The sequence below is a fragment of the Nipponia nippon genome, unplaced genomic scaffold (genome assembly GCF_047370975.1).
Source record: "Nipponia nippon isolate SJK-2023a ecotype South Korea unplaced genomic scaffold, ASM4737097v1 scaffold_2, whole genome shotgun sequence".
NCBI classification, from domain to species: Eukaryota; Metazoa; Chordata; class Aves; order Pelecaniformes; family Threskiornithidae; genus Nipponia; species Nipponia nippon.
In genome coordinates, this window is record NW_028262336.1 from 37,717,742 (window position 1) to 37,854,618 (window position 136,877).

The 136,877-nt window shown below is 38.4% G+C and overlaps 1 protein-coding gene across 4 annotated transcripts; it reads right to left on the minus strand.

Annotated features, from left to right (window-relative positions):
* Nucleotides 1-7,570: 7,570 nt before the first annotated feature.
* On the minus strand, nucleotides 7,571-117,030 carry USP9X (ubiquitin specific peptidase 9 X-linked). Of its 4 annotated transcripts, none has more exons than XM_087759392.1 (45): nucleotides 116,175-117,025; nucleotides 89,879-90,132; nucleotides 85,560-85,705; nucleotides 85,176-85,255; nucleotides 78,900-79,012; nucleotides 77,905-78,123; nucleotides 76,634-76,749; nucleotides 76,133-76,384; nucleotides 75,917-76,055; nucleotides 74,152-74,304; nucleotides 70,106-70,210; nucleotides 68,376-68,582; nucleotides 67,301-67,437; nucleotides 62,204-62,337; nucleotides 57,347-57,434; nucleotides 55,421-55,763; nucleotides 53,911-54,006; nucleotides 52,056-52,267; nucleotides 50,129-50,369; nucleotides 49,767-49,916; nucleotides 49,519-49,639; nucleotides 48,907-49,037; nucleotides 48,368-48,646; nucleotides 45,594-45,719; nucleotides 42,433-42,558; nucleotides 38,931-39,097; nucleotides 32,996-33,104; nucleotides 32,263-32,409; nucleotides 31,995-32,141; nucleotides 30,961-31,168; nucleotides 28,381-28,601; nucleotides 27,799-27,989; nucleotides 27,199-27,372; nucleotides 24,866-25,007; nucleotides 23,938-24,688; nucleotides 23,306-23,429; nucleotides 21,797-22,022; nucleotides 20,511-20,640; nucleotides 17,406-17,591; nucleotides 15,478-15,698; nucleotides 14,317-14,405; nucleotides 11,614-11,770; nucleotides 11,009-11,221; nucleotides 10,472-10,567; nucleotides 7,571-9,011 (listed from the first exon to the last, which is right to left on the minus strand). In XM_087759392.1, the coding sequence occupies exons 2-45, from the start codon at nucleotides 89,972-89,974 to the stop codon at nucleotides 8,877-8,879; spliced, it is 7,644 nt and encodes a 2,547-aa protein (XP_087615518.1). In that variant the 5' UTR covers nucleotides 89,975-90,132; nucleotides 116,175-117,025; the 3' UTR covers nucleotides 7,571-8,876. The 4 variants fall into 4 exon arrangements, 3 of the variants coding, with proteins under 3 accessions (XP_087615518.1, XP_087615519.1, XP_087615517.1); XM_087759393.1 differs by having other exon boundaries at nucleotides 30,946-31,168; nucleotides 90,080-90,132; nucleotides 116,175-117,024; XM_087759391.1 differs by having other exon boundaries at nucleotides 30,946-31,168; nucleotides 116,175-117,024.
* Between the last annotated feature and the right edge of the window lie 19,847 nt (nucleotides 117,031-136,877).

Consider the following 136,877-nt stretch of genomic DNA (forward strand, 5'->3'; position numbering starts at 1 on the left):
AGAAGTAGGACTTCATCCAGAGCTGGGCAAGGCTCACCGCTCCGGTGCTTCCCACGCCACCATCCATCTCCCAGTCCTACCGGGACCCCCGCAAACGCACTGCCCGCCCTCGGTAAATCAGAAGGGGGGTGCGTTTCTGGAGGACCCGCAGCCTGCTACGCACCTGCGCGGGGAGGGAGGAAATACAAAGGGAGATGCGAGGAAACCGCGTAAGGTAGAAAAAGGTCAGAGCAAAGCCACCCAGAGAGGTTTTGCAAAAAGAGGAGAGGGAAACAAGCTTCAGCAACAAAATTATAATGCTGACTTTGTTATGTTGAAGTTACCAGGTAAGTGAGTATCAAAACCAGGAGAAATGCTTTAGGCCATATTTTCAGCTAACGTAAAAACCACAGGAGCCCAAATTCTAAAAGGTTTCAGGGAGCTGGGTGATCGATAAATCATTACCTATTTCACAGTCTCCGCAGAAGTTAAATTAAAAATTGGCTGGTTTTGTCCTGTGGCATTAATGAATTCTGACGGAGAAATGCGAGAACAGAACACATTCGTGGGAGTCGCTTTACATTTTTGCTGTCTTCATCAAAAGCTTTCTTCTCCCAGTTTATAGCACACCCCACACCCCCCCCCCAACTGGCAATGAACTATTGGGATACATCCAAAATTTATCTTGGATTCTTATTTTCGCTAACATGTCGACATCCAGAGAATTCACACGCGCGTCCACTCAGATGGGTTACGTCAACTGAACAGAGCTGTGATAAACTCAGCTGTTACCTGCTTCTGCAGATGTCTTGTTTAAATTGTTTTTTATTTAATGTCAGTACCACAAATTCCCAGTAATTTGCCATTTTGTGTTTTCATTTACATGTCTTCGAAGCCAGTGCCGAGAGCGAACGGAGTAAACCAGAGGTTTCCGTTAGCTCTCCATTACACTCACTCACTTCAAATTCGTTTTAGGTGATGGCCCTTGCTCTGGTAGAGCAAAGCAACTGGGTAACCGGCACGTTAGGGCAACACAGGGGTAACAGCAGCCATCCAGCAGCCTGTGTCGGCTTTTACCAACCAGGAGACCTGTGAAAGGACGCCCGTCCCTGGAATAACCCCCCAGTAAGGAGACGGGCAAGCACAATTCACCGCGGCCTTGGCCCTCAGCCGGCAGGAAGGCGGAGCGACCCCCGGCACCGCTCCCAGGCAGCCAGCTCTTCTCCAGCGACCACGGCGCAGCCTAGTCGGTCCTTATCTGCTGTAATAGATTCAAAGGCAACAGCGAACCTGGCTACTTTCCCGAGTTGAGGACACCCCAGCTTTATTTCCCTGTCTTCATCACAGCGAGTCTCTTCCATCAACAACTTTGTTATATTGTATTTTAATAAATTCAACACAAGAGTCCTCCACTAGCCCATTCTTCAGTTAAGTCCACATTTTATTTACGGTTTGCTGTTGGTACTTCAATCAGGTTTATATATACATAATCTAAAACCTACATCAAAATCATGTTGACTGCTCTGAAGAGCGAGAGAAGAGACACGATTGAAGTTTTCTTCCACAGCTATATGGTAAGTCTACATTCCCATAGCAGTTTTTTGGTTCAGGTTGCAGAAGTGTTCAGAAAGCCAATGCCAGGTCTCTCTCAGACTCGGAGTGGGAGGGTTACACAGTTCTCTTTCAGCATTTCAGTCTTACACACAACCACGGCAGCAATCGGTAACATTTCTTTCTAGAAGGACACCTGGGTTGATCTGCAGAACACTGGCTTTTCACATTCTGACATCCCTCCCTCTCTAACCCCTCGGCCCATCAGCAGAGCTAGACACCGACATACCTCCCTGCGGCTGCGTTATTTGAACAATATGAGTCGCGAAAGGATTTTATGCTACTTCGCGTGGGTAAGGAGGTAGCACGAGAGACTGAGTAGAAGTGTTTGCGAGTCCATGTGGTGCCACCTGAAAAAATGCGGGATCCTTCATTTTGACGCAAACGTACGTACCCGCTCTGGGAGTCACATTCCAAAGGATTTCATACATCCCTAGGGGAGGCAGGGACTGCCCTGCGCCTGCCCAGCAGACAGCCTGACCAGGTATTTCTGCACCCGTACTGGCCTGACCCAAAAGAAACTGTCACGCTTCTAAAGCCACTTCGCAGCATCTCGGCCCGCAGCGGCTCGGTGATGAATGTCAAGAGGTAGAAAGTATTACCAGAACAAGCCTGCGAAGCCCCTCACTCAGACCACTCCCTGTATTTGCTCAGAGGATTCAACTCGGTACAGATCTTAGAGGGAAAAAAAAAAAAGAAAATGTTTTATATGCTACTTCATCAACTGAAGAGCTAGAAATCAGTTCTTCAGTGCCTGGGGAAGCCATGGCGCAGGCGAGTTCACGCTGGGAGGGCTCACACCGCTGGTAGCGGCGGAGCGTGAGCCCAGGCAAAGCACGCTCAGCGTTTCCAGCTCCTGAGGGATTTCACATAGCACGACCTCTCTCCCTTCAGCGCAGCAGTTCCATTTCTGCTGTTCCACCTGTTCTTAATCACGCAGCAGGACAGGTCGAGAGGGTTTGTGAGTTTCGGTAAATCTTTAAGATCTAGTCTTCATGTTGCTAAGCTTTTGAATTTTCTTCCAGAAGACTTTCTAAGGACTCTAAAGCACCTACCAGGTATTTAAATACAATCAAGTATATTAAGAAGTGTCCAAGTTTTCAATCAGCCTTCTCTTTCAAAGTAGATTCCAGCATGACCTACCATTTTTATTCACCTGTAGAAACTCTAAGATAGAAAATGAAGCGGGGGGGGGGGGGGGGAACCACAAACAAAACCCAATAAGCTACAAGCTATTTGAATTCCAGACTGCCATCAGTAGCATGAAGCTTTCATATCCCACATAAATTCTGAGAGGATTTAAGAGATGACAAAGTCCATCTGGTCAAGGTTGTGGCTGCTGCTACTGCACTGCAAAAGGCTCCGGTTCGGAGAGCCAGGCTGCCTGGCAAACGTGGTTCTTCTGTAACAGCTAACAGCAAAACAGCAGGTGTAGGTAGAAAGGGAGGCAAAAACCACCATGGGAAGTAAAGGGACTTGATTTCAAGAAAATACAAAAATATTAAATAGAAAATGATCCTGGCAATCCAGAGTGAGAAGCTTGGTAAGAAAGAATCATAAGGAATGATGGACAGGAATTTAGGAGCGATGGACAAGAACTGAGCAGCATTTCAATCACTAAAGCTCCAAAAAAGGCCAATACCTTTAAAAGCTGCATCCACAGAGGTATCATTACAGAAACGGAACGTAACTGCTTGCTTAATGGCTCAGGTGAAATCACACTTGGAAAGCATTCATCCAGTCCCGGTCATTGTATGAAAACAGAAACAGAGCATCACGACAATGAAAATGGAAATGCAGAGCAGGGAACTGGCTTATATGGGAAAGACAAACATTTGAAGATTTTGCTCTGGTAAGGACTAACGGGGACGTAACTGCAAATGGATCAGGGAGCTGCCAACTGTGCAGCTGACACTGCTTAGGGCAATACAAACCAAGTTACTGGAATAGCAGTCGCAAATTAAGAATAAAAATTAACATGATCAGACATTTTAAATAGTAGAGAGACAGAAAAGAAGGGAATGATCTTATTTTCCTGCACTGGATGTTTTTCTATGGTTAGATTTTGGATGAATTCACAGAACCTGTTTTCATTTTTTCCTCCTATTTTCATTATCCAAGGTTAGCTCATTGTTAAAAACTGGAAAACATTTGCACATTATTTTGACCATTGAAGAATGACACTGTCATTTCAGAATTGTGCTGATGTAATTAAGGCTATATTTAATTCTTCTATGGAAACAGCCTGTAGGTCAGTTTTATTATCAAAAAGTGGCTTTAAGGAATTCTAAAGCTAAAAAAAAGAGCTGGGTATTTAAAGTCTGATGAAAAGTTAGCCCTTATTCAGGAGAGTGTTTTTCTCCTTCAGAAACTGGTTCTCCTGTGCTTGTTTTGATCTCATTGTCTGCAAATAAGTGTAAATAAAGTGAGTAAGACAGCCGCCTTTTGTGCCACCCGCTGACTTATCTGGCTCGATCCCTGTAACACATCACCAACTTCAACTCTCATGGTGCTGAAATCAACAGGACTCATACAAATGCCATTGAAATCCATGGATCCGCCACAGCTTGCATTGGAAAATCAGATCACAGGATGAGGATCTCTGAATTTAAGTGCTGGAATCTACGTCAACACGCTTCTGTGAACAGCCTACCGTAACAGGCACTACAGGGGCAGGGCTGAACACTTGCTCTTGTAAAAAGACAAAAGAATGGCTATTTGACATTTTAAAATACTTAGTCCAAGGGAAATTTTTATACCTTAGAAATAAAAGGACATTTATAGTACGAACCTGAAGAAGTTACACAGTGTAAAAAGTGACAGTGCTCAGATCGGGTTAAAGCCCTTCTAGTGCTGTAGAGCCGTCTAGTCCGTATCGGAGGGCAAGCCTCAGCGTAAATGAATGTATTAACATGACAAACCCCAAAGACCAGCAGAAGGAAGGTACAATGAACACTCTGGAACAGTATGGAGGGCATATATAGGGGGTGTTGCTTGTGCTGCTGCTGCGCAGCCATCTTCACTGCACTAGTGTAGACTCATCCTAGCTGCAAGCCAGAAAGAAAACGGACTGAGCTTTAAAGAGCTGCCTGCTGTCATCTTCCTCACGAGACCACTCGCAAGAGGAACAGAAATCATGCAGAAGGATGTAGCTGGGTTTCTTTCACCTTGCTTTGTTTATTGTAGTCCCACTCTGCAGCCATGCGGTATTTACAAGACGGTTCCTACTTCTCTCCCAGAAAGCCTCATCTTGCTCTAGATAGAAGGCAGGTTTAGACTTTATTCCCAAGACCTCGCGGCTGTGAGAGAAGTGGTATCATGAACATGATGGAGAGCACAGGAGGTAAGAAGATGGGGAGCCAAAATTACGGTTGTCCCGATTACCCTGTGGTGCAGCAGGGCCACAAACGGGAAACTCCCACGCCTGTCTTAAGAAATGCAAGGTCAGCATCAGCATCTCACCCTCCCCAAAATTAAGGTGTGTGTCTTTCACCACAGGGGTAAATTTGCTTCCAATGTGGATTTGCAAGTGTGGACTAGCAAGGTTTAACTAAGATACTTAAACGCTTAATGGGTAACTCTGCAAATTTCCTACCATGCCACTTTTTCCTCTAATTTATATAGTTAGTCTTTAAGTTTCATTTGAAGTTAAATTCATTGCATTGAAAAACCTCACTGCAATGCCTAGTAACTGAAACACATGCCAACAAAAACATTGAGCCACTTTGCCTTGACACAGTTTATCAGCTTATTCATTTCTGGCAAAAGACTCGGAGGTAGACAAAATTTATTGAAACCAAAAATGAAGTAAATTGCTACAGCAGCCAATTTTTGCCCATTTTAGCTTTGGCAGAATGGCTAATCTCGTTCTCTCCTGGAACTTAGGAAATATATATAAAGTTTTGGAACCGTAAGTGCTTTATCGTGATACATATGCTAAAACACACAACCTAGGCACAACAAAGTGGCTGACAAGGCATAATAGCAATTACCATGACGGAATTTTCTCCTGTCGTATAAAGTGAAGTTTCACTCTGAAAAAAAAAAACCAAAAACCAAAAAACCCGAAATGGCATCGTGGAATTTCATTTCTTTCTGGCTCAATTTCAGCAAGATACACTAGCTTTAAAAATAGAGAACTTAAATTTTCAGAGCTGGTAGATGGCAGGGAAAATAATCTGCAAAAATTCCACGTCAAGCAGAGTCCTTTTCTGCTTGCGCATCACCAGAAAATCAGGTTCTGCACGGCAAACAAGCTTTGACTGAACTCTGTGCAATCTCATCACTGTCAACGGGATAACACAGGTGTAGGTGACCAACTGTGTGACCGAAACTTAGTACGTTTACTGATACAAAAAACAGTAACTGAATTCCTTTTATATATGGCTGTACTGATTTTTTAACACTAACAGTAGCAAGTGTTAAAAGCTTATTTTAGTCACTGAACAACCACAATCCAAATGTACAAGAGGGAGAAATTCTGCCTAGTAAGGTTATGGGTTTCCCCCTAGGTCAAACTACACATTAACCACCATATAACATCACCTACGAATTTTCAGTTTCTATGTATTTGATGTTACATTGTCAGGAACATGAGTAATTGCTTTACTATTTATTGGCTCATTTTATGGAAGACCAGAGATTCCCTAGTAACTGTTCTAAAACAGAAAAGAGAACTGAAATTAGTGATGGGGGAATGAAATCTTTAGGCACTTTGAGTACTGCTATTTTAAAGTGTGCCATCAACAATGAGGTACTGTGTATCGCCTGAAAATGACCACTGCCAAAACGCTGTGACAGTAACATGCGTATGAAACTTTTTGCTTGTACAATATTTGTTAAGTACGATTCAAAATTGTTTTGCCCAGAGTGAAGAAAGCATTGCACCTTTTCCTGTAGCTATCTGTTTAAAAGCAGCAGCTGCAACAGACAATACAGGCTATCCTTCTTCCAAGTCACGAAGATGCACCATGTTCTCACAATTTGCCGCCTGAAAAACAAGTGCCACTGCAGTCACTCTCGATTCAGGGACAGGGGTGTGTATGACTGAAGAGAGTCACAGCCTTAAAGTGTCACAGGTTTGACATGTCTCTACAATCATTGCACTATTAAAAGCAAACACATTTGGCAAGGCTGAACTACATTTTACCTACATAGTAAAAAATACATAATAATCACCTCTGAGATAGCTTGCTTAACAATTACTGGTCCAAATAAATATGAACTATTTCAACTTGAGTACTCAGGGTAGAATTTTTGAGTTAAAACCTCCAGCGAGCATTCCCAAACATAAATGGGAACACTTTATCCAAACTTACTAAGTCCAGGTAAAATGGTATTACTAAAAAACTACGAAAAAATCTGAATTAACTTGAGCACTAGGGAGAACATGGAAGCATAAAAGTGATCATCGCTACACAGCATATTCAAAAATCTTCCATGTCCCTTCCTTATTATACTAAAATGCATAAGAATGCACTTGCGACCGAATTTTCCTTTGTTCATTTCAAAACTACAGACTTTTAATTTGATAAGCAGCTTTGTTTCTATCAACTCATTTGTAAAAAACACCATCAAGCTTGTGCTCATTAAATATATATATGTATATATAAAAACATACAAAAAGTACAAGATAAATCACATTAAGAAACTTTTACAGTGTAACTGTCCTGATTATTTTATTCTTGAGGGCCAATTTTTTTGTGCACAGAATCTCAATGTGACTGTTGTTCCAGAATTCAGCATAGTGCCACTGCACAGAATTCACCTTTCTGTGCAGTCCAATAAAAAAAAAAAAAACCAACCAAAACAACACACACCACAGGACAAAACATTCTTCTTAAATCAAATTCTATTTGTGAATTCAGCAAAATAATTTCTATAAAATAAAACAGCAAAATATTTAAATAGTATAGGGTGGGCTGTATCTGTTTTGCAGGGGTATTTGGTTTTTAGACAGGTTCCAAAAAAATTACACACATTCAAGTTACCAATTTTCATTTAAATACAGTATTTACTGATGCGTTTCTTGAAGTCTTTAAACAAATGTTTATTCTGGAATAGAGATACCTCAGAATTGTATTTGACTAACCAGTAGTTTCTTTTATAATTAAACCCTGCTTCTAATGTTAAGATTTCCTGTATAATGGATAAAGAGCTAAGACAATTCTCGCTTTCAAGTAGAACTGTGAACGAGCAGAAAACCAGCAAGTTAACTTGGTGCAGTGGCACTCACAAGTACTGTGTGATTTTGTTGACTTCCACTTCACTGAGATGCAGTAGAAGGAAAGTGTTAGAAGTTTATCTAATAAGCTCTACCAAAGAAACAAAACAAGCACACCAAATACAGTCTATTATGCTCCAGGCATCCTGGCATAGCAAATTTTTGCATATTTGTTTTAAATCTTTTAAATTCCTATTACTGAAAACTAAGTGTTCTTTATCCCACCCAGAGACAGAACTGTCAAACATCAGATGTGAGGAACATATGTGAAACTGAAAACCACTTGTTTGTCACATTTTCCCTCCCCATTTTATAGTCTAGGTGTAAGAAGAAAAAGTTCTGAGCAATACAGTTGTCACATTGGGACAACTGCTGTCACGGTTTTTTTTCCCCCTCATTGGCTACACTAACTTGGTGTGAAGCCATGCTAAATGTTACAGCATAACTATAGCTTCAAAGTGATTAACCTAATACCAGAATGAAAAAGGCAATGAAAAAAGATCTAGAAACAATGTTACATCACCAATTTTCCACATCAACCAAATAATTAAAAGGTTACCAGCCATTACGTTGCTCATAGTAAAATCGACTCCAGTGGCAAAGAATTAACATGAAACTATTTTTGTGGTTGACATGGATAGGCTTTTTCGTAAAGGAACTGATCCGACTGCCATGAGGCAGGCAACACTGGTTGCAGAGCGCAGCAGATATATCAAGAAATTATTTTTTTGTTTTTTTGTAGATCTGTGAGTCTCATCAAGACAAAAAAAATGTTTCTTGCTCAAGAATTAACAGTCAAACATTAATATACTATATACACCTTTGCCATTTACACATTAGCATCAGGCCATTTATTACAAAACACTATACACTTTCCACTGCAGGCGGGTTATATATTGACAGCAATTTTCTGCAGATAAGACAGTGAATAGACTCTCCACTCCATGTTGATTAGGAATAGTTTTTCTAGTTTTAAATATTAGCCAGACACAGAGAAAGGTTGGACTGTAAGGCCTGGGTGCACAGTCTTGATGGAGCAAGTTAATTGATTATGTGCATTTCACTAATCTTTTGTCTGAGGCGGGGAAACTTCTTCACTGCCTTCATAATTTTCTTGTGCTCGTTGGCCAGTTCGCTGAGGGTTGTTCATATGATGTGCTGCCGGGCCTGTATATGGCTGTCCATGCACGTGGTTATTCTGTAATAAAGCATAAACATTTTAAAGGGACATTAAACTTGTGGACCGTTTCCTAACCTGTTACTTGCTTTATCCCTTTACATTCAGACTATTGAAAAGTATCCTCAAGCACACTGAACTTCTTGAGCAGTAATACCTATATGAACACATATCAGTTTCTTCACTCCTCTGAATCGCATCTTTCACTTACCTTTTTATTTTACACAGAAGGTAAACAAACTTTCAACTTGTAAAGATAAAAGGATTAGGTAAAATAGTAATCTCAGCTTTTGAATAACAAACATTCACATGCAAAGCAAAAGCAGCAAGAAAGAAACAAAGGAAGATGAAAAGAGGCTGCCTATGTGCTGTGGACATTAAACTGTGGACATATTTTATCAACTGATTCAACCAGCTTGAACTTTTTTCCAAAGACAACGGAAAAAACATACCTGTATTTATGCAGCATACTTTAATTTTTAAGAGGGAAAACTTTTACGTTACAGAACTGAAGGAAATCTAGACCAGTGGTTTTCTCCAGATGCTCTGTCCCAATTTAAAAAGTCATACACACATCTGGCAAATGAAAACATCTCATCTATCTACTGTTTTGCAGAATTTAACCAACTGTGGAGAAACCAGGAATATGAGGATTGTGTGTGTTAGTGAGAAATGCCATCTCTTGCAGGAAAGTGAAAACATCACATGGTAATGGTGAGGTTACAGTATGTGTCTAAACTCAGGAGCTCAGAAAGGAGTGGGAAAATCTGCATGACTTACCAACTGCTCTGCTGAGAACATCAAGTAAGGAAAGCAAGATGGAAGGAAAATGGGTTTGGGCAGGAAAGGAAACGAAATTAGCAGATTTGGAATATATAAAATGAATTGGAACAAAAAATGGCAGCTAAGTGGGGGATCTACTAATTCAGTCAATTCAGTAAAAAAACTGGTTGTGATTTCTTTCAGATCTGGCTTTCCACTGAAAGATATTAACAAAGCAGCCATTTGACATAAAAACAGATTCAGATTTTATATGTACTTAAGATTTAGAGATTAGTGTTCATAGTACAAATTATACGTAACAAAGCCATCTGCATTTTTCTGAAAGCCTTCCAATTACCCAAACTGAAATTCAGGCCTTGAGGCTTGATTTTGTATCTAAAAACAAGAAAGCAACTCACAAAATATCAATGTCAACAAACATGACAGAATCAAATTCAGTATGCACTAGACTATGACGACATCTGTCCTCCTGCTCTTTCTATGGATGATTAATCCCTGACCTGATAACATTACAATTCTCACCTGAAACTCTGATGGTGAAACTGTTTCTGGCAAAATGGAGGTGTACCTTTATTCCTCCAAGTTTGATATTTGACAATAACATGCTTCTGGCTAAATGCCTATAATTTAAGTTACCATAAATGCTAAAAAAAGCTAACCTAGAATTCCGAATAAATGGTTCAACTCTGAGCTTTTACCTGTTGATACTGGGAACCAGGTGAATGGGGATACAGTGGGGCATCTTCAGGTGGAGAAGACTCATGTTCATCTGGGGCATCAGGATCATCTGGTTCCTGAAGTTTGAAAAACCATTTAATTTACTTCGATAAAACATACTATGATTATTCTATCCAGAACCAATCCTACATGCAAGCGATTGTTTCAGACATGCTTGGAAAAAAATTCCACCCCACCATGTCACCCACAGCTTGTAGTGTACTACATAAAAATTCCCACTATTGACATATTATTGGAAAACCAGACCCATTCATAATCTACTTTAAATGGTCAATTTCAATTCTATACTGCTAATTCTTTAAGTGACAGATGTCTATAGAAACAGTAATAAAATGCACACGAGTATGTAACTGAAGCCAACAAAAATAGAAATCTATATTTATAAAATACTTCTAAAATGTGTTACCTCTATAATGACCAGAGACTGTTGCTAAGGTTAATTATTTATAGAAGCACTTTACTCAAATTTTTTACTGGAAGTCAAATTAATTCTTTACCTCCTCTGGGCAGAGTTCACAAGCTTTTGCAAGAGTCATTCTAGCACTGTGTGATCTCTCTAGGAAGTAGCCATTTGATGTTTCATTGCTTTGTATTGGTGGAGACCAATTATTATAGGTGTACTGGGGATTGCCAGTGTATGGTCTACGCTCAAGCTCGTCTCCAAGCCATTCTACTGCCCAGGTCCATTTTCTCTTCAAATCTCCATTGCTCTGCAGATGGAAAATTAACAATTCAGAATTATTTTCTCTATTCTTCAAAACAGAAATATTTTTCCCTTCCTATACGTCAGTTATCAGAGAACAGACCACCAACACATATGGCTGCTGTTTAAAAGACTCCCTCAAATACTCTTTTTTTGCACAAAGAAAACTTCAAATTTGACATGAAGTCTGCGGATTTGCAGCTGAATCATGAGAACAAGTTTAACCAAATTGCTCCCAATCCCATACATTGACCTTCTGATATAGGAAGGTTCAAATGAGTTGTACTTGGAAGTTGCAATTTCATCAAGGCTATGAAAACTGAATAATGGCGGTCATTTTTGTTTTTTTACACAGAACTGGAAAAAAAAAAAAGCAAGAAACAGAATGAAAGGCATCACCTGAAGGATCTGGTAGGCTACAGGACAGTTGCTGAAGAGAGCTACCATGCACTTTATACACTGGTAAGCTCTTTTCTGGTAATGGTTCTTAGAGCGCTGAATGGTGTCAAATAGTCCATCCCTGTCATCTGGGATTCCCTTAAGTGCATTGTGAATCCTACAAACAAAACAAAAAAAAAAACAAATGCCAAAACTTCAAGTGTTAAGAGTTTTAGTATTTGAATTAAGGCTTCACTTACAATGTAATTATAAAAGGGATAGCTCACATTCTGACATCTGGTTTTAGTGAAGAGTTCTGTTTTTTTTTTTAATCAGAAAACTAACTTGACACATCACATCTGTAACATAATTTTAGCACGTTTGGTAATATTAAAACTCTCTGAATGAGATATATAAAACGTGTAGGTATGATTAATTCTAATCACAGCAATCAACTTTAACTGGTTAATTTTTATTACTTATTTTTAAAATCAACTGCTTTTACAAAATAGACCTGTTAACCCAATAGGTCCTTACAGAATTGAAATAGTTAAATCCTCAACAGAATGGTTACTGAAGTTATAGTTCGCTTCTCAAAGATACACTCTTTTAGATGGAGTTCCTCTGAAGAGGAACGAACAGTACGTATTTGTGCACGGGGATAAGGGACAGGGGCATTTAAGCCCACTTTCTGTGCCTTCTGCTCTCGAACAAGGGGTAGAGGAATTAATGGCCACCCTGAAACTGTGCAAGAACTGAGAATTGACATACTTTTTGGCTTTGGAAAACAGTCAGAGGAACACATGGAACCTACACTGACATTTCAAAGAGCTACGCTCACTGGAGGAAAAGCAATTGCCCTCTTTCCTCATAGTCCTGGCAACAGTCAGCGAATAGACTCCAGGCAGTTGGCAACCTAGATGCCATCTGTAAAGTGATGATGAGCTTTACTTCAGCTGATTTAACTTAATGGTACTTGTAACACTATTATCCCAAACTTGGCACTTGAACTTGTCAAATCAAGAGAAATTTATGAGAGCAGGTTTGATGCCAAAGAACAGCAGCAGCCATCTCACAGTACAAGAATACAAGGAGCACCAAAGGATGCACACTGCCTAAGATCACATGATGTTTGTTTTCTAAGAGTTAGAAGATATTTACTAGGGACAGTTACACTATTTGGTGGGTTTGGTTTTTTTTGAAGGAGAAGACAAAGATCATAAAAAGTCTATGATTATCACAGCAAAACCAAGAACAGGACACAGACCAGTACTTCAAGCTACTGCCAGAAGTGGCAGCAAGAAATCAGAGGATGACTGCAGCTGGCCACTTAACAGCCCTCTGCTGAAGCCTAACACAATTCCAATGAATACTGCTATTCCTAAGACTGCACTCTTGAATACGAAGTGATGTACATCTCCAAGTATAGTGAAAGCCATACTACAACATTCAACCTCTGTCACACCCCATTATTTCAAACATAGCACTATCCCAAAAAAAACACTTCTGTGATTTCTCACCTGCATTTCCACCTTAAAATACATTATTTTACTTCAGATGTACTAAAGTATGCCCATCGTCCAGCATTCTGTGGACTTAAAGACATCTTATGGAAGTATTTGTTTATCAGGAAGAAAACATAAACAAACCGCATTATATATGCATGACTTATACATATACATGCAAAACTGAGAAGCCTATGTTTAAAGGGTATCCTTGTCCCTTACCTAAGCTGTAATTCCTATAAAGAAAATGAAGAAATCCCTGCAACTCAGTCTTCATCTTTTGGAGTGTGGTAAGCCAGACCACCATCTTCTCTTAGAGTATCTTCTAAAGTAAGGCTAGGCAACTGATAAAATCCTAAGAGCGCAGTCTACTTCTACAGGTTAAGAACATGAGTTCACTCCAATACCCTTACTGCACATGGCAAGTGTGCTTTTATTCGAAGTATTTTAAATGTCATATGAGACATGGCTGGAAATGATTTAGTAAATCCAACACTACCTATCCACTTACTATGAAACAGCGACATTTTGAAATATCGACAGGTAGCACGTTAATTACATTTATTTTGTGTCACCTCATCTACTGCTAATAAAACCTCTGAGGAATTGACTATTCTCTCAAATAGTCAGTATTTGCAATTACATTTTTTTAATCTCAACTTTCAAAAGCCTTATTCTGTAGACATATGAAAATTAGGCTTGCAACTGGATAAATATTTGATACACTGAAGTTAAAATTCTATTGAAATGTGATCACATAGAGAATATTTATGTATGAAATATGCTTTTCTCCCGAGTTCACACTTTATCCATGTCTTGGTATCACTACTATGGCTGACATGCTTCTTAGTAAGACTAGGCAATCATTGGATCCTCTTGAATGAGATGTTTCTAAGAATCAATCTAAGCACCTCACAGTAAATAGCAATGAGTTTAGCCTAAATGGCACATTCTCTTGTATGTGAAAAATCTTGGCTTTATAGGGCTAAGAAGCAAACTTCTCCACAGTAAGGAAGGTCAAGGTGAAAAACTGTACAACTGACAATTGATTTGTCTCAAAAATTGAGATAAAAGTGGAAAGAAACTGCTTTATTCCTGTATTTGATTTAATATATATTTAAAACAAACCTCTTGGAAGGATTAGCAACAGAACCAGTGGGAAAACAAGCTGTACAAAGCATAATAATCTTGAATTATAAAAAGACAGGTAAATACTAACCTGTGAGTTTGCCAAGAGTCCTCAATTAATAGGATTTGCAGAAGCAGATCCAAATAAGGTCGAAGCTCATATGTATATGAATATGCAACCTTAAAAAGTAACAATGCAGAGAACATAAGAAAGCATTCCTTGAAGCGTGCAGATTACACTGCGCAATACAAGAACACAATTAATTTGAAGTGGTTTACTGTAATTTAAAGGATATTTCAAGATACATGGCATACTTTTTTTTTTTTTAAAACACTGATTCTGTCAGGGGTTTGGGGGTGTTGTGGTTTTGTTGCGTTTTTGGTTTGAGTTTTTTTGTTTGTTGGGTTTTTTGGGTTTGTTTTGTTTTGGTTTTTTTTAAATATAGCAGGTTTTGTAAAGGACAAAATGTTTCCTCAGGAGTTTCTAACACAATCAATCTGAAGCCCCAAGCATGAAACGCTGAAGAAGCTACCTTAGAAAAATACCTTTAGAAAAGCAAAATTACAAAATGGTATTTTTCACTGATGTTGCTATTTTTAGACAGTACATTCAAAGGTTATCCTAAAATGTAAAATACATGGCCAGCAAAATATCAGTAAAGTGATTTTTATTATGATTCTTTCAAGTGCCAAACAAAAGGACACAGAAAAATGTGATGTTTACATGAGGGAAAAAAAAAATAAAAAAGGTGACTATAAAGATGAGCTAACAGAAGTAAAAAATTTCATCTGGAGTGGAAAAGTGTGACTAACCTTACAGAGATTACAAAGGAAAAACAAGAGTCCCAAAGATTCTTTCCTGATTCTGAAGTCAAGTATGTTCTGCAGACTTGTAAGCTGAAGGAAATGCTCTTGCAATACATAAAGACCACCTCAGTCTACTTATTCTCCATCCTTAACATAGCGTTCCTAACTCATAAAAGGTCGATTGCTTTCCTAAACTCATAAAAGGACTTCTCATAGTACTCCAACATCATGTATAGATCTAAGAGTGTAAATGCTGACAGAGGATGCCACCTTAAGGAAAGTTTATTTATCAAGCACCTGTATTTATATATATATATTTTTTTTTTTATATATATATATTTATATAAACATTTCAGTATTTAATACAGCATTCCTATATATAAATACAGAATCTTGCATCATACTCATTTATATTCCCATCTTTCTCCTAGCTTTTAATTTTTACCTGCCAAAGAAGTTCACTGAGGACAGTGGAAGAGAACTGAGGATTCTCCCAACAGCAGAAACGAAGCAACTTGATGGTCTCTTCAGAGTTGCTGCAATCTTCAATAATTTTCTTCACATAACTAGTTCTCACAAACAAAATGTCTGCTACGTTCTGCTGAAGTGCCATTATAGGTTGAGATAAATTAGGATCACCATAAGGGTTGGCAAGTGGGGGGTTACCTAGAACAAACAGTGATTACAGATGAAAAGGTACTGAAGTACTTTCAGTGTAGACACAACAAAATATAAATTGCTGTAACTCATCAAAAAACAATAGATCTAGAGAAAACCCAACCCCTCCCTAACAGCTGATTTTCTTTGAAAAATACTACGGTATGAACTAACTAAGTTTTCCGATTGTGAAGACTGACGCTTGCTGCCTGAGAGAGCTACTTCTGCCTCTCAGATAAGATTATGCACTGACAATCAAAGCAGAACAGCTGGAGACACGTTCATATGCAAGAAGAGTACTGAGAGTTTCCTCAGTGAAATCCTCTTATCTCCTGAATTTATCTGCTTCACTGCTTGTGTAACACAGCCCAAACCTATCATATTTTTGGACACAAGGTCTATTTACTTCACTAGGCAATGGGAAAGGGTTCAGAGGAATATCTGTCAGAACAGTCCCATCTGAATCTGTAGACAGAAGTAATACACTCTTGAAAGAATAAAAATTAATGTATCTTATTTAAGTAAGCATCATTTTGTGTAAGGACGGACTGTTGATTTGCTCCTGAAGTTTCTAAATTCAGCAGTGTTTTTAGTTATTGTCTGAATATAGCTGGAAGTCCAAGGAAGAACTTTTCTAGCTTAATACGTTGAAGCAAAAAATAACTTTACTCTGCAAACAGTAATCATAATTAGTGGTCAGAGTAATGTTCATACAAAGTAATTTTTTTTACTACAACATTACGAATACAGTGAATATACAATTATTTTTCATAGGCAGTGTACATCTTTTCAGTGTAAGCCTCAAATAACACACTAGAAACAAAACCAAATCAAAATTGCCAAATGGTTCTGAAGCTTATTATAGCACAGTAAAATTTTCAGTCCGTTAATCTTACTGTAGCACATTCTAGCCTATTGACTTTATAGCCTGACACATCAAGCTGTAATGAGTTTGCCATTAAATAGCTTCTCTACAGATTCCTAATTAGGTTTTCTAAAATATGCTTAATAGAATGTATATATATGCAGGCTATAAATTCCACGTAGCCCAATATTCTGTCACCATTTCTCAAAATAACTGCACTTTATTCAACTACTAGAGATATTAATGATTTATACTGTGGTCGACCAATTTCTAGCTGATTCTTTATCTTTTATAAATTAAAGTGCTGGCTTCTGTTTGTCTTCTTGACTGCGAACAAGCACCAAATCATTTTCAAGAGCTATCCACAACAACGCAAGATCTCTTTACTGATAAGCAGTATTAGCTATTTCAGAGCCTGCTATAGTGTTTTTCCTGTACAGATCACTTTTGTACTGGTAACATGAAAGTAATCTATTGCTTTATTGCCTACTTAGAAGCAAAAGATCTTTATGCAACTCTTTACAATGAGCTTAAACTATTCTAAAATCATTACTATTCTGTAATCAACAAACTACTACTTTACTACTCAGTTGTTTTTCTATATCTTTAAGGAATAAGCCAAGAAGCATAAAATAGAGAACAGATTTCTGTCTTGTGCTTTTTAGTATGTTGGTATAGCAAATCAGTTTTGCTTATGACAGAGATTTCTGTCTTTAAACAAAAGGAGTTGCTAAACATAAAAGGCAAACATTTTTCCAGCTAATCCAGTTTACACGTAACAGCTAAATAGGCACAAAAGACATTTACTGATACATTCAATTAATCTAAGGAAAACTTAAAATTCACTATACCATTGATAGAAGACTGCATCCGCGATGACACATTGCAACAACGGATCAGTTGTGACACAACAGTGTATAGCTTCCCCAGTTCAGCATACTGGTATTTAATTGGAGGACCTGGACCTTCATCCAGAGCCACAAGCATGAAGGTTGCAGGAACATTTAGTTTCAGAAGTTGTGTCTTCTCTGCTACACCTTTACGGGGGGGGGGGGGGAAGAAAAAAAGAAAAAAAAAACCCACTTGTTTCTGGCACTGACAATTTTTTTTTAAAGAAAAATAACTACTGTTTATATGATTTGTAACTTTTCACTTGCTGGGTTTTATTATAACCGTCATTTACCGTTTCTGGGGAAAAAATAATCAAATCAGTAAAGATGCACAAGAAAATTATGTCCAGCTGAAAAATCACATTGAAGGAGAGTTGTAAATGACTACAATTTCTTAACAGTGCTCATTAGCACTTAAGTAACTAGCATCTGTGTTAATAGCAAAGCCTCAGAGAAGGCTTTTGGACAAAGAATTAATCTTTTTATTGTGAGGCCCAGGATAGGATGAACACCCCCCACAGTGTATTTCATTATTTTTCTGTCATGTCCTAGACACATCAATTACAAATTTAAGACGTTTCCAACTGTGCTATACTATGCAGTAAGTGTAAGTAAGAGTAACAAAACCAATTTAAGAAAAAACAAAAAACAAAATGAGAAAACCTCCAAAACCAACCAAAAACCCAACCAACCAAAAACCCAACCAACCAAAAAAACCCAACCAACCAAAAAAACCCAACCATGCAGCTAGTTTCACTGCAAGAATACCTTACACCTACTACACAAGGACTTACCAGTAAATTCATTATGGCCCTTCTGATCTTGTATTCTGTTTCTCAATTTGGTTAAAAATTATGATTTTTCATACATTTCCAAGTTTTTTCTTATTCTGAAATACAACTGGACCTTACCTACCATTTTTCTGATAAGAAGGAGGAATCCAGATAGCACCCTATTAGAGCTCTTTTATAGTATCTTTTTGATTACGTTAGTTTTGTAGTTACATCCTTTATAGAACTGATCTCTTGCTTGCTTTGACGTGAACAATATATTATTTGATTTCTCAAAATGTCAGACAATTTTATCTTTTTCACAGAACTTGGGGTGTTACAGGGATGACGTATCATGGCTTTTGCTGAACACTCTACATCCATACAGAAGCCTTCGGTTAACAGTAGTAAGACAAGCACAACTGCTTAATATTTCCATGTTTATCTTTGTGGGGTAGATTGTGATAATGATCAGGCCCAGAAATAAAATTTTAGTTATCCTTTCCTGTCTGGCTTCTGAGTGCTTACGAAGTCAGAGGCTTCAACTGCACTGACTGACTATGAAAAGCTAGTAAAGAAGAAAAGGTAAGTTAGAGCAGAACAACTGCATCTCTCTTCACTGTAACGACATTAAGTCCACTCTGGGGGTCATGACGGAACCCTGCCTGACAGAGAATGCTTTGGTAGATGAAGTATATGAAAGCAACACACATAATAAGTGAAATTAAATTAAAACAATTGCCTAGATTAATTTTACAGGTAGGAAATTAAATCCCTCTCATGTGGGTAGGCAATTTTAAAGAGCTTCCAGAACTCTGTGTGTGTCAATTCTATGTGGAAATACTGAAATAACTCCATTTGGACTGATACACTTGCTTAACACTTTAGCCACAAAGTAATCTAACAGAAATTCACATTTATAACTTGCCTGCAAGAGCTGATAACCAGCAATGGCTGAGCTGCTCAGTATTATGGGCATTTTGTAAAATGTCCAAGGGAACTGAATCTCCTAGCTTCATACTACTTTACATAAAAGGATGAAAATATCTTGTATTAGAGTAAGAGAGAGAGAGCATTCTTCCACTATAGAATATCGTGTCTTGTTTAGAACTTGCCGTAGAGAAAGATGCTTTGTCACTTACGCTACCACATGTGAAAGAGGAATGGGCCTCTGACAGAAGACCCTAGTAACTGGGGAAAGTAAGAATGTAGAGTTCTGTGACAATTCACTAGATATAAACCTGTGACTACCCGCGTCAACCTGAGAGTGCAAAAGCAGTCCTTTAATCATTTGACTTGCATTTTATTACTCTTAATTGCTCTTCCTCAGGGCAAATATGTAAAGCAGCAATGGACTAACTCACCTGAGAAACAGTTTATTCAATCAATCATGAATAATACAGGTAGTCCTACTAGTCTTGCATTCGAAGGTGTTAAAAAAAATTCATTTGCGATCATATGCAATCTCTAATTTAATCTTTCATCAGAAAATTTAGGACTGTAGTCTTTATGAAAAGAATCACTGTCTCAAGCCTGGGAGAACTTTACTTAAGCCTTCTTACCTTGCAAAAACACTGGCTTTTCTTCCCTGTTTATCTTGGAGGAACTACAATACCTGATAAATTTATAGTGGAATTTCCCGATTCTTGCATTCTTTTACCTCATATCATGTCTATGGTGAAAGCACTCTGGCAGTAATGATGTCTAAGAACAAATACAGACTGAGCTATTTCCTCGGCCTCCCAAAGAGTCTTTAAAGGGAAGACAGATACAGTCAGTGTTTTGCATTCATAGGTGTGAACTTCAAAGGTGAACTAAAGAAATTAATATTGAAAGGGCACAGTTGGAATATATAGACAAAGTATTTATGTTTCCATAAAGGAGAATCATGCATCTCTCTCTTTTTTGAACTTTTATCTTCCTCAACTTCTTCAGGCTCAAAGCAGATGACAGCCCTACATGCTTCTTGGGTCTCATGACCTCCCTGCAAAGGAGCCCTGAACAAAGCGTCATCTCGCTTGCCATTTTTTTCACCCCCACATCCTCTCAGAATGACACATTCTTATTGCTCCAAGCTTCTCATGTTAATCTTCCAAGGATGGCAGGAAGACTAAAGCCCCAAACTCCAAACCGGAGAAACAGAGACGCTCTAGAGAGCGTTTATATGGCATTTAATAACAACAATCTGCCTGAGGGTGAAAAACTGAATTCTCCTGCTGTTACCTGTGTAACTGGTTCATCAATAAAAAACAGTTTATTACAGTGTCGTCAGTAAAAGTGTGTGTAATTTGCTTACCTAGGTTGGCATACATCACAAACAGATTGAAATACTGCTGCAAATGGCGCCCATGTTCAGACACTTCCCTTCTTAGAAGATTTAGTACCGCTCTCAGTAAGTGATCACTTAAACTTAAATTATCATAAGCCTATTAAAAAAAAAATGTAATATTAGTGGTTGAACCTATAAAATCTTTATTTAATTATACTTTCTACTATGGCAGAAAACATAATTGGTTAAGAGGTATGGGATTCATACAAAGCTCCAAAATACTAGCAGCTGGTTAGTCTTCTGTATCTTCCACAAAGACAGACAGACATACAGGGAATAAGACTCCCATCACTAAATACCACAGAAGTCCAAGAAATTATGCAAGTATAGAAGCTTTTAATTGAACTTTTTCCCCAATAGCAGCTAGGCTGAAATACTCAGAAAAGCATATGCAGTTCCACTGTGAACTGCATAGACTAAGACAGACAATGAAATCATCTCTACAGCTGTATCTCAAATATCTCATGAAACAAAACACTGTCAAAGCATATGTAGCTTTAACTTAATACCAATTCTTTTGCTGGATACAGTAATGAAAACATTCTGAGAAGGTAAGTAGAACAATACAAATAAAAAGTGTCTTACTGTAAACATTAAAAACACGACAAAGCAAAGGCTCAAAAAGGTTGATCTTTTAAATTTTAATATAGTCCAAACAAAAACATTGTTATGACAAGTATTACATTAAGATTTTGGCTTTTTTTTTGTTTGTCAGTTCTAGGTGTATAAAATTAGACAATTCACTGTCTACTCCTATGCAAAGTTACAATTCTTGACAATTTCAGTGTTGCAGGATACAAGAGAAGAGAACTTGGGGAACTGCTGCATGTTTTCGTGGTTTTTGTTTGGGGGTTTGTTTGTTTGTTTTTTGTTTGACTGGTTTTGGGTTTTGTTTTGGTTTTGGTTTCTTTTTTCCTTTTTTTTAAATTCTAAATTAAAAACAAGGGTTCACTCCCCTACACATTACTTTATTATAAGCCATGACTTATTTTGCAGATTTTACACTTGCAACTCAACTCAAAGTTCTCACTGCTTAGTCTTCACAGAGGTTTACAAATGAGGGGACACTGAACCCCTCTGACAACAGCTCTCACACACACTGGTCGAGTTAACATGACGTATGTAGTGCACAACAGACTGTACAGCTTTCCTGTAAACACTGATGCATCTACTCCAGAATTTACTTTACATTAAATGTTTGTAATGAAGAAGTAAGAATAAGTTTCAAAGTTTTTTGTTAGAAAATTAAATACCTGACTGGAAGGTCCAGGAGAGGCAAAAGGTGAAGGACATGGTCCATCTTGCAACGAAAAATGTGCAATAAATACTATAAGTTTTGCAAATGCACCCCTCACTTCAGCACTAGGGCATTCCAAAAGATACTCAGAGAAGCGGTTTGAAACATTAAAAAGGACGTTGTGTGCAAACCAAAAGCGTACATTCTTGCTGTGACGAAGAAGGATGCATAATGCATCATACCTGAAATAGAAGATGATACAATTGAGAGATTATGACCAAATGTAGACATTAATGAATTTTGGCAGATGTATTCTTTTGCAGAATTTGAAGAAAATACATGTAAAAGGTGATCCCTAAACATTTTTGCTCACAAAATGCTTACAATCAGATAAATTGTAGTTCCTACAGTGATACTCTCTGTTACTAGCAATCACAAAAAGATACTTCAATTTAAAACCTAACATTTAACTGTAGCATTTTACTTCTATCACCGATAAGAACTAAGACAGGATTATACCCCCTAACTCCCCAACTACTACTCAACGCAGGTCCTAAATTGGCAGCCATGATTCCCTCTGTATTGGAAATGGGGGAGAAGGCGAGGAGTGGATTTCACGAGCTGTGTATAAGACAGGTAACTAAATAGGTAACCTATCAGGAATTTATATTCTAATTTACAGATCTAAAAAAACCCAAAACCCCAAAGAGTAAAATATCTGTTCCAGAGAGGGTCTTTGTGTGACTGTCCTCCTTCCTGCAGCAATATTTGAACTCCTCTTGATCTCTTAAAGTAACAGAAGTAACTCAGCTACTCTGAAAGTTGCTATTGGAGAAAATAAATATTTGCCATGTATTACACAACTACTTACTAGTAGCTGGTAAACTACTCGTCATCATGAATACTAGATTTTCTTTCTAATTCTACCAGTAGTAACCCACACTCCTCTCCTCAACACAGAATAACCTAGCTTAAAGACTAAAATGCTGTGGTGCTATGAGTAATATTGTAGTGTTTGTTATACTACAGATTTGAATTACAGGCCCCGTAGCAATGTACATAAAGCACTCTGCTAACAGACTCGAAAAGATTATATACATGTTTCAGAAATAGAATACAAATAAAAGCTGCAAAAATGGGTTGAAAAGACCTTTGTTTAAAACTACTCAAACTATGAACAAACCATTCTGAATTAAAGTCAGAATGCATGACCTATTCGTTTTACACTAGCAATAGATTCTACTCCTTTATTCTTTTTAAAAGACAGACAAAAGGCAGATTTAAGCTCTGTTTGAAAATGAATTTTGAAGCTGTTCATCTCAGCAGCTTATTTTAAGGCTCTGTTTCTTCCCAGTATTTTCTGTTCAAATTTTCCCCCCTTTTCATGTGCACCTTGACCACGTATTTGGGGGAGGAGTGAAAAAGGGACAGACCACTAACACCTTTTACTGTCATATATGTATAACTGGGATCTTAACAGACATTGAACTTTCAAAACTATAATTGTTTTTAAAAGACAAGATACCAATCACTAGCAGGGCCACGGACTATTTTCTTTGTATGAAATCCTGTGGTGAAGAGAAATCTAGCAGCAAGCTGAATACTAATCATAGTTATTTCTTCTGCTTCAGGCAACAGATGATCTTGTCCTAAAGAAAAATCAAAATACTCACATGTAGACAAAGTAAAAGCAATTTACTTTCAATAATTTAACTGATTCCAGATTACTATTTTGCCTGACATTGTGTTCCAATTTTAACAGGGAACTTGATCAAAACAGCCTCTAGCTTCTGTAATGTAAGCTTTAAGACAGTAACAAGTACCTTGAGGCTAATATAAGTCTGATTTTTAGAAATTCAGCATCTCACCTTTGAGAACGGTTTTCAGCAGAACAGCCCACAAGAATAAGTATTTTAATGTGATTTAGTATAAAAGCTGAATAAGAGTTGATAGTTTATCAAAGTATTTTTTGCTAAATATTCTGACACGTTATCACTGATGAACAACTCAACAACAGATGTTTAACTGCAGAAGTCCAGAAAGACACAGGATTCAAAGCAGAATGCACAAAATTTTCACTGGCTAGACAAATTCTTGACAACACAAAAATTTTTCTTGCAAGAAATTAATCCATAATTACTGCACTAACATACTAACCTGGAGGAGGATTTAAGTAGACACTATTACAAGTAAGCAACTTCTTTATGAACTGGAAATATTCTAGACTGTACTGCATACGATTATGCATGAACTGCACATTCTGCTTCCGTACACTTCGTTCAATGGCTGATGGCATTTTAATCTGATGTGGTTTAGTGGTGATGGCAAGTTCTGAAATATATTTTATTAGTTCATTGTCTTTGTCTATTGTGTCCATACGTTCATAAAAAAGAATATAAGCATTCCACCATCTCTTCTGGCGCCTGTAGGACATACGCTTCATCATATGATCAAACACTTCTCCCATGTATTCTCCACCAAAACACTGGTTTTTCATTTCTTCATCATCATCCATTTTACACTCTGTCACATCTCCATCATCAAATTTATACCACCGATTTTTCTCACCATCTCCACCATTCCTCTGGATAATATAAGAGTAATAATGTCCACCACTGGCCTGGCCACTGTGTACCAGTACACCAACAAGCCTGTATTTCGTGCTCCCAGAGTGTTCATTTTCTGACTGTTCATTTTGTATTATCTGATTTTCAGGATTTACATCATCTCCTTCCAATTTAGCTACACCTGCCACCGTGTAAGGCTCCATGTCCAGCTCTCGTGGAAATTCAAAATAATCATTGAACTTGATTGCACATTCCCTTTCCCAGTCATAATCAAATCGTTTCAACTGGATTGCAAGAACTGGAGGCAACTTCTTAATCAACAAGCGTTTCACTGTATCAACCTAAAAAAGGACATGAACAGTTATCACTCTTAAGTTTCCATTCATATACTCCTACCAACAACTGAATTCAGTAATTAAAGGATAACTTTTCTTCCCTGAACATGAGCTAAGACTGAACTTAGTATGGCTATATAACATCACAGTTGTACACAAATTTAATATATAAGGAATCATTACCTTTTTGTTGCATTTTTCACAATGATATGCGTTTGCACCTTCCAATAAATCTCCTTTGACATACTGTTCCAAAGAATCAAGAAGGTTTTGGTGATTTCTTATATCTACATTCAGAGTTGTGAAGGATTCCTCGCATTCGTACCTACCAATGAACAGACAGATGTAAGAGAAAGGTAGAAATGTGTTCAACTTTTATGTTTTACAGGTGCTACACAGCACCTTACTGCAAAAGCTGTATTCAGCATTCAATGTCAACTTCTGGCAAAAGGAGTTAAGCAATTAAAAAAAAAAAGAACTGAACTCTCTTTTATTGTAGTCTTCCTACAATTACATTACAGTATCTGCACATTGTGTTTTTTGATCTGCACTAACTATAGTTATTTTATGAACGTCATAGAAATGACTTGTATGTGTCAAGTTCACTGAGAAGATCATGGAAGTTGAATCTTTTAGCACATCTTGTTTTTAAAGCAGCTAAAGTAGTGTGACAGACTACTTAAGCTAGTAGAGAAGCACAGATAGCAAAGTAGAGTACTTTTTCCATTGCTGACCTTCACTGTCAGGAATTAGACTGATAAACACAAACATTGTATCATACCTAAAGACAACAGTTTAAAAAAAAAAAAAAAAAAGGCCTTTTAATTTTCTCTATCTGAAAAAAAATGAATAGCTGTCTTCATAAAACTACTTTGCACATTTATGACTGGCTTTGACTTACTCTGTTCTCATGTGACCTTCAAATTCCTAGCAATGACCCAGCAATGCTTGAGAGACAACCAGTTAAGACACCTTGGAAATAATTTCTTTTTTTTTTAAAGATAAAGAAGTGATGAATAAATTTTATAAGTTGCATCTATTCCAACATAACCCTGCAGGGCTTGTTTCTCTGATATGCAATCAAGCATACAAAGGTTTTTGTAACAGTGAATAAATTAATATTTAGAAACACTTCAAGCAAAACAGTAACATTCATTCATCTATTAAATAACTTACAAATTTAGAAAGGCTGTTAATCTCTCATACCCCAATCCAGTATTTTGTAATCAGTTTTCTCCTCCCTAAACTACAATCAGGGTAATATTTTTATTAAGAAATACAATTATGCAAATCCAGTAGAGCTCCAAAAAGACACGTAATACTACACAGCAGTACATAATATCAGGAATGAATGGTAACTCACATTGCTTCACATCTGTATCTTCCATTTAATTACCCATTGCATATAAAATAAAATCAGGGTTTTCATTTTATCTTGCAATTTTTCAATTTACTTCTAGTCACACATTTTAACCCATGAAATTTAAGATGTTCCACTTATAAGTTCTTCTAATTCACAAATGAGCTCAAATGAAGTTGAAAGATTACCACAATAAAATCAGTTTGTGTCAGTGTTTTCTCCTGTATTATAATTGCTAACTGAAGGATAACAGTAAATGGCCAACTTTCACAATGAAAAGAATTTGCAATGGTAATGTGCAGAGAGATCTATATCACTTAAGAATCACCCATGATCTGAAAGATTTAGTGAATAGTAAGAAGGCCAACTGCTAGTGATACAGAATTGAACAAAATAATAAAAGCAGCCAGCTGTTGAAAAGGAACAAGCCCATCATTAGGCCATCTTGAATCCTGCAGGCAATTCTAATCATCCACCTCAAAAGGGATATAGAAGAAAAAGTCTAGAGAAGTATAACTGTTCAGTTCCTTCACTAAGCATTTGTCATTGATCACCATCAATCAAGATAGTGGGCTAGACTTTCAGTCTGATTTGGTATGGGTGGTTTTTTACATACCCTATATGAAGCTAAATTTCAATATTCACATTTTAAGTTAATTAAAAATGCAGCAAACATCTTAAGAAAAAGATAAACTCTCTACACCATTCTCTTTAATTACAGCTTACACAGTGAGTACGAGTGGAGTTTTACTCATTGGAATTAAAGATTCATACTTGGGTCAGCTCTATCCACACACTATGGAAGACAGAAGACAGCAACAGCTGTTGGTCGTGTCTTAAAATTTTATACACTGCATTTGGATCCTAAGGTGTTTTCACTTTCAACATGAAAAAGCTGTATCTTTTCTTCCCCGATCAATACACAATGCTTCATATACAATCTGCTAAGTAGAAGCAGTAATAATCAAGTATTTCAAGGCACTTGAAGACAAATTAACGTTAAGGCTGTAGAAAAACAAGGTAGCAAATTCTATTAGCTTTAAAAAAACCAACCTAAAAACCACACAAAAAAACCACTTTTGACTCTTTAGTCACTTTTATAAGGATACAAACACAGGTTCTTTTTCTCTAAGAAAGGAGAATCTTAAACACTTACCGATGTGGGCATCCTTGACAAATCTTCTGATCAGCAAAGGACCCTCCTAAAACTTTACTTAACATTGCTGGATGGCCCAAAGCTTTTAAAGCTTCATCTAAACTGTCCACCAAGGAATTAAAAAATTCTAAAGCATCATGTTGTTCACGTAGATTTACAGGTTCACCCCAAAGTCTGAAAACAAAAGCACATTCTTGTCAAATATTTTTTCCAACAATTTCTTTTCTAAAAAACCATTATTCAAGCTATTAATCTCTCCTTCTTACTGGGCAAAACAATTTATTGGCTTGTGATGCAATATATCAACTGACACTTACTTACCACTAAGTAAAAACAAGCTTTTGTGTTTAACATCATACTTAATTGAAAGTCTCGATATCAAGGTCAAGAACTGCTAGAATTCAGAATAACCATCTCGCTGTAAACTTTGGTTTATTAACAGACTTCTACAGAATGGTGAACAGGCAGGGTAACAGATAGAATGCTGCACAAGTTCTGCTAATTTACACTTAACATGACTATAATTTCTTCTACTACTATTAGTTTTGCTGCATTTCAGCGTTCCAGTGAACAGACATCAATACTAAATTTTCTATTTACCTAAATTGTTTCCAAAACCCTCTTGGTACATAGTACTGTAGCCTGGAAGCTGCTAAATGACCAAAAATTACTTGGAGATGCCTCAGAACTCCAATGTTGTACTCTTTTCTGTCTTCTGTTTTACTCAGCGCTGGTTTGTCTTCATACTGATGTGGATAACCAAACACATCATCTCGCGGGTCAACATTGCTCTGAAAAGCAGAAGAAAATTTGTGCAATTAACTTTGATATGTAGCTATCTCATAGCTAGTTGTATCCCTTGTTTCATTTAACAATCTAAGGTGTTTCATATTCTCATCTGAAGAAACAAATCATGTCTTTGTATGCATCAATGGAGTCATGGTGGCAGAACTGGTGTACAGTACTTTTAAGTACAAATCCATGAGGAGGAAGTCTGCAAACCCTGCTACTTGGATCTTTTTAACTGCCTCTCTGGCAGCGAGCCTATTCAATTAAGAAATATTATGCTATTGTCCTCACTGCTAGCAGTAGAAAGCAAAGTGATTAGCAACTTTTATTTGTTATAACCTTTTCATTAAAAAGAGTTCTAAAGATAAGCAAGTCCTCTGTAATTGAATTTACCTCGTTGTCCTGCTTTTCATCCCCAGACATGTCATCATCTACATCACTGCCTGTGCCTTCAATTGCAAGAATCCCATTCCTGATGGCTGGAATCATGTACAGCTGCTGAATGACAGAATTCATGTAACAAGTGGCACCAGCGTTTTTTAGTCCTACAAATCCCTTTGGTGGTCGAGGCCCAACAGGTGGTAGATACTCCCATTCTGTAAGTGCTTCACAAGCTGTAAGAAAATAGCAGAATGTGATTAGGAAACTATTTTGTTATAAAAGAATTAGACCATCAATGGAGTACAAAGGGCGGTGGCATAAAGTTAGTGTAAGTCTGTATCACATTGTTGTTTAATAAAACAAATGTTCCACCAGAAAACTTAATTGCTAAAATTAACACAACTTCTATGAATGATAGTTCTATCTGTAATCTTAACATTACACAATTGTCTTCTATTGCATAACTAAAAAGGTGGCCAGACAAAAATTCAGTCTATTTATGTATCAAACAGAAGTCTCCCTCAATACCAGCATGTTTCTTAGCTGAAGAATTCAGTTGAATGAATCTAGAGTATATCATCAATTTATAAGCCTTTCACAAATTTATAATCGTTTTAAAATTACAATATTTCACTTATGCCTCACTTTTCCTTGCCAGGACAGGAAACAGTTTTAGATAATGGTATCTATGTGACTTGTGATAGATTTTTTTTCTCCTGAGTCTTCTCCCTCAGACCTCTCACATCTCTTCAGAGTACATTTACAATCACAGGTTTCCTACGCTAACTTGTTGGTTTTAACACAAAAAATTCTGATGTAACAGAAAGTAAGAGAGCATGCATATTTACAAGCAAGCTTTACTTGGTATGTGAAACCCCCAGCATGCACAGTTCATACACGTGTTCTCTCTTCTGTCTAACATACCATGGAGATCTGGCATTCTGTCGTGCTTATCAAATATTTGAGTGGAAGGAAATGCCATAAAATCCTTCTAATTGTGAGGTGATAAGAAATACACTATTTCCCAACAGAAAGGAGTGAAGAAAAAAGGATGAGGCGGGAGGGAGGGAAATCATAAAGCTGCCCTTTTCATTTGTTGAGATGGAACCAAACAGGAAGGGATTGCAAAACCTCCAATGACTCACTGATACCACCAACTGGGCAAGTAGCACTGCTACTGTGAGAGGTAGTGGACAATACCCACTATGGGATACTATTTCTAGTTGCTTATAGTTTTGCTAAACTCTACAAGTTTAAACATTCTGTTAAATCACAGAATGGTTTGGGGTGGAAGGGACCTTTAAAGATCATCTAGTCCAAACCCCTGCCACAGACAGGGATATCTTTCACTAGACCAGGTTGCTGAAAGCCCCATCCGACCTGGCCTTGAACACTTCCAACAATGGGGCATCCCCAACTTCTCTGGGCAACCTGTTCCAGTGCCTCACCAGCCTTATCATAAAGAATTTCTTCCTTATGTCCAACCTAAATCTACCCTCTTTCAGTTTAAAATCATTGCCCCTTGTCCTGCCACTACAGGCCCTGGTAAAAAGTCTCTCTACATCTTTCTTATAAGCCCCTTTTAAGTATTGAAAGGCCGCAATTAAGGTCTCCCTGGAGACCTGTTCTCGAGGCTGAACAACCCCAACTCTCCCACCCCTTCTTCCCATACGAGTTTGGGTTTGCGTGTTTTTTTTTTGTTTGTTTGGTTGGGGTTTTTTTGTTTTTTAAACTTCCCCTGTTAATATGACAGCCAAAATGGTTTAGCTATCCCATTTAGGGCTGCAGAAAATATGCTCGTTTGTTTTTAAGAAAGTCTTACATGCTTTTTATTGATGACAAAAATCTGTGTTAAGTATGAGCCTTTTGCCATCCTTGTGAAAATTAGCCCAAGTTTCATTTGACTATCAGCTTTTGAAACACTAACATTTCTAAGTTTTTGTACGTACTGCAATTGCTATAATCTTTCTCCAGTGAGGAGAAAGTTCTTTAAGTGCAGAGCTGTGCTGAGACAAGTCCAAAACTGAGAGAACGTCTGAGAAAGGCCTATGACAAGCAGAGAATGCGTACAGAACTAAAAAGGGCAACAGGATAGTGGACCTGTGTCTGTGTGTGGACAATGATGACAAATTAGGTGAGCAACCGAGAGACTGGCACTAAAACTAAGCCGAAGGTACCTGATGAGGTTCTGGGATTGGTTAGGCAGAGCCTGAAACGATGAGACAGAAGTAGAAGATACAGACAGAATGAGGTTCCTGGGAGCTGCTAGGGACAAAGGGGAGTAGCCAGAGATCAGGGTAGGAAGGGTCAGACTGTGTAAGTGACTGGGGCTGGAACTTGGATGCAACCATGTAATGCAAGCCAGTACATTCACTGCATAAAGAAGAACAAATAAAGGCTACACTGACAAACTTTTCTAGATTTTGACAGCCTGATTTTGCAACGTTAAAAGCAGCCACAAACAAAACACAAACTAAAAAAAACTCAGCATCTAGTTCAGTTGATAATATAAACAAAACCTATGCATAATATATACATTAAGAAGTATAAAAATAGGTAATTAAAAATATTACATACTAGTGATTGCTGTACCTATATAATACATTTCAGTCAAGGTGTCTACTATCTGTTTGAGATTTCGGACACATCCAACTGCTAGTGCAACTAGTAGCTCAAAGCCAGCATTAATAGTGGCTGGTGAACTACAGACTGGTATGGCCTGCTCAGCAGGCAATTCTCCATTTCTCATGTATTGTAGATAAACATTGGATGCCGGAAAGATGAAATCATCTATCAACTCCTGAAAAAAACAAAAGAAAATAAATCTCCTGTTACCATAGAAATGTGCACTGTTTTATGACAGAATAAGAATTATTATATAAATGAATGTCTGAGAAACAGAGGAGTACTTTAAAAAAAACACGAGTTAAAATTGAGACCAACACCGTAACGAGCTTTTAAATTTAGGACAGAGTAACTCCATTCTAAAGCGGTTCCCTGCAAACCCACCCCCCTCCACTGCAAGTTAAAAATAAATCTGTATTCTTGATTGGTAAAAATTTTCTTTTGCCAAACCAGTATTATCTACAAAGCTCTTTATCAATTAGTGCTGAAAACAACATTGCTGCTGTATAATATCAGAGGTACAGAGAAAACATGTCTGATTAGAGAGACACTCAGATGTCATGCATTTGTTCAAACCTGACATAAACATTAATAGCACTAATTAACAACATGTGGAGAAAAGACAATACAGAGGTAATATTATTATTATAAATAATAATATATATAATAAAGCAGTCCTATACAGGACTATCCTGTATCTAGCTCACTATCCTTGTGTGATGTTTGCTGAGTCTTGGAATAACAGCTCACGAGGTTACAACGACTCCATACGCAGTGGTTCCGAGGAATGAGAATGTTAAGCACCCTTATGAGTGAAATGTAAATTTTTTAAAAAATTATTTTTAAAGAAAACATTAAACTCCAATTAGAAGCCGTTGTCAAACAGTTAAATTGGGACCTTTTATGGTTACAGACCACAAGATGCAAAGCTTCTTTTTACCTATTTATAGTAAACAAACAAAAAACCCCCCACCTCTGTAGGTCAAAAAACTTGAACTTACTTTAATGAGATTAGCACCTCCTTTTTCACAACCAATGTGGTATTTCTTCTCAGGTGTCTGGAATGCTAACAACTCTTTTGTTACTCCAAGGTGACCCTCTAAGATAGTTTCTTCAACACCTGTTTCCCCTGTTCTTTTTACTTCATCCTGCCATTTAAGAGAAAGTTAGGATATTCTAAATAATATACATCTACCAAGCTTAAAACTGCACTTTACAACAAAGCAGCAAAAAGCTGATTATCAGAAATAAATTGATCCTAAAACTTACCCTAATCCTCTTAAGCCAGTCAATTTCATTGTTGAGAAGAACTTCAGCATTGGGTACATTAATATTACTGTTGTAAGCATAGTTAAGAAGATGTCTTAAGAGAGTGAAGTAGTCTCCAGAATGCTTAGCTCTCTCTCTTGCAGTACTCTACGTAAACAAAAAACAAATGATACAGAATTCATACACATTTCTACTTACAGTGCAACACTAACGTATCTTCCCTAAAACTGGCAGTAAATATAAAAGAGAAGAAGTGTAAGATAATTTTTAACCTTTTAGAAGCTTGCAGTTGTATTTAGCTGTTAATGAATGACTTCTGGACTATTTTAGTAGCAATTTCTATACCTGAATGGGAAACAAACAATGAAGTGATCAAGCGAGCCATGAGCACGTAGAATCGAAAAACCCTGGCAGGCCCAGTAAAAGAAGGCAACGACTGTAGGTAACTATCTAATCTGCTAATGATTTTTACTTGAAGGTTAGCATTCACTGAAGATCAAATGCATATATTAAAGTTCATTGATCATATTCTTATCAGAAAATGCAAAGAAGTCCCCTCCTCCCTCATCTAACTCAAATGGAAATAGACTGTGCTGCTTGCCTATAGGTCAAAAGGAATCTGTATTTTAGTGACTGTTGTTAATAGCAATTTGCCTTTTCTTGCAGATATTTTCTCTTATTACTTTTTACAGAAATTCACATTGTACTGAAGCCTTTACCTCTAAAAACTTACCCCTAGAACAGTAAACAGCAGAGTAATGAAGAACAGGAGAGGTCTCTGTCCCATACAACACCTGGTAGCCATTAAAAAGAATTGCTCCTGTGCCATCTGACGAACAGTTCTGGAAATCATTTAATAGAAACATTAAATACAATCTCCCTATCCAAACAGGACATTTAAAAAAACCCAATTAAATCTGTGCTTATCTGCTTAATGCCATTTTCTAAAACTGCACATAATGTAAGAAATGAGAATACTTTAATTATTCACTACCTATCATATTGTTTCTCCTTGCAGGGAAATTTTAGACACGTGAATTACTATTACAAAACCTGTTCCACAAATCAAAGATTTAAGGGTAAAAAAAAAAAAAAAAAACAAACCCAAAACCTTATCACCACCTAACCACTAAATCTTGGCAACTGCCAACAAATATTGCATAACACAAGCAATTTGCAACCCTAAACAAATTTTTTCTAATCAAGCACCAGTTGTGCCTGAAGACAAAATAAAACTATCCTAGTAAAACCGCTCTTATGTATCACTACAGCAGTTTGCTGAGCATCCATGAAGTCATCAAAATTTATCATTAGTAAGAAATGAGAAAAAATGACCCCTTGAAAATTCAAGTGGCTAGAATTAAAGGAATTTTTTCATTTAAGAACTTAATCTAACCACTGGAATAATGTGGGAATGGATAAGCTTAAGGGAAAAAAAAAAATTAAGGCAAACTCTAGTCTTCCAAGTTGTAAGATTAATTGTCTGAGCATTATAGCTTGTAAAAACTGTTAGAAACAACTCTGCTTGGGTGGGGAGAGAATACAAATGAATGCTGTGCTTTATTAAAGTATCTCAACGTATGAGAAACTGAATTTTACAGTGTCTTTTTGATGTGGCTGTCATTGTTTTCTGCCCATAAGGTCACTGTGGAAAGCACACGAAACAATCCTATTTCCTTCAGAGGTCTTTCCTGTGTGGTTAACTGTGCTTCAAAGACATGAAGAATGACCATGATGTCAGAGCAAAGATGCACCTAGCTGAGCACTGCGTCTCTGGCATACACCTAGGAAAGTGCACAAGAAAAGGGAAGCACGCAGTGACACTTCTCCAGAACGTTCTCTCAGCTTCTAACAATTTGTGGTTCAGGAAGACTACCAAAAGCAGTATTTCATAGCCCTCACTGGACAAATTCATGAAAGAACCCCTCAAAGTATTTCCAAACTGGAGGTTGACACTGCTTAAATGTTATGCTGAAGAAGTTCTTATACAAAGAAACACTGTTCTCTATTTATTCTCCCTTTGCTACTTCTGACTTTAAAGGTCTCTGTGGTATTCTCCTCCCACCATTTATCTCTTCTCCAGTATGAAGTGCCCCAAGCCATTCAGCTGTTCCTCAGATGGAAGTCATTTCAGAGCTTTGATCTCCCTTGTCACCCTTCTCTGATCTTTGCAAGTTCTACTACATTGCTTTGAGTTGCAGAAGACCGTGGGGTGGAGGAGGTCTGTTTTGTTCTTAATAATAATTGACATTTTATGGGATCTGATTGCTGAGCTGACGTTTTCGTAAGACTTCTCACAGAAATTTCTTTTAAGATGCAACCCTTCAACTGCTTGGGACACATCACATAGACACTCCTCAGGTTCACGCACTTAAAAGTGGAATGAAACAGATAAAGGCGGTATTCTCCTAAAGTGAGAAACATGACCAAGGCAACACATACTTCGCGCTGTTAGGTCTCTAAGGAGCATGTGGTATTTGAACACAAGTATTGTATTTTCATGAGGCTATAACAATCTTAGAGCTCTTAAGGAACCATGGGAGGGATGCAGCTGCCCAAACGCAGGCATCTAGTGCCATGTTAGACACCATGACAACAGCGCAGAGCTGGCAGATAGGACACGAGTTGCATGATGAACGTACACTCACCCAGTGGAACAGCTGGAGGCCAAATGCCTCCGTTAAGACAGGCAACCTGAATCCTATCCTACTGATAGCTCCAGGATACAGATTTCTGTTTAGTTAACAGAAGTCAGCCTATTCAATGGGTATAAGCGCCAGCGCTTTACACGGTCAGTAAGAATTGTTATTTATTTGGGCCACATATATATGACCACCAAACACTTCGCAGCCATCAGTGGAAAACTTCTGGGTTCCAGGACCATTTAGGACTAACTGTTCAGCTATCTACTGTTGACTAAGCCAGTCTTGTATTCAGCGGTCACCACTATAAAATCAATTACTTTGGAGAGTAAAAACTGCTCTAGTATTTAGTATTAAAACATTTCGCATTCTGTTTCTCAATTTATAGGTACCACGGTTATCCTAGGAGGAAACAGCGGAAGTCCCATACAATCTCAACCTCTGAAAGAAACAAACAAGACCCACCAATCCATCTGATCTTTTCCAAAATGATCATATTTGTGAGATCTGACCTTGATCATCCTCCTTGTCTTTTATGGTGCACCAGGAACATTTTCTCACATGCATATTTTTGCTCACATTGTTCTCTGACCGAGGGCAGGAGATTAGAGAACAATAGTTGAAAATGGAAGTATATTCAGAATTCTGTCTGGTATTTGCTAGACTTTCTCTGCACTGCAAACACTATATTTGTTTCCACATTAATTCAGAAAAGGAACTTTATTTTAGCTTAGTTCAACTTCACTGTCGTCATTTTCAAAGGGGTCTTCCGTTTCTCTCATGTTTATGCTATTCTAACCATAATGTAATAATGAACAGTTATATTCTAAGTGAGATCATCACATATTTCAGAAATTTTACAAGCATATGAGAGAAAAGAGCTCAAAAGTTAGCTTCTTGTACTGACCAGTATGAACCATTTTTCCATACAATAAATTCAGCTCATTTCCCATTCTGGTGGAGAAAGCAGAGATAAGGAGCTGAGCAGCAGTCCACTTGGATAAGATATGCCTTTAAAGATTTTATCCCCTCTGACAAAAAACCCGAACAAACCCCATCCATGAATGCTACTCTTATTTTTAATGGGTGAAAAGCTAGCAAACCTGGGGAATTAAGCCACTGCTGTTCAGACATAGGCTGACGTGCTAATAAAACATGTGAAAAGAGAAGCCCCAGCTTAGGGACACATCTAGTTTCTTCCAGTGTTTTAGGAAGAGAAGTATAACCGTCAACTATTCCCTAGGCATAACAATACGAAATAGTTGGGATTCAAATTCAGTCAACAAAGCTCAAACCAACAAGAAGAGTAACCACTGGAAGAGATTGGCAAAACCATGACAGATATTCCCATCTGTAAATCAAGACTGTAGGTTTTGCTAAAAAGACCTTCTACTTCCATCACAAACTGCGTTACGTAGAACCTGCGCAATGAAATTCAGAGACTAAACTGTTGAAGACTTATAGATTTCAAAGTTCCCAATTTGAACCAATAGTTGACTTCCTTAGGGAAATACGACCAGAACAGAAAAATCCTCGCAAAGAGCATCTGCAGTTTTCAAAGACTGAAAAAGTGGGAACAAATCATCTTTGGTGTACCTTTGTCATTGGCACTATTCTGTTTGTAAACACAGAACATTCCTATGTTGCTAGTAACTACTTTAATATTTTACATTGTGCTGTAAACGTAAAACAAAGCAGACATTCTTTTTGTAACCAATTGACAGTTAAATGTACTCATTCTTTTTTGTTTGTGGTTTTTTAAAAGTAAACATTAACACAGCTGTTCTGTGAGCTCTTGCAGCAAAAAAGGCGTTATGGGCTAGAGTGGGAAGGACCACAAAATAGATTCATTGTAACAAAAAAAATATCCCAGTACTTTCTTCTTTCAGTTATTCTTGATAACAAAATCCTGGCCTATTAATCCAAACCAGTGAAAGTGATAGCAAATAAGAAACTTTTAACCCTGACACCTGATAAACGGTGGCAGAGATAAAAACAAAAGAAGAGAGATACCTAGCTGTGATGACAGCTTTCCAGCCCACGTAAAGTGACAAGAATCTCAGTCTGTGATATTCAAAGCTTAAATAAAGGTTTTAAGACCATTTCATGAGACGTCACACCAGAAGCAGCCCCAGAAGTTTTAATACTGCCAATAAATAAGCACAGGGATCACACAGATTTGGCCACTGTATTAGATAATAATCTTTAAGTTCTGCGAAGTTATTATTTGTGCAAACACACTTCTTATTTACAAACTAAACCTGAGAACTGCTCACTGAACTTAATATGCAAAGAAATACTTCTGTCTGCAAAGTGTTGATACCAAACACTAACTGAAATATAAACAAATGTTGGTAAACGCTTGAGAAACATCAGATAACTACAATAAAATTTATTATAAAAATTATCACCCATTACTTATATTTGTACAATTAAGACCATGTAAAAAAAGCCATGAATCTGAAATCTTTGGACCCACAAATAAAAAAAAAAAAATAATCAAAGGATGGGGCAACACCAACACTTGCCTATGCTATTCAGCTGTACTGGTACTCCAAATTTGACATGTGGCCAACATACACTTGCTGTCAAAATAGTAACTTGATATCAACTGTTGACAGTTTTAAAAATAAAATTTAGTGATTTCTTACTCATCAGCCTTGAAAGTTACCAAAAATAGTGAAAGACAGCTTGTTTCTTTAATGTGTAAAATTACAACATACATTTGTCAGCATGTTTGTTAAACTTATCTAACTTAAGTGATAATAACAAGCTTCAGGGAAGCTGAAAATTCAACATCCTATATCACAGCTTGCAAGCTAACAAAGCTTGTGGGGTTCTGATAATAACACTCCACAGTTTCACCAACATGTGCAAGTAGTTCACTGTAAAGAGATACTCTGATGATACTATTGATCCTTTTGTTATGGTGAATATTCCTGAACATAAGACTTTTCAACCTGTTTTATCTAGAAAAGTAAAAAACCCAAAACATGGTACTGAAATTCCGACCCCAGTCATCTCAGAGCGCCACAATCTGACTCCATTTAAAATGTACTGAAAGGCGTAGACAGCTTCACTAATTTCTGATCTCTGCCATTTCTCAAAGAAAAGTTAAAATACTCATGGAACAACAGCGGAGATATCTAGAATTAAATCTTTAGTAACAGTTCAAAGCACTGGTAACTTTAATAACAACATACAAAAACTTTCCACTTGGATGGCTTCTACAAATACACACCCTAATACTTCACATCACAATTTCAGATGGACTAGAAGTCACAAGACACACATCATACAGACTGCTGTATCATGCAGATGCTGTCTAAGGAGAACTGTAGGAATAGCTTTGAGATAACAAGAGATCCCTGAACTCTACAGCAGGACTGCAGGTCAACCGTACCACATCACTCTTGGCAGCTCCTGCTGGTTTTCCCTGTCCATCTGTCCCCCAACAGTGCTAAAGATTCCACCAAGACGCTGCTACTGCACCAGATGACAGCTCCAGTGCAACAGCTCTATGTAAAACATGTGAATCACGTGAAGAGTCACAAGTGTACCACCCCAGTGCAAGAAAACCAGACGATTAAATCTTAACTTCCCCCCCTCCTCAAACTGCTAGCACTGTATCCTGTCTTTACTTATCAGAAAAAGTATAGGAAATATCTTCTATACCTAAGTCGCTTAAATATTCTAATGTAGCGAATATTCACGTAATTTCCGCAAAACATAAAGTACCTATTACTTTATTCTAAATAAGTTGTTCTAAAGCCAGCAGTAGCACATTACCAGGCGTCCATCTGGCTTCACAATATCCTCCTTATGAGAACAAAGAAGATGGGACTGATATAGCTACCACTTTAGGACAGGTATCCAAATTACAGAATTATACTGCTAAAAAATAAATTAAGACAACTGAAGAAAAATCACTTAAATAAGAAGTCACTGCTCTGTATTTAGGCTTTATATTAATTTTGAATTGCAAAATAATACATGTGATAAAAAAACCCCACCACGAAAACTTACCTGCTGTGACAGTGCAATAGCAAATCAATGATAAATGTCTGCCATGCCTTTTCTTTACTGAGCGCATCCAGTGCCGTTGGAATCAAAGCAAAACACAGGGTCATCACCTCCAATGCTTCACAGCAAACTTGTTCATCTTCCATGTCTGGTTCATTTCCTGCATTTGTCTGTGAAAATAAACAAGAGAGCACAAAATGGGTATAGAAAAAAATCCCGAGAAACCCAACTGGCTCCAAGGTATATATACTAAATACAAACACAAACCACAAATTTGTATACTAAGTGATTATCAGTGCCAAGTATTTTATGCACTCCACTCAGATGTGATTCAAAACATTATGCGGGATGACCTGAACTTCCACTACTGTGCTTCTTGTTGGAGGATTCCAAGTACCAACTTAAGGAGCCAGAGGTTAAACAGGAAGCTTGTAGGCAAAAGTTACATCAGTTAGTACTGTTGGGTTTCTTTGCTGGTTTGTATTTGGGTTTTGTTTGCTTGTTTTTTTGATTTTTAAATAAGATGCTTTTCTTCACTACTCAGAACCTTGAGTTTAAAGCTTTGGAAACAGTTACTATTTAAACAGAGGAAGGCTGTAGTGCTGCATAACTCATCAAGAAGTCCAGTTTTACAAAGCTTTGATACTCACAACTCATTTGACCAAAAACTTCTTAACGCTGCTAGAATTTATCCAGCACTTCCCTATTTTTTAGGAACACGAACCAGAAACAGCCAAACCAAATTTCAAACATAGTTGCTGTGGTGACTTTTGAAATAAGAAAGAGTAATATTTCTAATTGGTACACAGGTTATTCTTTCAATTAAACACTTGAATCAAGTGAGCTGATTTTGGTGCATTTTCCCAAAATAAATACCTTGAGGAAAAAAAGGCAAGCCCTCTCCTCCATCTAAGCCAAAATTAATTAGCTGGAAAATTCTGAAGAAACTAAATGTAAGCAGGTTTCAATCTTAATTCATCAGTAATCATGGCTGCAGGTTAGCAATATTAACCAGAGACATAAAATAAGCATTTGTTTTATATACGGAAAGGTTATCAAGATTAAGTAGGCAGAAAGAAGGGATTACAATGCAGAAGAGATAACCAATTGTAAACAGCAGCAGCAGATGACAAAGTATGTCTCGCTCTGGCAACAGACACTATTTGTCTTTACAGAACAGCTACAAATCAGAGACAGTCACTACCACTGCAGCGGGAGGATGTGGTAATTCTGACACATCTCAAGATATGAAAGTAAAAGCAGAATACTTTCAACAAGTTCAGGACTGCACCTGCTCTGCACTGAAGCCCTGTTTAGAAAAGAAAGTTATTTCTGCGTGAGTGCAGGGACCTAGTAGAAAGGCAAAGTGTATTTCATACTCAGTGAAGTACCTCCCTATACTCAGGCACCAAGAGCTGAGGGGTCTGTACAAGCAGCATACTTGCAGTGTTTCAGATGGGTACGGGCCTTCTCTCAGCTAATAAGAAAATGGCGGTTTGTGCGACTTCCAGTGGTGTCAGTCTTCTTCAAAAACTGGGAGGACTTCCCATACCAGAATTTTTTGAGGCAGGAGGCAGACGAGACTCCATAAAAATTATGCTCTCAAAATAATTTATCTTGACTTTAAAGTTTAATTGAATTCACCAGTTAAGTTCAAAAGCTTCTTAAAGCGCTCAGAACATTCTTTCAGAAGTCATACTTGATGGAACTACTCTGAAGTGCCTCTTAAAAAAACATTTACCATAGCTGCCTTTGATCTTTTTAGGAATCCTGACATGTCATTCCTGATTCCACAAAAATCAGCCTGCTTTTGTTCTTAAACTAACATTAATGATAAATCTCTACCCCACAGACTTTGCAAAATGCTCCCATGACCTATGAGTTAAAAGTCTAAGGTTTAGTGGTCAACTTCGAAAATTGAAAGCATTTTTCTTGAAATACTTTTTCCTCTAAGCCACTGTTTGCCAGTCACTGGTATATTCAATCTTTATAAAACTACTATAGGAGTTACTTCCTCTCATCTATAACCAAATGCATTTCTTTTAAGAACGTGTCTTTTCTTGCATCATATCTCTCTATTTCTGTGATACTTTCATCTCTTTTAATGTTATTTTAACAAAGTGTACTTTATTCCCCCTTCTTATTACTTCTGAAATTTCTTCTTCTTTTTAGTCTCCAATTTTTCCCTTCAATTTTTATTTCCCTTTTGCTTAGGATAAACCAAATGCAGCTGCCATTTATTACAAATGTCCATGTAAGTGTCAATAAAAATAAAAAACCCAAATCCACACACACAAAAAAAAAGGATGATGGATAACACACAGCTTAAGTTTCACCTTTTTTAAAACCTCCATTGTTTGAAAAAATTTTTGCAGAACTTAACTGTACTATTTTCACCCAGAAAAACGTCAGAAAAGAACATATAGGTATATTTTCCTTCAGGCGTATTTTCTCTAGTGCACTACTGCTCTTAAAACATCAAATGTATAGATATAAGAGCACATCTTCATGTGCCTGGACTGTCACGATAACTAAACCACTTTTTACATGCAAGTTATATCACCTCTCCCCCCTCCCCCCAACCAAAAAAACCCCAACTTATTTCATGAAGAAGTCATACTCACAGCAATAGAAGCAGATGCCATTATACCACTACATAAGCTAAATGGAAAGGCGTTGCATTTGCTGAAGTAAATATTTTTCCTCTAATTGATCATTTAAGCACAACAGCTAATACACCAAGAATAAAACTTCCCTATATATTCCTTTCCCTTTTACTCTCAGGCAAGTATTGGTGAGTAATAAACTTGATTTTATAAGGCAAATAGGTGAAGGTGTTTATAGAACAAAAATATTTTTTTAATCACTGCCAAAATACAGATTACTATTTCCTGTAACTGTAAGCAACAGTTGTTAAACACAAGATGTGTAATAACATACTAATATATAACCCTCTACTCCAAACTTGTTTGTGTAAACTACATGTGAAACCATGAAGATGGTCTACATATCTACAGAATAAAAGGGAAAAAGCCATACAGGATTAGCAATTATTTTGTTTTACGAGTGTTTCAGTGCTAATTTCAGATCAATTGGCTCATTTCACATTCTAGACTGCACATATGCTTTAAATTAACTTCTGTAGAATAGACCTTTTAAATTTGAAAGACTAGAAAAGTTAGCATTGCAAAGAAGTGCTTATTTCTTATTCAAATACAGAATCTAACTGGGCTGAAAACATGTTACAGCAGCTTACGAAAGTGGTGCATTTTTGAACTGACACCAGATTCAAGTTACAATTAAATAGCTATCAAGAAAAGGAACTTGGAATAGAAAATTAAACTGTGGTAGGACAACTGACATATCATACTAGACTCTGAAATACATCATCACCAAGATAACTACCTAAAAGCTCATCGCATTCTAAGCCTGACCCGATTGACACTGTCCCTTTTGTAAACAAAGGAACAGTTATATAGAAAAGCAGTTGCTTAGGAATTCTTACCTTTTCATAGATTTTACTAATTTCCTCATTCGAGCTGAAAACCAGCTGAACTGACCCACAACCTGATGCCCAAACAATTTTTTGTACTGCCCTAATGACACAGATATCAGGGATGTATTTTGAAGCCTGAAAAAAAGAGAAATAAACCAAAGCAACATTAAAATGCAGTTGCAAATAACATTACAACGGATTCTAATTCTCACAAATGTATGTATAGAAAGTTTAAAACTTAAAAATTTAAAATTTAACAAAGAATTTGTCCTTAAATAGAGAAAAAAAGATGTTGTATCTTGAAAAGCATTTATACTTCACTTATGTAATATTTCATTTTTTAATAGAAAGTAGCATGTATTTTAGATATATTACAGAATCTTAAATTGTAATGTTACAAGTACCAGGAATTACAAGAAAGTGAACATTTTTGGTAAATAACCAGCAGCTCTCTGATTCTGAGTAAGATTTCACAGAAACTACCAACTTCAATGCCAGAACGTTCTTGTTTTGTGGAAAAAAAAAACCCAAACCTACAAACCACCAAGCATGCATCTGGAAGGCGGCTAGCCTCTTAAGTAATGCAACAAGTTGAAGTTATTTTAGGGTTTGTCCCCACCATGATATTTATTGTGCTAGCTGACAGCTAGATAAACTAACACTTATCAAGTATGTGATTAATATATAAAGGGATTGTTCTACATTCAAGTTATACAGGGTTCAAAATTAATAAGAACACAGATCATGTATCTTATGAATGCAGACTCACTCTTCAGTATTTTCTGCATGGTTGGAGTTAACATCCCATAATTTCTACTGGTATACGAACATTACAAAACATACTACAACTGCCGTTATTTATAGTTTGCATGAACTTCCAAAAAAACCCCAAAGCTATCTGGAGTCTATATTCAAAGTAGAACTGTCCAAAAAATAGGCAATCTTTAAAAGCATATGGTAGACAGTTCTCAAAAATTTCAAATTTCATTTTTCTAATAGTCAGACTTAGTAAAAATAAGGAGACTCTAAGAAGCTTAACTAATAAGCTAGCTGCCTCAGGAAACCTGAACAACGTGCATTCTTGCTACTGATATGGACATTAACAGTAGTTACAAGAAAAACAATAGGTATTTCACTTCTGCCACAAGGAAAGCAACCTTACAGTAATAGCGCCACAAGAAAAATTTGTCGCACAGAAGAAGAACATTTTCTTTTTTTAATCTCATTGTAGTTTTAAAATCCTGAAGCACCAAGTTTTTTTAAAAAGGTGAAAGATTTCTTTTCGTGTTGCAGTCTTCTGTCTGGCTTATAGAAATCATGTCAGATATATTTTTTTAAAAATTGTGAGGTCAGTTGAAAGAGTCTTTGACTATCAAAACATTAAAAGAAAAAAAAAGTCTTTCAAAGGCAAACTACAATACATATGAAATCTAGATCTACAGCAGTTTTCATAATTTCAGAAAATTATAGACAGTACTTTAACAGCAATACTGTGTAGACTCTTGTAAAAGAGATTCAGATTTTGTTTGCTTTGATGTGCCTGGTGAAAGAAAAAATATTTCTTTATTAAAAGTCCTCCAAAAAGGACAAAGGCACAATTAAAAACCTTTCTTCATACCTCACCTCAAAAGACATTTCTTCTGTGGAAGGAAGTTAATTAAAACAGAGTTCAACTGGCTGATTTTACACATAAAATCACCTATGGATGCAATACCACCACTAATGGAAGGCAGATGGTTCAGTCTTGCAGGCTAGTACATTGTGCTTTCTTTAGACACTGCTCTTGTTCAGAAGAAATAGTGTGCTTTTCAACACTAAGATGATAATACAAGACTACTTTTATTTAGATAACTCAGAACTCTTTTGGTGATAGCTTTGCAGAGATTCTATACAGTACAGAAAAACAATATTCACTGCTTCCACACTGGAAACTGAGGGATCCTGATTCACTGTGGAAGTTGCAATAGTTTCGATTTTAGCTTCTGCTGAATTCAGCAGAATTCACTAATGTATTCATTAACATGACTCATAATTCCAAATCCAAATGGGGTTTGGTCATACCACGCAGATAAGACTATTGTATTTGCAAAGCACATTGTTTAACCTTACCAAGCTTCACAATCCAATTTTTCACTCGTATCATTAATGCATTTTCAATATATAAAGATACACTGGCAACAATCTGAGACTTTTATCTTTCAGCATTTAAAAATCATGCTCAATATTTAAAAACTCCCTTCCCTTTTCTGTGTTTCTCTTCAAGAAGAGAATGTTACTCAGAAACCAAAACATTAAAGACCAAAAAAAGAAGTATCACAAAAATGTTTCCAAAACACCCATTAACTTCTTTATTACATCAAGTTTCTCAAGTTCTGATTTAAGTGTAACAATATTCACAATCCATTAAAGAGCTTGTACAGAACCTGCCTAGTGCACTTAAGCCTCTTTATGCTATTAGACACTGAATTTCATAATTGCATATGGAAACAATTAATTAAATACTTTTAATTAGTTAGAATCATAGAATCATTTAGGTTGGAAAAGACCTTTAAGATCATCAAATCCAATCATTAACCTAGCACTGCCAAGTCCACCACGAAACCATGTCCTCGAGCACCACATCTACCCATCTTTCAAATACCTCCAGGGAGAGGGACTCAACCACTTCCCTGGGCAGCCTGTTCCAGTGCCTGACTACCCTTTTGGTGAAGACGTTTTTCCTAATATCCAATCTAAACCTCTCCTGGCGCAACTTGAGGCCATTTCCTCTCGTCCTATCACTTGTTACTAGGGAGAAGAGACTGACCCCCACCTTGCTACAACCTGCTTTCAGGTAGTTGTAGAGAGCAATAAGGTCTCCCCTCAGCCTCCTCTTCTCCAGGCTAAACAACCCCAGCTCCCCCAGCCGCTCCTCATAAGACTTGTGCTCTACACCCTTCACCAGCTTCGTTGCCCTTCTTTGGACACGCTCCAGCACCTCAATGTCGTTCTTGTAGCAAGGGGCCCAAAACTGAACACAGTTAACAGCTTATGAACCATATGAACATTACCTAAAGCGTTTCATGACATTTTAGAAGGAAAATCCATGTCTTACAAAGCAATAAATTTAAGGATTAAAAAAAAAAAAAGATACTATAGAAAAAAGGTGATACAGAAAGGAATTCACTAACCTCATCAGATATTTGCTGTGCAAGACGTATTGCTACATTTCTTAGCATGCATTCTGAAGTTGGATTAGGAATGTTTTGTAGGGCATTTTGTAGCACCACTGCCTGGTCATGCGTAGCCTGGTTTATCTGGAAGAAAGTATTTCTTATACTTATTTTTACACGGAAAAAAGAAAGCAAGAAGATATGAAAATATGAAGTTACTTGGAAAGGTTTGGTAGAAGTAGATAAGATCTTGGAAGGAAAACTACTTACAGAAACTGCAAACACCAAGAAAAATAAACCTCCTCATTTTCAAATAGATACCATCACTACAGTGCACTATCATACAGTACAAGCAGTTAAGAGGAGAGGCACTTGCTCAAAACTACTTATGTTTGGGGGTTTGTTTATTGATCAGACTATTTCAAGTTAACAGAATGTTCAGAATTACAATGCTTCCTTCCCTTTCTGTTGATGTAAGAAAAAAAGGGTTTGCTAAAACAATGGCTCTCCCTCTGGATTAGCTAATAGTGTCCAGACAGAACATGGTTGCAGTGTGCATGATAGTTAAGTACATTTTGAACATCTGAGTTAGAGCACTATTGAAGAATTCTGTTCTGGATTACCCCTCCTGTTCTCTTCTCTATCATACTTTCACAACAGAAATAGCAGCAAGACAAGTTTTTATCTTTTCTGTATTGGTTTGAGCATAGAGTTCCTTCTCCTTGGGCTGACAGAGCTCCATAGTTTTGACAGTTCAAATCTGAAATGGTTGTTTCCTTCTCATAGACAAACTTGCTTGAAAAGACTCTGTGTGCTGTGGTTAGAAGTTAAAGCTTCTTCTACAAAAGCATTTATTCATTTTCTAGCACCATTTCATCCAAAAAACCTGTCTCAAATGCTGCTCAAAAGACACGCTGTGAAGTCGGTCTGTAACACCTGGCGCTGGCCATATTCCTTTACTTTGTCAGCTTCACTAAGACACTTGATTCGGGGAGCAAAATTACAGAACTCCCACGGAAGGCTGTAGTAGAGCTTACACAGTTAATTAGCTTTCAGAAGTGGGCTGTAAATGGATCAAACGATATATATGGGGGCAAATCAGGATCTATGTACCAGAATACCATGTTTAACAACTTTATTGATTCAACTTTCTATGAAAGCACAGAAGAAAATAAAAATTTAAAAGGTCCTAGTGACAGCAGCAGACTGGTAACTGGAAGACTGCAGACAAGGAGAAAGCCAAGACAGGAAGTTATGCTATCCTGCTTATGCTTTAGATACAATAGATGAAAGGTATTTACAAATCCCACCTCCATCCCAAGGTGTAAGCTTATTGGTGCTGCAGCAATAAAAAGGATCAAGACCAAAGCCCTTCAAACAGGATGACGATGACAGCAAGAATAACCGTGTTGTTTCCAACAAATCAGTTAAGAATAAAGTTAGATGTTTGCAACACTTCACAGTCAATGTCAGTAGTCACGGACAAATGTTACTACCTCCTAAGTGGCCAGCATAAATCTGTTTCAAACAGTACTTCAAGATTGTCGTTTCAAACAGCACTTGAAGACTCAACTGATGTTATTTGTGTTCCAAACTGCCTTTTGAATAATCGTCATTAGAAAACAGGACAGTAAAATTTACTCATTTTAAACAGACGAAGGATAGGGTGGCAAACATGTTTGCTTTAAGATGTTTGTATTATATTCTAACTCTAACACAAGACATGAAAAGGGATCTTCACCTCTTTGTAATCGTCAAGAGTTTTGATTTCCTTGAAAAAGAATGAATCTTCCAACAGATGGAGCTAACCAGAACCGATATTTATTTTTCAGACTTAAGGGGAATGTACTTCTCTGCTTCAGAGATGGATCTTAGTAAATATTCTGGAAGAAAGAGCTCTGAAGTGGGGCCCTCTATGTATTCTTGAGTATAGGTTGATAGCTCAAGCAACTATTTGGGACAGTACTTCACAAAAACAAAACAAAACAAAAAGCTGGAATACCTGGAAGCAAATGCCCAGGAAGGACAGCAGCAAATTTTAATTTTTGGGCTCTTATGCTGTACGCCTACTGTAAGAGGGCAGAAATAAAATCTTGACCCGCAACATATTTTTCCAGATGTAGAAAAACTAACTAGCCATATTAAACATGCACAAAATCTACTACTGTAGAGGTGTGACATCACAGTTCAGAACACGTGTGTTACACTTTCCCTTTCCAACTCTGAGGAGTCTTAGGGTAGGACACCTTTCAACTATCAACACTTAACTTTGCAATGTACCTAGTTATTCTCTGCAAGAATTTTCTACAAGCAATGGACAGGATTAGGTATCTAGCAAGCCAAGGACTTATTTTTGTGTAGAAAAAGGGCTGGCATGACTCAACGTCAGTTCTGTTGTTTTATGCTCTAATCATAAATAGGAGATACAAGAAAGTCAGAGGCACATCCTTCAATAGACTCAACAGCTCAAAAGAATCAGAATTTGCATTTATGGACCAGATGTACTTGAAAATGGAAAGTTACCTGTACTGACAATCATGCAAACCACTGAAAATCATATATAGAGCAGGAGGATCTCACACCTAACTTTTCTACAGTCAGAAAGAAACAGGATTTGTTTACTAAGTTGGTCCCTTTTTTAGAATCATCAGACAACATTATCTGAAAGTACCGCAAGTTCTTGACATGCAACTCACTCAAACAGACTATCAATGGAGAGTAGACAGATGTTGCTACAGACAATATAAAAACCAGAGTACATTGCTATTTGCATCAAGGAAGATTTATATTACCGGTGAAATTGTACTTGTGCCTTCCACAACTGGCTGACAAGCTTCTGCCACAGCTCGAACATGGCCATATCCAATTGCTGTTAGCAATAATTTGGCTATTTTTAGAGCATTAAGGTAGGCACCCCTTCGAGTTTCCATATCTGCATTTGGCAGGAAGTTATTTCTAGTCAGCATGCTCAATACAAGAGGCAAACCACCACTTTTTAAGAAGTTGTATTGGAAGTCACTGGCATCTTCTCCCAGAGGTGCACTGGCAGGCATTAACAAGGCGTAAACTACCTGTAGAACAAAATACAGAGTTAACTAACAGAAATGCACTAGCTTGACTATAGACGATTGAACGTAAGACTATGTTGGAATACTACTTAAGCAATGCTTTGACAGCATTGGCCATACACCAGTTTATTCCGGTAAATTGTTAAGTATTTTCAATTGTTAATTTCAAACCAGAATTTGATCTTAGGCTTCCACAATGTTACGGAAAGGATTGCCAAAGAGAGAGTTGAAGATTTTTAAAGAACAGGCAAAGTATCACAAACCTCTGTTAGATACAGCACTTGTGAGGCAGAAGGACCAAAGAATAGAGAATCAAGGGATGGACTAAGGCTGCTTTCCCCAAGCTTTGCATGATCTAAACAAATAGCTCTTAGTTTCTCAACCGTAGTGTTATCTGTAACAAAAACACAACTTATAAACGTTTTATAACACAACTACTCCAGAACAAGCCAGAAGTATTTACAATTATAAATCTGAAAAATTTTAAGTGTATGAGAAAAGTTGCAAAAAAACGTAACTGACAGACAAGATCAGACTATGAAGTGTGCTGCAACAATTATTTCTGTCAGGACAAAAGCGATGCTATTGAAGTAGTGCTACAGAACCACTTCAAAATACGACGCTTCTCCCCATTTTCAGTGCACTGCAGCACTGAGCCCCAGTACCAGCTGCAAACTATGCAACTTCATATGACAGACAAGAAATAACTATTTGGGAAATACATACAATCCTAACTAGGATAACACTCATGAATTGCAGTATCAATGAACTACCGATCGAGTGGAAAATACTCCCGTAACTTCATTTTTATGTAACAGGTGAGAAATTATTATACAGGATATTACAATATAAAACAGGACAAAATTAAGTTTTACCTGGTGGCATGAGCTTCATAAGAACACGTGCTCCATCTCTAAGAGGTGGCATATTTAGGCTACTGCCCAAATCTGCAACTTGCCAAAGAAAAGAGATGTATCGAGGATGCAGTGACATGATCTTAAAATAAGCAAAAAAAAAAACAAAAACAAAAACAACAACCCATAAAAATAATTAGTTAAAGACAAAGTACAGGGGAAAAAAATGCTTTTAAACTGTTCATTTCAGAAGTTAAGTATACGCTTACCACTCCAGGCAAACAGCTTTCAACTTCTGGATTTGGACCATCGCTGTAGTGATTGCCATGGTTGCCCGGAGAACCAGTTGAAGAGTCAGAAGAACTATCTGGACTTGAGGGCATATTAGAATTTATCTGTGTAAGCTTAGCTGTAATTAGCTGAAAAACACAATCACAGTTTTAATACTATGCAAAAATGAAAATTCTTTACTAAATTAGCATCTGATATAATGTTAATGGCATAATACAAGGAGAAGGAATAGAACTATTTCACAAGAATAAGTGATCCCACGCATGGTATTTTTCAAGCATTTACAAAAGGGAAGCAACATCTGAATTGACATAAATAATCAACCTGCAACACCACTTACCGTTTTATCTTTGAGATTCAACTGCCCAATTAATTTTCTATCATCTGCAGGGTCCACCAGCTCACCACCAATGAACAGTTCTACTTTTGTGTGCGCACTGTTGGCTTTAATACGATTGAGAATGCAACGCCGTACTTGGCCAATTGTGTCATTTGTATGAGACCAAATATCCAGATCTTCCACCTGTCGACCTTGGTTTGGAAAACGAACTACCAGTGTGATATGTTTACCACGGAAAGCTCTGAAAATAAACAAACCAGATAAAGTTATTTTTGCCCTCATTAAAGAAATTATTTTTCCTGCTGTATTTTGTGTTGCAGATATTTGAACATCAAATCTTTATGTATGGTGGTACACTCCAGCACGAGCTTATTTTGTGAAGGCACCAGCAATTACACAAACATAACATACACAGAAACTTTCAAGAAGCCACACTCCACACAACTGCATTGAACAAATGGTCAACTTTACAGTCAGGTTAGGAACATTGACAGAATTTTAAAAAGTCTCTTATGAAGTTTTAGATCCTTTCTCTTGCTTGTAATTTCCTGATCAAAATGCGTAAATAAAGCTCAGACTGGCAACTACGTTTTGCTCTTTTAGCAAAACAACTCAGTTTTAAACACACCAAGATCAGAAAAAGCCATCAGGTCACCAAGTCTTAATGACTTCTGTCAAAAGCTGTTAAAAGTTTTATATTACAATTCCATTTCAAAAATCAAAATGCTTTCAAAAAATTCAAAGACGTCAAAAAAAGAAGAAACATTTTCACAGCAGCAGTGATCAAACTTTGCACAATGGCAGGGAACTCGTTAGGAAAGATGTGCCCAGATAAGCCCAAACAACTAATCCCATGCAACAAAAGAAGGCAAAAATTCCTCATAAAAGCTCCTTGCTAACAAGACCTGTGAAAAAGTTAGTAAAATCAAATAGCCCATATAAAAAAGACACACCTGCAATCAAAAAGAGAACTTACTTAGGACTAATCAATCAATATCTACAATAAAAATGCTGTAGGAGCACTGCAAATAACTGACACATCATGAAGAAACAGCAATCTCTTCAATTTTCTTGACAAAAAGAGCATTTAAAATAAGGGGACAACAAAGCCCCACCACGTCTAAAAATGTTAGCTGAGTCATAAATCCATAGCATCTCAAGTGTATTCCTCACGTATTTTTGAGACTTTCTTCCCATACACAGCATCTACTAACAGTGGAACATTTAAACAGTTGTCTGTTCTACCTTCCTCTCAGGAAATAAAGTATTTTGTGAAAATATCTACACGACATTGGATTTAAATGCTTCCTTTTTTTTGTACCAAAGAGTTAAAGAGAAGCAGCTAGGACTTAAGCTAAGTTTTTACTCAAGGACAAGTATAAGAAAAGTGAAGGTATACAGAAAATAACTATATTTCAAAGTGCTGTTCTCTTCTTACACAGAATATTTCACTCAGGGATAATCCTAAATTTAAGCTTGCAAAGTAAGATTAACAATTCTGGAAGATGAAGATATACATTAACAACATGTTTTTTGTATGACAGGACTATGAAAAACAAAGAAGGTTTGCTCATGCTAACTTAAAGAATGGTATTGCTTTTAAATAATTATCTGAAAAAAAGAAATACATCCAAAATCATGTAGCCACAAGGTACGTTGTGCTAGTTATAGAACAAAACACCAGAAACAAGCTTATTCTCAGGTCTGATGTCCCTTTCATATATGCCTGTATCTGCCTCATCTTTCAATTTTTTTTTTTTTTTACTATAGATCAGAGTTTGGATGTATTAGCAGAGAAAATGGAATTTTTAAACTCTATAAATACATTCCCTGAATAGAAACTCTTTAGAATGTAAAAATCACAAAGATGTTAGTACTATTTTAGTTAACAGAAATCAAAATCACAGTAGCGCATTCTCATACATACCTTGACATAGGTAGAATAGTTCTCTCTTCGTGGTAATCGCTGTCACATTCATTTATGTATTCTCTTAAAACGGTCAACACTCTCACCATTCGTATTGCTTCTTGTCTTGCACAATTGATACTGTCTTTATCTCCATCCAACACACATAATGTATCATAGGAGGCTTTTAGACGATCAAAACAGGACTGAATGAAGTCTTCATGAATCACTACCTAATTACATTAAAAAAATTGGTGCAATTACAAGAAATATTAAAAACCATCTTTTCAGCAGTATAATCCAATGGTAGAAGTTAAAAAACCCCAAACAACCAAACAAACCAAAACCAGGCAAGTTACTCTATAAAGCTGTTTTATTCCACTTCAGAATAAACTCCCATTCATAAATAGCTCCAATTTAGCGTGCGCTTCAAAAATATTGCATGTCATCAGTAGCTGTAACTCCTGTTACAGTGCAAACTTGCACTTAAATAGAAAAAGTGAAAGTTTGCACAGAAAACACTGAATTGGACTTTCTCTTATTAATTTCTTCAGACTATGTTGAATCTCTAGATGACAATCTAGTACAGGTTTACTTACTTTACACTAAGAGTGAACACAGAACATTTACAGACCACCAGAACAACTATCCTTGCCCCAGCCCCCCAATCACATAACCCAGTTCCAGATACACTCTTTTCCTGCATAAACTCAGAAATGGATTTTGAGCTAAATTCAGTATAGTGGCAGCTGCAGCAAATCTCTTCTTCCTGATACCTAACATCTCCTTGCTCCTGACCTAGACTGACATATAACCTATAGTATCACTGTAAAAAGTCTGCAGTGTCTCCAGGTAGTAGCCTGCAATAGAAACATTAACAGTCATAGCTGTGGCAGTAAACCACTGTCCAGTAGCCACTTTTCTTAGAGGCAGCTCAGCAGCAGAGGAATTACCAGCACACTGACACAAAATACTTGTGTGCACATTAAGTAAATCCAACACTTCCTGGAAGTGTCATATCTAATCATGTGCAGATGGACAGATCTACGCATGCTTAGTAAACCCAGACCTACAGCAAGAAAGAAGCATACAGCCCATCTGCCACTACAGGAAAATATAGCTTGAATGGCTGTAAATGTACTACCTAGAGCAGCTGTGCAGTACCTAGCAGACTGGCAGCTCTGCAGACTATAGAAGTGTTTTTGAGGAAAAGTATGAAAATTGGAGTTTTAAGAAATACACCTAGCAAGCTACCAACTGGAGATTGTTTGGAAGACAGTATCCCCCACCCCCCCCCCCACCCCCCCCAATTTGTGAAATCCCAACAGTTCACTACTTCTGACCTTTCAGAAACTCATTATCTCTTCTCTCTGTCCACTGAAACACAGCTTCCAGCAAATATTAACATAGGGAGAAAATACCTCATTTGCTAGAGCTCAGCTTGACCATTACATGGAAACTCTGTGACCCTTTGCAAGGGACACGACATAAAAAAAGATTAGATTAGCTTGTGACAACACTTAACAGACCCATCCAGTGAACATACTAGTACAAATAAGTACCACAACTGGACGTTCAACAAAAGGCTTAGCTAAGTATATGATATGAACTGTTTTCTGAGTATAGAGACCAAATACAACAGATCAATTTAATAAAAAAGGTTTATCAGAGTTCAGTCTGTAAATATCAGAACAAACTCTTAATTCTGCATCTGACCAGGACCTGACGGCTGGACTCAGGAGTATATGCTCCAAAACATGAAAACTATTCTGTTTTCAAAGCTTTCAAGTATAAAAGTATCACCAAATTGAATTTTATCACTGTTTTTCTATCATATTATAGTCCAGTTTTCTTGTTGCTTGTTTGTTTTTTTTACCTGATTAACTTGTAACCTTGGGCCAAGATTAGTATAGATCTCTTTAAGAAGATCTATTGCTCTGTTTGCGATGTCGTCATTTCCCTGAATCACAACCTAGCATAATAAAAAAAGCATTAGAACATCTTAAAACTTTCTGGTACAAAATTTAAAAACAAAACGACTACATAAGTATCTTGACACAATAGTATGTCTATTTATTTTATGAGGTGAAAGTGACTAAAATGCTTAGTTACAAAATACAATCAATACCACTCATGCTAAAGTTAAAGAGTAAAAATTAAGAATTAACTAGTTTAAAGGAGTTTAGAGTTAGCAAAAAAAAGCTGATGCTTTATAAACAGAATGACAGTAATGTTTATATATTCCTCTTCACATTACATTTCCATTTTCACTAGTTTCAGAGAATAAGACAACTATTTTTTCAGATGCTTGAACAATCTACATTACTGAAGATTTAAAACCAGAATTTTCAAGTATTTAAATGGCTGTGAGTGGGTGGAAGGGGGACAGGCAAATGAGTTCTGTTTCTAACCTGACAATCTATATTTTAATTACTAGCCACCAGGTCTGAAAGCAGCCCTTACAGACAACCCCTGCAGGATTACTGAGCTGAAGCTTCCTGAGTTTTGTCATGCTGCCAAATGGCAGGGCAGATCCAAGTAAGTCGATTCCCACAACTAAAATATGCTAGCATTATGTGGGCATTTTGTGTACACAAACACTGTGTGAAAACTTATTTGAATAAAAATTGTGATCTACTTTGGTTTTAACTATGATCACCATGACTAAAATACCTAACCCTTCAACAAGCCACAACCAAAATTAATGAAGACTGCTGCTTTATATAGGGCACGTTTTACAAAACACAGCCATGATAATCACGCCACAGTGTGCTACTGTGGGTTCTAATGCAGCTCTTGAAAACTAGAAATACTCTGAGAAAATTAAGTATCAAATTAGACACTAATGTTTTTCCACCAATAGATTTGGCAAGCTTCAGAAAGGTACAGTCTTGCTATGAAAAGCTATAACCATGTTTAGGCAAAAGGTCAGGGATATAAGAGAAAGAATCAGACCAGTGATCACTTGGTCTAATCTAGAATCACTCCAGTTCACCATACTAGAATGAATGACGCGAGCTAGCTTATGAAGTGCACAAAACAAAGTTTAGTTCTAATGCGCATGTGAAAGAGAGAAACCTACACATAATCCACCTGGAATGATCCTTTCTTATTCCAACAGTATAGGCAAATTTTTAATTTCATGTGCATACACAAATATACTTGATGTTTCAAACAACCTTCCATTAAACATCAGTCTGCAAAGTTACCAACTTGCATACTTGCTGGGAAGACAGTGGAGTCAAATATCCATGCATTTAAGTTTGAAAAGTAGCTTTATGTAATTTCAGTCTATAACTAATAAATTACACGTTCCTAAAAATATAAAAAGAGACTGAGGAAGACTCAGCAGTTAACCTTTCAGATGTTTCCTCCGATTCACTTACCCTCCAAAGGTAGTCTAATCCTATTAATTCCAGATCATCCATCATATAGGCTCGTCTCTTTGCTACTAGCTTTCCTTCTCGACAGTTCACAGCTTTGAAGAAACGTTCAAAACATTTCATTCCATTTTCTGTTAATAGGGAAGGATCCAGCTGAAGCACATTATTTTCAAAGAAGTCCTTATTAATGTCAGGGTCTAAGTCTGGTTCATCCCCCATTAGTTTGGAATACCATTTAAAACAGGCTTCGCGATCACAAAGATAAACCGCATTTTCAGCTAAACACTTCCATATTTGCTTCGCCTGAGGGGCACAGAGCCACAGCTGACCATCCTTCAATAAAAATCTTGAGCAAAACAAAGAGACAATTAACAGCACTGTCTAACAGACATCTAGAGTTACAATTCAGTAAAAAGTACAGGCAATAAGGTGAGTATGTATATTATACATCTATATGTCATAAGTACGACCCTGGAAAATTTATTTACATCAACAATCCACTCATAATTAGCCCCATGATTTCTTAGTAAGTTTGAATGGATCAAGACCTTATAGTCTAAACAAAGGAATCAAATTTGGCAAAAAATGTTTTACACAAAAATACCAAGCACTGTTTACATATTATATACAAACAAATGCACATCTCCTAATGTAAACTATTTAGTGTGGAAGTTGGGTCACAACGAGATTAAATTACTTCTGCAATCATTCACTATGTTTTAGCACTCACTTTAGCAAAAATCACAAAATAAGGTATCAATTCTATGGAATAGAACCAGAAGGAGAAGTCAATGAACTAGAAATTTTTCCTTTTATTTAAGTAAGTTTTTGATTTGTTGTTGTTACTAAAGAACTTGAATTCTGAGAGTTAACACTAAGAATGTTTCAGGAAGAACAAATGATAATCAAAGTTCTTCAGAATCATTCTTCTGATTCAAAATCTTTTCTTTGTAAAAGAAATCAGGGACTAAGTTATGGCATTGCTTTTCAGAAATTGCTACCTACATATTCAACATTTGACAGCCATGCGACTTCATTAACTCCTTTACATTAGCAACTAGTGAACTTAAAGGAAGTTACAATTTCTAACATGCAGGAATGATAAATTAAGTCTGCTATTGTATAATTTCATTAAATAGTTAACACTTCAATTTAATTCATAAAAATTCTTGGTAAACTTTTAAAAAGCAAAAAAAAAAGTCAGTTAGAAAACAAGTAAAAAATACATCAAACTGTCAAGTTCTGAAAGTTCATGTATTTTTACTTGTGTATAAAAGGTTAAAACCAAGTAAGAAAAAGCCAAGACAGAGCCTAAAAAGCATCAACATACTGCAGCTCTGTGATGAGCAGAGATCCTTTGTTTTCTTATTTTACTCAAACAGGCAGCTGGTCAAAAGTCACCCAAATAATTTTTTTATTCCAACCTCTTTCTAAGGCTCAGTCGCTGACAACCTAACATCAGTGTCTGACACACGTATATGTCAGTTTATGATTGTGGATTTAACTCTCGTGTGATACAACAAATAAGGACACACGGGCATATCCCTACATGGACTATTTTAAATTTTCAGCTAAGTTACCCCAATATGTATGTAACTATATCCGCATGCACACTGTATTCAAGTCAGTAGGGTTCTGCACAGAGAGAGAAAAAGCCCATACAAATCTTAGTGCAGAATCAGAGCCTTGGATTGCGAAGATTCCAATAAACTTTATTTGAATATTCCAATACTAGCACAGAAGCCCTCTGAGAAAACAAAACAAAACCAGAAAAAAAACACTTGGTGTGTTTTTGCATTTGAGTGTTGAAAGAAGTTAACACAGCAACTTAAAACTAGATAAGAGAAAGAGATACCAAGGATTTTTTTTTCTGTAAAGTATTGAAAGAATTCTTACAGAAGTTAAACAAGTGATCAAGTTAAAACTAACCGTAAGAAGTTAAGTCGCTCCTGTACTTCCTGCACATGACTGTATCTGCTTCCTGGTCTTACAGTTTGAGGATCATATTCACCATGCTCTGCAAATATAACAAGTTTTATTCAACACATACACATTCAGAAAAGACATGCTGACTCTAAAAGCCAGGATGTGTTTGAAGACTTCTAAGTCTGAACACAATTAAAACCACTCAAAGAACAATAAATTTTCAGTACGGTGAAAATAATTTTCAGCACCCTGCTACCAGTTAGTATTTCATCCTAAATTAAAATGGGTATAGGCAAAGATTACTGAGGTCTATAATCAAATCAACAAACACTTGTGCGCAGATACATGTGCTCATCATTCAGTATAATGAAAGTATCACAGAAGAATTAAAAACCTGCATTCTACTTATTCGAATCAATTTTTCCTTATTTCAAGTAGTCAGTTTGAAGTCAGATGTGAGTTAAAATAGACGTATACCAAGCATATAATTCAGATTATCCAGTGTTTTTTCTGAGGATGCTTTAGTTTTGTTACAGAGCATCTTTTCCAAAATTTCTGTTTTCTATTTTTAGGGTTTTTCCCCTCCAGAGGAAATCACGACTCCAGTTGTTTGACACCTTTATAAGTAGCTACGTACGTGACATCACTTAGAGGAGGAAAAGTATATAACAACTTTATTTACTACAAGTTTCCAAGTACAAGAAACAAATGCCTGTAATACTGACAAGCTTGAAACAGAAGTAGTTAAGTAATTTGAAAGTAAGGCAAGAAGTCTAACTTTTATCTGCATTTTATCAAAGCATAGTACTTTGTTTAACAAATAGCTGTTTGCTTCATAGGAACTTGGTTTTGGTGTGGTTTTTGGTTTGGCTTGGTTTTTTTGTGTTTTGTTTTTTTTAAATTTGATTTTGTCTTTAAATTAAAGATACAATCTAGATCTGTACTTGCACTACCTTGACCTGTACTAGTAATATTTCATCATGGCACACGTTCATTATGAAAGCTCCATTATAAACTAATTAATGCTATATTTCTTATTTGCAAAGGTATACAGATTGCATTTAACTAAGATGACCAAGCTGTGGGAGACTGTATCATGACAAAATCCAGACTCATAAAATTTATCTTCAGAACTGAAAATCAGTATCTCCTATTATATCAAGGAGGGAAAAAACCAAAAACACCCCAAACTAGCCTAACACCTGAAGTGCATCATCAGCATTTCAAAATTAGGAAAAAAATAATTGTCATAAATATTGCTCTTTGTATAGAAGTGGAAAGGGTACATTAGCTTAAAAAAAATAAATAAAAGGGAAAACAGAAGACTAGTAGTTAACTGATGTCTACAAAACTGGAGACATTATGTTCACCAGAAATCCTTCAAAAATTTAAATTGTAATCCTAATGAAGTGAGCATAAACAGGCAATTATCAAAAGAAGAAATGTGAAGAAAATTCTGGAGAAATACTATAAAAGTAGAACAAAAATTATTTAAATATTAGAAGTAGAAAACCTGAAAAATATGCTATGGATCTAGCAGAAGAAACAATTATGGTAGATAAGCATATTGCAGAGAAATTAAAACTAACTACTTCAAGTGTTGGGTGTTTTGGGTGGTTTTTTGTTTGATTTTGTTTTGATCGGAGGGAGGTGGTGGTGTTTGTTTCTTTTAACTATGGGGACTATCTGGGTTTTTTTCCTCTGAACAGATATTAATTCACAGACACAAGTGTCAATAGCGGCAATGACAGAAGAATCCAAGTATTAAAGGCCACTCAGGTGCCCAAAGGCAGTATGTATGTACTTAAGGATTCTGAAAAGCTCTGAACTACAAAAAAAATGTCTCCCTAAATATTCTCCATCTCAGCTTCTTTCTACATTTCCCTGATTTATCTTCTACACTGTGCATCCCACAGCAACACTAAGTGTGATCTCCTTAAAAATTCTTTCTACATACAGGAGCAGAAGAATGAACAGAGAAATTACAGATCAAAAAACGACTGGTTGAAAATTTAAGTATAATTAGTAATAAACATACATAGAAGATCATATAGCATGATTTCTACAAACAATTACATTTCATTAACACTTTGGATTTTTTTATTACTTCGGAAAAACAGAAGATAAAGAAGAGCTGGCTGGCAATCTTTTCAAATTTTCAAAAGGTCTTTGATAAATAGTCAAAAAGATGAAACTGTGACCTCCTTCAGGACTACACAATGCAACAGAAGTTGTCTCATCTCATGGAGCACTTTGCAGAGTTGGAAGAAAGAGGGAGTTCAGTAGAAGAGAAAGCCATAGATCATGGAAAAAATTCTGAAACATAGATTAGGCTTTTCTTTAACCTTAAAAAGGCAATCATATAAAAGGGAGTATGATAGAAAAGAATATGCATTAGTGAATAACAGGAGAATAGGAACATCGTTCTTCATCACAGAACACAACTATGGAAGCTTTGAGGAAAATAAAAAATATGGCAAATTCAAAATTAATACAAAAAAATAATCACAAATTACACAGTAATTGTAGCACTAACCGCCAAAAAGACCTGCAGGCAATTGGACTTTTTTTTGCCTGTGGCATTTGTTTGACCTCTGCTGTTTGGATGTTTGCCTTGAATTTTCTCCGTCTGTCTCATTCACCTTCTCCAGCTCAGCTTAATTCTACAGTTGTCCAGTTCTATCTTTCTGTCCTCACAATCATAATCTTTCTTCTCCTTTCGTTTATTCCCTTCCCTGCCCCCCCGCCACCTCTTCTTTTCCTCCAGGAAGGCATGGAAGGCAAACTTCACAGTGCTCTCTCTATGTTCTGCTCTATTTAGTATATAAAACTGAAACTGAAAGAGAAGTTGCACTGGAACTGTGTATTACAGTCTTAGAACAGTATCTGGAACATTAGGAGCTATTTTCTGGCTGCCCTTAATCATGTAATAAAGTATCTAATTAAAAAAAAAGATCCACACTATTGTTCATCTGGTTTTGTACTCTGATGCAAACAAGTAGAAGTTCTGCAGCAAATTCTTCTCAAGAAAGCGTAATTTATTTGCTTTGTAATTAGATTCAATTTAAACTCTTTACACACTTGTAATTCCTACCGTGCTGAAGATGTTTATATTACTGCTTTACTGAGTCATTATAGTTGGGGAGGGGCAGGCCAACGGGATGTGTTTTTTGGCACAAGAAAAGAATCATGCAAGACATCAGCCTCATTTTTCTGCCAAAGTCATCAACAATTTGATAGGTAAACAACATTGTCAAAAATGACCTTTGGCTTCAGAGTTTAAAAGTAATTGAAATTAATGAATAATAGTTCATACATTAATGGTATGTGTAGGCTAATTTTGGACAAAGACAACATTGCATTAGAATATAGTCGTTGACTATGCTTCCCTCATAACCCTGAGGCCAAACCCCATATTTCATAGCTGGCCAAAGTCCAAAAGGAGGAGAGAATCATAGAATCACAGATTCTAAGCTATCCATATAGTTAAGATGCAAAGTTTGTCACAAATGAAATAACATTTTTGCATCACTTCAGCAAAGTTAAAGAGCACTCCAACAGCTTACAGAAGTTACATGAAATAACACTTGTTCTATTCCACCTTCCCGGAGAAGACTAAGCCTAAGACAGTATGGCTTGAGAACAGAACAAAGCATTTAGTATTATTTTAACATTAATTAATGCAATGCTATCATTAATTAAGGAACTCAAATTAGGGTAAACCCCCTCATGTATTCCTGACCAGAGAAATACAGCTGCAATACGCAGATTTAGCTTAAATGTCATTCTCATTGACCTATACCTGGCTGAAGCTATTATCTTCATATAGCACCACTATTCAAACAAGTCTTCAAGGACATATTTTGGATATCTTTTATCAAGTACTCCAAAATTAAATTAATTCCAAAATTAAAGGTGTCTAGGCAACTTACCTAAGCACTGGAAGACACACACACATGCTTTACAATGTGCAAATATCCTGTCCTCTCTGAACAATCTACAGTGAATTCCTACATAACATACTGTGTCATTTTTGAGATGTAACTAAAAGGCTGATAGGACGTGATGATGCCAGGGTAGAATGGTCCCTAGTTCCAGTCAGTAAAGTAGATGTGGGGGGGCGTAAATCTCCCCCTCTCACTTCTGTTGGCTTAATTCAATATATTAAGTACTGTGGTCCAGCGTAACAAGGAGTTTCCTGGTTCATCATTCTCCTTCACTTCCCTACTTCTACCTCAGCAGCTAGAAAGCTAGTCCCAGAATAAGTGTGTAAATTTGTAAGAAAAGGTTTGAGTTTAGCCTGAAATATATTAATACTAACATGATGTGCTGCCAAAGTGTTGCTGATAACAAATGCAGCGAGAAAGCAACTAAACTGAAATGGAGTTGCATGGTAAAAAGAAACGGTATCCCTGTGGTCTAAAGTCCTTCTCCCTGACAAATTCCAAACACTGGCTTCAAATAGAGGTGATTAAAAAACTTCTCAAAGGAGCCTAGAAAAAGTCAGAACTAGAAGCGGGACAAAATCCAAGATTATTATTATTAGGAATTTCCACAAAAATAACCACCCTATCCTAAGTAGGACACAATGATGTTCATCAATCCACAGATAAACAAGAGCTGCCACTTCCCCATGTTCTGCTGTAAAACACACCACATTTTCAACCGTGAAACAAAACGTTTACATCTTAAGCTCTTCTTGCCCAATCAGATACCACAAAGGCAATCAACCCCACAGATGCTCAAAAATTAAACAAATAAACTTAATAGTTATTTCATTAGAAGAATTTGCTTTTAACTCCATTTTCAACTGGAGTTTTCACACATTCTACTTATGAAGCGATTTTTAGTTTGACTTACCTTTAGCATACTGCCTCATGCTTTCCATATAGGCAGAGAGATTTTCTGCAACCAATGTAACTAGGGCATGATTGTGCTGAAGTTGATTGATTAAGTCATGTCGGTAAAACACATGGGGACTTCGCTGAGTTTGACTGAAATTAAAATACAAGTGTTATAAGAAAAGCAGAGATGTCTTGCACCTAACAGTTCAGAAATCCATTTAAGTAACGTGTCTTTGATGGAAGTTCCCAATTTTTTCTAAAAGAGCTCTAATAGAAAGAACATTAAGTCTATGACAATATTTTTCTTTTTTCTTCTGACACATCAACAGTTCTTACCAGTTATTAAAAGCAGTTAATTAATGAGGATTATACAGTTACAGTATGTATGAAAAATATCAAAGCAATCTGAGCAGCTCAGTACGCTGCAGGGAGAATATCCACAGCAAGACAGGAACAGAAATACCTGCCCACAAACTGCAAAGTAAAGCTAGAGACCCTCAACTGTAGTATAATATGCATAACCACAGTTTCTTCCACATCCATCTGATATTCTTTTCTAAATTTAATAGTAAAACACTAAGTAAAACTAGGCCAATTTCCAAAACTAAAGCTCATGGTCTTAAAACTATAGTGAATGAATACTAACCAACTATCATGCCAATTCTTTCAATACTTCAAAAAAACTGCACAACTCTGCATTGTTTGGGTTTACTAACAATATCTATCTGAAAAAATGTTGGTACAAACATAAAAAAGCATAGTTATGCAGAGCATATAGTCTAAGAAAAAACAGAAAAGTTTAAAAAAAGAAATACCTCAAATAAATAATTAGATGATAATTTAAGTCTATTATCAAGATCTGACCAAAAATGTTGTCTCAAACAATACCAGACATATTTAGATTACAAAAGTAAACGGCAAGAGAAAATTCAGAGCTTGGGTCCAAAACCCATATGCCATGAACAGTATCAAATTCTAGAACTTAGGGACTAATCACCTCTGCAGAATAGGCTCAAAACGCCTCAACTTCTGTAGATCAGTACTGATCTTGGCTGCATAAACAATGCAAACTTGCACTGCTTTTCCATGGTAAAGAGAGAAAAAAAAGAAGGCAGGGGGGAGGGGGGTTGGAGAAAGAAAAAGAGAGGCGTTCCTCATTGTACTGCCACTCAGCTGATCCCATAGCCTGCCCTAAAGAAATATAAATGTGATTTCAGAACTGTTCTCCTTTCCTTCAACACTGAAGAAAGTAGATCCCAGAATTAGCTCAATGCATTAGAGGTAGAAACTTTCATCCTTCCTAGAACCAGGGTCTCCATACTAGATGACCTACAGCACTCTACAGTATCGCCACATCTTTTGAGAACAGCAGGGAATACAAGAAATCCCAGTTCCAGCATCAGCTGATAACGACCCTGCATCTGATAAGCACATTTCACCGTACATGTAACAAGAACAGACAAACTGATTCGCTGGGCCAAAGATAACTGTCAATCTGGGTTTAAAAGACAGAAGGCATCAACACCCTTCCAATAATTTTGTTATCTGCAACCAACAGAATTTGGCCTGCTAAGCACAGACGTCTTCAGAAGATTAGATTTCATAATATGCAAAGCGGCACTTAAAACACAAATTGTGTTTAAAAAAAGACCCAGTCAGAGAGAAAACAAAATGGATGGATGCATGAAGGAAGAAAACATACAGGACTTCATATACCCAGAAAGAACAACCTCTGTTTTCACTTTGAGAAACTTTCCAATGACACTTCATTCCATCTCCGCCAACGCTCCTTGCTCAGCATAAACCAGCAGTAAAAACAGCATAGATTGGATGTCTATTTTACTGGCTACTCGAGATGTTACCTCTAGATAGACCGATGCATTTACAAAGGATAACTGTAAACAAGAACATTGACTATTTGGGTAATATATATGATGAAACAACTAAAGGAACAAGCAGAAGCAAGACAGGGTATTTTGCTGAATCAAGCTATTGGCATGTGTATCTATATATTCATAATATTATGCATTTGTATCAATCTTACAAAGTATCACAAAAGGAAAGCATTCTTGGCAGGAGACTAAATACATCTTCTGTGCTAGACATTTTTTATTTTTCTCCTTTCTCAACCACATGCACAAACAGTAAATTTGGACACGTGGATTCATCTTAGTTAGCAACTACTTTCAAAGTTGAATAATTGCAAGAACTAGAGTTATGAGCTATGAGTTGTGAGTTGTTACATAGTATTTGTGAGCAACATATAAGATGTTATTTTGATCAGAAAATAAAAATTAGCATTTTGAAATGGGTGCCAAAGTACTTTGGAAATACTAAAAAGGACATTTAATAGTTAGAATGCATGCTTATTTGCTAGAAAAATATTGGCAAAGTGACAAAGGCAAAATTCCAAAACAATTTAAATGGATTTTTTAAAAAGTATTTACCTGCACATATAACTTGCCCAACATAATACTGCACACGTAACTCAGCTTTTGAAGTTGAGAGTTCTTCTACTAGACGAACAAATGCTATGTACCACTAAAAGCAGACATTAAAGGTCCAAAGAGCAGTGACCAGACCCAGCAAATTCTACTATTTAGGCTAAAAAGTGACTTAAAGTCAGCATCATTGTTGCCTTAAAGCACTAACAAAACCCCTAAGCTCTTACAGAAGGTCCTCTCAATGTTCAGTTAATTCGTCTGGGCAAGTAATTTACGAGACCAATCTTATACTGATTGAGTAGATACAGGTCAAACTTAAGTGTTTGAAATTGGTCTAACAGGAGGCTCTAACTCCATCAGCCAACACAGAATTAAGATGATTAATTATCTGTAAACTAAAGGTCAGTATGTTGAGTAATAAAGTTGACTTTTCCTTAATACTAATAAGCATTCTTGCACTCCTAAGAATCCTTGCACCTAAATAAGAATTATTTTCTTATGCTGTTGCAATTCTGGTTAAGCTAATCTTCCCAAAACATATAGCATTTCTTTGTGGTCAGGGAGTTAAGTTTTGCCAAAGCAACTGTATAACCAATGTGTCACTTTGCTCAACTGCATGAATAACTAACAACAATTAAATCCTCCTCCTGAAAAGACTCTCTACAGCGCCAATGGCATAAGATAATTTATACTTGTTTTTGCCAAGAATCAGCAGCCTTAGTTGTTCTGGACCAAACTTTTAATTGCCGATGCCAATCAACTGAACCACCCCAAAAGAGTAGTATATAGATCATGGGATTCATGTTGCACACAGGAAGCTCTGTGAAGTGTTGTTGAGGCAGTTGTCACAAACATTAACAAATTTTTGTGATCTATTTTCAATCCAAATTCTGGAAGGATGCTAGAGATTAAAGTTTTAAGTCAGATAAGGTAAGTTGATAGGAACAGGTATTGGATGCATGCATTGCAACTTCCAAACTGCAACAGAGTTATCACAAAATTCAGAGGACTGGAAAGTCACTGATTACTTCAAAATGATGTTCTCACTCACTAGGTTTCCCAGTCACCTGGGCAGTAATACTACCTGACTAACAAAACTCCCTCAACAGTATCTTGCTAACAAAGGCTTCTCCACAGAAAGAGGTCTTTATAAGTCCCTTGATTAAAACCTTTCATTCAAAGTTTACTTTCCTGCCATGAGCGTTTTCAAATTCTGCATAAAAATGAGGTATTATCACATACTGCAACGCGGACTTCCCTGAAATCTGAGGAATGGAAGAGACTGTCTGACAGAAAAAAAGGAGAGATATTCAAGCCATCTAACTATACATATACCATACAGGGAACCTAAATTTCCACAATCATAAGAAGTTAGGTCCCTCTCAAGATTACTTCAGAGCAGAAACCTAATCAGTGTCTTGAATGAGCTCTGCTTCAATAATTACTTAAAGCAAAGCCTCTTTAAGGCATTGTACTAAAAAGCATCCAACTTGAACAAGTACCACGAATAACCAGGTAGCTACATTCACCCAGACCTTACAGCACATAAAAGGTTAAGGACTCCAAGACACGGAAAATAGACTTATGTGCTAATAAGCAGGTAACTTTGTAACCTTGTTGGAAAAACTTCAAACAATCGTTAAGGTGAAACTGTAAAGGATTAAAATGTCATGAAAACTGAGAACGATTTTGCAAACTAAATGAACAAAGAAACATCCAGAATCCAGGAATGCAATATTTTGACAACTCCTTAGAACGGTATCAGTAAGAAGATAGCATTGTGTAAATGGAAGGCTTATTTTCTTCAACTTTCCCTGCCTTGATCCTTCTTGTAAGCAGACTGTAACAGCAACATTGATTTGCTTACAAGAATTAAAACAAAGCAATTATGCAACAATGATAATCAAACAACATTTTTACAAATTCTGATGTGGACACCAAAAAACATTAGGGGCACAGAATTTCAGACATGTCTGTAGTGAGAAGACATTTAAAATAATGAAAATAAGCACATATATTTTACCATGTCAAAATAGACAATGGCTTTTCTTTTTTTTTTTTCTTCCTTTTAAAAACAAACAAAAACACACACCCCACCCCCCAACAATAAAAAACCCACAATAAACCAAACCCAACACATTTCTAAACTCTTCCATTCAGGAGAGAGAAGCAGTAGAGTATTTTTCCCAGACAAAAAAAAAAGTAATCTTTTATTTCAAGTAAATAAGCTACATGACCTGTATAAATTTATCATCAAAGAACAGGGATGGGTGGGTATGTTTGTGTGTGTGTGTGTATACATACATATATGCACATAAAATATATTTATACTTTGTAAGCTAATTCCATCGTTAGGCAGGGAAGTCCATAGATTAACAGAAAAACAAACCCAGATTTTCCACAAATTGGACTACTATTCTAAAAATTAATAAAAGCATGTTTGAGGAAACAGTTAATGCTCTCTTACTGAACCTAGGTGTCTGAATTTTTAGAGGTTATTTATACACATTAAAACAAACTCAAGGACATCTTCAAACACTGGTTATGATTTCATCTAAACTTTTCCCTGCCTCTTGTAAAAAAAAATAAAATAAAATAAAATAAAATTTGCTTTATTCCAACCCATTCAACTTTTAACAGACAAAATTTTATTTGCATTCCATTCTTACCTCAAGTTTTGTGGTGCTTCACCAAACAAACTGCAAATTTCTCTAATTTGTTTCAGTGCAGGAATGACCCATTTGTCATTTGTGCGAAGCTCTTCTATAAAACGATCTATCCACTGGATCTTTTGTGTATCTCGATCCTTAAAGGACAAGTGTATACAATCAAAATCAAGTATATTGCAGAAACTATCATCATTCCTTTACTTGATTTGTTTCTAAGATACAACAGAACATTCGAAGCCACACAAATACTAGATCAACTGAGTTCTGAAGCATACAAGCATAAGAAAAGTATTTGAGCAGCACTACGTGTTGGCAGAAGCTATCAGTGTGTTACAAACTCTCTGCCTTCAAGCACTCAAACATTCAGTAGGTATTTAAGAAAACCTGTAGCCAGACAGGATCATCAATGTTTACATAATCCACTCTTTCCCTTATTTCATTTATTTCTACTCACTGATACTCAGAGTAAACTGCTATAAAATATCAAGAAACAATGAGAAACTGTTTCTTAACAACTAAGAAACAAAACCTGCCAGTGGCTGTCAAGACAGATAATGGATTAATTTCGAACCACAATAAATTATTATTCTGGTAGGCTCCTACAGAAGTTTGGGTGGGGAATGAGAACGTGTCATAGTTTTCACTGTCCTTCACTAGGTCCTTTCTAATATTATACAAGACATATAAAGACTTACTGAAAAAAAATCCCACCCAAACAAATTAGCATAATTGAGTTCAGAAAAAAGCAAAGACAGGAGAAGGGCTGCTTCTCCTTTCTCCCTATTTACTTTGGTAGGGCTCTTTTCCAATTCATCCAATGTGGTCATTACAGTATGTTACCAATTGCAACAAGACAGGCAAACTGATATACTTCACACTCTCCAATTAAAGCACCAACTGTGCTATTTAAAATATGTCCCATAACATTTTAAAAATACCTGCATGTTGGTAGAATAATACAAATCTATGATAAGGAACACTTTTGTTAAATTACCAAATCCCTTTAATTTTTCATGGGGGATGGAAGGAAACTGTCAGTGACTGATTTCACAATAGAACATACCAAATTACTCACCTGTGAACAGCTGTAATCTAAGATTTTAATATGGGCACTAAGAGCCTGGTCCATGATATCAACTGGTACATCATCACTATGAGCCAAATTCCACAAAAGGTTCAGCACTTTGTGTGCCATCACACCATCCTTGTCATCCTCAGCAAGACGACGAATTAACTCAAGTAGTTTCTCACGCTGTTTCTTACTTGCATTTGTCCAACTTGCCTAAGAAAAGATTTTATTTGATATGAAAACCAGTCTTTCTTTTTTATTAAATTCCACACAAAACCTGCACCGTTAACAAACGATGCAACAATAAAGTGACACAACTATATAAAGAACTTTCACATTAATTTCTTTCATTAAAAATAAATAGCACATTAGATCAACACATACGTCAGACACCACTGAATAGCTCTTCTGGTGTTTACAATTAAAGTGTGTTCAACTTGAGACTTAAAAAAAAAGGATCTTTATTTAAAGGTCACAAATGTGCTTGTAAAAGTTACCGTTACCACTGACAAGTTCACCAACAGTCAAAACAGAGTGGACTCAGCTGTTCCTTGCAAATGCTTTCTCAAAACTCCCGTGCTTACACATGAAAGACTTCTTAAATAACTTATAATCACTAAAAGAGTAAAATTTTAGTACCACTGAAACAAACATGCTCTGCATTAAGTTAACCTTTTTCTGAGTACGTTTCCAATATAACATTACTTCATATCCGTCTCTCAAGGTCAGACACAACTTGCGACAGTTTACACATCGAATTCCTGAGCATTTAGTTCAGTATCTAGATTACAGAACATTAGCCCCACATTTACCAAACTAGGAAACCCCCATTAATTGGAGCACAAATTGCATGTAAGCCAAAATGTGACTGTAACGCATTTATCTAAAAACAGAAAACCGAGTCTACGAAGCTGGCTTGCGTTTTCCAGTACAGCAGATCACCTCCTAGAAGTGAAACAGGAAAACAAGCCAGATAGCACCACTACTGGAAGCTACAAATGTTAGTGTTAGCATACATAAAAAGTCAGTGAGTAACATAAACTTTCAGAAACAAGTTGGTTTGCGATTTCAATCAAATCGTTATATGTTTATAAACATTCACCATTATCTTCCTGAGACTGTTTCCCTCTATATCTATGTTACCCAGAGAAAAAAATATTACATGATAAAGAGGAAGCTGGGGGAGTGGGGAACGGAAGCCCTTGATCTCCTCTACTTAAAGAGGAGGAGCAAAGAAAGTAGCAATGCCCGGTAAACTTGATGAAACCTACTCTAATGCTAGGAGAAAAACATTATTTACTAAACCACCAACGCGTAATAATTTGGAACAAATGCAAAAAGGTATTTAAGATAAATAAAACTTATTTCATTTGAAAAATTCAATATTCCTAGGATTGCTAAATGTCACTTTAATACTAGAGGCCTCAACAGATGTGCATTATCCAAAAGTGTTCAAACCAGAAAACAAAACTGCCAATTAAACTAACATAACTAGTCTTTGCTTTAGACAGTTAGTAAACAAAAAATTTCATGATGAATGCTCATTAAAGAGTAGCACAATCTAGCATTTCTAATATTAAATGTTAGAGACTGTTGCTATACATATTAAGAAGTCTTTTAGCACAAGGCAACTGCCCATATCTAAAGTAAGTAGAAAGTAGACATTGAAAGAGTCACAAATCTGTATCCAACTTCACAACCCGTTTCCTGAATACAGTCAAAACATGCATAGTTACCTTAAAACAATCAAACAGGTGATCAAGCTGTTCAGGAGAGAAATCCCAAGCTAATTTTGCAAGGAGATCATGTACATTTTTTACAATGGCTTCATGTTTTCCTGCCTGTCAAGAAGACAAAAAGAATCCACCAATGTTTGTAGCAATGCATATTAAGTCAAGCAGCAAGACATCCTACATCATTTTTACAAGAAGACTGTTTGAGGTGGACAGCAAGAACAGCTGACGGAGTGGGAGCAGTGCAGCAAACTGAATACTTATTTCACTGGGAAGTCACAGTATTTAGATTTCCCTTGTATGTGTAAGTACCTAAGTGTGCTCTGTGTGTGTGTGCACACAAATATTTATTTAGAATATAAATACTGCAGTGTCATACTATTTATTTTTTTTAATGAAATCATCCTGGGACAGTAAACAACAAAATCTAAAAGGGTATTTTAACTTACAAGTTAGTATTTTAATTTAATGGGGGGTGGGGTTTTGTTTGTTTAAGAAAGGACTCAAAATCCACTTCCTCAATGAATTTCATCGAGGTGTTTTACGCTGTAAAGCAATTTTTAGCATTTCCACATAGTTTCTCAGGTTGAAGTACTTCCTTTGTGCTAGTGGATTCATGGACAACTAGAGCTTTCTATTACAAACAACTTGTTGGCAGACAACATTTTAAAGTCCAGCAGCTTATAAACTTACAAAGTCTAACAATCAAACAACTAATGGCAAGATGTTGAGTTCTATACTAGCCACTGTTTTAAATGAGTTTGGTGTATATCACTATGGTGACATATAAGGAGGAAGACAATAAGGAAAAAACAGCTAGCTCGATTTTAACTTTGGGCAAGAAGAAAATTTCCTTCCTACATGCCCTGGCTGGAAAATGCATCCTGTACTTTAAACCTGCACTCAAAACCAACACTTTTGGACTACATGAATCAATAGTTGATTTACTGTAGAAAAATTTCCTGTAAGTGTAGAATAAAAAATGCAAAACAAATACCTAGAAAACAAACTCTGATGTAATTAATCTTGTACAGTATTAAAAATGCATGCATGAGCAGTTTTGAAATTCATTTCCTTCTAAAAGTTTGCATCAGTAGTGCACTTAAAAACAAAAAAAAAAAAATAGACTAACAGCTTTGTTACATGCTGTGCCATAAATTCTTTATAGTGTGACACAAATTTTTCTTTAAAAAAAGTGAATTTAACTAATAACGTTTGTTTTCATGTTATGGGTCAGATTATGAGAGAGGGAATTACTAAACCACTTATTCCACTTGATTTTGCAAAACATTGTACAATTTTTTTATCTGACCAGACCATTTCCTGGATAGAAAGAAAAACTGAGAGCGTACAGGGCAGAACAAGCATCTACAATATAACAAATAAGAGGAGAAGTATGCACAGTTGCTGGAGGGGGGGCAGGGCAAGAAGACTAAGGCATATAACAATCTTGTCTTGGGAGGTTTTTAACAGCCATGAGGAAGCCCTTAAGGACAGAAAAGGCTGGGGAAGCAGTACAAGAGAGGAGGAGGAGGTACGGAACCTGGTGTGTCAATTGTCAGCTTGCTGTGCTGAAACAGGGAAGCACATGTCAAGTTCTAGTTAAATGCTCCAGAATGCAAGTAGTGAGACTCCAACACTAACCTCTGCAATTTTATTTCTTGTCCAGCTAGATCTTTCCCTGCAACTTAATGCTGGCCTTCAGAGACTTCCAACATTATTCCTTGAATCAAATATACTTCTATTTTGTGAGCACTCACTTTGTAAAACGTGAAAACACTTCAATAAAACTTATGTTGCTTTCTAAAGGCAAAAGCAGCATGATTTTATTGTTTTTCATAAACTACTTATTTTTATTCTAGTTGTATACTGAGATTCTCAGGGCACTTCTATACTGTCAACTGTAAATTTCTGCACGCTCACCCTCTAAACCCAGGCAGCAACATAACGACTCTAGCCTGAAAGCAAAACCACACCATTGCTGCACTGAGCCAGAGCTAAAATAGCCTGCCTGTTATATAAAGCTACACAGTAAATCAACGCCTCGCTACTGAATTTCATGCTCCAGCTGCTCTTAGAAGCAGTCATTTAATAAGAACTTCTAAAAACTACTAAACACAGGGAGTAGTGAAGTTGGTAAAAATCATTCTATATTAGCAGATTTTGGTATTCTTACCTTATACTCTATTCGAATTCCATGGCTAAAGCCACAGTGACATCATCTACTTGAATAATACTGAATTCAACTTTCACACACACACAAAAAAACCCCATAGGGCAAAACTGCAGCAAATGCACTGTGGCAACTACCTAATTGAAAGCCTGGTATTTGAGAGCATGGGAGATTTATTCCTAATTTTTTTTTTTTTTTTTTTTTTTTGCGCAACTGTTGGAGTGGACTATCCCTATCTTTTAAGGGCTGCACCACTTGTTCACACTTTTCTGGAAGGGTAAAAAGTTTGGCTTAAACTAGCTTATCCACATGTCCCATTTCCAGGCACTATGAGTAATATAATTGCTTGGAAGACTTTTTTTCCAAATTTCAATTTTTTTTTCACCCTTATAAAAGGTGAGGCTCTAATATATCTAATACAAGCCTACTAACAGCAAACTAACTTCTCAAAGTCTTTTTTTCCCTACAGACTTCTTACAAAGAGAATCTGGAAAGGTCTACAGACCACAAGTTGAAAACTAATGGTATGATCAGACCTTAATTCAAGTAATCTGTGTTACATGATGTAATTTACTAAACAGGACCTAGGGATAACGAGATAATAAAGACTTTCTTGAGTTTCACCCTGTGCAGTTACTATCATGCTGGAACTGGAGTCTAGAGATTATGAAGTTAGTTCAAACACCAGAGATCTCAAGTCAACCCTCCACTACATCACCTGTAGTCCCAAGTGCTTTAAACATAACCTGAAAATAGCATGCCAGAGAACAGGGACACCTGGATAAATCCACTTAAGCCAAACTGTTACAGTTTCAGAAGAACGTGAACACATGTAAACTAGGGACACAATACCCAATTCCTGTATTAGCCCTTGTTGTGGTATAATCCCAGCTGGCAACTAAGCACCACGCAGCAGCTCGCTCACTCCCCACCCCACCCCACAGTGGGATGGGGGAGAGAATCAGAAGGGTAAAACTGAGAAAACTCGTGGGCTGAGATGAAGAGTTTTGCAGGTAAATCTTTTACTTTAGCTACAGAGCCCCATATAAGCTACTACAAAGAAATTTAACTCTATCCCTGCCAAAACCAGTAAAGCCCTCTATCTTGGAAACTGGATTTAGCCTTCCCACACTTGAAAGATTGGCCTAAGGCCTTATTTGTACAATTAAGAATTTCACTACCGATTACTTAGGAACAAGCATATACGTACTCGTGCTTATTTTTATCCTAAAATGACCTTTTATTTTCTGTCTACTCAATAATTAATGATTTTGTCTCTTCAGCTGCCCTTTATGTGTGCTAAACTCATGCAGCCCACAGCTAGGAAGCCCAGCTTTGCCTATCATTTAAGTAAACAAGCCAATACTGCAAAATTTATAGTTTTTCAAAAATAATCATTGCAACAAAATTGAAAGAATTTGCTGTTAAACAACAATTACAACGGTCATTATCATAATCCTTATTAATAGCACTTTACCCAGGGGAAAAAAAAAATACAACTGTGGTGAACTCGGAGATTAGCAATACAGTATTTTAAAATGCATTAAGAATATAAGTCATAATGTATCATGTTCTTTCATAATCTAGACTTCACTCAACATTAAGGGTTCCTTAATACTTAAAAAGGATAATCTTTGCACCACGTTCTGAACTGTTCCTTTAGACTTTACATATATGTGTAGTCGGCCCCTTCTACTGAAGACATTTGAGAAGACAATTTTGAGATCCAGGACCCCAAAAAAGAATACCATTTGATTTCAGAATTTTCTTTAGTTTTGTCTAACACTGAACATAAGGAGCACAAGCATCTTCTCAATACATGACACAGAACAAGATCCCTCCTGCACAGTAGCAGACAAGCAGTTGAATTCTTTACCTGTGCAGCCCAAATGTTGTCAAGATCCTGCAAAGTGAGGGCTTTCTCTTTGATGACAAAACGAAGAATTTTCTCTAACTTCTCTACATATTGAGGTTGATGAAGACTGTCTCTCAACACAATTGATAATATATTATTCTGCTGGATCCATTCCTGAATATAAAAAGAAAGTAGCGCCATCTCAAATTATTGAAGTGCTGTCACTGATATTTAAGCGAAAAAGAAAAATTTCAACCTGTTAGATTAATGACTTTGTATACAATATTCTAATTGGAGAAGTGAGAAAGATGCAGCACAAGACAAAGGTATTTATCTCTAACTTTCATTTCCTCTCTAAAAAAAAAAAAATCAGCATTTTAAATAATCCAACGTGCTAGTCACTGCGGTATCTTAAGGGGAAATATTTTTTCGGGCATATTAAAATCATGAACTCAAAGCATAAAAATGTTCAAACAACTTCAAACATAAAAAGCCATTGGGAAGAACAGTTAACTCTTCTAATTCAAGGAACAAAATTTTTCTCTTCCAATTCACCATCATTAAACATCAAAACCAAATTGTTTAAGACACTTCTAGCTTTACTGGTATGCCTACAGCATATCAAATGAGGAGGACGTAAGCAAGGACTGAAATATAAAAAGGTTAGATTATTTAAGCACTGCCACTTATAGTGTTTTTTAAATGCTTCTAATTGAATTAGAGGCAAATATTCAAGCCTTATTTAAGTAGATGCATTTTTTTTTCAGTGGTGTCATTGACACTGTCAGACTAGGGTCATGTATTTTCTGTTCCAACTGGAGCAAAGCAGTTAGTGCTTTGAGCACTGAAAAAGAAAAACGTACACAGCATCATACCTTCCAACACTGTCCTTGCTTACAGACTTACAATACTCAAGGTAGTCTCATGAAATACTTAAATCTAGAAGTTTTCATTTAAAAACAGAGGTCTTGTCTGAGACGCCAAACTATAAGGAATATGTAAAAAAGAGACCTATTTCCTCCTATTGCTTTAAAAACTCAAACTGCATTCCTTTTTTGTCAGCAGTCCCTTTGCAGAGTATAAATCTCACACCAGGTAACCAGTCACCAAGATGGAACAGAACAGTGCAAAAATCACTTGCCACAATTAAATTTCGCAAAGACGAAGAGAAAATAGTCCTTACTTTAACTTTATAAATGCTCATTTTAATAGTTCCCTACATATGCACTCCAGCATGAAACAGTAGTCAAAGTATGTAAATATTAAATAAATTAAAAAAATTAAAATGCGGTATCCAGAACTTTCTGTACCAAAAAATCCAGCTTCTGAAATGTGAAAAGCAGAGTAGTCACTTAGAACTCTAATGAGAAAAAGTTACTTGAAGCACAAAAAACAGACTAGATCCTTATTTAAATGAACATTCAATTTTTAGGTAGAGTGGCACTAAAGTTTCAAATGAATCACACTGGTTTTATCTAGGTTTGTTTTTTCTTTTTTTTTAAACACTATATGAAAACCATAATATTCAAGGATCCCTTTTTAAAGTCTGTTTTAAGTTGCACTGAAAATAATTCTCAACAGCAGCTTTGAAACAAATACAGCAATTTTGCACAGAAAGACTACTATTAAATGACTTATTACTATGATGTAATACCTACTGTTTATAAGACTAGGTATGAAAATTACCAGTGTGTGCAAGATCCATAATATATAGCTGCTTCTACAAGTAAAGTAATAAGGAGGGAGAAAATCTATTCAATGAATTTTGGTGAAGAGGAGAACTTACGGCCATTCTTTCAGCTGTAAGCCATTCTTCCTCTTCAGGATTACCATGCCGATGAGTGTAATATGACACACTGGATATTACTTTGTTAACTTCATTTAGTGCATTCATTTTACCATTGAAAGAAGAAATTTGTAACAACCTGTAAGAGAAATTAAATGTAAGAAGTGTGAAAAAAAATGTCAGAAGTAGTATATTGTATTAGGAGTAGCATCTTACCTAAGTATCATTTTTAACCTAAATATTTCTAAGTTTTTTACAGTTTCTTCTTGTCCTGGAACTCTTGAAGCTAAGTTCTTTAGAGATTTGATTATCATTGACAGAGCATCATTTTTGGCTTCATTCTTTGCTTCTTTTTTCAGTTCATCATCTGTTAAATTTTCTAAAAATTGTGGAACCATTTCTATAATTGGAAGGAAATATTTCTTCACTGTATGTAATGTTAGAAATTCGTAACATTGTCCAAATGGCCTAAAAAGAAAGAAAAAAGGGATCAAAGTGCTGTAATCAGTAGTCATGTAATATTAGGATAGTAAGAAGCAATTCATTCAAGAAACTCAAGTCTATTTACAAGCACATGAAATGTTGAAGGTAAACACAACTAGTTAAGAGACAGAGTGAAGGGAAGCGTTTCAAGAAAAGACTAAGCTTTGCGCTAACATAATACTTTACTTACTCCAACTTTTCAAAATATGTAAATTATTATTTTTTTAAACTTACTTGATGAGAGCTGCAATTATCTGAACATTCAATGCTGATCCACTCATGAAGCGATCATGCAAGATCTGAAATCCGTTTAATGTGCCAAACTTGTTGATAAGATCTACTAGCCAACCCTGCAATATAATAAACAAGTTATTTTCTGACATTTACAAATTATCATCTAGAAATACTTTCAAGTACCTGTTAGTAACAAAACTTGCTTTAAAAAAAGTCCTTACACAATAAACTGTTAGAAGGTAACAGAACTGACAGTGAACTTGCCTATATAGTTTAAATATTCAGTTTTAAGGAAATGCTTAGAAATAGGCAACATGATCTTTCCCCTTATGTCAAAAAACAGATGCTGTATGTTAGTTATTCAAATAATTTTATCAAATATATAGGATAAAAATGACTACAGTTCAGGTTCATCTTTGGCTGCTAAGTTACTACAGAAAGCATGACGATTCTGGTATTTTTTTCTGGTCCTAGACATGATAATGTTGCATATGAAAGCAGTAAGAATGCAAAATAACATTCTCCTAAACACAGTCAGCAATGCAAGGAAGTCCAAGGACACCAAGTTATTTATCTTTGGTTCTTACATATCAATAGCTAGCAGTTCTACTAAAAAAAAAAAAAAAAAAAAAAAAAAAGCAAGCAACAAAAATATCATTTGGATAGCTTCTGAAGTTGTACCAATGCCATTTGGAGCACAATTCTGAAAAATTCAGACCCAAGAACCAGAACAGATTACTGATCTACACTGACAGTTCAAAAAAACCCAAACAAACCAAACACCACCCACCAACAAAAAAACACCACCCAAAAAAAACCAAAACAAAAAATAAACCCCAAACCCACACTGACACAAGCATCCCATGTCCAATTAAAAACATTTCACCCATCATTGGGAAGTATAAGAAAAGGGAGAGAAAATTCCTACTTTATCACATAATCTCCTCCTCAAAATATGTCACCTAAAAAAAATCATGTTGAGTGAGAAGGTAAATCCATCAACTGGCAAATACAAGCAAGCCAATTAGCACAGTAGGAATGGCATTCCAACAGAGTTGTGCCAGCTTACCACAGAAACACATGACACAGTTTGATTGTGGACCAAAGACTGAAAGAGTTAGATTTAACCGATTATGATTTAATGTAAAAGTCAAAAGCAGCAGAACATCTTAGTGATACAGAGAATGAAGGGGTTTCCTAGGTTACCTAGGGTTCCCCCCTAGGTAACGCTGCATAAAATTAAAAATACAGGTCTGAAAATTCTCTCATACCTTTGGTGATCGTGGGTCAGGAGGACGGGCATAAAGTTCATCTTCAGCGAGCTGGACTCCTGCAGGAACTGTTTCTGAGGGACGAGTACCATTGTATAGATGGAATTTGCAGTGAGGATTTAAGGCCATGGCAAGAAGTTCAAGAAGGGGAAACCAATCTTGGGACAGCTTGGCCACACAGAGTTCCACTAGGCGATGAGTGTTGTTAATAATACATCTCTATTAAGAAAAAAACAACCACCAAGAATATGGCAGGTGACTATGATCAACACGAACTATAAACTCTGAACCATTTGTACCTAGCATGCAGAGTTGCGTAAGTTTTACAACATTGTATTTTAATCTGTACTTCTCCAAGAAAGACTTTAAACAAACTTTAAACTATCTTTTTTCCGCTAAAAATTAAGTTTAGAAAAAAGACACAAGCATTTTTTGTTATTTGAGACATTCATGAATTGCCACTGAACTATTAACTTTTCTTTCTTTCACTCATTTCTCTCACAGATTTTAATTTGCTTATGAAGATCTTCACAGTTTCTAATCTGGCATGTGACTAGCTGTCCAACGGGTAGTTTTCACATTCAAACAGCTGCTACAAACATTCAGAAGCTAGCAGGTTGCTAAAAGCTTTTATTAAAAAAGCAAGTTTTCATATGCTAGCACGCACATATAAATAAGCAGGTCTCTAGACATCTGACCAAAGACAGCCTGCCTAACAAGAGCTGCACTACTGAACATACAAAGTCCAGTTCCTCCCCATATCATGTCTCATGTTTTATTTCCTTCCAAAAACACCAGAGGCAATAAGATGAAACAGTGATAGAAGGATGACTTCCCCCCCCACCCAAGAGCTATGTATATAAGAGTTCTCCCAGTTCTCTGTTGAGATGAGTTTCAAAAAGAGAGGTGCAGTCTCCTCATAGTCATAAAAAAAAGCAGTCGTCTTCCTCATTTAAATTACTATGCTTTTCAGAAACACAGCTTTAAAAACTCACATGAATCTCAAACTTCCAGCCGCTCACTGCCTCATCTGTAAGGATTTTTGTGAAAGATATTGTTAACCCATCTCGAAAAAATCGCTGGCATGCTTCACTTTTGACATCAAGGCCTATTTTAAAATAGAACAGAAAAAAGCAAACTATTAGATATGCAATTTCATGAGTTGTTCCATGAACTTTTAAATTTTGGAAGCAGTGATTTGGACTTCAAAGGTTTGGTGTTCAAAGTTTCAGGATTGTTTTAAAAACAGAAACCTTGGATGAAGACAAACTTACATAAGCTCAAATGCACAAAAACCTAACAGATTAATGTTCTAGTAAAGCCACCTCAAAAATTGCACTCCTTTAGACAATTCTTAAATTATTTTAAAAACTTATGATAGGGTTAGGTTTTTTCCCCACACTTGTAACACTCAAAGATATAGTGGCAAAAATAACAAGAAGTACAATCTTTATCTTCCATTCTTCTGGCATACATGCATTTATGTTCTTCTCTTATTTAGCTGGTACCAGTAAAACTCAGTGAGTGAAGAGAAAGGGTGAGACCTGCTTAGCTTCCCAGACACAATTAACCTGCAAAAATAAACATGAATCCTTCTGTCTGTCACCCTCACTTGAAGTACAGTTTCTTGTAATTCTGCTGCCAGGACCCAACACACCTAGACCCCAACACAGCTGTAAACCTTTGCAACCCCCATATGTCAATTTTAAAATTAAAGAACAGTGCTCCGTACTTTTCTTTTAGCTATTTTAAAACTCTGGAGTTATTTATAACCCAGTATTTCAAGAAATCTGTATTTCCCCTTCAAAAGTTCAGTTACAAAATCTAAATAGGGCTAAAAGTCAACAGAAAAATATATTGAATATGCATCCATACACACTGGAAACAATGAAAGTCATTGGGCACATTATTAAAAGAAAACCGTGACCTGCCTGCACAGTTTCTTTACAGAATAAGTTTAATTTTCAATCAGGGAATCTTGACATTCCACAAGCCTACAGTGTCCAGATTCACAAAAATTACTGCCGCCACCACCACATCACCCCCCACCACCACCTGCTTAATGAGATATCCTGACAGTAACTTACACTGGTTTGGGAAGGATTGATTTGGGTTATCAAATTAAAGTTCCTCATAGTCACAAACAACTGTACAACAGAGGTTCCTTTCAAAAGCAGTCACAGAACATCTGCCCTGCTTGTTAGTACCTACCACAAAGGCTTTCCAAACTCCTGTAACAGGGCTTGCTAGCCTATACTCTTATGGCGCGTGCAGTTCTCAAGCAACTTGAGTAAAGCAGGAGTCTTCGGAGCGCCCCTGTCACCTCCTTGAAAACTACTCCCACGTTCCCTCTTTTTGTCACTACCAGAGGTACATGACATAAACTATGCGGCCAAGTATAAAAAACTCCACATTATCTTCCTATGTAGCTTGCAGGCTGAATAGCTGACATCCCTACACTATATAGTACATGCTAAGACTAGTAACAAAAGGCCATAGGCCATAGCAATGACAACATGATAAGAGAAGAGAGATGGACACTGCCTAAAACTTAGGCATTTGCAGTAAACAAAGGACTTTGCTAAATGAACTTGAGGAGGTAAAGATGACAACTTCGCCCTATACAAAACAGAGGAGAGGGAAGGCATCCAACATGGTCAACTTGAGCTAGGGGAAATGTTCCTTTCTGAACCCTAATGTAACAGTGAACTTAACTCTTGAATACAAATTTAAAGCAGGAACTCAAGTGATTTTAATGCTCCTCAGAGTACCAGTATACTGCACTGAAATATCTCTCAAACTTTCAAGTACTTCTTGGACCATCTCCCCACACGATGGTTGGCTAGCTTCAGTCAGCAAGGCATTTCAAACCAAGTTCAGGAATACCAAAACAGAGTATGTTTCAAAATACATTGTCCTTTCTGTACTTCACTGAACTTGGAAAGAGAGGGAAAACGTACAACCTTAGAAGATACTTGTATGACTCCTGGATATACAATCACCTTCTACCTTCTTCCACAACGCTGCATACCGCTGAAACAACTGATGACACTTACGGAAGGAACTAAGGCTAGGTGTCTACAAGGACTGGAGTATCGTCAAAAGCAGGGTACAGGAGCCCTGGAAGACAGCAGGCTGGGACAGGAAGCAAGAGTAATCCAAAGAGAGTGAGAAGAGAAACAGCAATTACACTAGACACCTGGCATCTACTGCTTGAATCAGATTCAATACTACTAACTCTTAGGTAAGACCACAAGCAGCCATTCTTCTTCCTGTTGTCCAAATTCTGAGGGCAGAGAAGGATAAGGAAGAATGCAAGAGATAAGTAAGTGCACGCAGCCCTGAGCTACAGATTTAGAGAAAAGTTGGAGAAATGGATTATGCAGTGAGAAAAAAGTGTGTATGATAGGAAAAGGTGATGTGAAACATACAGTATACAGGAGCTGCAATTAGGGGATTACAGGAAGAACAGAGGGCCATTTGGTTTCTGCACCTGCACTTAAAAGCGGTCAATTTGCCAGGTAAACCACACAGAGTGTACTAACCCTGCCACAAGAGCAGAAATACTCTGGGTCCACAAAACTTGCCACTCCAGATGCAACTGTAGCTGAACAAACTCTGATGCATCTGAGGGGTATTCAACAGTATAGGGTTGGAGCACCAAGGCCCCAAGCAAAATCACCCAGCTCCCCTTCTCCAGGACTTTGGATTACACGACTTTGTAGCTGCAACCCCAGAGCTGAGCTGGCTCCACAGACTGGTGTGGTCCTGTGCCAGCAAAGCCCCCCCAGACCTGGAGCCCCAGGAAGTACAGCACAGAACCCTTTCAGCAGCTTGGTAAGGGCTGGCTCAGACCCTGCAGAACTGACAATGACCTGGAGCTGATAAGCTCTTGGGAAACCCACACTTGCCCATGGGCACGGTGGCTACACCTGGCACTCACAGATTCCCGCAGACTTTCAATAACTTTTAATCATCAAGAGTATGAGAGTCCTTCTACACGAAGACACTGCACTGGCCCTGATGTAGTTCATTTCACTGAATTGGTTCTAACCCAAATACCTGGCTAAGAAACTTTGGAACATGACAACAAAATCTGATGTCCTTGCTTTAGATAGATGGCTAAAAATAACCATTTCAAGAAAATGCATAAGATACAGCTTCAGTGGTCCCACAAAAACGCAGATGGATCACCTAGAGATAGATGGTCTTTAGAGAGGATGCTGGAAACAAATCCCATTATTGGGCTGCCTAGATTTTGGATGCACGTGTGCTCATACACAAACACACTTTTTTTTTTTTTTTGATGCTCTAGGACCTGCCTCTCTACTCTTTCTCACTCTCTAAGCCTTTGTAATTCATCAAAAACAAAGATCCGGGATCAAGGTTGAAGGTTTAAGTTGTGCAGTGAAATCTCATTTCTGTTTAAATAAGCTACAAATTCTAAAAGTTGCCTTGCATCTTGCTTGTGTGTGTCACATTGGAAAGTTCTGGCAGCATGTTAAAAATGTAATGTAAACATTATGAGCAATAAAACCCACAACAAAGGTGGAGCAGTGCAGAGTTGTTGAGGGGATTTTGAAAGAAAGAGTGGAGAATATTCCAGCCTATAAAAACCCCAAAATCCAAAACAAACTTTTTTTTTTTTTTTTTTTTTACTTTTAAATTTATAGCATCTAACTCACCATGACATTTATTTCTGGAGCAAATCTCATTACTCAAAACACTTCATAAGTATTCCGGAATTATTGTGAAGATAAACATCAGTCTTGCTATTAAACACTATTTTTCAAATAGGTTTTCTTCTATTAGCGAGTAACTCCAGACTATGATTTGATAGTCTCATGGCTTGCTTAATGAAGAATAATACATTGATGCCTACACATAAAAAGATAATCTTCCATAAATAAATGCATCTGCCAGGAATAATGCAAGTCACAGTCTAGACAGGATTCATACTACTCTCAGAATTTTCTCCTTGCACTTGAAGGTGGTAATGATGACATTTAATTCTTATGAATACTTTCAATTCAGTTCAGTCACATCCCTTTCAATTTCAGTTCCTGAAAAGATTTAAAGAGGATGCAAATATCACTCATTTTATAGACAGGGTCACAAAGACAGCAGTTACCCCAGAGTCACTCCAGAATGCCAATGTCAATGGCCACTGGCAATGTCAGGAATAAAAGCTACTTAAGAACCCTAACCACTAGGAAATGGTGCTTGATAAAAAAAATTTAGTGGGCTCATTTTAGGTTTTGTTGCTTCACAATCTAAATGAGTTACAGACTGCAATATAAAATTTATGTAATTCAACAGCTGGTTATTTTTCAGTTTCTCCTTTCAGTTCTTTCCTTTTGAAAGAGAACTCCTCAGATTAAGAAAAATGCTCACGGACAGGCAACAAGGTGTGCAATTTTAGATCTGAGATAATGGAACGCATTTTTGATCTATTAAAAATGTACACAACAGAATCATTTATGTTACTTCTTTATATATACACAGCTCTGAAACAGTGTCCGCCAAGTTTTGAGCTACCCAAACAGTGTCAGTTACACCAAGTGAGCACCCTATCATATTCCTTGAGCACTGAAAGTTATTTAAAAAAGAACCATCTTAGCCATCAAGTAACTTCAAGTAGCAAGAAAAAAAAAAAATCTCAGATGTAACTGTGAAGATAACACAGTTAACAAACAACTACTTCTAAAAGCTTTCCTTGTCTTCTCCTTAGCCAATAATCCTTGCGTACATACACACGTAGGAATTCATCCAGAGGGCAAGAGGAAGAATAATTAAATAGCAACGCAGAAGTCCTTTTCAGAATTGGACATCAACAACTTCATAAAAATCAAAGTGCATAAAGCATATGAAAGTTTTTCACAACTTCAAGAGGAAAAAGAGAAGACTTTGTTTGGGAACTTTCAACTAAGTCTGATGCTTTGGAAAAGTACGTTGATGTTAGAAGTAGCCAAAAATCTCATTCTGCTCTTATTACTTCATTGCATTGACAGTTTTTCGGTTTTGTTGTTTTTAAAAGATGACTTAACAGCTGGCAGTACATACATCTCCTCTCTCACAAATCACAAGCAGAGAATTTCTTTTTATTGCACTGTTCCAACAGCCCAGACCCATAGATGGCTGCATTTTCATTCTGTAAGTTGGCATTTCTTTTGCTCCTGAACAGATGTGATCACTTGAAAATTCTACGCTCACCTTAGGATTCCTGCCAGACCTAGCTACATGCAAAGAAGCCAATTCCAAGCGCAACTACAGCTGATAAATCAGTGTTGGCAACACGTCACTATCCTATTTTGGATCACAAGGGTGCACCCTAACTTTTGTTTCTCCAGAGTGCTCCAAAGCAAAAAAGACTTAGAGAAAACAATCTAGATAACCCAGAATATCATGAGCACAATCAGCTTTTTATTCTTAAAACTGCCTTTACAATATATAAGAATATATAAGAATAACCTTTATTAACACGGAAATGAAGTCGTCCTGGCCCAGCTATGCAAAAGTACGGAACAGGCACTTTGTACATCACTATATTTAAAACACAACTAGCTGGTAAGTGTAGATCTCCTAGAAAAGTACTTTGATCTGACTTCTGGTATTACTCAAATACTGGAGCAACAAATACTGACCACAACAGGAGACCAAAGCAACTTTCCAGGAGAACAGAACTTTCCAGAACACATGACAAACTTGCCAATCTGACTAGTACAATTTAGAAAACACATACAGAGTCCTGATGCGGAACCCTCCTACTTCCAACCAAGTCAGACACAGCAAGCAATATGGTAGAATTATTAGTCTAAGTCATGCTGTTTCAAATTATAACTTTAATATCCTCAAAAGTACATATGTGCCAGATTTGAACAAAGATTTATGGCAAGGCACTTGGAAAGGTAGATTAGTAACTTATTTCTAAAAAAACTGGTATTCTTCGTATCTGCTATAACGACCAAACCCACTAGGACTGATATCAAAGTGAATACAGAAAACAGGTAGGACGGGAATGACAAGATTTTTATTGCTGTGAGCTTATTCGATTTCCCTACTCGTGCTAAGGCACCTAATTTCTAACTACATTCATGGCTTTCCAAAATTTCTGATCTACAAAGATTCTGCATACCACTCTGACACAATCTTCAGGACCAGGGCTGTAACAGAAATAATTAAGAGTTTTTAAGCCTCCACCACGGATTCAAAAGCACAAGAAAAGACTTTACACACTGGCCCAATAATCATTAATTGTCTTTTCAGCTTACCTTTTTTACTTAGGTCGATAGCAGCTTCTAGAAGAACTTCTAATTCCCCTTTCGGCAATACAGGAACAACCCATCGAGGCCTATATTCAAAAACAAAACAAACCCACCTGTATTTCAATTGTGCTTCTTAAAAATAAAGAATCCTTGCCCCTTTGTAATGCTTTTAATATGGGGTAAGAATATAAATTTTTAGAGGTCCTGATGAGCACTCCACTTAAAAAACAAAAACAAAACTCTGATTTGAGCCTCTTTCTCTTTACAACTCTAATCCAATAAAAAAAGTATTTCAAGAAATCCAGTGAAACAAAGATGCAAGAATCCCAATTCCACTATCAAGATATTTGCACAAATAATCTACACCCTCTGAAAAAAGTGTGAAAATACCTGTTGATCATGTCATCCAGCTTTGCCAGGTCTGTGTGTGGAAATGCAGGCTCCTCATCTTCAAGCTGGGGTGGAGCATCTCCTTGGCCCTGCTCATCAGGCGGGGTAGCTGGGGAGTTCTCATTGGAAGAATCAGGTGAAGAAGTCTAAAATTGGTATGCAAAATACTTTAAATACTGCCTGCACTTACGTGCCACTTACGTTGGCATTTTTCCTTCACACTGTGTTTCAAAGAATCACTTGAAGTAAGTACCTGTCATCATAAAATATAATAAAATCATTTGATTTCAGATTTATTAACAAAAACTAGAGCATAAAATGTGCTACATGTTTTCCATCTCAACAGTTTAAAAATGAAGCTGCCTTCCCAGTGAGGAAAGTGGGTTTTTTTGTAACAGACTACCACTTTCAGCAGACCACCTGTCTAGAAGATGAAAATGAAGACTATAGGGGTGCTCCAGTTTTTACAAATCTTCTGCAGAAAAGATGACTATTTCAGGTAGAAAGACAAACTTCAGCAACAGCACAGAAGAAAACAATCATGGAAAACATTTTCTAAAAAAGTTTGCTAAAAATGAGTAACACACTACTACAGCTGGCTACTAACCAACCTCTGAGAACACGATTAGTCAAGCCCATTTTGACAGGCCATGCAAAATACAATGCATTTTCATAGAATCATAGAATCGTTAAGGTTGGAAAAGATCATCGAGTCCAACCATTAACCTAGCACTGCCAAGTCCACCACTAAACCATGTCCCTAAGCACCACATCTACACATCTCAAATACCTCCAGGGAGAGGGACTCAACCACTTCCCTGGGCAGCCTGTTCCAGTGCCTGACTGTCTTTTTGGTGAAGAAGTTTTGTCCAATATCCAACCTAAACTTCCCCTGGTGCAGCTTGAGGCTGTTTCCTCTCGTCCTATTGCTTGTTATAGGACAACCACCTATAACCCACCTCGCTACAACCTCCTTTTAGGTAGTTGTAGAGAGCAATAGGGTCTCCCCTCAGCCTCCTTTTCTCCAGGCTAAACAACCCCAGCTCCCTCAGCCGCTCCTCTTAAGACTTGTGCTCTAGACCCTTCACCAGCTTCGTTGCCCTTCTTTGGACACGCTCCAGCACCTCAATGTCCTTCTTGTAGTGAGGGGCCCAAAACTGAACACAGTACTCGAGGTGTGGCCTCACCAATGCCGAGTACAGGGGGACGATCACCTCCCTGGTCCTGCTGGCCACACTATTCCTGATACAAGCCAGGATGCTATTGGCCCTCTTGGCCACCTGAGCACACTGCTGGCTCATGTTCAGGCGGCTGTCAACCAACACCTCCTTTTCCACCAGGCAGCTCTCCAGCCACTCCTCCCCCAGCCTGTAGCGTTGCATGGGGTTGTTGTGACCCAAGTACAGGACCCGGCACTTGGCCTTGTCGAATCTCATACAGTTGGCCCTGGCCCACCGATCCAGCCTGCCCAGGTCCCTCTGTAGGGCCTTCCTACCCTGCAGCAGATCGACACTTCCACCCAACTCGGTGTCATCTGCAAACTTACTGAGGGTGCACTCAATCCCCTCATCCAGATCATCAATGAAGATATTGAACAGGACCAGCCAGACTCCATTCCCCACCACTCTCTGGGCTCGGCTGTCCAGCCAGTTTTTAACCCAGGGGAGAATGCACTTATCCAAGCCGTGAGCAGCCAGCTTCTCCTGTGGGAGACTGTGTCAAAGGCCTTACTGAAGTCCAAGTAGACAACATCCACAGCCTTCCCCTCATCCACTCAGCGGGTCACCTTGTCGTAGAAGGAGACCAGGTTAGTGAAGCAGGACCTGCCTTTCCCAAACCCGTGCTGACTGAGCCTGATCCCCTGGTTGTCCCACATGTGCCATGTAATGTCACTCAGTATGATCTGCTCCATGACCCTTCCCGGCACCGAGGTCAGGCTGACAGGCCTGTAGTTCCCCGGATCCTCCTTCCGACCCTTCTTGTAGAGGGGCGTCACATTTGCTAACTTTCAGTCACCTGGAACCTCCCCGGTTGACCACGACTGCTGATAAATTACGGAGAGTGGCTTGGCAAGCTCCTCTGCCAGCTCCCTCAGTATCCTCGGGTGGATCCCGTCTGGCCCCATGGACTTGTGCGCATCCAGGTGGAAAAGCAGGTCGGTGACTGCCACCTCTTCGACGACTGGGGCTTCATTCTGCTTCCTATCTCCATCTGCCAGCTCAGAGGCCTGAAAACCCCGAGGATGACCAGTCTCACTATTAAAGACTGAGGCAAAGAAGGCATTAAGTACCTCAGCCTTCTCCTCATCCTTCGTGGCAATGTTTCCCTCCGCACCCAACAAAGGAGGGAGATTCTCCTTGGCCCTCCTTCATGTCGCTGATATATTTGTAAAAACATTTTTTGTTATCTTTAACGGCGGTGGCCAGTTTAAGTTCTAGCTGAGCCTTCACCTTTCTAATCTTTTCCCTGCATAACCTCACAACATCCTTGTAATCCTCCTGAGCGGCCTGCCCCTTCTTCCAAAGGTGGCAAGCTCTCCTTTTTTTCCTGAGTTCCAGCCAAAGCTCTCTGTTCAGCCAGGCCGGTCTTCTCCCCCACCTGCTCGACTTACAGCACATGGGGACGGCCTGCTCCTGTGCCTTTAAGATTTCCTTCTTGAATAACACCCAGCCTTCCTGGACTCCTTTGCCCTTTGGGACTGCCTCCCAAGGGACTCTGTTAACCAGACTCCTAAACAATCCAAAGTCTGCCCTTCTAAAATTTAGGGTAGCGGTTTTGGTGACCCACTTCCTTAATTCTCCAAGAATCAAAAACTCTATCATTTCATGGTCGCTGAGCCCAAGACAGCCTCCGACCACCACATCACCCACCAGGCCTTCTCTGTCTGTGAACAGCAGGTCCAGCAGGGCACCTCCCCTGGTTGTAGATGCATACTTATTTGTATATAGAAATAGTATGAATCGGCAATAATAAAGATTCAAGTCAGAACAGCAAGATTTAGGAGGACAAGGGAGGACCAAAACCTCAAGAATCTTTTTCACATGTTGTACTGTGTCTGGTTGGCATGGAGTTAATTTTCTTCACAGCAGCCTGTATGGTGTTGGGTTTTGGATTTGTGACCAAAACTGTATTGATAACACACCAGTGTTTTGGCTTCTTGCTGAACAGTGCTTGCACAGATTCAAGGTCTTGTGTTTCTCACTTTGCCCCCCCGCAGTAAGTAGGCTGGGGGTAGGCAAGAGGCTGGGAGGGATCACAGCTGGGACAGCTGACCTGAACTAAGCTGACCTGAACTAACCAAAGAGATACTCCATACCATATAGTGCCATGCTCAGCAATAAAACAGGGGGGAGGTTTTTGCTAAGGTAGCTGTTGCTTGGGGACTAGCTGGGCATCCATCAGCTGGTGGTGAGTGACTGTGTTTGCATCACTTGTTCCCCCCCCCCCCTTCACTTATTAAACTGTCTTTATCTCAACCCATACAATTTCTTACTTTTCCCTTCCAATTCTCTCCCCCATCCCACTGAGGTGGAGGGAGTGAGTGATGGGGTGGGAGCTTACCTGGCAGCCAGGGTCAGCCCACCACACATGTTCCAAAGAACAATTCATTCTCAGGAAGTAACAACCATTAAACCTTATGGTATTAGAGAAATATCATCTTCATACTGAATTAAATGACGAAGTGTGGCTTTTCTTTTAAATGGCTTTGGCCACGCTGTTTAAAAGCATCTTTTCTGGCATTTTTCCCCCAACAAAAAAGAATTATCACATTATGATGTAGTATTTGAAAGTTTTTGCTTGTCCTTTGAAAGCAGGATAACCTGTTCAACAGAAACATGCTACGCTGTTCAAGCAGTCTAGTACAATGAATGGAGACCTAGCTGAAGCTGCTCTTAGAAGAGCTGATACTGCTTGTAAGCTGTTTTATCCAAAAAGTGCTCTTGCAGAACTGAACATAAACTGAACTCAGAAGAGTAGTTTTACCTGTCTGTGGCAGGTTAAGTCTACAACGCAGTTCTGAGGAACCTTCTGATATTATCCCAAGATGGCTTCTTATCCGAAATACATATGCTTGAAAGAACTATGCCACTGCCTGAAAAGGGAGCATCGTTTGCAACGCAGTGCTCCCTAACTGTGTCTACTTTGTCAATAGCACTGCCTTCATCCCTCAAAATCTTTTTGTACTTCCAGACACACACAAAAAAAAATCTAACATAACTAGATATCTCTAGGAACATACAAATTCAAATAATGCAGAAACACTATTTCTAAAGAACTAACCCCTTTATTTTTAGACAACTTGATTGTTAATATCATACCTGATTCTGCTGGAGGGGAGGCTGGGACTGTCCATCAGGAGCCTGGCCCTGGCTATCATTCCCTCCTACAGGAGAGCCACGAGTCGTGGCTGTCATACTCGACACAGGGCAGATCTTTGCAATTTTGTCTGCTTATGTAGTTGTTGTGAGAGAAGAAATTATAGTCCACTTAGTAAAGCTGAAGTACCAGCATATGCTTGCCTTAGAAAGCTCCAACTCAAGAACATGCCATCTTGCAGAGACCATTGCACAACCTGGGGGAAAAAAAAAAAAAAAGACAATATGCTGTATTGACACATGCATATAAAAGCAATCCATACTTGGAAAAGAACACTGCAAAACCAAATACACTGCTATAAAGAATCTTTTATTTTAGACTTAGTATTTCTTTTTGTTAAGTACAACTGACATCAGAAGAAGGTAACATTTGAAATATTTAACATGATTTTAATGTTCTAAGTAAAAATTACACTGATAATTACCTCTACACCACTGAGAAACCGACACACATCCAAAATGCAGCCGTTTACTCTGACTCTGTTGTGCTTGAATTGCTAAAGTAGATTTTCAATTTGAACCCAAGGTGCCGATCAAGGATCTGGTTAAGAGCATGAACAGCCAAATTTGCCATCTTTTCCAATACGCTTCTCCTGACGCTAACTGCAGATGTCTGAGAAGGAGTTAGCAATTGATTCTACCACAGCCTAAGACTAATAGAGACCCTGCAGCCAAACTTCTTCTATTAGCATCAGTATTTACCCATTGGACCTGTATTCCAGGGCATTGGACCTGTATTCCCTCCTTCCAGCACGTGCCTATGAAAGCCTGAGTCCACTGGCCTTTCAGGCCTATTACAAAGCCCATCATGTCCCCACCAAGTATTTCAGTGGATTATATGAAAAAAATTCTGACATCAGGTTTATTGGTTGATCTTGTAATAATGATATACCAACAGTTCAATAATCACTACGTATTTCAACTTCATTGTGTCAAACACAGAAATAAAAAGTTGCATTAAGTTATAACAGCAATTCCACTCCATACCACAGGGCACCGTATAACCACGGAAGACGAAACGTAATTTTCCAGAGCAACTCAGACTTCCAAGCACCACGTAAATCAACAACAGTACTCAGAAAGTTCAAAAGCCAAGTAGGGTGGTAGAAAGAATTGTATGAGCTTTCAGCAAGATTCGTTTGGCAGTGCTAAGTTCCCTATTCAATCAGCAAAAGCTTCAAGTTAACAAGTTAGAGTGAAATTTCTGCTGCAACACTATGCATATTTGTGTTTTATTATGACATCTCATCTCAAATTAATTTTCAATGCTGTTATCTTTCTCCAAGATACTTTAAAATCCTTTCCTAAATTGTGCAAATTTGCAAGCCGCTACATATACAATAGAGATTTTGATTGAATACACTATTCCTCCCCTGCCCAGGCTTCAATATTAACAGCACCAACAAAGTTAGAGATCTCTAATATTGTCATTAAAATAATGTTCACTTTTGAACAAAGCTATATTCTCTGAATACAGTCAATGGTAAGCTATCCCCACCCTTCAGAATTCATATTCATAGGGCTTAGTAAGCCTGCTAAGTCCAGAACAAAGGCATTACCAATTCAAATTTTCTTTAGGAAGAAACTAATTTTTTAAATGCAATTTTAAAAATTAACTTATTTTAACTGGTGCTCTTTTTTAAATGCCCTCCTGAATATTTAATTATTTTCTATTGATGTTTAGAAAGATCACTAGGTAGAAAGTATTAGCAAGACTAAGTTTCCTGCCATATATACACATACACACACATGCATATATATATATACACACACACATATACACACACACACGCACACTGCAGTCTACTGCAGTTCAATGCAGTCAGTTTCCCTGCACTACCTGATTGAGGCTTCTAGGTACTTGCATAAACCAATGAAATCAAACTTCTGCCAACATACACTGTGCTTTTCAAAAGCCCTAAACCAACTACCACCACAATAAACCTTCCTTAATCACCACCATTCTTCCTTAACAAGTCTGGCTCACAATACCACCACACAAAAACTTGTGCTGGCACACTGAGTGAGGTAGCTAAGAAGCAGGAAAAAAGGGTTAAACAGCTCCTTTCAGCAGCAATCCCGGTCTAGGTTGGCTTAAACTGCAGAAAGAAGCGACCACTGTCAGCTGTAGTTCCACAATAACTTACATCAAGTGCAAGCTGCTTCAATCTCTTCTTTCTTATTCTAATGCTTCTGGCTGAACTATCACGAAGTGAGTCACTTCAGAGTACTAAAGGAAACAACAACACCGCCCCCCCCCCCCCCCCACCTTACAAAGACTGATTAATTTTCAGTTTCTTTAATTACCTGAACTAGTGTACCTCAAGGCCAGAGAGTACTCATCCTAATGCCAGCCAGGGAGCCGGGACAAAACTGCAGCTCTCCTGTTAGACTGACTTACACTAGTGTGGCCTTACCCTCAGATTTTGCCTCTGTGCTTCGCTGAAGGGTCTGGGCAAAGCATTCTTGTAAATTCCTTTCTGCTCAAGGCGAGTGACATAATTTAACAAGTAGATACAAGAAAACTACTACTGAAATAACTAACTTACTCAAAATCTTGTAAATTCAGAGTGAAACAAAATCTGTGTAATGAAAATATACAGAATTTTGTAGGCACTAGTAAATACAGAACATTTACATAAAGGACTAACATATCTTTTTCTTCCTCTTATTTAGAGACGGTTTGCTTACGACTCTAATCAGGGTACTCTATGCATATTACTTAAATTGCATTCCCAGGAAAGTGTGTTTCCAGGCCTCCAGAGAAGTCCACTTGGCTTGGCCATGTGCATAAGACAAGGCCGACTTCTTAAGTGAGTTCATCAAGTCTCCCCCCCATCTGTGTGATGTCCTCAGAGATACAAAAGCAACTTCAAGTTATGCTGCAGCTAACTAAAAACACCCCATCTCCAATAAATGGTCCAATTGCTTCTTGTAGTATCTGCACATTCTAAACTGCAAGGATATCCTTGTTCAGGTATTTTCCTTCTAATTACAGAGTATACAAACATGTTTTTGTAAGCACAAATCATCATCCAGTTTATGCATTTTAAACAGTACTAGAGTAATTTACCAGTCCTGTTTTCAGCCACTGATTTAACCATTTATGTTTTAGAGAAAATATCAAACTGCATGCCCACAGAGAACACACTACTTGCTTTCATCTCTCTAGAACTGATTAACCATGAAATTTCGAATTCCTATCACCTCTTTAATTCAGACTATTCAATTTCAATTTTTTAGAGTTAAAACTCACCAAGGCAGTTTGGCTCAGCTCAAGAATAGCCTTTCCACCTATTTATAATTAATTTGATTATTTATAAACAAATGTAATCTGATGCAGCAACACCTTGGTTTTGAGAATATGGACAGCCCACCAGAAACAATTCAAACTACCTGTGTCCGGCTGAATTCCAGTGGAGACTCCATATTAAATTTTTATATACATCTCACTTCTACTATATTTGATTTTGGATTCAGCACACTAAGCCATGTTAAAAAAATTCATCACCTTTACCCAAAGCTTTGAGTGGATGTTTTGATACAGTGTCAAGATGGAGACAGATGCCTATTATATGTCAAACTAGCTAGTCCATTGATAATCAAGCAATGTATGAGGCTAGGAAGACTGGGTCAAATGAATCCCGCTGACATTTGCTTTTGATTGCCAACTGAGCAAATTCCAATTTGCCATGCTTTTGCCATCGCCTTATGTCACTCTGATTCACCACTAAATTATAAGTCAAGCTTTTGCTTCACCTGACTCCTTGTAATTTTAGTAACACCAGGAAAAGACAACTACTGTTTTTTTGCCTCCGCCTGCTCCCCATTTAGAAGACCCCACCAGCTGCAAGCAGCATCCCAACAGAGCACCAGCAGACTGCGCAGAGGACGCTGGGCAAAGCACTGCCCTCCGGGAGAGGCCTCTGCTTCCAGGCTCAAGCATTCAGCACAGCTGCACATCTGAGCCTCACCTCAGCTTCCACAGCCAGCAACCCCGTGCCTGTGTGGCAGAACAGGTCAATTTTGTTTGGGGAAGAAAGAAATCAAGCACCTTTCCAAAGGCCAGGAAAAAAACATCAGACATAGGCTCCTGGGTAAGTGCTAGATAAGAAGCAAATATGTACATATTACTCTGTTACAGGATAACATGTAAGAGCAAATACAAAGGATGGCATTTTAGCACACAATGATCAAGGAACATACATCATTTTCTAATACAGTTGACTTCTAGAACAGCTTTCATCCGAGTTTCTCAACATCATCTCCTCAAAAGCAACTGAAATACCCCAATATATACAGCCTGTCTCGTAAATTAGCTACTTAGAGAGTCTCAGAAAAAAGCAAATGCGAGGTGACAGGTGACAGTAGCAGACCTCAAAATACAATTTATTATTCATGAGCATTACCTAAGCCCTATCTAGGGACACAGACCTATTCTTCCTTTCTTTAAAGTTTTCTGGTTATACACAACTGAGGATATATGCCACAAAATCTACTTTGCAGCGTGGTAACAATATATGCCAGGATACTAGTCTATTCAACATGTAATAACAGAGCTTTCTAAAAATCATACGACTATGCCAAGAAAAAAAAATATTTATAGAATGACGTTCCTATCTTAACGGGATCTCACAGAAAATGTGATTTTTCATCATAAGTGCTGTACTGCAAAAAAGCTTAACTGCAGCAATACAAACTTTAGGTTGAAAGGTATCACAGATTTGTTTCATCTCGGATTCTGGGAACTGCCTTCTTAAAATCCTAATAAATACTGACTCATCACAAGGATTATAACGTGATTCTAGTCTAAAAATTCTACACTTGAATCTAACCTTCTACCCTATTCCTTTATTTCAATCAAAACGCCTTCTCATCTAGAAACACCTCCCCCAAAACTGTAACACTGACCTAATTCAGGAGTTACAATCTATACACATCCCCACACATTTATCATTTTCTTTCTTCTCTGTGCCTGGTATCTTTCAGGAAGGAGGAAATTATTTATATAACCAGAATAGAAAACTGGTGGTCCCAGCAATTTGCTCATTAACACTGACATGCACTAAAATTGAAATGTATTCAACGATTAATGAGAAACTTGTCATTAAGCTACTATTCAGTAGAGCAAGAAGTGTCTAACTTTCAATCTCTAAAAAATACCTGATAAGCAGCAATCAGAGAAAAGGTTATTTCAAATAGTTTCTATTACGAAGACAATTAATTTAGATTCCTTCTCCTAGTAAAGAAGCAAGCGTGCATGGGACTTAGTCAACTGCATCAGGCTCCAACAGATTTCAAAGCAATAAATTTCTAAGTGATACAAGTAAAAGACAGATTTTCAGTAATTGTTATGAACTAAAACTATTCTCATTGAAAAACAGGTTACTTCAAGTAACCTTTTTTGTTGATCTTTCCACATCATACATCTGAAATTAAGATGCTTGGCAGCTTAAGCTTCTGGAACATGGGGAACATCCATGCAAACGTACAATTCTATTTGCCCTCAATATCATATGACAAAATAAAAAGGGATGTCCTGAAACATACTTCAGCTCTTTCAGAATTTATTTTTTTTTAAAACTTCAAAGCTTAGCATTGAGACTAAGTGTAGCTAAGCTACATCTACTTAATGGTATGCGACTTCACTTCGTACAAGATGCTCCTACACCTACCATTCACATGAATTTAAGCAAGCACAGAAAGTGAACTTCCAAAAGAAAGCTTATTGTCAGGTCAAGGGCAAAGCAGGGACCACAACTCTCAACCCGGTAAATATGGTCTCAAAGGAGTCATCTAAATGCATTCAGATCTCCACGTACCAGCTACACAGCATTCTATGCTGAAGAGACGGTAGAGGAATGCTGCAGAAAATGCTAGTTTTAAGCACTGATGTTTCCTCCTCCTTGAGCAACAAATATGAATATTATCTGCACTGTATGACTTACAGGTGTGACAGCCTGATCCTACTGTCTTTCGCCCATACTTTAGAGCACCGGGGAACTTACGCAGAGGTCTGGTTGAAAATTTAAAGTTCTGAGGACATTCAAAGATTGAAGCCTTTATGTGAATGAGATTTGGGGAAAACAAAGTTCAACAACCTCAAAGACATGAAAATGCCATATTTACACCCTGTGTTAAGAGAACTAAAATACGCATATATGTGGCATAATTCAAGAACAGGGATAGAGAATGCAGTATTTCTCCCATCACTATTAAAAAAAAAAACCACGCCAAAACCAAAAAACAAACCCCAAACCACACAACTAGACATAGAAGGGTTAATGATACAAAGAGCATTTTTTTTTATTTAACATAGCTCTGTTACAGCAAAACCATGTGGATTATTTCATCTTAAAAAAAAAAAAAATTTCCAAACAGAAAACTGGACAGTAGTACTGTTTTCTCATGTAACCGGACTTGAGACATACTGATTGAAGAGCAGAATCTGACTACATTTAACTGTTTTCAGGTGTAACAGGTAGCCTAAGTTTATGGTTCTCAGACTCCCTTTTCAGGTGATTAGAAGTCAAGTCTCTCCTCGGGCTTCTCTGGCTAAAGCTGACCCCCTTCCATCAAAGGTGTATCAGTCGTGATATAAAATTCTCACTGAAATGCCAAGCTTGGAGCCCAAGAAATTCTAACCAAAGCAAACTGTGTTTAAGCTAAGGCTGAGAAGCCAGTATTTGGCCCCACACATCAAGGCAACAAAACCGACACATTCAAATCATACTAATTTCTTGTTTCCACATGGAATAATTTCCCAAAAGACTTAAAAAAAAAACAAGGAAATCCTTTACACCACTCAAAGGACTACCTTAATTCAAGGCAATAATTGATGAAGGTCAGGCCCTGCAAGGGAACTGGACAGCAGCAACAGGTATCTTTCTCTAAAAGACATTCACTTGCCAATAATGCTTGGGGCATTTAACGGTTAGATAGCGTACCACTGGTTACTTAAGGTACATGATGCTTTTTCCCCAGATAACGTAACAAGAGGTCAGGTCTTCAGATCATACACTTAGTTCCGGCTACCAAACATAAACGTCAATTTCAGTTCCTGTTCTGAAGGAGGAGTGTTTTGCTCATGGCACAGTAAAGAGCCAAGAATGCCAAACATACAGCACCAAGAAAGCAAGCAGTCAATGCCTTAGGTACAAAACCAGCAAGTGTTAGGACGATTAACCACGATCCCTTCAGTGAGCTGTGGCCTTGCTGCCATGCTTTTCTCTAGGCACACGTTTCAGGCTGCTGTCATGGACAGAGCGCTGAGCAAGACTGGGCCTCTCACCCAGTATGGCCATTCCTTCACACTCAGGAGTTTTCAGCGGGAGTGACACTGGTTCAACTGGTATGAAACTATATCCTTAATGATATTCAATATATCTCAGTGACAGAAGGAGGAGGGACGTAAAATCTACAGCCCCTGCAATTCTATTATTTAAATTCTTGTTTTAAACATTTCCAAGTGATTAAGAAACTATATTTGAGGCACTGGTAAGTAGCTAGGTTAAGTGGGGTTTTATGCTGGGAGATGAGAATTTTGGCCACTCCAGTAAAACAAACCAGACTTTCCAAGAACAGAATGAAGTCAAGCAAATTAAAAAAGCACCGGTAAATGCATGTACTATAACCTAAGAAAAGCAAACTTGGTAAGTTACTTCTATCTGGAAAATGCTAACATCTATTTTAAAAATTGGTGAAATGTTTTGATCTATGACTTTCACTTACTATGTAGCCCTTTTCTTGAATTCACAATGAAAATGCAAAGAAGTGGGCAAGGCTTCCTTTTACCTTGTATTAAAGAATGAGCTACAACAGGAAACAACCTCAAAACTAAAATCTAAAAAAAAAAATAATCAGATCCAAGAACTTTAGCATGCACATTTGTTTCAGACAGAGTCAGATTCAAGCTCATGCTGCTAAGCAACACAATGCTATACTTTTTTCCAATTATGCTACAGTTTATTTATGCAGGAGGCTACCCTTCTGCAACCCAAAAAATGTGTTCTTGGCAAAAAAGCCAGTTCGGATTGAGTTGATATTGTGGGTCCAACTGCAACCTCAGCCCTTTACAGGTAGCAGTAGAACACTATAAGCAAGGACAAATCATGATTTAATGTTTACATTTAAATAATGTTCTAGATTAAAAAGAATACACACATTTGCAGCTAATACTCTATCATCTATAGAGTAATTAATATTATATCATGTCTACTTATCACTACTTCAAGAAAATAGCATGTCTAAAGTTTGCACCAAAGACTAATTAATGTTCTTGGTTCCTTATTTCTGATTATTAAATCTGTAGTTTGGTCATGGCCATATCAAATACTTCAAGGTGTTCATCGAGTTCTAAAAGGCTTGTCATAGTTACACCTCTCCAAGCTATACAGCAAAGTTCACTGTCCAGAACACTTTAAGAACCCTGTTTGTTCCTTAAAACATTAATCCAAATGTTAATAATTGCAAGATGTTATGCTATTAGACTTTTTAAAAAAGATTTAATCTTACTTCATTTAAAAAAGGGATCATTAACTTTTCATGTTAGTTCATACTCAAATTGACTGCTCTGCCTTTGTGCTACAAAGAGAAGTATTATTGGATGCTCAGAAGTCAATGGGAAAAATCAAAATACATTCTCAGTATTACAGGTAGCAAAAAAAAATATAGGCTTAATTTCACTTAAGTAATGAAGGGCTTTTCTCAGCAAGACATGAATTTTTACAGCAAAGCACTAGGGAATAGAGGAAATTTAAAGATTTCTGAGCACTGAGGTATCTAATGGCTTCCTACTAGTTGCTGAAGCACACTATAAAAGGGGAACAAAGAGCTTTGTGAATGTACAAAATGGGATGTATTACAAAGTCTGAAAGACACCAACAGACCAGACACCTAAGTTTACACAGCAGCACTCATCTCCACATTTTCTCTGCATGAGGATGTGCACAATACAGCCTGCAATTCTTGCCAATTAATACTGTTCATAAGAGCAGACAGACGTAAACTATATTTCTGTACTGGCACTGAAAGTTTTCTTTTTTATTAGTTATAACAATATCTAGCAGTGGTTCAGAAAACAACTGGAGAGTGACAGCAACAGGTTCAGTTTCCTAGCAGAATGAGTCTCTAAAGACGTTTCAGGAGAACACAGAGGTTTGTATACCAATGCAGGCAGAAAACACCATCTCATTTTTCTTGCACTTAAACCAAAGTTAGTTTTGGGTAAACATATTGCAGTATATTAACAAAACAGAATGATGCATCCCAAAATAATTTTTTTTTCTTCATGCAATTCATTTGACACATGGTATCCAAATTTATTCTAATTGATTATCCGTATTTTTCAGCTAATATGTATTTCCTAGCACACACACAATCATCATTCACAATTAATACATTTGAAACATCCTAGCAACCACCATATAAATCATTAAATAAATGTTAAACATCTCAGCCTCTTCTGTCATGATATTAAGTAATACTTCTGCTCTGAATCTAAACACAAAAGATGCATCAATGTCATAACAAAAATCTCAGTTTCCAATATTTATAATGTAATACATTAAAACAACTTATGCTAACTATTTTAAAATCAGAAAACCCAGATGAGCCGCACTCAAGAGTTCTCTGATATGGTCAAGAATCCAAAGAAATCTACAGATATAACTTCCACTAGATCTTGAAAAACAGGATATAGTCCAACATAGCACAGAAAGGAAGGGGAAGAGGAATAGGGGGAATGGAGAGAAGAAATCAGACTACCACCTCTGGGCACAAACCCCTTTAGTGAAACTCATAGTCACTAATGCAACTTCCTACAGTGTAACAAATAAGATCAATTTAATACTTTTCTTTATCATAAACATGAAAGACGTTAGAGACTACCTGAATTTCTGTACTACATTTTTACATGCTTGTCTGATTGAGTTTACAGTAAACAAAAGAGATTGGGAAGAAAAAAATAATCTCCACTGCTTGAAACCAGAATTATTAACTCGATTTTAACCAACAGGGACAACTTTCCTAGCCAAATCCTTCACATATCAATTCTCAATCCCATACTATTCAATATTACCAATAACATAGACAAAACTATGACATTATTAATAAATTTTGCACATGGCACACAAACTAATGGGGTGATAAACAATGGGAACATGTCACAGAGTAATCTGGATCATCTGATAAGCTTGGCACAGTAAAATGTGCACTAACATAGGGAAGTGTCAGGTCATTCACCTAGGAAAAAAGGACATACAGAAAACTTTGTGTATCTTGGGAAACATGAGTAGAAGCATGATTATTCTAGAAAAGCAACTGCATGTGAACACCACAATTGCATGTTTGTAGCAAGAATACATCTCACAACTGTTGTCTTTTTAACAGGAGCACATAATTTTGGCCGCAGAACTGATAAGAAACTTGTGAATTACAGCCTTTTACATCTAGGAAAAAAAAAAAAGCAGCAACAAACATATCCACACACCAATTAACCGCCACAGCGAGACGAGAGTGCAACATGCTGAATCAAGTATCTGAACCCATTACAAGACTGGCCACAGGACAGAACACCAGAGACCATCCACTTCCAAGGCAGCCTAGTTGTTCTGGGGTTTCCAACTGCCATTTATCTTATTACCTTCCAGTAAGGGAATAAAGATGTCCTTTTAAGACTGCTATTTCTTGTCTCCTCAACTTTTGGGCCTGTCAAAGGAGGAAAAGAACTGAGAAGGCAGCAGGCAAGTACTATATGAACTATATTTGTAACTGACATTTTCTTTTCAAAAAAGCAATGATTGGCAATCAATCACGTAAACAAAATCAGAAAAAGCAGCAAGGACCTGCCTTTTCCTCACACCTTTTGAGAAGAGGTACACAATTTTCTACACATGACACAATATTTCCTTTTCAGTTCTGAAACCCAAAGTTATAAAGATATTAAGATATTATTTCATGCTAAGAGCTTTTAAGCAGTAGACTTCAAGAACAGAACCAATACATCTAAAATGCATGTTTTGCAAATCTTCGGCTAGTCATGCAAGAAAACATTTCTTGGCTGTTTGAAATCACACACAGAGCTAAGAAGACCAGCTGATACCACTACCAACTATACATAGCTACACTTTCAATTAAAAATAATGTCCATACACAGAAACCATCTTTAAACATAACTTTAAAAGCATAAATGATAAGGAGTAATATATTTGGTAACACTATTTTTCATAGCAAGCGAGAAGGGAGGAGGCTGAATGCATTCCCAGAACACGGGGTAACAATGAAGCAGTATTTCCATCCATTGCAATTCTCCCACTGAAAGGGGTTAGGAACTGATCTTCCAACATATGAGGAACTAAGTACCTAAGTGACATTGTTATGGTTTTGTGTTGGAAATTAAAGCAGACAGCAGATACAAAATAATAGACAAAATACAGAACTAAATGGGGAGGAAGGTCTAGGTTTAACAGGTTTGCAACAAAAGCAGTAATAGTAGGGTGTAAAAAAAATTACTACCAGCTATGCACAGGAAAGAATACTGGTAAGTCTTCAACAATAAAAAACAAAGCCAAAAAAACCACTCAGCAAAAGGCTCTTAAAAAGGATTTCAATCAGGCCAGAGAAAGAGCAGTAAACACCATTTTTACCAAAGTCTAGTTTTCTTCAAAGCAAGAACTCAGCAAGAAAGTCAATTCACACAACCCAAGAAGTGTACTAGCTACCAGGTAATGTTAAAACAAAAAAAATCAAATCTGATTTTGTTAACATGTAACCTGTTACACAACTCTGCTAACATAAGAAAATGGTCTATTACATTTATGGTTTTGTGTTGAGCAGTACCCATCTTTGAAGTACTAAAGCAAATTAAAACAAGGCCACAAATTTTGTTTGTAAAAAGCTGCCAGTCTCACTTCTGTTTCATCTTTGTGAGACGAATGTCATCAATACTATACTTCGCAGTACCTTAAGCCTACTTGATTCCGTCTGTGTTTGGACATTACATCATTTCACAGGGAAGACTGGGTTTTTTTAGTTTTGTTCAGATTTGCCATAAGAAGTCTGTAATACTCACATTCGGGTTGACAAAAATAAACAAATGTTGATGCATCTACACAGATTTTTCCTCCAAACTGCAAAATCCAGTTTCTTAACCACTTCAGAAGCTCCTTCAATTCCATCTTTAGGAACAGATACTCCTTTCTTACATCATCAAATCCTTAGACTTTTACCTTCATAAAAGCTTTGGGTTTTGTATCTGATATTGTGAGGGTAGCAGTGAAACCACTAATACATATCCAGAACCTTAGTTCTGCAACTTATGCAGGAATTTTTTATTGTTATTTTAGGTTGCATTAGATTCTACAATTTCTCTGTAAATCAGGTCCTGAGGTTAACTAGAGAAGAACATGAGTTTTGTAAATTCCAAAAAGCAGCCACAAAATATCCCAATTCTTTTTGGGAGTTGGGCTCAAACCCTTAATAATTGTTAAGAACCTTTATCCTCTAGCTCTGCTGACCTTTGAAACTTCCTTGGAAGCTGTGTTCTTTTTTTGCTGCAGGGCTCACAAAGAAATCTCAGATTTTTTTAGCACAATTTTGTAGGCAGGCTTGATGAAGCTAAAACTATCCACCTCCTCCTCCAATGAACAAAATGTTTAAGAACAGAATTATTTTTTCAGCTGTAAGGGACCTAGAGTGATCATCTAGTCCAACTGCCTAAGGATTACAGGTAACATTAACTGCAGACAAAAATCTAAAAACTTAATGAAAAAAGTTTAAACAAAAACGCTCCCTTTGAACAACTTCAATTCTTCCTGGGGAACAGAGCAAAAAAGGAAGTAACACTTTAATGTTCCATCCTTGGAAGACCCTGCCGAACCGTACAAATGTCCAAATCATCATTTCTCATGTTCAGTGGCATCCCTAGCCTTGGTTTCCCCCTGAGATACATAAATACATTGTGGCTTCTGTTATTTCTGATGAGGTTCGTACATTGTACCAGGTTACTGGTAGAAGCTGAATGGCTTTTGCTACCTTCATTCTTTCTCAAGTATTTGAAGGGCAGCATAATGGCATCTTCCAGGTTCATTCCACGTGGGGCTTTAAAACATGAAATTATTTATAGTATACTCCACTTAAGGCTTTGTGAAACTCAGCACTATAAATATTTGAAATGTTGTATAAAGCCATTCAGTCAATGAATTATGGATATTACTACAATGTTATTTCTACATTTTACTTGCACGCTACTCTTTGTTAAATCATGCTTATACACAGCACCTGACATATCACCATAGCGTGAAGTACCCAATGCCACTACCACAATTATACTGTAAAGCTTCTGTTAGAAAAGTGAAATTTAAAGTTAGCCTGCAAAAACCAGGCTAGCCCCTTCTGACTCCCTTCATGTTTTCTATGGAGAATTTAAGGGCTTCTCTAAACTATGTTAAACGTTACACTAAAGAAAATTATTATTTCATTAACTAATTAACTAATAATAATTATTATTATTAGTCTATACTCCTAATATTCTGTGACATTATCAACATATTACAGAAATTTTCCCTCAAAGTATAAAATTAACACAACCTACTCTTGGTTAACTGCAAAAATTAAAGCATGGTACAACATCTAAAACAGATATTAAGTTGGAAGCATTTTACATCCTTGAATCATGACAAAATTAACTTTGTGAAATACCTAGGTATTTTGAAATGCTTTAAATTCAAATAATCTAAGTATTCCCATTACTGTACTAGCTTTAATTCTCCCCCCCCCCCTTTTTTTTAAATTCTGCTTTTCATGTAACATTCGATCAGAAAGCACAAACTAAGCACAGGAACTCAAACACTACCATCATCATCATCATCATCATCAAGCATAATTTAAAATGTCTCAAATACAAAAGAAAGTGATATCAGCATTAAAATTCATGTTTCAATAAGCTTCTTCGTAACTGCTTAAAAAACTTAGCCAAACTTCCAACTAGTTTTCAATGTACCAACTGCCTAACTCAGCTTGGAGATTTTTGTACAGTTCCATGCTAGCTACCTGCAAGTAAACGTTTTGCCATTTCCTGTTGCCTTACAACCATTTCAGTCAGAAAACCCTTGCTCTGAAAAAATCAAGCTTGCACAAGCTCACTAGAGCTGTTATAAACTGATAGCTAATTTTTTTTTAAGACTGTCTGCCTTAAACGTGCTCCATTCCAAATAAACTCATACAAGCCATCTGCCTAAGCAGACTGTATGCTCAAGAAATCACCGAAAACGATCTCTCTGCTCCAGAGAACGTGTATAACAACTCCCCTTAAAAATCCTGGCCTCTCTGCAGGGAAATAAGAAGCGGCAACAAGAACAGCAGTTTTGTCTTCTGTCTTAATGTTCCTTCTGCCAACACAATGAAGGCTGTAGTTTGATATAAATGCAAGAAGGTAAATAGCAGAGGAAGTTGGATAGGAACAAGCAAGGAAGCCCCTAGAAAGTGTATTAAAAACAAAGCAGGGCTGGAAACAGGAGAATTATTTCCACTACACCCGCTCCCCCCCCAGAACCAAAAAGTGACTCCACTGTCCCAGAAACTTAATATTCCTTTATCTAGAAAACCTATCAAAAAGCATGTCATAACTTTCTTTACTGAGAAATGCAGGAGATAATGATCAACTACTACCACATCCTAAGGACTGAGGATGTGTTTAAAAACTCATTACAGCTCTGCCTGAAAACCAAAAAGTCATTCAAAAAAACCCAAAACAACCCACCACACCCCCGTCAAAAAAAAAAAAAAATCCAAAACACACATTACTACTAATCTCCCTGCACTGAAAATGGTTAACTGCTAAATCCCACAACACTCCTTGCTTAAAAGCACCTCCCTTCAGTACACAGAATGGACTATAAAGATACCAGTTTTCAGCTGAATCCAACAGTCCAAGACAGACAAGGGGAATACCTTAACTGTTCTTCTGGGAGACAGTGCTTAAACTAGCACAAAGTGACAGCGACAGAACTCTCATAAGGTAGTTTTGCCACCACAGCCTGTACATGGATCTTTTCTGCTTCCATCATTGGAATCTCAGTGAGAAACAGCAATCTTATTCCCCAGTAAAAGTATTACATCCTGATAAATTTTAGAACAGAAGTTTCATTGTATTTCTGCCTGTGGACAAGCCTTAGCTGAAGGTACAGCTTCACAGTCTGTTTGAAACCAGGTAAGTCTCCACTGTCACAAGAAGAGGAGGGTGATCTTGCTCGCTTTCATCCTAACCACCTTCTCGCCACTAGTATTAGCCCTTGCTTCACTACGTAGTCAGCCAGATCAAGAAGCCAATCTGGCTGAAAGGTAACTGGGGGAAAGGAATGAAAATAATTTTAGTTTTCAGATGCATCACATGCCAGATGAACACTAACAATGGCATGAGAAGCAGGAAGAGTACATAACCATGGACAGAACCAACTCTTTTAGTATCAGTGCAAATCTATCATGAAATACATGCTGAAAGAGAAGGAAAAAGGAAGGAAACAGAATATGGGTAATTATAGTTAGCACATATTTAGCTGTGATAGCAACCAAGGTTCACATACATTAGAGCAGAGATGAGTCTTGACAACACCGAAGTGTCATAAAGACCAAAATTTTTCTCAAGCATAATGGATATCGCAGGAAAATGCACACAAAGAAGGCTGTTTAGTATATGATAAATGGCAGGAATGTCAGTTCATGAACAGCACAAGTTCAGTCACGGAAGAAATATTAAGTAGCCAGAGCAAATAAGGCTAAGTGAGAGAAGTCTAAGAAGGTGAAGGCAAAAAACTGTCTTTGCCCTGGAAATTATGATAAAGCCCGTGGAATACTTAACAGATCACAGTGAGTCAGAAAAATTAACTTAGCAGTAACACTTTGAATAATCTGACCTCAAGTATATAAATCAGTGACAAAGCTACAGCAGGTAATGCAGATGATGTAAAACACAAAGGCTGGCAAAAAATTTACTTCTGCTGACAAAAAAAAAAAAAAAAAAGAAGCCAAAGTTATGAAACTGTAACAAGACTGCACGATTCAAATATCTGAAAATTCAGGTCAAAAAAAATGGAATTAGAGACAACAGAGTATAAGTAACTGAGTACAAAACAGCTGTATCCACTGTGACAGTCAACATCTTGGTACTTTTCAGCAGAAGAAATTTTCATATAACAAAATTTTGTGTCTGTGTGAGAGAGACAGAGAGAATATGCTTTCTAAATTTGTCAAAGGCTCAATTTGTCATTTTTCTCCTACATAATTCGGGATTTTCAGAGTAATCTGGTTTCCACTGTAATTTCATTTCCATCAAACTAAAGTTTGCTTCCATCAAACTAAATCCCCTGGGTAAACAGTAATCAGCTGAGGCACCAGGAAGAAAAATTGTCCATACCTTAGTTGTTGCAGAAGTTAAATGATGTTTTACAAGAAAATAAACAGAACTGCAGACATCAACGGGAAATCTCTGGGTTATAAGGCAGCTATATGGACCCCCCAAGAAGTTAATTCTGTCTGTGTCTTGTTCATATACATTGCTGGAGAAATCACAGATTTTTTCACGTTAACCTCTTCATCTTCCTCTCATTTTTCTGAGCGAGGGAGCACAACAGCGACTTAAGCCAACATAAACTGTGTCTGTAACACCTGAACATCTAACAAAACTCTGTTGGAAAGTTATGACAGGAGATACTTCTTAAGTTTACAGCCTCTGTGGCTCAGCAATAAAACAAAAGACCAACACAAGCCTTTTAATTTACAGAGTGATGCAAGAAATAATACGTGAATGCTTGGGAAATGTACAGGCTGAGAGTGAAAAGCACCTATCGAGTTTATTAACAGAGTAATAATTCTACTCAGCATGGGATTTAGACTGCTGTAACACAAGCATTTACAGAATGAATTCGAAAGATAAAATCCTGAACAACAATCCAATTCAATCCATCTTCCAGACGGAATGAGTCAAGGATCCAACGGGAGGAAGAGTTCATAACTGGGGGGGGGGGGGGGAGGAACCCCACTGGTTTAATGACAGGTTTCATTCTTGTATTTCCTCATTTTCCACTTTCATGTAAACTTAGAGGAATCTTCTTAAATTACCCATGGCTCAAGTGAAAATATCCCCCTTAAATGGTAAAATGCTTGAATAGATCATGACTTGTGCATTTTTTCCAAGGTTCTTTGCATCATTTGTTTTTCACCACACACAATTTTTAAGTAACTTCACTGAGCCATCTGATAATTCAACTGAAAAATGAATAATGGAAGCATTTTAAAAATCAAGCTTTTAGTTCTGCTGAGGAATCTGCTCTGAAATACTACAAACCCCAAGTCCTGATGAAATAATACATACTATAGCTGAGAAAAAAAAAACTCCTATCCAAACTCAATTTATGGTTTAACTTGGGGTGGGGGGGGAGAAACCAAACTTCTGACTTGCATTTGATAAAGCATCTGAGCAAAAATAAGGTACCTCAAACATCAACCTCATATTTACAAATTCTGCAAAGCAAAGAAAAAAACCAACTGATTATACACACCCTGTGACAAGCTGTTTTCTGTAAAGAAGGCACTTTCTTCCCAGCAAGAAAGTCTCTCCAAAGTATACACCTAACCTCACCAATTTTGGTGAAACAAAGTATTAGTTACCCAGAGGCACTAGCTACCCAGAAGTATAAGAGAGGGGGGAAAAAAAGTCCAAAGGAAGATATCCACTAAAACAATTGGGCACTCTGAATTCCTGAGTAACATTTTCAAGGAAAAATGGCATGAGAGAACACATAATGAATTAAACAGAAGATATTCAGGAAGGAAAAGAAAAAAAAGGTTAAACAATAGACGCTAATTTTATCAGATCAATAAAATCTCACCACAGCGTTTCCTTTGAAGTAGGCTAATAACACCAGACCAAACAGGCAGGTAGGAGCAAACTACAAAAATTTAAACTAAAAAAATCCTCATCTTTTATTAAGAGAAAACATCTCAAAAATCACAAGTATCTTCAGAGAAAACAAACACTTCCAGAGCTTGTGAAAGAAGCAAAGTTTTTTATACCTACTGTACCAGTCTACAGAAATGTACCCCAAAAATAATGTCTTCATAACTCCTATAGATGGAAAAAACTGTTGCAGCTGAACTGTTTAAACAGTTTAAACATCAAAATGGTTGTTAAGGCTTTCTCCCCCCGCCCCCCCATTTCTGGCACAGAAGTTCTGAGAAAAGAACTTAAATTCATCAAATAGACTAGAGAACCTGATTATGTTAGAGAGATACGGAATAAAGAATTCTAGTGGACAACTGACATTTAGAAGTTAAATGACATACAATGATAAACTCACATTTAAAGCAAAATTTTGCTGTTAGAATAATTGAAAGTAAAACTGAAGGCTTAGTTTTCATTGTGTGAACTACTACTATTTATCATACTTTCAGACCCGTGAAGAACCACAGTGGCTCATCAACACTGAAAACCTCTCAAACTGTATTTTAGGTGTAGTATACAGTAAGCACATACTTAAAAGCGTGAAGCAGCTCTCACAGGAGAGATTTTGATTCTCAACTGTTAGTCACTTGCTGCTGGTCTAGATAGTGTATACAACTTCTACAACATTCTTCTTCCTGTGCGATACTCGCACCTAATATAAAGGATATAAACAAAAAGCATATCAGGTATCAAGTACAATTTCAATTTTAGAAAAAAATGATCTTCCGATGTACCGACTAAGGATCAATCAACACAGTGCATTTGCATCTCCAAATCAAACTCTCATTTTGGCTACTACTTGCCAACAAGAAAACTAAACTAACAACATGTTGGTCATTCACTGTCCTCATCCAGTTGCCTCCAGGCACCATATCCAGAGTTGTTACTGATTCTAAACATTCATTCCATTTTCAGGAAAGTGATACAAAGAAAAAGGAAAATTCATGACAGGGTGCATAACCAAACCCTCCTTCATCTGGTCAAAAATCTTAGGATGGTACAGGTAAGTGAAAAACTTCAGTCATACACCTGCTAACCAGAGGCTGATACTGATCACATGGGGTTTTGTTCCATGGCTGAAGACACATTAGCTTACAGCAAGGTTTCACTACCGCTATGCTAACCTTGCTGCATCCATTGGCACTGACGAAAATGAAGCTTTTCATTTCACTTCAAAGCTTTTCATTTTATAAAAAAAATTCCCTTTTCCCAATCCTAAAACATGGAAGGAAAGGAAAAGGAATTAATGGTTTCTCAAATACCATACAGGGAATTCATGTTTCAAGTTACATCTTCACTAGTCACGTTACAAACTGTCAACCACAGCAATCTGGCTAAACTGATACAAGAATACAAACAGTAAGAATTTTCAGGCAATCTGGAGGTTATCGTCCTCTCTAATTACCAGAACTATCACGAAGAAACTCCGACACATCAAGAGAGCTATAAAGCACTTAAGAAATCTGATGTTACTATCTCACCTAGGGGAAAAAAGTCAGTACATCATCTTAAAAAAATGTCCCATTGTATCTGTGTGTGCACGCACGTGTGTGTATATATACACACAAACACACAATTATAAGCAGTCAGGAAAAGACCTGGGATTTTACGGTCCCACTGTGATTAATAAAGCACTGTCTGGAAGACAGGTCAAGGCATACGGAGGGCTGTGCAAAACTGGAGCCTGAAACTGTAGAACAAGTCACTGGAGTTTTCACCTTCAAGCTCCAGAGAATTTATGTTACCATTAAAAAAAAAAAATAAATAAAATGGAAATCCTCACAGCTAAAGGATTCAGAAAAATGCATTAAAAGGAAACGCTGGAAATCACCAAACAATTAACATTTTATTTCTAAATTAGAAATATACAAAGTCTAACATAAAATATAGTTTAAACTATAGTTTAAGCTTTTAGTTTATAAAAATTTTGGTCTTTCACCAATCTATTCACCTAAAAATTAAGCTAAGCAGATCCACCTTTCTTATTTAACTTTCAAATTCAGGGACTTGCTCTGTGGAAACTTATTCAAAAACACACTGAAGTACTTCATTGCTAAGACAGCAGAAAAATCAAACACCAAAAGATGCAAGGCTCATTTACTGAGATGCCAGTGTATTTTGACAACAATGTTCATTCTCATCTTACATTAGAAAAGTAAGAGACTTTTCTTCCCCTCATTGTCAATTTTCCTTTCTGAACAAGAAAACCAAAGTTCCACCCGCAGCCAATACAGGCCTGTCACCACCATCCCACACCGCAGTGCTAGCAAGGACACTCCCCTCCAACCCAAAAAGCCTGTCTGGTAACAGAGGGATCCTACCTGGCACACATCAATACTTTTTTTTACTGAACACATTCCTCAAAAATCTCCTTTTTCTTCTTTCACCATTTCAGAGCCTTATAGCTAAGACCACCCTAACACAAAACAATACCTTTTCCTCTTCCCACACCTAGTCCCACTGAAGCTAAAGAAAAGGTTAAGCGGCAATTCAGTGACTTAAGGATTGAAGCCTATGGAATTTATAATGTACATTTTTGTGTCATTCCATGTTGCCACTTAGCTGTTACAAAAAAGTGTTACTTGTCTTAAACAAAGGCTCTTCTATGGACAATTTTCTATTACTTGGGTTTGGGTATTTTACATGAAAGCTTAAAAAAAAGTTAGCCCTGAAACTCCCTCTATGTACTTTTTCATTATTTTGAAGTGCTCATTGGAATAACACTTCTGTTAAAAAAAAAAATACTAGGGAAGTCTTTCACAGTTTATAGCAGAGAGAAGAGGACATAAGCAAACATTAAGGAGTCACATGTTGGTGTCTTGCTTCAACATATGCTTGAATCTCAGCTTAAAAAAATAAATTTGGAAAAAGGGTTTCTTCTGTGAGAGTTCTCCATTCACAGATGTACATCTTTAAGGAATGATGCAATGTGGAATTCCCCTCTTAGGAGTGAATTCATGGCTAAACGCTAACTACCAAACAGTATGATTTGCCAAGATGTCCATGCAACGATCTGTATGCAAGAAAATCACATTTTTCTGTTGGAGGTTACATGTGTAAGGAAAACTAAATCACAGAACAGGGTTACATACTGTTTTTGTAAGCAGATCAAGGATGCTACAAATAAAAGTTTCCCACAACATTCCTGATAGCTATCCATATATCCTATATATGCTATCCACAATAACATATATCCTGATAGCTGCTAAAGCAGCCTTCATTTTAACTTCATAAAAAAAGTTGAAAATACTAGCATTCAAAAAATGACCAGATTTTAAATCTACATCCCATGGATCTCTTTTGGAGGTGTACTAACACAAAGAAGTTAACCAGAACCAAGTAATCATTCTTACAGTTAATACTAACTAATCCTTTAAGAAAATCATACACCAGTAATGTTTCCTTTAGAAAGCAAGCCTGTGAACATACATGTATTCAAATAGGTTTTATTCCCAGCATTTTATTTGAAAACACGGCAACAGCTGGCAACTAAAAAGCTTTGATATCAAGCAGACTGAATTCAACTCTCAAATAAAATGAGTACCTAATGGCTTCTTATAAAACGAAGCAAATATCAGAAAATTCACAACAGAAAATGCAAAAGGAACTGACTGTGCTGTTAAGCTCCCTTAAGCAAAAAAAAAAAAAAAAAAAAAAAAAAAAAGGCAAAAAGATTTTACACTAAGTCACAACTGGCTACTTTAAGACTTTATTTACTTTCCTCCTCTCCTCTATTGTGGGGAAAGTTATTAACAGCTCTCCTGTAACCTTACCAACACTCAGTATTTTAAATGATTTTACCAAACCAGATCTACAGAAAGTCCTCAAAGCACCAGTGGGCTCAAGCGGACACTGAAATGCAGTAGTTGACATTTTGAGGGTGCAAAGTCATGACAGAATGGCTTTCTGCCACTGTCTATTCAACACTCTAAACAAGAAGATGTAAATCAAAAAATGGTTCTGTCATGAAGTGCAGAGGGAACCTCTGTTAACTATATTCTCAAGTCATGCTACAGCCTTATGCATAACAGAGACAGCCAATATAACATGACTGTTTCAAAAAGATCTCAACTCATTACAAAACCGTAATTCATTGTAACAGTGTGAGAACCTTAAAATGTTCCTACATTAATAAGACAACAAAAACTAGATTTAATAATATGAAAAATGTCACTGCATTTTTCTAACACATGAATCCAATGTAGCTCAGACTTCCTAGGTAGAAAAATTCAAGTCTCACTGCATGCAAGCATATGCTTATGAAAGACCTTCTTTCCACCCCTTGCCTCTGCTATGGAAAGACTCTTTTAACGACCATTCTACAATACAAAGGTTTACCGAACTGCTCTTCCTAAACATAACCAACTGCTTGGCAAGACAGCTAAGCAATTGACATTCGTCACTACTGCGTATTGCAGAATAAGAATCTCTTAAGAAAAATCAACAAAATGCATATTGTGGCAAATGTTCTACACTGATGGTAAAGGGCTGGTATAGCAGTACAGCTTAATTTTTAATTCTTTTTCCACTAGGTTTGTGTCAGGGAGTCAGTATGCATAACAAAGCTCAGTTATGTTAAAAAAAAAAAAAAAGTTATGTATTTATGTACCACAAACTTCATGTATGATATAACACAAGTCTACAGCAACAGCACACAGCATTGCTAGCTTTGCAAAAGGCAAGGTACTACAACAAAAGATAGACATTATCAAGCTGCGTTCCCAAAACATACCCTCAAGTACAGCTTTAAATTTTGAACTCTGATTTTAAACAAGGGCGATATGGATAATAAAACTGGATGCAGCTACACAGAGTTTCAAGAGGAGACGCATCCAGGTTATAAGAAAAACTTCAGATACCTGAACAAAAGAAACCATGTCCACATGTTCAGATTAATACTAATGCTAACATCCAGGAAGCAATTTTCTAAAGGACACAACAGCATTCACATGTACAGCTTTTCAAGTGAACACAAAACCCAGCAAAGTTTCTTACACCTTCAGACAACCACTTCACACTGGTCTCTGCAAGTCCTGGATAAGGAAGACTACCGGTTCGATTAAACAATGTTTGTGATCACAAGAAAAAGACTTAAAGTAAGTGTAATAGTTGGGGGGGGGGGGGTGCGGGGTTTGACTTGTTTTTAAAAAAATAAACAAACCATGCCTTAAGTGAAAAACAGTACAGGGCACCTTTGATTCATCTACTTCACAGATGAGGCTATCCTGCTCAGGATGTTTTCAAAATATACCTACAGTTTTTAGATCTCTTAGGATATATAAAAGAGTATTTCTGAGGGGAAAAAAAAAAGTATATATACTCAGAGTACTGCCTAACTCAAAAGTGCTTGCCATTCAAGTACCTGAAGTAAGTTCTGAACTGATTTCTAAACTGGAGCAGGAAGGACACAAATATTTCCCATGGAACTTAATATATTTTTAATACACACCTGACAGAAACATAACTTTAAAGCCATTTAAAAGTAATTTGTTCAAACTAAAAAAGAACTGAATTCTTATCCATTTTTACCCAAAGTTTTATTCATATTGAAAAGTCCTAAACTAATTTCAATTTTAAATGTAAGATGTCTTGAAACAAAGGTATTACAGGTACCTCTGCTTTCTTAAAAGTCTATTTAATTTTGTTGACTAGACACTAATACACTATTTTTGTTTATCCCGAGTCTCACTTGTAAGAATTCCAGAATATTAATAAAATGCATAAACCTAGAAGCATGCATTTAGAACAGAGTAGTTGCACCAGTCTATTTCTGAGTACAAATGCACCATCATGTGGGAAATAAAATGTTTATGTAAGGATGACAATGTTCCACAGATACAGAAAGAGTAAACAGTTTTGCTACCACTATCCTTATTGATTACCACCTCCAAATGTAGTCTTCCTGTCAATTCAATGGGCAGAAGTATCACCACAAGGGCAAATTCTGCAAGACATGAAGCAGCAGCCTGGAAAGATTAAGACAGAGGCTACCCAAAAGAAATACTATTAAGAAAACCTACATGAAAGAGAAGTACAAAAGATATCGGAGAGAGAGAAAAAAGTTACTATGATACAATCTTATATTTATTTTTAGCTGGATTTCCCCCTGTCCTATCCCCCCACAAAAAAACATGCTGATACTTGAGTTTCTTCCACTGCAGCTTTATAATTATGTTTGTGTTTTTCATTCAAAGCTATCATTAAGCATCACTGTTGTCCAGGCTATTGTAACAGAATAATCAATACATGTATTTTATACGCTTCCCCAAAATTCTTGATATTAGCTACTGTACTTTGTTGGTTCAAAGAATAAACATTACTTCAACTCAAACAATCAAAAGCATTATTTTAAAAAAAAAAAAAAAAAAAAAAACAAACACCAAAACCCAAGCAAACAAAGAAGAAAAAAATCCCAAAAGCCTCATGTATCACTTGGGTTTTGCTGAAATAAACATGTTACTTGATCAGGAACATTTATGGTGAGGAGTTCTGCCAATTTCTCGAAGTAAAACCTTAAAATATCAAGAATAAAGTTAGCTGCCTACAGATCTCAGTCACCCCTAAATCTTTCTTACTAGAGACACCATTTCACTTCCATAATCAATAAAGGTCAATCCTCCAAACACCCATCAATAGTCCCTTCCTAAACATAGCAATTTTAATAACCATTTGTCAGGCATTGGAGAAGCCTGCTGAAAAACACAGGTTACCTAGTCCGTCTGTCCTAACAAGTGTTGCCACTAGTATACTTAACACTGCATATTAATATCTAAATTCAACAACTTTTTAAAAATACAGGTCCCAGTTCTGCAACTAGGTCAGCAAAAGTGGGCCTTGTGCTAGCTTTGAGCCTGTGACTTCAGAGGGTCTTCGGGCCGATATAAACGTCCAGTGATACGAATACAACTGCAGAAATCTGAATATAAATCAAGTTGTACAGACAACATGAAGACAGTTGAGACAGACACAATATGTCTACAGTGAGCCTGGAAGTCCTTTGAACATTTAATTAGAAAAATTCTTTTTCTGAAAGACTTTTTTTTTCCCTGTGCTGTTGTGTGTTATTGTAACATCTTCAAAAGAGTTAACTGGACTTCCGAGGGAGCAACCTGAAAACGAAATATGGCATCTTAAAAACCACCTCAACATTTTTGGATGCTTCTATGAGAACAAAATCACTTAAGAACCAAATAAATAATTTTCAAAGGCTATTCTCTCCGTGTACAAACAATGCCGCACAAAGTGGGACAGCACACGTTAATAGAGTGACTACCAACACACACAAAAAAAAAAAAACCACGACCCATCCAACTGGTGAAATCCTCTGTTTTCTTGGGGACAATAAGAGAATAACCGCGGCCGAACTGCACACAACTACGAGGAGAGAGGGTTATATCGCCCAAAATAAATCGCAACAGACAAGCCCCAAGACGTAACTTTGAGGAGAAGCGGCAGGGTGAACTAGAGGAAGAAGATGCAAAAAGCCACAAACATTTTTTGGGCATCGAAATAGGGTTGCTGGAAGCCGAGACCAGAGGAGTGGCCTACGCGTTAATAATGTTTACAGCGGGCGTGAAGGAGCTGGTGCTGGCGGTTTTCATTGAGCCCGTAGGAAAGGCGCCTCGGCAGGGCCTTACTTCCAGGCGTCGCCCGGGCCTACACGGCTCCAATCACTCCACCTCAGTAATGGCGTTCGGTGCGAAGGGAAGCGAGAACCAGGGGAAGCAAAGCTGGGTGCAGCGCTGCGGGGAGCCGCCGGGCCCTCCTCGCCCGGCGGCAGCTGGGGGGGGGGGGGGGGGGGGGGGGCGCCCGGCGGCTGGCAGAGCCCCCCGAGGGGCGCGGGGCGGGGAGAGCGCTTCCACCCCCCGGCAGCCGGGGAGAGGATGAGGAGCCGTCAGCCATTTTCCCTTGCCCTCCAAAACACCCGCGATGCAGGGCCGCACGCCGGGGGCTGCGAGGGAGGCGCTGCCGCCGCCCGCCGCCCGTTATCCCCACCCCCCCCCCCCCGCTCCCCCGGGGCCCGGCTCGCCCCCTCCTCCCCGCCGCGCCGCACCGCACCCCGACCCGGGGAGCCCCATCCCCGGGGAGCGCCTCCCTCCGCTCCGCTCCGCTCGGCGCGGCGGCGGCCGGGCTGCAGCACAAACAGCTGCCCCCGCGCAGCCGCTTCGCCTCGCCGCCTCCCGGCCTCGGCCTCGGGCTCCGGCCCCCGGCCCCGCCCGGGCACGGCGCTCCGCCACTCACCCCCGCACGGCTTCCCCTCGTCCCGCGGCTGCTGCTGCGACGGCCCGGTGCCCTCCTGGGTGCTGCCGAAGGAGCGCGGCCGGGGACTGCCTCATCCCAGGCAGCCAGCAGGGCAGAGTCTCATGCCAGGCCCCGCGATCCCGGGCGTGCAGCCGGCTGGCTGAGGGGGCGGCTCCGCTTCCCCGCTCCCCCCCCCCCCCCGGGCGGGCGCCGTGTACTGCGACGAGAAGAGGGAGGGCGAAGCCGCCGCCGCTGCCCGCGCTTCGGATCCCGGCCCGGGCCGCTCCGCTCTCTCCGGCGCCGGCGGCACCGCCGGGGCGTTTTTCCTGCGTCACCAGCTCCTGCCCGGCGGCCCCGGGCTTCGGCTCCGGCTGGGGCTTGGCCCGGGCCTGCGCGCTCCGCTCCGCCCCGTCCGGGGACCGGGCGCACGCGGGGGAGGGGGCGCACACGCACCCCGCGCCTCTCGCCGGGGCCCGGGGCTCGGCTGGGCGGCAGCGGCGGCGGGGCGCGGGGGCAGGCGGGCGGGCGGCAGGAAGGAAGGTGGCAGCGGAGGGGCCGGCCCGGGCGGCTGGAGCGCTCTGCGCTGACGGCTCCGTGCGTGCGGGGGGGGGGGAGGGCGGGGGAGGGGGAGGGAGCCAGGCGAGACGCGGCGGCGGCTCCTCGCGCTCCCGGCGGCGGCAGCGCACCTCCGTCTGGCGGGGCCCTGGGCAAGATGGCGGCCCCGGCAGAGCCTTCCGCGCCCGGCCCGCGCCGCAGGCCCCGACCTAAGCGCGGCGGCTCCGGCAGCCGCACGGCGTGACGCGCTCCCCACCCCCGGCTCCCCGGGCTGTCACTCACGCCGCAGCGGCGAGGCCCGGGCCGCGGCCCGCCTGCCCCCACCCCTCTGTGTGCGGCCGCGGAGCGCGCGCGCGCGCAGGGGGGGGGGGGGGGGGGGGTGTGCGTGTGTGTGCGCGCGCGCGCGCGGCCGTTTCACGTCGGTTGGGCTCGAGCGGGTTCCATTGTGACCCGCCGGGCGAACCGCGCGGAGGGCCCGGATAATGACGTCAGCGCGGCCGCTGCCGTCTGGGCCCGGCCCGGCCCTCCCCGCCCCGCCGCTGCCGCCGCCGCGCTGTGCCCCGTCGGGGCGGGGGCGGCGGTTGGGGCCGCTCGTCCGGCGCGTCCCCTTGGGCCCGGCGGTGCCGGGGGCGGCCTTCGCGCGGCGGCGGGTGGTGCCGCTCCGCTCCGCCCTCGGGTCGCCGTGCGGGAGGACGGGCGGACAAAGCCGGGGGGAGGGGGCAGAGGCGGGCGGCGCTGGCGGTTACGGTGTGTCCTGGCCGTGCGGCGCGGCGCGGCGTGGCCGCGCACCGCCCGGGGCCGGGGGGAGAGGCGGGGCTGTCCGCTGCGTGTGCGGTGGCTGCGGCCTTTGCACCGGTCCGCTCAGCTTCGGCTGGGCCTTCCCCCGGGCCTCGGCCGCCTCTAGGCCTCGGCCCCGGCGTCCGACACGGGGCTTTGGGCAAGGCCTCGGAGCTGCCAGAGGTGGACGCAGGGGTGACTTCATTCTTCCCTGAAGCTTTGCCTCCCCCAGAACAGATACCTGGTTAGGGGACACCAGCGTTTGAAAAAGCCGAACGTATCTTTTGTCGCTCTTGTTCCTTCTTTTGACACATTTGCATTTACGCGCGTGACCGCTTCATAGAGCGTGAAGTCCATAGAATCCCTGTCCATGTAGATGCTTTATATAGCAATCGGGGAGACTTTAAACCTGGATTTAAAACCCAGAAAAAATGGGAAAGCATCCCTTGCGGAAGAACAGAAATTTGGCAGACGTGGGGAACTTGGGGAGTACCTGAAACGGTGCTTAATTTTTTGTTTTGTTTGTCAGTATTCCAAGGTCAAAGTCTCGTTTTAACGACATCATTCAAGAATTTCAGAGCAGGAAGTGAAAAATACAGTATCCAGCTGAAAACGCAGGAGGAATTTAGGTCGCATGGGTTGGAGTTTGCTCAAGAGGCTAGGGCTAACAGCCTTAGCTCTTGTGCAAAATGTTTATCTTTTGGACCGCGCAGTGACAAAGACTAAAATACCAGTTGCTCATTGCAGGAGCTGTGGGCGGGTGTTTTTCTGTAAAAAGCTAGAGCTCAAAACCAAGTGGTGCTATCTACTGTTATTTCCTATTTTAACAAAGTTAGAGTTAGTCCTTTTTTTTTTGCTAATCACTAGGTTGTATTATTTGGGAAGGAAATCAAGTACATCTCTGCATTAACCACTCAGTAAACAAAACAGAGGATGCAGCTGCTTCATTGCTGTACAAATGCAACGGAAAGAATAGTTTTACATGCATTTTCTTCACCAACAATAAAAAAAAGCCATAACCATGGTGAAAATCTGTGTAAGTGTAAGCCTGTTCATGTTTGGGTTAGAAATATGTGTAGAACAGCCCTTTTATCTCAGTGATTTTCATGCCCCTGAGCCTGTTACTGTGGCCTCCTTTCTCCTGTTTTGTCCCTTATCAATTACTTTGGGCTTTCCTTCCTACTTATCCAGTTTGTTCTCCTGGGAAAGCGTTAAAAATTACTGCACCTATGATGCATTTGACTTTCCTTGCCTGCCGCAATTCTCCCTCGAGCTCTTCGCTGTTTATGATGACTTACAGAGGCCCAGTGGCGCCTCAAACAATTGTAGTTTTATATTTTTTGACACTTCTTATCCTTGAAAATAAACTGCTGTGCTTATTGATGTCCATTTCTTTTTATTGTTAAGTAGACCCCTGTTGTAATGACAGGCCAAATACTGTGTTCCTTCTAAGTGCTCTGGCTTTTTTGGCAGAGCCAAACGGTGACACATCAGTGGATTTTTATAATGTGGGCAATTGTCCACCAAGAAATGGACTGTCGGTTCAGGTAAAAGTCAGCAGCAAAAAAAAAAAAAAGATACAAACAATACTTGTGGAAACAATACCGGTACGACTTGTAGCAAGTATTCCCTCTTCTGAAGAAAGGTTCCTTCAGCCAAGAGAAGGAGTAGAAGTTCTGATTAATTTAAGTGTAAACCTTAGGTTTGGAACAAACAAGAACCGATTTCTCTTCAGCTTCCCGGGACCTTTGGTGGTATTCTTCTGAGTTTTAGATTCTACTTTATGTACAGTTTGCAGAAGCGTAATGAGATAGAGAGGAATTTTGCACTTGTATGGGAAAAACCCCCACGCGACTGCATGTTTATGCTCTTGCTTTTATATTTGACCTCCTTCCTGTTTTAAAAGTATGTTCTGAAGGGCTTTGACAGACCAGCAGTGGCTTGTAGCCGTGCTAGTCAAAGGTCACGATAGGCTGAAGCAGACAGAGCTATTTATGGCACCAAATAAAAGAAGATATTGGGACGGCAATGGCATTTTGTGGTTACTGAACAAGCAAACTGCGCACCAGGCCTCTGACTGGGGAATTCTTCCCGTTCTCCCAAACAAAAATCTGTGCCCGTCCCTCTTCGCTCGGGCTTCCGGAGTTCTCTGGGGGCATTGCCGTGGCTCATCTTGTATGACACTGCTTTCCCTTTGGAAATGATTGACGCTTTCCCCCCACCCCTGATACTGCAAATAAATGTTACTGGTTTATCTTTCTGCAGCAACCAGGGAAACAAAAGGTTATGAGTGAGAGGTGGCCGACTGAAGAGTATCCATGGCATGAAGACAGAAGTCAGTAGGCGCTCACAAAACTCACTAATTCTTCTGAAGTAAGTGTCCACGCAGAGAACTATGAGAGACTACTTTATTCCTCGGTGGTCCTTCGGGTTGATTCCCCTCTCTACGCAGCCCTTGGTATGATTAGAAATGCTTCTGCAACATTTTTAATTCAGTGCGAAAATGTGGGGAATGGAAGCGTTTCCCTCCAAGCTTCGCAGCTCAGGTGCTGCAGTCAACCTATCAAACAAAAAGTGAAACCAGTTACAAACTAGCTGATTATGTTGTTCATTGGCTAACCCCAAAGAAATGAAAAACAAAACATTTTGGTGAGGGAATGATTCGGAATTTAGAAAAGCTGGATGTTAATAGATGCATGTATCCCCAGTTCTTAAACTCTGATTGGCACCGTGCTGCTCTGTAGGCAAAAAGTAAACTTATAACGTTGCTGATGCAGAGTAATGCTATGGAGCTTTGCAACTGGGTAGCATAAAAGAGCAATAACAGAAGAGAGAAAGCAGAATTTTACCACAAACCAATGAAAGATCTTTTTTTTTCCTCGCGGTTCAGCCCCTTAGATGCTGCGTTATGTAGTGTCTGCCCACTCTCAGAAAACAAAACAGGCAGTGTAGCAGATAAGGAAAGTTTCTTTTAAAAAGAAAATCAAATACTGCTTGAAAATCAAACAAGTTACTGCGTGGACATTAAGATTTGTTATAAGGGATCACGTCAGGGATCAATCTTGCACCATTTTCAGTTTTTTTGGGCCCAATCCAGTAAATCACTTAAGCACATGAGTAGTGCCCTTGGTTTACATAATTTTTCGTTGACTTATTTAAGCCTGTGTGTGAGTGCCAGTAAGGAAAAGAGTACTTTGCACTTGCCCGAGTCTTTGGTTTACGCAGCATATATTTTGGATAGTGTTTTGGCAATGATGATGTGCGGGTATATGTCATTTTGTGCAACATCAGATCATAGGATGTCATCCCTTTCAGAAAAAAACTATTTTTCACAATTGTCATTTCTAATGTAAAGCGTAATTATATTGTAGTGGTAACAGAACATTACATAGATGATTAAATGATATTTTCACACTGGAAATAATGAATCCCAAACACAACACGAGTGGTGGACAGTGGCTGATACTCTCGCACTCGGCGCGCGTGTCGTGGTGTACCGTTGGTTGGGTAAGGCGCGATGAAAATGAAAGACGGTTCCAGGGATGTGCAGAGATTTTCCCCACGGGAAACGGGTTTCATCAGGGCGCCCCAGAGGCCAGCTTTTCCCCTGGGAGCCGGGAGCATCGGGGGCTCCCCAGGGTGTCCGAGCAGGCCCTGGCAGCCCAGTCCTGTCCCACTGCCCCAGCCAGGAGCTGCCAGGACAGCCCCAGCCCCAGGCATTGGGCGCATCTGTGCTTGGCTGGGCTGAAATGGGGTCCTGGGCAGGGGCGGGGGGAGGTCCCAGGGGCGGCTGCCGAGGGGCCCTGTTAGTGCCCTCAGGGCCTTGATACATGTACATTTTCTAGCCGACATGGCAGGTGATTAGTGTGTCTGACGGGAAAATGCCAAGCAGCTCAGTGAGAACTTTGCCCTCTGTATCCCTTAAATTGATAAGTGAAACCCAATAAAGTTATTCCAATAACAAATAATTAAGATGGGTTTAAAGTGTTTACCATATAATTACTGTATCTAGACACCATATATTTAGGCTTTTCTATGTGGAACAAAGCCAGAATCCAAATGCAGTAAATTTAAAGATTTAGCTATTGTGTATGTATTCCAAAACTCAGATGTAATCTCTGCCTTCTATACTATCCTGAGTTTCATAAACTCGGGGCGGGGGGGGGTTGTCACCCTGAGGTATCAGACAGTACTTACTATACATATCAATTAACGTTCAAAATTAGGAAAAAAAAGTCCATAGAAGTAATGTATCAAGAAGTTGCAAAAACTGTTCTGGAGTGATGCTAGATCTCTTTTCTGTTACAAATAAAGGTCGAGTATGGACATTTCATTTTAGTTTCTCCCGAGATGGCTGCTTTAATTACCATTCCTCACATCAATATAAGACTTCTCTTCATAGTCGTAACTTTCCATCTTTCCGCTTTTGCTTTCTGATTGTATGAGATGCTAACAGCGATGTTGGAGTGAGCGTAATGTCACTCTTGAAAGACCCATAGAAGCAGTTAAACCCCATTTATGCTCCTTACTATACTACTTAAAGGTACAAAAGAATGCATGCTTATGTAGAAATCACAGAGATTTGATAATAAAAAGACTTTGTAGGGACCTGTGGTCTCTTACATGGAAGAAAGAATGGTGTCTGATTGGGAACAATTCTTATGATAAGAAAAATATGGTGTGGCATTTTCCTATTATTGATTTGGTTGTTCAAATAAGGGTTAAATGAATAGCATAAACAGAAATTCTGCGTGTGTCTACCAAATATCACAGAGACTGGTTGTGAAAACTTCTGTTTACAGGCCCAAAAGTGTATATCTCATCCATCTTTCGGAGAGGGAGCAATTCAGAACACTTTATTTTTCCTGTCTGGTTGGTTCCTAGCTGAACTGTCCTCAGATAAACCATGTGGTGTCCATGTGAAAAGCATCCGTCTCATACGATTTGGACAGAGTTCAACAAATTGATTTGACAACCATATGGTCCTCTTCATCCACATGAACCTTGAAGAAGTCTGACTTCCTTCCAGCCTTAGGAGTAGAGTGAGGGAAGAAGGGAATTGTTCTTAAAACTTGTCAATGTTATTCCTAAGTGTGCTAGATGAGAACGTTGTCAAAAAACTGCAAGAAATTCTGTAGATTTATGGACTACTACCATTTTATCAGTTTTTCTGAATGCATCTCTGCACACGGAGTGTCATTGCAACAGTATAAACTTGAAGGAGACTGTTGTTCACAAAATTATATCCGTTACATATTATGTGATGGTAATTTTCGCATACATTGGGTTTCTAAACACAAGAGTTGCCATGTGCACAGTAGAACTGAAACGGCCTTTTTTCCGAAGGCCGAGCATCTTACACCCTTCCAACCCTGATCTCCCTCCAACCTTGAATTGCATCCCTCACATGCTAAAGTGCCTGTTTATGTTAAATACGCTGGACTAGTCAGGAGCTTAATTAGCTAATAGCAAGCAGGAGGTATAGTAACTACTTGTACTTAGTATAATATTAGGTATTATTAGTAATATTAGGTATAGTAACTAATTGTACTTACCTTTCCAACAGTGGGCACTTCTTATGCCTTTCTTCCTCCTCTTGAAACAATCTTCCTAAAATCTGTAGGAATTATGTCTCTTTGGAAGCCCTTATCCCTCGTTCAAGGTTTATTGAAACGGGCTGAAAGGCTCAAGGGGAGCTGCTAGGCAGAGGGACAAGTAGACAACAGGATTATGTCACACCAGTATCATTAGGAAACCATTAAAAGTTTCAAAACAGGGTAGTCTGATAGGAGAAAGGCTACTACTACAGTTTTGAAGTGCGAAAAAAAAGACAGAGGTGTGATCAGGGAGAAAGAAACAATACAAAATGATTATTTAAGAGTAAACCACAAAATTTGAAACAAACACGGTAACGTGCTTTGAACCAAAGCACAGATCCATTTCAGATCTTGTATCAATAGTTTTATCCAAGCTTTATAAAATGCCTTGTCAGAAAGGCTTAAATCTAAAAATATGTTCAGGAAGGAAGTATGTAATTTTGTAAAACCTGTTTGCTTTTTCTTTCTTGGGATTGAAGATTTTTTTTTTTCCCAGTCTAAAGAGAAATTTAACAGTGCAGCATGCAAAGTAGTAGGATTTTGGAACCTTTAGTTACGTGTTTGTCATTCCACTCTTCTTCTTTGCCAGAAGTTTTCCTTGGCTATCTATATTTTATTGCCAGTTACCTGCAACAATAATTTCCATTGTCAAAAACTTCTCTAAAAAAATCATTACTTGTCTTTTCATGAAACAGTGTAGTAAGCAAATGTCAGTTTACACTGCTGATTTGTAAAGACTGAATTTTTGTAACTGCAATTATATTGCGATTCCATTATCTCACTGTGACAGGTCACTTCAGAACATAATGCAGATAAACTTTATGCCATATTGTACTTTATGTAGCCATATAGCCTTGCTGAGAGATTACATACATTTAAATTATTTTTTGGTAAATATGCAGTAACTCATACTAGGACTTTTGCAGTAGTAGTGTTATATTAGCTGGGAGGTTAGTAGTAGTAATAATGTTTGAGCAATAGCACTGTCTTTGTAGCCAGAATGGTGTAAGGCAATAAGCAAGCCAGAACTTGTAAGGAGAGGTAATATCTTTTATTAGATCTGAAAACAGGCTTGTATGCATCAAAGCTTGTCTGTTTTTACTAGACATATCAGTTGGTCTATTGAAACAGTACCTAAGTAGATCCTTTATCATCCAGAGGCAATCTGCTTTTTCTCAGCACACTAATTCTTTTCCATTTATTTTTTTTATTTTATTGTTTTGGGAAGGGAAATATAATTCAGGATCTAAATATATGGAAATAACATCAAGGGACAAAAGCCAAAGTTTATGCCGTAAACAGAAGTTTATTTTTGTGTTTTGCCTTTTTGAATATTAAGCAAAACACACTTTAAAAGTCCAATTGACGTGTCACTACTTCTATCTTTTGCACTGCTCTCAGTTACAAATTGAGACCAAATGGACAAATCTGATACCAACAAGTTACTTTTCTTTTTGAAATCTTAACTACTAGAATTCTGTATTTCTTCTGCTTTTAAACTTATTACTGGTTATTTCCTAAGTTAAAATGAGAGTCAGATTTTAGATCATAATGTCCCTTTAATTGTTTGCCTTTCCTTGTGTTTGTACTTTCACATGAACATGTAGCAATACGTGTTTAGGGGTACTTCTATATTTTTAAATCTGTAACAGAAAATCTTAAAATCTTTAACGGAAAATACAGAACAAAACAAAAATGAACAAAATAACGTATTAATTTCCCAGAGACAAAAGTAGTTACTCCTTTATTTTCTGAAATGACAGAAAAAATCTTAAATCGTCCATGTTTTGTGCTGTTTTTTTTTCTTTTCTCTGAATGAGATTTTTAGTAGATGAACCAAAATGCCAGCAGTTCTTAAGGATTTTAATTTGTGACTATACATCGTCACAAAAGACTAATTCCTTACTCTTCTCAGGTGGAGAGTCCAACTGAAGTCCATGGATTAATGCCATTAGTAGTATTCATTTCACTGAGCAGTAGTGGACTTTGAAGTTTTCCTTGAACCTTAATTCAAGGCATGTTACAAGTATCAAAAACATATGGCTGAAAGACTGCAGCCGATTGCAGTTTAGCACAGCTCTAGCCCCTACTTAATGGACTAAATCCATCATAAGTCTGTCTCTATTTCAAAGGAGAATGAGGGTCCTAACCCGTTAAGCAATAGTCGTTTCGGCTAGATGCATCTCACTGGGTTGTAACCACCTAGAAATGGGGCCCCTTGTTGGATGCGGCTGCCTGGCGTCCCTGGGCGGTCCATGGCGAAAGGCAGGTGCTCCCCGAGCGCGGCTCACCCCGCTCCACCATTGCCCTCCGGAGCTGCTTTCCTTTCTCCCATAGCTGCGGAGAAAGTGTGAATGGCTACGCAACTTTCAGCCTGCCAGCGTTAGGTGATATGAAATTTGGGTTCTCAACAAGACGGGTGTCTGCCCAGAAGCGAGTTTTGCAGCTGTAAGCAAGCTGAGCAAGGAGCCCGCTAACAGGCGAGCGCCTGTGGTCAGGGCCAGGAGGAACCCTGCAACTCACGTTTCCCTTAGTCAGCACGCAGACTGCAAGTGGATTACAAACTGCCCGGGCCAGAGGAAGAGAAATGTGCTGCTCAGAGCATCTGAAGTGTTCAGAGAGCAGATATAATGAGTAATTCACGTAGTGGGGTTGATGACAACCACTTATCTGTTTTACCAGACATAGATGAGGTGCCATGGCAGCTAACGGGAGAGAAAGATAGGGTGAGAAAAGAGATGCGATAACGGGAGTCTGAGCAGAAACAATTCTTTCCAGAGAACGGTTTCTTTAACTTATCCTAAACAATGGGATACACTGTCCAAATATTACCTACGTAGTACTTGAGAACACTCATGCTAATAACAAACAGCTGTTTGATTCAACTGTTTGTGCCCTTTGCTTAGTGTCCATGGGCATTTGTACGATTCGAGTTTTGGTCAGCTGTTCAGGAAATGGCTGATCTTCTAAGTGAGTATCTGTCCTGCACATGAAGATACTCACTGTTTGACTTTGGTCAAGCATTATTCCTCATTTCCCTCCTTCAAAGGCTTAATTCATTGTATCAGGGAGTAGAAATTACAAGATGACCATTGTTTCATCTGTAGATTGAAAATTTTGGGTCCAAATTGTTCTTGGGAGCTACACATAAATTTATTCTTTGAAGAATTGTTTTAAAATTGTAAACTAGACCCAAGGAATGTGGGGCTCATCATGCTGCACGCATTTTTCAGGTGTAGCGTCTTGGAGTTGCCTTAAGGATGCTGAATTTAGATGCCAATGGTGCTTGCAAGAACTAATACATGATAGACTAGCTCAGTTTCATACATGTCAAGAATTCATCAAGATTATGCTTGGGTTTTTTTCAATTTCTACATGTGGCTGATTCTTTTTGTTCACTTACTTTTAATGGTGAGCAAAACTCATCCTTGAAAGCCATATAGATGCCCTTAATGGCAAAATTTAGTATCAACTATTTTAAGTCATATTGGTACTTCTTACTATCTAGGATAAGTACGCGATTAATTGAAAACCATCTGGAAAAGAGTTTTCTCAAACTCTGTTTCTTAATTTTCTGGAAGGAATGTTGTTTTCTAACTCTATAATCTCTTAGTTAAAGACCAAAAAGATAGCTCAGAAATTGAGGATTACGACTGTAACACTATTAAATTTAATTTGGAGCACGTTTACAGACTTCAGGTTGTCTTCATGTTATACTGAGGGACAGCAACAGAAGCAGAGAAATAACAGGAAACGTGTTGTTGCCTTTCTCATCTTTCTTTCATGTGTTCATGAAAGACCATCTAAATTTCTTATTGAGAATATTTGCTCTCATATTGGCTGGATACAAAAAATATAAAGGAAGAATAAGTTGCTTGTTTTTGATAAATATTGCTTGGATTCTCTCATCCCACGTTCCAATTTGGTACACCAGAACACAACATGCTGAATCTTGAACATGCTAGAAAGCTCTGTTATTCTTGCTAAATCCCTTATTTCTTTATCTGATTAAATACAAACTAAAAGTTTTAGCTTTTATAAAAGCTTAAGCTTAATAAATATTACAATTACCTATCTAACTGTTTCCCACATAACTGTAGTACACCAGCACCTTTTCCTCTGTTCTGACGCATATCTCTTAAGGAAGTTTCTCCCACTAAAACCTACTGTGGAGTAAAGGGGTGAAAAATTACTTACCATTGAGTGCAATACTCAGCTTCTATGAATGTAGAATTTTAAAACCAACTGTCTTGTAAATGAGGGAAAAAAGTATTATTTCTGCGTAAGCAAGCACTACACATTCCTTTAGGAAAGTGCTGCATATTAACAGGGAAATATTATTTAAAACAAATACAAAACACAAGAGTATAATCAGCCTTGCGGCTTGTCACAAAGCATGTATTGCTTGATCAGCTCACCCAAGACGTGGAAAATTTCAAAGACAGTAAGCAAATTCTCCTCCCAGATTCTCACCGCGCTAATTAGCTTTGACTTGTTATTCCTTCTGTGTATACAGAGAACTTCCTTTGACTTCATAGATATCCCTAGCACAGCAAGTTGAAGTAATGTATAAATTCTGTTATTTTTCACAGTAAAACTGGGTGATGTATTTAACATAGGCAAATTATAGTTAAAAGATTTATCCCATGGTAATCAAAATATGAGTTATCAGTGTTAATTTTATTAGAAGTATTAAATAAATATATAAAAGTGTATAATGCGATGGTACAACTACACAGCTGGAGTAAATGTGAAAAGAAAATCCACAGCCTTAAGTCCTTCCCTGTCATACATGTGTATGTTGTGTATTGTTAAGTTATTACATGCTGTGCATGCTTAATTATAAACTAAGAAATAATTATATAGTGTGGCTTTTCTAGCACCTTAACAATGCATAAATATATTGATTATGAATATCAGATAAAGATGATAGACTATTTTGCTGCAGCTCTGAGGCTTGTAGGAAGAGGAAATATTTTTTTAACATGCCAACTGTCTTAGTTGAAGAATTCAGACAAGCTTTCAAACATACGAAGCCATTCTTCGGGACTGAAATAAAAGCAACAGATTTCAAAGATCTGGGGGCTGGACTAGATGATCTTTAAAGGTCCTTTTCAACCCAAACCATTCCATGATTCTATGAGTCTGTAAGATAAATATGAACTGAGAATGATTGCTCAGAGTTTAGCTGGTTATGTACCAATTAGATCATCACTTAAAAATAAAGATGATCGGTACCTGTGAAGTATGGGGCATACTGCAGGAGAGGGGAAAATGTGTAAGATGGAGAAATTTCAGACTTGCTACCTCCTGGGGGAAAAAAGAGAGACTCGTACGTTATAACTTGTAGAGCATGGAGAGGTTAACAGTGGAGAAGAGAGTTTATAAAATGTCGAAAATGTATCTCTCTTAAGTCTCTGGCTTCTGGGATTGTGCAGTTATAAATGAGCTCATAGTTCCCAGGCTCATCTTCAGGAGGTTTTTCCTGAGGGTCAGAACTGAAGGATTAGGATTAAATGATCCTTTTGCGAGAAACATTCACCCACTGGCAAGTAGGTGTTTCTTCCTCTCTAGGTGTTTCGTGTGAATTCTTCCCGGGGCACAACGGTTATTTACTTTCCTTTGCTTGCTATCATGCACTGGATGAAGTGTATTACATTTCTGGACACTCAGGGATAGGGTCCAGGATTATTATATTATAGCTGGTATATTATATTATAGTCGGTATTTCCTCTGCAGTTGTGATGGACAAGAGTTGCCGAGTTTACATTGTTTGATTAGATGCAGTCTAGAGGTGATTGGTATACTTTAGACCACAAGGAGTTTGCTTCTGATCACATGCTTGGTGGGACTGGAGAAGGCTAGGGTGGACAGCTCTGTCCATCTTTCCAAGCGAAATCTTCTCCTGTATGGAATGTAAGGACTTCATGATTTTCTGTGTAGATTGCAAGGCAGAATGGTACGCGACAGTCAGCAGTGTATCACCAAAGGGAGCTCCCCACATAGTGCTGGAGTGTCTCTGCAAAATAATGCTTATTAAAGAGCTATTTCTACATAAGGATGAAAGAAAAACAAAGGGTTTGCTTAAAAAAACCTAAATTCCACCAGCTGCACTCCTGCTCTGTTTTTGCCAGTGATAAAACACAGTGACGAGAAACAGTATCTACCATGAAAAAAGCGCGCATTTCTAGTAAGAAATGAGAGAGTGCAGGAGAAAAGATTATAATAAATGACAAATGCAAAGGGTAAATATTGCTAATGCAACCAGCAAGAAGGTTTGTTTGTTTGTTTGTTTTTATCCTGGAGAATTCACTCCAAACACATAAAAGGAAATGCATCAGGTTTTGCCTTTCTATTAATGAAAGCATTAATGTGATGAACTTGCAGATGACAAAATTACCTCACTTAAAATATAAGAGCTCAAAATGTAGGGTACTAGGAAGGAACTGAATAAAAAACAAGCAAACAAAAAAGAAGTAATTTCTTCTAAAGTCTTCTTGACTCTCACTAACACGGGAAAAGCTAAAAGAAAGAAAAGCATGAGTCATTAAGATTTTCATTAAGGTGTTATTTTATTTTGTGAGAAGGGGCACTTCAAGACAGTTGGGGGGTCTTGTATTTTTCTTGTTTGGGACATCAGGGCGGCAAACTTAATTTCCACCTTTTTTGGCTTCATTTTATTTGACTTTTCTAAGAAACTCAGATATGTGCAATTGCTCTATTAGTCCCTGGCTCCCTCAGATGTGTTTGAAACCCACAGCCCAAAGAGGTCAGGAAGATATCTCGTTCCTGCAGATATCACGAATGACTGGGTAGAAGGAAGTGACCAGCTCAGCATCCTGCTGGGAGAGGGGAGCGGGTTGTCACGCCTGGCCCGGACGACGGCGGGTGATGGCTCGCACCCAGGCCCACTGCAGGCTTCCTCTTGCTCAGCCAGCGGCCAGGGAGGGTGGCAATTTTTTTAAGGTGAAGCAATGGGGTGTTGGTGGTGGGGAGACCTGAGCGTGTGATGGTGAGGACCATGGGCTACACTTGCATTATCCAGTCATGCAGCTCTACAGATGCTCCTGGGCTCTGCTACCCCGGCTGCCCTGTGCGGCACATATCTTAGTCCACTCTGGAGCAATCTTTCTGGGGTGAGCCACAAGCTTCCTCCAAGACAAAATCTCTGTAGGGCTCGGGGTAGCTTGGTTCAGGAGCTGCTCACTCTGGCAGCAGGAGTGAGACCCTACCAGGCTGAGCCCTGCAGTCCCACATAACCTTCTAACTGTATCCAAGCAGGCCTTACCCAGGGTGCACAGCATGTACCTTTGGTGTAATTTTACAAAAGCGTTGCTCTGGATGTTCATGGCAACCCTCTTATTATCTGAGCACCGTGTGGTGGGGAGGTGGCCGTGCTGGAGAGGGCAGTACCTCAGGGCAGGCACGTGGCACCACCAGGCCAGCTGCCCAGCACCCTGAGAGGTGCCTTTAGGAGAGGATGTATAGACCTGAGGACTACCTGCCTGAGGTTATCTCCGTGAGAGAGAGGATCTAAAGATGAAGAACACAAACACACAGGAAATCAAATTACATTGTCGTGGTTTAACCCGGCAGGCAGCTAAACACCACACAGCTGTTCGCTCACTCCCCCTGCCAGTGGGATGGGGGAGAGGATCAGAAAAAAGGTAAAACTTGTCAGTTGAGAGAAAGACAATTTAATAGGACAGAAAAGGAAGGGAAAATAATAATAATGATAAAAGAATATACCAAGCAAGTGATGCACAATGCAATTGCTCACCACCCGCTGACCGATGCCCAGCCCATCCCTGAGCAGCAATCGCTGCCCCCCGGCCAACTCCCCCCAGTTTATATACTGAGCATGATGCCATACGGTATGGCATAGCCCTTTGGCCGGTCTGGGTCAGCTGTCCTGGCTGTGCCCCCTCCCAGCTTCTTGTGCACCTCCAGCCTCCTCACTAGCAGGGCAGTATGAGAAGCTGAAAAGTCCTTGACTTAGTGTAAGCACTGCTCAGCAACAACTAAACATCAGTGTGTTATCAACATTATTCTCATCCTAAATCCAAACCACAGCACTATGCCAGCTACTAGGAAGAAAATTAACTCTGTCCCAGCTGAAACCAGCACATACATTAATTCCCTCAGTTATTGTACAAATTGCACGCTAAAACACGAAGACAACTGCTCGTTGGTTCTACGTGCTATGGTAGGTCTAGCAATCTCCGATTATCCTGATTTGAAAGTGGATGTACATTAGAAAGATCTAAGAAGATGTCTTAACAGATGGGATCTGGCTTAGAAAGGAGATTCGTATTACATTATGAAAATATAAGCATGTTTAATATTTTATGCCATGTTAGGAGTGCCTTCCAGCTTAAACAATAATTTAATTGGTCCTCAACAAATGTACAACAAACAGATAATGAAAATCAAAATCAAACAATAATTAAAATTAAAAAAATCATGCGCTGGATTCATTAATTGCCTCTAGGATGGCATGCAGCTGTTTCTCATCCTCAAAGGCCAGTTTAAAATGTAACATTGAGAAAAGCAGCAAAATAAAGAAAAAATATTAGAAAATAAAGGGTTCACTTCTTTCTTCTGTGTTGACAAGGAAGATACCGTATCAAGACCATTGACTAAGGCTTAAAAAATTAAGTTTCTGAGAGTCTAACTGCTAAGATCATTCACTCCTCAAAGCCTGTGGGAAAATTATTCAGCCATGAGTAGACTGTGTCACTGGTACAGTCATATTTCTGTATCTTATCTGTGAGGAGCCGGCTTGACTAATGAGCATTTGCAGAAACTGGAATGTGGTATGGAGATGCCAGTGTGATTCTCGGATCTGCAACAGCACTGCCACCAGGTTTTCCTGTCCATAGGGTCTCTCAGGCTCAGGTTGTCCTAGATAATGGAGAGCTGATGGCATAAAGAATATATCATGTGGATAAAGCTGGTGATAGTTTTCCTCTTTTTCATATAACCTAAAAACCATATTATTAGATGACAAGTGGTGAATGATTCCTAAACTGTTGTTAATCTAATGCGATTTAAAGGAATGATAAAAATGGTGTGTGTGATGGTGTTGCTTTACAGGTGCTCATTTATGGTAGTAATCTTTTTCCGGTGCACGTAAATTAGGGTGGTCAATTTCACGCTTATATTTCTCACATCCCAATTCTTAGAATTGATGTCTTTTAAAATAAATTATTAAGATGCTGTGATTCTATAGACATGTCTGTCTTAGTGGTTCTACTGATTTCGGCAACTAAGTCTCCTGAGATAAAATTAGGCACCGAGAAACACGCTCTGGCTACACAAACAAAATCAGACATATTTAAAAGTTTAACAGGGCTTGTATTAAGGATTTAGAATGGTTGTTTTCTGCTGCTTTACTGATGTTTTTTTATTCTGTGGGGAGGCTGGATGTTTTGGAAAACTTTGTAGGAAGCTTAGCACTTCAGCAATGACTGAGGTAAGTTACTGGCTCTTCAGGAGTTCTTTTTAACTCCTCTGATCTGTCATGGCCTGCGGATGTGACTTCTTGGGTACAGTCTTAGGGACGAAGGTTTGGGTTCTGCATTAGGATCACGCTGCCCATCACATTTACCAGCCATGTCCAGAACACACCTGAGAACACCTTCTACACAAAAATGGGAAAAGATTGTTATAAACTTAGTTCTAGAGGGGTTACTTTTCATCCACTGACACATAAAATGAGTGAATATTTTAAATTTTCATAGGTAAGCACTTAAACACATTATTTGGCTTTGTTGAATAATTTTATTAGTGATGTTTTATATTCTCTCTTATGAGCAATAAAAATATGATTTTTTTTTTGCTTATGAAAAAGGTCTTTTCTTCAAGATTAACAGTCCTTAGCATATGTTAGAAATGGGATGACAAGTTAGGATAAGAACCAACAATTCTCAGTTTCTGTATGTAGTGAAATAACTCCTAACAAGCGTCTTTGCTTCTAGCCCACTTTTGTCTGCTTACAAAGAACATTGCTTGTCAAGAATTCTAGGTACCTACTTTTCAAGTGGAAAGAATAGCTGGCCTCCAGTCTCCCACAGGGAGAGCTGAGAATTGAAAAGATCTTTTAGAGAACCTAAGAATGGCTTTAGCTCCTTCAGCAGCTGAACAAGGATTTATGGTAAAAGTACAAATGCACGTGCTACAACTCTCAGTAAAAGCTGTCATGATACCACAGTATTTGCAATCTAAAAATCATCTTTTCCAGGCAGCCGCCTGCACTTTATAAATGCTTTTGATGTACAAATAATTTCTGGCATAGCTCTTGATCATTCTTGACAAATATTTTAAAATTATAATCTCCCATTACGAATGCAAATCGAATGTGTGTGCTGGAAGCTTTCTTTTCAGTACATAGCGTACAGCAGTATGGGCAGAGGCTGTCTCAAATGAGCTACAAGATTGTTAGCAATAAACATTACACGCCGTAGGCAGGTTTGCACCTGGCAGCCTCAACTCTGTCAACTTCCTTGTGCGCTCAGGTACTGCTGGTGATGGGGACCTTTGTAAATGCACGCGATAACAGCTACTGCCAGTGCCAAATTCCTCAGCATGAACAATAACAACTTCTGAGCTTCTTTATCGTCCAGAGGAAATAATTGCTACTTGGGAGACATAGGTTTGTACTTCTAAGCCAGTTTCAGCCGCTGGATGTATGTGCAAGTCATAGAGCTGTAAATCAAGCTTTCCTACCCAGAGTGCTATGAAAGCCAGTACCACTACACCACTCATCTTTCCAAGGAGATCTCATCACCCAGTTCTTCCTGCACGGTCTCCCCCTTCTGCAGTCCTGTGGGCCTCTTTTTGCACTTGCCCTTTTCTTCTCTGACCTTCAATGACACAATTACATCTCCCATGCCACTTATCATAACTATGTCCCTTTCTCCCCCCTGCCCCATCCCTTGTGCCCTTCTGCCTCCACTATGTGTGGTTCACTGGGGGGATCCCTTTTCTCTCTTTGGTTTCCCTTTCTTCACTCCAGCTGCCCTGGACCTTTAGTTTCTCATGTCCTTCTGGCCCCTCTTGCTGAGGGAGGGACTTTGCTGAAAAGGTCTGCCCATTTGAAAGGACAAGGGATAATAGCTGTTCTGATTCTTGCCTTATACCATGCTCTAAGAATGCTATATTCTTAGGACTGAGGCACTAAAAATATACATATTGCATATAGTCAGGAGTACGTCTAACCCCATTGCATGCTCATACCTTGTCTTCTGTCCTGACAGTTTGAACTGGGCAAAATTTCCATTTAGCCACATTGCATCATCCTATATGTTCTCTGCCTGATCTAGCTACAGCCTTTCCCTGGGCGTGCGCATATGCAGCTAGAAGTTCTGGGAGCATGACCCAGTTTCCTGCTGTCCACCCCAGGGAGAAGAGAGGCGAAGCTGTGACCAGAGTGACTGCACAGAGGATTCAGTGAATTCCCAGCCTCACGCCTTCCCACTCCTCCCGTGTTCCAGGGACTCTCCAACCGTCTCTGTATTTACTTCTTCCTTCCCTGTGGTGTCTTCTTGTAGTCTCTGTTCCTCTTTTGCATGCCGGAGAGCATGTCATCGGCAGCCCCCTCGTTTTCTTTTCTGTTGCACTGAGCATGCCTAGGCCCCTACACAGCTCTTGTCCTGCCGAGGCAGTGAAAGACAGTGCATTCACTGCTTCCCCTCGTTCACGCCATCCTTAACAACAACAGCAACAAAATCCTTTCCATCCCAGCCTTGTTCCTCTGTGCAGTTTTCAGCTTATTTTTAGTAGGCCTGTGTTTGTCATTTGTGAGATTGGCTGTGCAAAACCTGTAGGTGTAAATTTAGTAAAAAGACATCTGTAAACATTACTGCACTCGGCACCATGATTTTTTTAAAATGTAAAGTTGGATGTCCATATCACAGGTTTTGGGCAGTACCTAGCAAGGCTTTAATTTTAAGGTTAGGCTCCTAGATCCTTTTCTAGGTGAGACACTAAAGACAAATACCCGTGAAAAATCTGAACAGAAAAGAAGAGACATCTCAGACTGGTGTGCAGTCCCACTGTAATACTCAGCCGGGATTTTTCAGAGCCAGATGAAAGCATGACAAATCGGTGGGGGGGAAGGGTCAGTCAGTTGCACGGGAAAAACCACAAAGTTTGCCCTCCTGGCTACCTTCATGGACTGGCTGACATTCCTGCTGCATGACAAATGTGTGGGCATCGTCTTCCCAAGCTGGGAGGAGAAACAACAAGAATGTTGGAGAAATGAGATGAAGCCGAGAGTATGATGGATGGGTTTAGGGAATAAACCACTCCTTCATGGAAGGATCTGGGCTACTGATAGATATCCATAAGGGAAGTGGTGGTGAGGGAACCGAAGATACTACACTAGGTGGGAAACATGTCAGGCATGCTGAGAGGAGGCAGGACAGCAAGACATGGGATGCCTCCATAAAAAAACTTGTGTGAGTGAGACATTGCTTGTCTGTAAAGGCTCACATGACCTTTTACAATCCTTCAACATAGGCATTGCTGAATCCTCATTGAGCAAGTCTCCATACTCTTGTTTTTGTCCTCTTTCTATCTTTTCTGGGCTGTCTGTGATGCTTTGGTATTAGAGAAGGAAAGAAGCCCAGTTTATGGCTTCCACCTTACAGTATTGCTGCTCAACATGTTTAATCTGCTCCCAGCGCCGACTGTCAGTGCTATCAATAGCCAGAGGTGCCAGAAATGGCACGATAATGGTGAACAACTGTGGTGGTGTGGCAAAAAATGAGGTTCCTGGAGTCCTTCCGTGCACTCTTGAGAATCTCTGCATGGTCTTCTGACTGGCTACCTGCATGTGAGGGGACCTCCTGAGCTTGACAGAGCACAGGTGAGCTGTGGAGAACAGCTACCAGGGTTAAAGAGCACATATGGTAAAATAAAGTATCCCAGCTCCCAAGAAGTAGAGGCTAAGGAGGAGTGAGTGTACAGGAGATACGGAGAGTTGTCCCAAAGAAGGTTCGGCAGCATTTGAGTCTTCCTACTTGGGATGTGCTGCTTTCACAATATATAATGGATAAGTGGGAAGGCAGGTTACAGCAGATATCATTAAAGCAAGTCTTGCAAGTTCAGCCTGTGTGCATTTCTAAACAAGGGAGGGCAGCAGCTTTTTTTGATAGCTGGGGTCAACTGTCTCGCACATCTCTGTCTCACCCCTCCTCCCCCTCCTGTGGGAGGATGCAGCTGTGCACATCCGGAGGAAGCTGGGAAAGGAGAGAGGCTGATCATTAGGCTTTCTAGATCCGTTATTGCCAGGACCTCAAGAATCTGCCCCACCAGTCCCTCCTGAGCAGCCTTTCTCCAAGATGTCATAGGTATGGATGGCAAACAGCTGTGGGCATGCGTGCAAACGCACCAGGTAATGCCTACGCTGCAAGCTGAGCTAAAGGATCCTTCAGGTTGCAAATTCAGATGTTCAAGGGTTTGGAAATGTCAGAATCATGGTTCTGATGGTGACGCAAGCCTGGAAAAGCATCACCAATTTTGTGTATGTCCTCCCTGAGAGACTCAGTTCTTTGTGGCAGGTCCAGTGTGTGATGTACCCTGTGGCTCTGAGCAAGCCCATCATACACATCAAAGACTTATGAGTCTGTCAAGTCTGTGAATGGACTTTCTTACAGAAAGCAAAAGATGTTTTTGTAAAGTCCACAACTGCTGATTCCCGATTATCTTTAGAAATGTTTAAGCAACATAAATTTAGAGGGAAATGGTTAATGTTAGCTAGACTGCTTAT

Bases quoted from the DNA above. Each gene is read 5' to 3' on its own strand.
- USP9X (XM_087759391.1), bottom strand. From the start codon at position 89,974: ATGACAGCCACGACTCGTGGCTCTCCTGTAGGAGGGAATGATAGCCAG. The intron at 49,640-49,766 runs GTAAGCGTATAC...GCTTATTTTAAG, and splicing joins AAAGCTGTTTGCCTGGAGTG to ATCATGTCACTGCATCCTCG. The intron at 15,699-17,405 runs GTATAGTGAATT...TGTTTGTTCTAG, and splicing joins GATGCAGTCTTCTATCAATG to GTAACCCCCCACTTGCCAAC.